We start from the raw sequence: 144,179 nt of genomic DNA on the forward strand, positions 1-144,179 counted from the left end.
GGATGCTTCATACTTTGTATATATATGCCTCATGTTATGAACTTTCCGTCAGTCACATGTCCAATGTCCTTGACCTCATTTTCATGGCTCAGTGACTACTTGAAAAAAAAGTTAATATTTTTTATAATGTTAAATTCTCTCTTATTATAAGTAATTGGATATTTATATTTGGTATGTGCGTACCTTGCAAGGTCCTCATGCCCGTCAGACAGTTTTCACTTGACCTCGACCTCATTTCATGGATCCGTGAACAAGGTTAAGTTTTGGTGGTCAAGTCCATATCTCAGATACTATAAGCAATAGGGCTAGTATATTCGGTGTATGGAAGGACTGTAAGGTGTACATGTCCAACTGGCAGATGTCATCTGACCTTGACCTCATTTTCATGGTTCAGTGGTTATAGTTAGATTTTTGTGTTTTGGTCTGTTTTTCTCATACTTTATGCAATAGATCTTCTATATTTGTTGTATGGAATGATTGTAAGGTGTACATGTCTAGCGGGCAGATGTCATCTGATCTCAAGGCCGTAACTAGGCGTCTTATTTTAGTGAGGCAAAATTATTGAGCCGAGCGAAGCGAGGCGATAATTTTTTTTTTGGGTTATGAAATGAATGGTGCAAAATCCTGCATTCTAGGCATTTTTAGAGAGTTTGATGATGTTTTGAATTTGGACACTTTTTATATAAATTTTTCATATTTTATATGTAAGATAATCATCCAAATATCACTAATTGAGTCTGTTGCTAGAACATAGAACAAACATCGATTCAATAGAGTTTGCCAAATTTTTTTATTGCCGGTTCAGCCTCAAATCGTTTCAGAATCATAATTTGGTCTGCTGATATCCTTATCGCGATGAACATGGAGCATGGCAAGACCGCACAATCTCTCGCCACAGGGTACAGGGGAATTGGAATGGAGTTTTTGATATATACATGTAGTTTCGTAATTTCCAAATTATTTCGAGAAATAGTTGGTGGTATTTTAGGGGTTTGGGGTGTCCGATTCCGAAACCCCGAATATAAAGAAATGAAATTCCGCAGTCCCAAATAAGTAAAGACAAAATCCTGTGTTAAAGGATCTACCATTCCTCAATAATATCAAATTGGAATATGGAATATTCTTTCAATTCTTAAGGTTAAAGAAACATCATAATGGATAAAAGTTTATCCATGCATTCATGTTTCATATTATTTATATTTTATTTATCTGTAAAGAGAAAACATATAGTTCGCGAAATGAATATGCAGACAGGGCTGCCCCCTTCCGAAGACCAGTACTTGATTTGTTAGCCTACTTGTCCTAATGAAGTTATATGTAATACTCAGACTCTGTTCACAAAAAACTAGTTTACTAGAATTATTCCTTCTTTATCTTAAGTGTCGCTTTTCCTTTTTCTGCAAGAGCCTGTTTTAACGAAAGATCCATGATGATTATTGTTACTAGGTTAATGTAATCGAGAAATATCACCCGTTGAGATGCTGAGTTTTATCCAGGAAGAATAGTTAAAAGGAATGATGAAGTTATATAAATTAAGATTGAGACAGAACAACAAATGGCTATTATATCTATATATATATATATATGTATAAAAAAAAAATCAGTGTCGAAATTTAAGTGAGGCAATTGCCTCACTTGCCTCAAGGGTAGTTACGGCCTTGGATCTTGACCTCATTTTCATGGTTCAGTGGTCAAAGTTAAGTTTTTGAGTTTTGGTCTTTTTATCTAATACTATATGCCAAAGGTCAACTATATTTGGTGTATGGAAATATTTTATGATCTATATGTCAGTCGTGCAGGTGTTATTTGACCTCGACCTCATTTCATGGTTCATTGTTCAGTGTTAAGTTTTTGTATTTTGGTCTATTTTTCTTAAAGTATAAGTAATAGGTCAACTATATTTGCTGTATGGAAGCATTGTTAGCTGTACATGTCTGCCTGGCATGGTTCATATGACCTTGACCTCACTTTCATGGTTCATTGGTCTTTGTTTAGTTATATTGGTCAATGTTAAGTTTATGTGACAGTTTTTAATAAAGCTTCATACTTAGGACTATCAACATGAAATTTCAATGATTTGTAAAGAAGGCGAGACATTTCAGCGTGTGCACTCTTGTTGAGTTATAAGCCAAAAACTACATTTTACCCCTATGTTCTATTTTTAGCTGTGGCAGCCATCTTGGTTGGTTGGCCGGGTCACGAAACACATTTTTGAAATTTGATACCCTAAAGATGATTGTGGTCAAGTTTAATTTAATTTGGCCCAGTGGTTTCAGAGGAGAAGATTTTTGTAAAAGTTAACGACGACGGACGCCAAGTGATGAGAAAAGCTACTTGGCCCTTTGGGTCAGGTGAGCTAAAAAAAAAAACAACTAATAAAGTGTCTAAATAAATGTGAAATATTCAGCTCTGTGAATCGGTCTAGTGCACTTCAGGCAGACCGACACTAGTTAGCCAATAATATGGATATGCAACGTTTAAACCAAATGTTTTGTTATCCATCAAACAAAAAATCATAGCAAGAAAAGCACATTTCATGTGTAATTTTGGATTGAACGATAACCAACATTTTGTGCAACAATACTTTTTAAGTTCTTTATAAACAACGCAGAAAAGGAAAGATTTAACTATATAGGACATACTATAGAATACCAAAGCGCAAATGCTGTAATGTCTTGTTTGCTTTACTACTTATGATAGTATATTTGTTGAACGTCTATAATATCAAGGATTTTACTTGAAGTGTCAAATGCGCTTAAGATTGTCAAAGTTTCATAACAAAGGTCATGGTCAGATGAACCATGCCATACAGATCTCTACAAATATCCCATACACCAAATTAATGTGTTCCGATCCTTACAATGACTTAGAAACTGACAATTGTAAAAGTTATGCTAGGCCAATTAATTCGGAACATAAGGTCAAAAGTGTATGAACCCTCACCGACAGCCAGGCATATACATGTTACTATCATTCAAAAAATCAAACACAATTGAAGTCATCATGGTCACATAAGAAACATGCAGACAAACATGTACACCATACACGAAACACCTTGTCGCTATAGCATACAGGTTCAAATGTATATATTCAAAAGGGCAAACAACATAAAACAAACATTGCCGAATGATGCATGATAATGAGTAAATTGAGTTCAATGTAAGTTGAAACCTTGCACAAGTCGAAAATATACACCCTACAATCATAACAACAGACAGTTCTCCTAAAGCTGAACGAATAATCGATACGGACTTGACCACTAAAACGAATCTTCATCCATGGAATGAGGCAAATTCAGGGTCAGGTGAATCCTGTCTGACGGACATTTAGTATAGGATCCAATATACAAAATATGGGTACCCTATAACTCATGATAAGTGAGTACTTCACATGACAATAAAAAAACTTCATCCTACAATCATCCAACTATTTTACAAACAACATGTTCACAAATGCCCTAATAATAATTTTAATGTATTTGCGCGTCTGGCGTACTAAATTTTAATCCTAGTACCTTTGATAACTATTTACACCACTGGGTCGATGCCATTTCTGGTGGACGTTTCGTCCCCGAGGGTATCATCAGCCCAGCACGGTATTCAACACTTCGATGTTGACATGAATATCAATGATATGGTCATTTGATACAAATTTCTTGTTTACAAAACTTTGAATTTTTCGAAAAACTAAGGATTATCCTAGTCGTTTTTGGTACAACTTTTTGGAATTTTGGATCCTCCTACTCTTCAACATTTTACTTGTTTGGTTTAAACCTATTGAGGATGTTGACCTATCTAGCCTTTTTCAATATCAATAACAAATATCAATTATCATATAATTGAAGAAGAATAATGTGAACGTCTTCGTCGCATCAAATCTTTCACGATCATTTTCACGATCTTCAAAAATGCGGTACGTGATCTTTCACGATCCAAAAAATCAATTTTGTGTAGATAGTTCTTTATTTACCAAGTTTCAGATTATATTTATACAAAATAACTATGAAAACCGTTTAATTAATTCAAATTCAATGCCCTTATTCTGATCAACATAGTTTGTCTAGTCGAATTTGTGAAAAAATCGTGTTTGTTCATTGAAATGTCAAGAAGCAATCGGCCTTTTCTCGTTCTGTAATAACTATGTACTTTTAAAACTGGATATTCTGACATACTGATCATAATGTTGAACCATTTTGACAGACAGTTTTATTTTGTCGTAAATGTGTCTGTGTAATTAATTAAATTAGAATATTTACTGAACTTTCATTTGTCTTCTCGATTAAATGTCTTTCACGATCCGTTACCAGAACTTTCACGATCGTCTCTCAATACTTGACCGCCGTTAGATATTCTTTCACGATCTTTTCTCTCGATAAACCGAATGACACCCGTGATAAAGGCCACACCCAGCAGGCAGGTTTCAGCCAGGCCTTGAACAAAGTATTAAATATATCAGTTCGGCGAAACAGACACTCCCATCATATATGGGATTCACACGCAACTCCCAGTCCCCAATAAATTACACCGTTTTTTTTGTTATTCATCATGTATATATATATTCTAAATAATTCTGTTGGAAAGTTTTGTTTCTAAAAGCAGAAGAAGTGGACAAGATTATTGTTTTTAATCCAAATACGACCAGTATTTTTGTTCAGACTGGGATTCGGACAGAGGTCATTATACTTGCTCTGCCTCATGGTCATTAACAACTTTGGTCCGTGCAAGAGGTAAGACCATCATATATATAAAAAAAAATGGTACTACAGGAAAGTATATCTTTTTGGCGAAGAAGCATTTGCACTAGACATATCTACGTCTTATCATAGATATAAGAAGATGTAGTATGAGTGCCAACGAAACAATTAACTCTCCATTAAAGTCACAATTTGTAAAAGTAAACCATTATAGGTCAAAGTACGGTCTTCAACACTGAGCCTTGGCTCACACCGAACAGCAAGCTATAAAGGCCACAAATGACTAGTGTAAAACCATTCAAACGGGAACGTAATTAAATGCCTACAAAGATTTTTTCTTCAATTTTGCAACAGTAAAAACTAAATATAATTAAATCTTGGAAATTCGATTAAACTGAAAAAAATGTGTTCCTTTTACAGAATTGACTATATTGATGTAAAGATCCTTGACCAAAATTAATTCCAAAGACTTGTCTCAGAAAATAAAATTCCTATATACCGTTATATAAAGGTATATATAGGGGGAAACATTCGGAAACGAGTGCCTGTGGGAATACATGATTGAATACGTAAAATTGACCGTGTTGCACAGCAAACTTACTAAATTAAAGCAACCATTTCACTGTCTAGTTCCAATTGGTTGTATATGGTACATGTATAAATATGGTGCTTGAACTCAGTGATGGCAAAATGAAGGTCTGATGATGTCACTTAGTTGCTTACGATAGGCGGATCCAGGGGAAGGGGGCCTGGATCTGTTGGTTGAGCAACTTTCGTGGGAAAAAATTGGTTGATTATTAAGGGAATCACTGAAGCATGACTAAAGCCCCCCCCCCCTTTTTAGGTCAGTCAGCTATATGAAAAGTTATGGATCAGCCACTGCTCACTAATAGATAATTCAGGGGCGTAGCTGTCGTTATGCACTTTAGGCACGTGCCTTCACATAAGTTTCACAAATATTTTTTTTTATCAGTAAAAAAAATGGTAAACAACGTTATCTGTAGATGAAAGCTGGTGAAGTTGTCAAAACTCTTAAATTATCGAATGTCATGTGTACACTAGTTTCTCGTTCTTAGTGAGTGGAATATTAGATAGAAATGAATGTTTTTATGATTTTACCGTATATAGAATCTATAATCTAGAACTTTAGTTGGTTCAGATTATTTCACTTCTATCAACACAAACTTGAATGAACCTCAACTTAGACGCATGAGTGTTTTATTTTAATTAGTTGTTGCTAGTTTTCAACTATAGCTAGCTTTACACTTTGCCTTTTTTTATTTTATTATTTTAAAAAGGGGGCGTACGCCCATTATGTCCGTACCTGCACCCGCCCCTGCAAATTGCTATTGTTCTGCAAACGAAAAATCAAAATGAAACAAAATAATCCTCATTTAATTTTTCAAGTGTCTTTGCACCTTAAAAATAACAATGAATCAGATGTTGGCGTATTTTTTTATATGGCTTTTTAAGAAAGGTTAAACTTGTGTTTTGAACTTGAACAGATTTTACAATACGGTATTTAGGCTTTATGGTCCCTTCATGGTTCATTAGACAAAATACCTCGCGGCTTTTTTTTGGGCACTATGATTCGGTGGAATAGTTCTATTGTTCTAATTTGTGAACACTTTTATCATGAGGGAATTCATTTTGAATTACTAGTTTCACTGAAGTGGCTGTCGGAAAGTCTCTTGCTTAAGGTAGGTCAGTATTATTCTTTCTTTAATGATGGTTTATTACCCCTTCTGTAGACTGTTTAGTACGAACTTTTCAAAAGTTGCAATAGTATCAAAACAACAAATATAATGAATAATAGAGATAGGCCATTTTGCACATACATCAAGGGGAAACTTCGTGCAAAGCATTATTATTTACTGTTTCACTGCATTTAATAGAAAAAGTGGACTTTGTGGCAAATAAGCTAAGTGGATTTTTTATAGAAAATCTACAGAGATTTTTGTTATAAAATTTTAAACGTAGATAAATGACTTGCTTTTCTATGATGTGCTAGTGTTTATTTAAAAAAAAGTTCTAAACAACCTTTGAGTTGCAAATTAAAAAAAAAGTGTTGAGTCACTTCAGTCGAGCGCACCTTAAAACTAAAAGGTGTACTTGATTTGATCCATATTTATATCTGTTTTCACCAATAACTAAATTAATTAACTTGTTTTAAGGAAAGCATTGCTAGCAATGCATGTAACAATCCTCTATCAAGTACCAAATTGCCTAATATGAGGGTACAATGGGAAAGGCTGTGGATTTCCTATAATTTTTCCATAAGTTGAGCATTGAATAACAAGGATACACAAGCATGTTACAAGTTAAGGTTCATGTGGACCCTATGGCTAAAATGGCCGTATTTTCACCTCAAAATTTACTCTGAGTACAGACAAACCTGCGCATCTGTAAAAAAAAATCGGGCATAGCTAGATAACCAGGGCGGTGACATCCCATTAGTCCGACAACCATTATTCCGACAGCCCATTATTCCGACAACCCATTACTTCGACAGCCCATTATTCCGACAATGCGTTTTTCTTATGGTATGGGTAAATTCTTTTAAAAACCAACTCCGTCCTCTATGGTATGTGTAGTTGTCTGTCTTGATTATAATTATTCTTTCCATGCGGGATATTTGTCTCAGTATATTTGAGTTGATGCACATGCTTAAAACATCTGCTCAGTCCTTATCCTTGTCCAATATTCGTTTTACGTGTCAAGGTACTTTATCTATCTTTATATTTCGTTGTGTGTTTGTCTAATATTAGATCATATTAGTCTGTGCTGTTCTATTTCGCTAATGTTTGTATGTGTGTCTTGATCTATCTCTTTTTAAATCAGAAGATGTGGTATGATTGCCAATGACACAACTTTCCACAAGAGACCAACATGACACAAACATTAAAAACTATAGGTCACCGTACGGTTTTCAACAATGAGCAAAGCCCATACCGCATAGTCAACTATAAAAGGCCCCGATAAGACAATGTAAAACAAATTGAAACGAGAAAACTAACGACCTTATTTGTATAAAAATATGAACAAAAACAACTTATATGTAACACATAAACAAACGACAACCACCAAATTACAGGCTCCTGACTTGGGACAGGGACATGCATAAATAATGTGGCAGGGTTTAACATGTTAGCCGGATCTCAACCCTCCCCTAACCTGCGACATTGGTATAATAGTACAACATAAAAACGAACTATAAAAATCAGTTGAAAAAGGCTTAACTCATCAGATGGACAAAAATACAAGTGGACGTGGCCGGTTACTTACAGTACATCCCGACAACAAAAAGACACTAGGAACAGATCTGAGAGTTCTTGCAGTTATCTGAAAGCTAGTTCAAAACCACTAACAACTAAAAAAAAAATCATGCATCTAAGACTTATCAATCAATCTTCGGTCCTCCTTTCGCGTATCAGGTGAGGTTTCCTCCACCATTAACTACATTAATAAATTTATCGGAGTTGGATAACACTACCCGCCCTCTTTGGTCGCAACACTTTCTCTCCTTGTATCAATCATCTGAGTTTTATTTAAATTAATTTTGTCGCAGAAACATACAGTAAACGCATTTTGGCTGCTCAAATAGAATGACTGCAGTATGAAAGCCAATAACAAACTAGTAAAAAATCTTGTCCTGCTTGTGTCTTTGTCAAGTTGTCTAATTTTTAAAACTTGGTACATTATGTGTTTTGTTGGAAATTTGACACTTATTGTTCATTTAAGAGGCCCCTCATGGGGAGGGGGGGGGTCCTAGTAATCACATAATCACCATTTTTTTGTCAATACAATCACATAATCATTAAATATTTGCTTATCTTTAGTAATCAAATAATCATAAACTAAAAATACAGTCCTAGGTAATCAAATAATCATGAAATATTTGGCTTAATAATCAAATAATCATTAAAAAAACGGCCAAGTAATCACATAATCAAAAACCCCATGAGGGCCCTCATTTAAAGATTGTTTTCAAGAAGAAGAAACATATTTAGATATTATTGATTTTAAGAAAGGTAGTTCATATGTTAATTCACAATCGGTGCTCTTCCATTACATTAAAAATTGAAAATGCTAGATATTTGTACAGCTGATAAAGTTGAGGATGTGAGTCATTTTTAATCGAATGCTCACTTCATAATAATTTGAGGGAGGAACTCTTTCACCATATTTCTGGCACATGTAAGAACTTTAAAAAGTAAGATAAATATGATATATTTTCGATGTAAACACAAGAAAATTTTACTATTATTGGGGGGTGGGGGGTGATGATTGCATTGTTAGATCTTTTGAATTTTATAGTACATGTCTTGATACCGACTGTTATTTGATATCAATGTGTTAGTTGCTTTTTTGTATTTTGTCTTGGTAATTGAGGCTTATAGTGCTATAAAGATAATAATATCAAGTACTGTAATGTCTTAATGTCATGAATATTGACCCAATCATTAGACCGCCGCTTTGAAAAAGTGGGGGTATACTGTTTTATCTCTGTCTGTCCATCCGTCTATCCCATAAATATTTTCTTTGCATCTTTTTCAGAACCTATATTACAAGGATTTCTGAAAGGTTTATTGAAGTCGGGTGATGCGTTTTCAAATTCATTACTCATTACATGACAACCAAGTTGAAAATTGTCGTCAAATTTTTCTCATAAACAATTCAATGATTCACAACTCAAACATTTCCCGTTTACCGAAGTGTTTGAGTGGGGGTAGTATCAGCAGCTCGTACCATCAATGGTTGTTCTTGATTTATATGCTCTTCAAAGAGCCTTGAGTTTGGAAAATGACATTCTTTTCTGTTATATTCTATTTACAGATTTCGAATTGAGTATATAGAAAGTATTCGAACAACCTTAGCCTTATTTTATATATACGGAATTATTTCTTAAAATATTACATATCTAGACGTAATATAATACAGACAGACACATTTTATTTTCACCTGATACTCTGGTACTGACTTTGTTAAATGTCGGACTTATGGGTTTGTCGGACTATTGGGTTGTCGGACTAATGGGTTGTCGGACCAATGGGCTGTCGGACTAATGGGCTGTCGGAATAATGGCGTGTACCTAGATACGTGAATTTTAAGTATGTTTTATGTTTTAGAAAAATAAAAAATTACCAGGATTTTGCCGTGCACTTTTTTTCCTTCCTCCAGAAGGTGCCAAAATAAACTAAGTCAGTTGGGAAACAGGTTTGAGAACTTCCCCACAGGTAATAATTAAAATGAGCATTTTTTATTGACATGGACATTAGATGGACAATAGATACCTGACAATAATTGGTTATTTAAACTGTGTATCTGAGTGGACCATATCAAGGTAAACTCGACTGTTTATTAATTTTATCATCTTCTGCAGAGACGAAAAAAAGTGTACGGCAAAATCCAGTTAAGTTAGGAATTTTCTAAATCATACAATGCATTTGAATTCTATTTATCTAGGGCATGCTATGCCTTAAAACTTTTCCAGATGCACAGGTTTGCCTGTACTCTGATAAAATTTGAGGTGAAAATACGGCCATTTTAGCCATAGGGTCCACATGATAATGGTAATAGAAGTGTTGCATGAAATGAATGTCAAGTTTATTTTGGTGGCTATTTGCTATTTAAAGTGAGTTTATAAAAAGACAATCCTGAAAGAAGATTAGACCCAGACAGCATGCAGCATTGCTTTTTGTGTAAATCAATTTGAAATAACAGACATCAATAGAAATAAATAAAAAATATATATATATTGATCGACATACAATTGTTTTTTATTTGGTTTATATAGTATATTACAGAAAAAAAGTTTAATTTTAACATTTATTTATGTCAGTCTCTTGCTTCTGAAAGGCAGTCTATATATCATTGAGTCTCTCATGAATGGTTTTTTAATACATTTTAATATCAAAAAGATTTAGATTAATGAAATGAAGTCCAAGTCCAAGTCTTGAAATAGCATATTTTTCATATTTAATATCCAACAGTTTTTTTTTCAGTTACTTTGTATATTTTAAGGGCAAGAGAATTATTTGACTCCAGATAGTAAATGGAGCCAATATTTCATTGCTGAAGATTCCATTCTGGTATATAAAGGTAATCTATTCAACTCAGCTAAACATGCAGCATTTGATGCTTTGCAATATATTCCTAGAATTTCTTTAATAAATTTAAAATGCAAGTGGTCCAAGGTCACAGTTGTCGTCCTTTGGTTTTCCTGGTCTATGAATATAGTCCCTAGTCTTTAACAGTGTATAACTTGCATTTTTATTTTATACACCTGTCCAATTTATTTCTTGATATTTAACGCATGAAATATAAAGTTCTTGGCCACATCCATTTGTATTTTTGTCCATCTAATGTCAGAGTTGAGCCTTTTTCAGCTGATTTTTATAGTTTGTTCTTATGTTGTACTGTTATACCACTGTCCCAGGTTAGGGGGAGGGTTGGGATCCTACTAACATGTTTAACCCAACCACATTATTTAATTAAGTATGTGTCTGACCCAAGTCAGAAGCCTGTAATTCAGTGGTTGTCGTTTGTATATGTGTTACATATTTGTTTTTTGTTCATTTTTTTATATAAATAAGGCTGTTAGTTTCCTTGTTTGAATTGTTTTACATTGTCTTATCCGGGCCTTTTAAAGTTGACTATGCGGTATGGGATTTGCTCATTGTTGAAGGTCATATGATGACCTATAGTTGTTAATGTCTGTGCCATTTTGGTCTCTTGTGGACAGTTGTCTCATTGGTAAGCATACCACATCTCTCTTATATTCAAAAACTTTTAATTGGTTGAAAAAATGCATGTTTATATAAGGCTTTCCTGAATTGGAAAATGTATTTTCAGACATAGGTTGATATAGATTTGAATTTGAAATAATTATGATAAATCTGATAAATAAAATGAGTGTTCAGATGCTTTTAACACTTGACTTTTGTAAAATATTCAAGAGAAATTAAAAATCAAATTTTTAGGCCAAAATCTTGACAGTTGAAGATATTTGATTTGAACTTCAAAAATAAACATCAAAATGTCAACACTTAAATTACCCTAGTTTCTTTAATATATGTCTTATGGCCATGACATTTAAAATTTTGTGTTTTTTGAGTAGTGAGATTTTATTAAAAAAATTACTCAAAAGTGCTTTGAGCAGTTTTCATGAAACTTTGGTGACTTGTTTCTACCTATTAAAATAACCTCTTTAATTTATTTTTTCTATTATAAATTTATAAGATTGAGGACTAATGGAACTTTATTCTTTAAAAAGCATCCAGCGTATCATGCACTCCTGGTAGTCAGCTCTTAATTACATGTATCAAACCATTGACAATTTGGAAACCTTTTCTCTAATAGTCTATTAACTGAACTAAAGAAAAGTTTCTGATTGTCAATTTGGATATCTTCATATTACTTTGATTTAAGTATATTTTTATTTTAATTTACTGATAGTTGTCTCATAAATATAAGAATAATTTTATGTTGTATTACAGACGGATGGAGCCAAGATGAACATGCATACAGTCCTAGACCCGAAGGAAGACAATTTCATTATAGTTGCCAGATAAGATGATGTAAGTATTTGGTCATTACAATTATAATTGAATAGTTATCAAAGGTACCATGAGGATTATGATTTAATACGCCAGCACGCGTTTCGAAACTGTTATGATTTGTAAGGTATTAAAAAAAGAAACGGCTTGAAAAATCATTACAAATTAGTCCAAGATTTCTTTTTCAAATTAATATTCGAATAAAATATATTTTATAATTTATGAAATATTATACAGTAAACCAACTCTTTATAGTTTTTTTTGTTTTAATAACCTGAAATCTCATAGTTCAATAAATATAAAGATAATTTCTTCTCATTATAACCCCCACTTTAAAAAAGGGGGGGGGGGGGTTAGGTAATACTGTTTAACCTCTGTCTATCCATCCATCCATCAGTTCGTCAGTCCGTCCGTCTCATGAACATTTTTTGTCACATTTTTTTTCAGGAACTCCAATACAAGGATTTCTGAAATTTGGTTTTGGGGTTTATATATATCATCTATATCATGTGATACGTTTTCATATTCATCACTCAGCAACTTCCTGTTTACCGAAAACATGTATTATATTGCACCTGATAGCAAATTTGAATTTTTCGTCACTTTTCACAGGAACTATATTACAAGAATTTCTGAAATTTGGGTTTAGGGTTTATACAAAAACCTATACTGTGTGATACGTTTTCAGATTCATCACTCAACAACTTCCTGTTTAACAAACACTTACATATTTTACACTATTAAAATTATCCCCTTGCGGCGTGGGTATCATCAGTGACCAGTAGCTCACAGTTTCACTTGTTCATTCATCTGTAATTATAATGTACTATGTGTAATTGATGCTCCTGTAGCGCAGTTACTGCGTTCGAGTTTGTTTAATAAAGAATAATAAGAATGTATTGTAATTGTTAATATACAACTTGTCCTAGAATTTAGTATTTGACATAAACCATGCTTTCACATTAATTTCTAAATTAATTTCAACAGGAAATAGTCCCTTAATAATTACAATTTGGAAACCTGTTTTTTTTAGTCTTACTAAAATTATCTGAATGCAAGTAAAGTTTCTGATTGTCAATATTTTTTAAAGTAATTTTTGTCGAGCCTGCAACTTTTGTTGCAGAAAGCTCGACATAGGGATAGTGATCCGGCGGCGGCGGTGTTAGTTCACTTCTTAAAAGCTTTATATTTTAGAAGGTAGAAAACCTAGATGCTTCGTACTTTGTATATAGATGCCTCATGTTACGAACTTTCCGTCAGTCACATGTCCAATGTCCTTGACCTCATTTCCATGGTTCAGTGACTACTTAAAAAAAGAGTTAAGATTTTTTGTAATGTTAAATTCTCTCTTATTATAAGTAATTGGATAACTATATTTGGTATGTGCATACCTTGCAAGGTCCTCATGTCTGTCAGACAGTTTTCACTTGACCTCGACCTCATTTCATGGATCAGTGAATAAGGTTAAGTTTTGGTGGTCAAGTCCATATCTCAGATACTATAAGCAGTAGGTCTAGTATATTCGGTGTATGGAAGGACTGTAAGGTGTACATGTCCAACTGGCAGGTGTCATCTGACCTTGACCTCATTTTCATGGTTCAGTGGTTATACATATAGTTAAGTTTTTGTGTTTTTGTCATTTTTTCTTATACTATATGCAATAGGTCTACTATAATTGGTGTATGGAATGATTGTAAGGTGTACATGTCTAGGTGACATGTGTAATCTGACCTTGACCTCATTTTCATGGTTCAGAGGTTATACATATAGTTAAGTTTTTGTGTTTTGGTCTGTTTTTCTTATACTATATGCAATAGGTCTACTATAATTGGTGTATGGAATGATTGTAAGGTGTACATGTCTAGCTGACAGGTGTCATCTGACCTTGACCTTATTTTTTATGGTTCAGTGGTCAAAGTTAAGTTTTTTAGTTTTGGTCTATTTTTCTAATAATTTATGCATTAGGTCAACTATATTTGGTGTATGGACATATTTTATGATCTGTATGTGGGTTAGGCTGGTTTTATTTGACTTTGACCTCATTTTCAAGGTCCATTGCTAAGTTTTAAGAGTTTTTGTGTTTTGGTCTGTTTTTCTTATACTATATGCAATAGGTCTACTATAATTGGTGTATGGAATGATTGAAAGGTGTACATGTCTAGCTGACAGGTGTCATCTGACCTTGACCTTATTTTTATGGTTCAGTTGTCAAAGTTAAGTTTTTTAGTTTTGGTCTATTTTTCTAATAATTTATGCATTAGGTCAACTATATTTGGTGTATGGACATATTTTATGATCTTTATGTCGGTTACACTGGTTTTATGTGACTTTGACCTCATTTTCAAGGTCCATTGCTAAATTTTAAGTGTTTGTGTGTTTTGGTCTGTTTTTCTTTATTTATAAGCAATTAGTCAACTATATTTGTTGTATTGAAGAATTGTTAGCTGTACATGTCTGCCTGGCATGGTTCATCTGACCTTGACCTCATTTTCATGGTTGATTGATCAATGTTTCCTTTTCTTGGTTAATGTTGAGTTTATGTGACAGTTAACGTTGTAATAAAGCTTTATATCTAGGTCTATCAAGATAGTATCAAGGATTAGTAAAGAAGGCGAGACATTTCAGTGTGTGCACTCTTGTTTCCAATTTGCTCTTTATATCCTCAGGATGTTTTCGTTTAATTTTGACCAAAGCCCTATATAGATTCTACATATGAGAGTTATTTCCCTTTTGTATTTGATATAAGTGAAATGTATTTGTAACTGGAAACCATAAGTGATAGAGGCCTAGGGGCATTTGATTTGAGATCCTTGATCCATAAAAATGAATATGAGGTCAAGGTCAAAGGTCAAGGTCATGTTCAAAATTTTTATTTTGGCTTGTTATTACAAACTTTCAGAAATCCTAGTTATAAGATATCAACAAAACATTTTTAAGAATTATTAGTTGCAACATGTCCTAATACATAAATTTGAGTTGAAAGGGTACAAAAGTACTTAATGAGAGTTTTCTCCCCCGTGTAATATCTTAAATTACAGATATGGTTATATAACTCATTTATCATATATAATTAAAATATAGGCTCTTGTTTTGGACCTCCTTACGTTCAATAATTTGACCATTGCTTTTTATAACTCATGTGTAAATAATACATAATAAAGTCATTGGACTTTTTGCATTAGGTTGCAATCCATTTAACCTTGAAAAAAACAACCAGAAGTCACCTTTTCTAAACTGGAAGTAGCTATTTTCTCACTAAGTTAATGTAAAAGTATATAGACATATATTTTTGAAATCGGTGTCAAGTAAACTCTCAAACAATACTGGAAGTGACATTTTTCACAAAAAAAAATCTCCCTTTTTATATATTTTTTTTGTAAAGAAACCATATATTTTTGGAATCGGGGTACAATAAGCTTGGATCCACATTCATAATCAAATTTTAATTTTTTCATATTAAAATTATCCTTACTTGTGAAAAGACATTCAATTGTTCACTCAACAATTGATTTTTAATTTTTTGTTTTCTATAGCCTATAAAATATATATAGTATAGGTAACTTCAAAGAATTGAAAGTGAGGTATGTTTATCTATAACATTTTATCATTTTCCTGTTTATCTGTTTCATTTTATATGTTTTCATGTGTATGGGTTTTTTATCATTCTATTTTCTATAGGTGTTTTTCTTTTTTTTTTTTTAGATTTATTTACATTTTCTATAGGTTACTTCAAAGAATTGAAAGTGAAGTATGGTTATCTATTTCATTTTATGTTTTAGGTGGCGTCCAAGGATCCGACAGGCAGGTATGTTAAGATAAGATTGTGTATATTTTTGTACGCCTTTTTGTCCTATTTCCTCTAGGTGGCCTCCCAAGGATCAGAACAGCAGGTATGTTAAGATAAGATTGTGTATATGTTTGTATGCCTTTTTGTCCTATTTCCTCTAGGTGGCAGTCCAAGGATTGAAAGTGAAGGTATGTTAAGATAAGATTGTGTTTATATTTGTATGCCTTTTTGTCCAAGTTTCCTTTAGTTGGCAGTCCAAGGATTGAAAGTGAAGGTATGTTAAGATAAGATTGTGTTTATATTTGTATGCCTTTTTGTCCAAGTTTCCTTTAGTTGGCAGTCCAAGGATTGGAAGTGAAGGTATGTTAAGATAAGATTGTGTTCATATTTGTATGCCTTTTTGTCCAAGTTTCCTCTAGGTGGCAGTCCAAGAATTGGATGGGCAGGTATGTTAAAATAAGATTGTGTTCATATTTGTATGCCTTTTTGTCCAAGTTTCCTCTAGGTGGCAGTCCAAGGATTGGAAGTGAAGGTATGTTAAGATAAGATTGTGTTTATATTTGTATGCCATTTTGTCCAAGTTTCCTTTAGTTGGCAGTCCAAGGATTGGAAGTAAAGGTATGTTTAGATAAGATTGTGTTTATATTTGTATGCCATTTTGTCCAAGTTTCCTTTAGTTGGCAGTCCAAGGATTGGAAGTAAAGGTATGTTAAGATAAGATTGTGTGCATGTTTGAATGTCTTTTTGTCCTAGTTTCTTCTAGGTGGCGGTCCAAGGATTGGAAGTGAAGGTATGTTAAGATAAGATTGTGTTCATATTTGTATGCCTTTTTGTCCAAGTTTCCTCTAGGTGGCAGTCCAAGAATTGGATGGGCAGGTATGTTAAGATAGGATTGTGTTCATATTTGTATGCCTTTTTGTCCAACTTTCCTCTAGGTGGCAGTCCAAGGATTGGAAGTGAAGGTATGTTAAGATAAGATTGTGTTCATATTTGTATGCCTTTTTGTCCAAGTTTCCTCTAGGTGGCCGTCCAAGAATTGGATGGGCAGGTATGTTAAGATAGGATTGTGTTCATATTTGTATGCCTTTTTGTCCAAGTTTCCTCTAGGTGGCGTCAAAGAATCGGAAGTAAAGTTATGTTAAGATAAGATTGTGTTCATATTTGTATGCCTTTTTGTCCCAAGTTTCCTCTAGGTGGCAGTCCAAGGATTGGAAGTGAAGGTATGTTAAGATAAGATTGTGTTCATATTTGTATGCCTTTTTGTCCAAGTTTCCTTTAGGTTGCAGTCCAAGGATTGGAAGTGAAGGTATGTTAAGATAAGATTGTGTTCATATTTGTATGCCTTTTTGTCCAAGTTTCCTTTAGGTGGCAGTCCAAGGATTGGAAGTGAAGGTATGTTAAGATAAGATTGTGTTCATATTTGTATGCCTTTTTGTCCAAGTTTCCTCTAGGTGGCAGTCCAAGAATTGGATTGGCAGGTATGTTAAGATAAGATTGTGTTCATATTTGTATGCCTTTTTGTCCAAGTTTCCTCTAGGTGGCAGTCCAAGGATTGGAAGTGAAGGTATGTTAATATAAGATTGTGTTCATATTTGTATGCCTTTTTGTCCAAGTTTCCTTTAGGTGGCATTCCAAGGATTGGTAGTGAAGGTATGTTAAGATAAGATTGTGTTCATATTTGTATGCCTTTTTGTCCAAGTTTCCTTTAGGTTGCAGTCCAAGGATTGGAAGTGAAGGTATGTTAAGGTGGTACCTAACACTACAGGGAGATAACTCTGTAAAGTCAGATAAACGTTTTAATTACGTTGTGTCGTAAAAGGAATATTAAGCTTCTCAATGATCAAAATTGGTGTTTGTCAAACTGCTATATAACCCGTGTAATTTTTCTGACAAAACTCTTGGTTCAAAATTTTTAATTGTTTTATATTTTTTGTTAAAAGGTCAAAGTAAATACTTTGACAAAATTTTATGAAAATTAAACGAGCCAAATAAATTTTAGTGAAAGTGTTGGGTACCACCTTAAGATAAGATTGTGTTCATATTTGTATGCCTTTTTGTCCAAGTTTCCTTTAGGTGGCAGTCCAAGGATTGGAAGTGAAGGTATGTTAAGATAAGATTGTGTGCATGTTTGAATGTCTTTTTGTCCTAGTTTCTTCTAGGTGGCAGTCCAAGGATTGGAAGTGAAGGTATGTTAAGATAAGATTGTCTTCATATTTGTATGCCTTTTTGTCCAAGTTTCCTCTAGGTGGCAGTCCAAGAATTGGATTGGCAGGTATGTTAAGATAAGATTGTGTTCATATTTGTATGCCTTTTTGTCCAAGTTTCCTCTAGGTGGCAGTCCAAGGATTGGAAGTGAAGGTATGTTAAGATAAGATTGTGTTCATATTTGTATGCCTTTTTGTCCAAGTTTCCTTAAGGTGGCAGTCCAAGGATTGAAAGTGAAGGTATGTTAAGATAAGATTGTGTTTATATTTGTATGCCTTTTTGTCCAAGTTTCCTTTAGTTGGCAGTCCAAGGATTGGAAGTAAAGGTATGTTAAGATAAGATTGTGTGCATGTTTCAATGTCTTTTTGTCCTAGTTTCTTCTAGGCGGCGGTCCAAGGATTGGAAGTGAAGGTATGTTAAGATAAGATTGTGTTCATATTTGTATGCCTTTTGGCCAAGTTTCCTCTAGGTGGCAGTCCAAGAATTGGATGGGCAGGTATGTTAAGATAGGATTGTGTTCATATTTGTTTGCCTTTTTGTCCAAGTTTCCTCTAGGTGGCAGTCCAAGGATTGGAAGTGAAGGTATGTTAAGATAAGATTGTGTTCATATTTGTATGCCTTTTTGTCCAAGTTTCCTTTAGGTGGCAGTCCAAGGATTGAAAGTGAAGGTATGTTAAGATAAGATTGTGTTTATATTTGTATGCCTTTTTGTCCAAGTTTCCTTTAGTTGGCAGTCCAAGGATTGGAAGTAAAGGTATGTTATGATAAGATTGTGTGCATGTTTGAATGTCTTTTTGTCCTAGTTTCTTCTAGGTGGCGGTCCGAGGATTGGAAGTGAAGGTATGTTAAGATAAGATTGTGTGCATGTTTGAATGTCTTTTTGTCCTAGTTTCTTCTAGGTGGCAGTCCAAGGATTGGAAGTGAAGGTATGTTAAGATAAGATTGTCTTCATATTTGTATGCCTTTTTGTCCAAGTTTCCTCTAGGTGGCAGTCCAAGAATTGGATTGGCAGGTATGTTAAGATAAGATTGTGTTCATATTTGTATGCCTTTTTGTCCAAGTTTCCTCTAGGTGGCAGTCCAAGGATTGGAAGTGAAGGTATGTTAAGATAAGATTGTGTTCATATTTGTATGCCTTTTTGTCCAAGTTTCCTTAAGGTGGCAGTCCAAGGATTGAAAGTGAAGGTATGTTAAGATAAGATTGTGTTTATATTTGTATGCCTTTTTGTCCAAGTTTCCTTTAGTTGGCAGTCCAAGGATTGGAAGTAAAGGTATGTTAAGATAAGATTGTGTGCATGTTTCAATGTCTTTTTGTCCTAGTTTCTTCTAGGCGGCGGTCCAAGGATTGGAAGTGAAGGTATGTTAAGATAAGATTGTGTTCATATTTGTATGCCTTTTGGCCAAGTTTCCTCTAGGTGGCAGTCCAAGAATTGGATGGGCAGGTATGTTAAGATAGGATTGTGTTCATATTTGTTTGCCTTTTTGTCCAAGTTTCCTCTAGGTGGCAGTCCAAGGATTGGAAGTGAAGGTATGTTAAGATAAGATTGTGTTCATATTTGTATGCCTTTTTGTCCAAGTTTCCTTTAGGTGGCAGTCCAAGGATTGAAAGTGAAGGTATGTTAAGATAAGATTGTGTTTATATTTGTATGCCTTTTTGTCCAAGTTTCCTTTAGTTGGCAGTCCAAGGATTGGAAGTAAAGGTATGTTATGATAAGATTGTGTGCATGTTTGAATGTCTTTTTGTCCTAGTTTCTTCTAGGTGGCGGTCCGAGGATTGGAAGTGAAGGTATGTTAAGATAAGATTGTGTGCATGTTTGAATGTCTTTTTGTCCTAGTTTCTTCTAGGTGGCAGTCCAAGGATTGGAAGTGAAGGTATGTTAAGATAAGATTGTCTTCATATTTGTATGCCTTTTTGTCCAAGTTTCCTCTAGGTGGCAGTCCAAGAATTGGATTGGCAGGTATGTTAAGATAAGATTGTGTTCATATTTGTATGCCTTTTTGTCCAAGTTTCCTCTAGGTGGCAGTCCAAGGATTGGAAGTGAAGGTATGTTAAGATAAGATTGTGTTCATATTTGTATGCCTTTTTGTCCAAGTTTCCTTAAGGTGGCAGTCCAAGGATTGAAAGTGAAGGTATGTTAAGATAAGATTGTGTTTATATTTGTATGCCTTTTTGTCCAAGTTTCCTTTAGTTGGCAGTCCAAGGATTGGAAGTAAAGGTATGTTAAGATAAGATTGTGTGCATGTTTCAATGTCTTTTTGTCCTAGTTTCTTCTAGGTGGCGGTCCAAGGATTGGAAGTGAAGGTATGTTAAGATAAGATTGTGTTCATATTTGTATGCCTTTTGGCCAAGTTTCCTCTAGGTGGCAGTCCAAGAATTGGATGGGCAGGTATGTTAAGATAGGATTGTGTTCATATTTGTTTGCCTTTTTGTCCAAGTTTCCTCTAGGTGGCAGTCCAAGGATTGGAAGTGAAGGTATGTTAAGATAAGATTGTGTTCATATTTGTATGCCTTTTTGTCCAAGTTTCCTTTAGGTGGCAGTCCAAGGATTGAAAGTGAAGGTATGTTAAGATAAGATTGTGTTTATATTTGTATGCCTTTTTGTCCAAGTTTCCTTTAGTTGGCAGTCCAAGGATTGGAAGTAAAGGTATGTTATGATAAGATTGTGTGCATGTTTGAATGTCTTTTTGTCCTAGTTTCTTCTAGGTGGCGGTCCGAGGATTGGAAGTAAAGGTATGTTAAGATAAGATTGTGTTCATATTTGTATGCCTTTTTGTCCAAGTTTCCTCTAGGTGGCGTCAAAGAATCGGAAGTAAAGGTATGTTAAGATAAGATTGTGTTCATATTGGTATGCCTTTTTGTCCAAGTTTCCTCTAGGTGGCAGTCCAAGGATTGGAAGTGAAGGTATGTTAAGATAAGATTGTGTTCATATTTGTATGCCTTTTTGTCCAAGTTTCCTTTAGGTGGCATTCCAAGGATTGGTAGTGAAGGTATGTTAAGATAAGATTGTGTTCATATTTGTATGCCTTTTTGTCCAAGTTTCCTTTAGGTTGCAGTCCAAGGATTGGATGGGCAGGTATGTTAAGATAAGATTGTGTTCATATTTGTATGCCTTTTTGTCCAAGTTTCCTCTAGGTGGCAGTCCAAGGATTGGATGGGCAGGTATGTTAAGATAAGATTGTGTTCATATTTGTATGCCTTTTTGTCCAAGTTTCCTCTAGGTGGCAGTCCAAGGATTGGATGGGCAGGTATGTATATTTTTATTTTTTTAATTTACTAACATTTGTCTCATAAATTTTAAGATGTTTTAAGTTTGTATTACAGATGGATGAGTCCAGATGAAAGTACAGTCCTACACCTTAAGGAATATGGTTTCAATACAGTTGGCAGATAATGAGGATGTAAGTATTTGGTCATTGCAATTGTGTTTAAAACTTCTTTTTTTAAATTTAGGTAAAAAAAAATCAGTATTTCCTGTGAACGACCACTTGAAATTTTATTACAAAATTGTTCTTAATTTCATGTTCAAATTTATTCTTATGAAATATAATTTAAAAAGAATTATTGTAATTGTTACAAATTAAAATAGACTGATCCTCCCAATTTAGGATTTGAAATAAAACATGCATCACATTTAAATTTCTGAGTTAATTATTTCAACAAATAGACTTAATATTGACAATTTGGATATTTATGTATTTATTTCCATTTTGATTGGGAAAATATGACTTTTTTTAGAATGTTTGTTCAAAACTTATACATCAGATTGTTTTGGTTAGCCACCCCATTCTGATAATTATCTGCATACATTAATTTCAGACTTAATGATGTTATCATTAAACAGTCTTCATAATACTGATTAAAAGTTAAAATGAAAATGGTTAATTAATTATAGGCAAAAAGAGCATAGACGCAGAAAACAACGCCATTCACACAGATGTTTCAGTTGAGATGGTAGATGAGTAGCAACTCCATGGAAGATGTTTACTTAGATCTTCAACCAAGTCCGAGGCTTTGCCATGTAAGCAATCAAGCACCAAGGATAGCAGCTAGAATGAAGATTAATTATTACATTGATCTTCCACCAAGTCTGAGGCTTTGTCATGAAAGAAATAATGCAAGTATATTCAAGCCAATTAATTCTGTATATTATCAGGAAAAATATGAAAGTATATAAGCATTATCTTTAAAGCAACACACATTTTGGTTATTTTGCACATTTGCAACACACAAAAAAGATATGTATCAGTTTAGATGTTTTTCTGTTACACAAATAATATTTAATGCCATGAAAAGTCAACCCTGATAGAATTTTTACTTCAAGGGAGACTCGTACAATAAACTGCAAGAATGTTTCTTTCAGTGGGAGATAACTCACTATTATGCAATCTGAATACAGAATAGATTAATAAAAGTTTAGGCTGCAATTTAACAAATTTGTATAATATATAATTTGTGTCAATTTTAATTCCTTTTTAGGTAATTTATAAAACAGTGCCAATGTTTTCATGAAGGGGAGTAAGACTTGTGGTATATGATATCTTAAATACAAGTACGTATATTATTCTTCTATTTAAAACAATTTGATAATCTTAAAATAAGTTGACAGGGAAAAAACATGCACCAGGCTTAAAGTTGTAAGAGGTCAAATGGTGTTTTGTTGTTGACTATAAAGGTTCTAAAATTTTGAATTGATCACACTAATGTCATTGTAAAGACTTGTATGCAGGCTTTGGCTAAACCACGAAATGAAGTACCAACATAATTACAATTGTTCACCAAATAAGATGCTGAAAATGGCTCCTTTGATACATGTCGGGTTATGAAGCTTGAAGGAATATATATAAAAAAAAAGATGTGGTATGATTGCTATTAATGAGACAACTGTCCACAAGAGACCAAAATGACACAGACATTAACAACTATAGGTCACCATACTGCCTTCAACAATGAGCAAAGCCCATACCGCATAGTCCGCTATAAAAGGCTCCGATATGACAATGTAATACAATTCAAACGAGAAAACTAACTGTTTATATTTATTTATTATATTGACCAACAGCAGTCTTATAAATATAACCTAATTTATAATTTTAGATTTTTTTACCAGTAGCCCGCCAGTCCCACATTTCAGTCCAGATAGCAGATGAGTAGCAACTCCATGGAAGATGAACCAAGTCCAAGGCTTTGCCATGTAAGCAATCATGCAGCAAGGATAGCAGCTGGAATGAAGATTAATTATTACATTGATCTTCAAACAAGTCTGAGGCTTTGTCATGAAAGAAATAATGCAAGTATATTCAAGCCAATTAATTCTGTACATTATCAGGAAAAATATGAAAGTATATAAGCATTATCTATAAAGCAACACACATTTTGGTTATTTTGCACATTTGCAACACACAAAAAAGATATGTATAGGTTTAGATGTTTTTCTGTTACACAAATAATATTTAATGCCATGAAAAGTCAACCCTGATAGAATTTTTACTTCAAGGGAGACTCGTACAATAAACTGCAAGAATGTTTCTTTCAGTGGGAGATAACTCACTATTATGCAATCTGAATACAGAATAGATTAATAAAAGTTTAGGCTGCAATTTAACAAATTTGTATAATATATAATTTGTGTCAATTTTAATTCCTTTTTAGGTAATTTATAAAACAGTGCCAATGTTTTCATGAAGGGGAGTAAGACTTGTGGTATAAGATATCTTAAATACAAGTACGTATATTATTCTTCTATTTAAAACAATTTGATAATCATAAAATAAGTTGACAGGAAAAAACATTCACCAGGCTTAAAGTTGTAAGAGGTCAAATGGTGTTTTGTTGTTGACTATAAAGGTTCTAAAATTTTGAATTGATCACACTAATGTCATTGTAAAGACTTGTATGCAGGCTTTGGCTAAACCACGAAATGAAGTACCAGCATAATTACAATTGTTCACCAAATAAGATGCTGAAAATGGCTCCTTTGATACATGTCGGGTTATGAAGCTTGAAGGAATATATATAAAAAAAAAGATGTGGTATGATTGCCATTAATGAGACAACTGTCCACAAGAGACCAAAATGACACAGACATTAACAACTATAGGTCACCATACTGCCTTCAACAATGAGCAAAGCCCATACCGCATAGTCCGCTATAAAAGGCTCCGATATGACAATGTAATACAATTCAAACGAGAAAACTAACTGTTTATATTTATTTATTATATTGACCAACAGCAGTCTTATAAATATAACCTAATTTATAATTTTAGATTTTTTTACCAGTAGCCCGCCAGTCCCACATTTCAGTCCAGATAGCAGATGAGTAGCAACTCCATGGAAGATGAACCAAGTCCAAGGCTTTGCCATGTAAGCAATCAAGCAGCAAGGATAGCAGCTGGAATGAAGATTAATTATTACATTGATCTTCAAACAAGTCTGAGGCTTTGTCATGAAAGAAATAATGCAAGTATATTCAAGCCAAATAATTCTGTTTATTATCAGGGAAAATGTGAATAAGTCTATAAGCATTATCTATAAGGCAGGACACATTTTGGTTATTTTGCACATTTACAACACACAAAAAAGATATTTATCAGTTTAGATGTTTTTTTGGTACACAAATAATATTTAATGCCATGAAAAGTCAATCCTGATTGAATTTTTACTTCAAGGGAGACTAGTACAATAAACTGCAAGAATTTTTCTTTCAGTGGGAGATAACTCACTATTATGCAATCAGAATACAGAATAGATTAATAAAAGTTTAGGCTGCAATTTAACAAATGTGTATAATATGTAATTTGTGTCAATTTTAATTCCTTTTTAGGTTATTTATAAAACAGTGCCAATGTTTTCATGAAGGGGAGTAAGACTTGTGGAATAATATACCTTAAATACAAGTACGTATATATGGATGATCTATAAGGCAACACCCAGTTTTGTAATTTTGCACATTTACAATAAATTAAAGTGCAACACACAAAAATAGATATTTTATCAGTGCATTAAGACGTCTTAATATACAAGTCTGTATATAATTCCTTTATTTAAACAAATTTTATCAACATAAACACTTTAAGAAAGAACCATTGCATAGGTTTATGAACTTAATTAAGAATCGCTCAAAAATTATAATACCAAATAATCATGGAATTTATTTTAAATTTCAAGCAGAAGAAATGATGCAAATGTCATAATTAAAAATAGTTCCAAGTTCAAATAATAGCCTGTTATTTGTTAATTACAGATCACGTAAATGCCCTTAAATTTTGTTAAGCCTGTGACATTTAAGAAAAAAGCTAGACATGTGGTTTTCATAGAAGTCTTAGGGTGAAGTAGGATTGGCTGATTTTTTATTAGCATGACACAGGAAAGTCGAGGGTCTGGGATAAGATGGAAAGCCATCATATTTGGTCAAATTGTTTTCTGTCACGTGTAGTTGACCATAATGTACCACCATTTTAATTTGACAATTTTGAAAGAAGTTATGGGAAGTCTTTCACAATTTTAAGTATTGTGATCATGAGAAAACTTCTGAACACAACTCCTCTGATTGAGACTCTTTTACAGAAAGCTCCTGTACCTAATTGGATTGTTTTCCCACCTATAGTTATAAAAATAAGGTATGATTGCTAATGAGACAACTATCCACCAAAGTTCAAATGAAGTGGATTGAAGCAATTATTGTCACATTGATGTGTTCTCTGCATCTTCTTTCACCTTGATATGTTATATATCACATATTTCTATATAATATACTTATACCAACAGTGATTCTTTTTTCACTATTTTCAATGACTAAGCATTTTATATTTCAGGTAAGCATTACAGCTTGTCTGTGCAGATTGATGTTGGAAATTGCTATATGAAATAACTTTTAAAAGTAAGAACTGATTTATAGATTTATAAAATTTTCTATTTAAGATCATCTAAATTCCCATGATTTTTATAATGTTTTTACAATTTAATGTTTTCTGGATTGACATGTCAAGTTTTAGGAAGGGAAAACTATTATTTTGAAAAGTTTCTCTGCTTTAATTGTATGTTTTAAGCCATTGGCCCATACTGGCAGAAAGTGCTTTTCAAAAATTTCGATAAAGAAATAAAGTTATTCCCAGTTTAATTGCTATTTGTTGCCTATTACAATTTCTGAAAATATGACAGAAAATTGAAAAGTGTTATTCTTTTTCAGATATTAATTACTGTGGCTGAAGGATATAAATGTGTGATTATTTCTCCATACTCCTAAATTAGAGATGTTGTGAAGGTTCTTAACATGTTGACAGCTGGGTGCTCTCTCTTCAGAAGACAAAAGATTTAAAATCCCCATTCTGACAGGACATGACTGCCAATCTGTATATCCTGTCTGAGTATCATGCACTACCAAACAAATACCTTACTTTTACATGTATTTTACTGCAAGTCTGAAGAAGACCACGAGTGACCATATTTCCTTTTGGGTCTTTCTAACTCTACCAAATAGTTTCCAATATGAACAGTTCATATAAATCTTGCATACTTCTTCTTGTATCATTTACATGTTTTTTGATGGATTAAACTGTAAAACTATTGTAATTTTAGCACTACCAGAGTAATTATAAATGAACTGTTTTACAAAGCAATTATTGAATTTTTCATGCATTGAGTTATCTTGATCTTTTGAAGAATATTTTTATGCATTTGGTTCTAACCTAACCTCAATAAGTAAATTCGTAGTTTCCATTTTCTGTTAAAATTAATTGCATAAATTTACTTTAGGTAAAAAAATAACATCATTGTAGACATATTTCTTGTTCATTTGGGTCTTTTTAAAGGCTATCTCTTTACTCTTTAAGATGTTTTTTTCAAACCCCTAAAAAACAGTTTGCTAAACTGACATGTAAAATAAGATTTTTCTTTCTTTAATTCATAATTATCCAATATATGGATCTATTTGTCCATCAATATCTCCAATTCAAATCTCCAATATTTAATCCCTAAAGTTCATGCCTCGGGTATGTATATGTAAAGTTGAGTTACATTAAAACAGAATTTAAGGTTTCAGCAACACCTGAGGGATTGCTGCAGTAATTTAATAAGATAGACAAGTTTTGGTTACCCTGATCAGGATTAAAACTACAGAAGAGCACAAAATTCCCAAGTGATGATTTGTTCTTCACAATTTGTCACCATAAGAAGAAATTACAAATAGAGAGTGAGTGAAGGTATGACAGTAAACTGGATTAAGAATGTTAAATAAAATATGTTTTTGCAAATTTGGACGACAATTAATTGCAATTATGTACCATTTCAACAATAGAAGAAGTATCGACTTGCAAATCCATACCAATTTACAACACTGGAAGAAGTATGGTTGTCTGAGGGAAGCCAATTGGAAGTACGTACCTTTTAGTGAAGCTAATTGGGAGCACACCCTCTGTCTTGTTGCGAAGCTGATTGGAAGCAGTACATATATACCTCTGTCTGCTAAAGCTAATTAGAAGCAGTACCCTTGGCAGAGAGGTCCCAATTAGAAGTATGTAACTCTGAGGGAAGCCAATTGGAAGCATGTACCTCTGCAAAATTTGATTAAACAATATTAATCAAATTTTATTTAACATTCTTTTTAAAGTTTACTTGCATACCAACTCTCATTTTCTAATGCTTATGAGTTGTATTCATGTATACTGTATGTATAATAATTCCCTAGTCATAAAAGTATAACAGGAATTGATTGTCTTCTGGCGTATGTGTTATACATGTCCATGTAGGCATAGCAATTTTAGCACCAAAATATTTTAGTTGTAAAGTGACATCTTTATCTATTTTATTTCTAACTTGAACTTTGAACATTGTATTTTTAGGGATGTTTTTACTTACATATTTACAAACAGAACAAAACAATATTCGTCCGAGTATGTCTCGTGAGACGACTTGTCGCATTGGGTCGGAGCATATATGACTGTTTATGCACCGATGGGTCGGACCCAGGTTTCCAGTTTCCCATTATTGGGTTTGTTTGGTTGTTCCTGGCCGGCGAGGTCGTTGATGATCGAGTTATTCATAATGTTCAGTTATTCAGTTTACATTCATGTCAACCATATTATATCTCTTGTTAGTACAAGGTCTACTTTACTAGCTAAGTTGTACCTAATAGTATATTTCAAGGTTTTTGTTATTAGGAATAATTGTGGTTATTGTTTTTTTCATATATTTATATATTAAGACACATGTATATAATTATTTAATAAATTCCGTTGTCCACTATGCTTGCTGGGCTATCGGCAACACTATATATATATATTGTATTCATTTATGCCTCAGTTATAATAGATATAAGCGTATAGGGTATACATATAGTTATTCAAATGCAAAAGGTTGACATGACATTATTTCTCTAGTACTGGTACAAGTTATTGAAATCATATTGTATAATGTATGTTTATATTGATAATTTGTCTTATTAAATGGCAGCTCACAATATGCCGTATTCGAGCTAGTCAACAAACATAAGTCTGTGTTGTGTTTTTCTTTAAGGAGTTAAAAGTTAAATGTATTTAGTGGACAGAGCTAATTTAAGATCCTATGTCCTTCAAGCTGTCTGAGTTATTGATAAAAATAAGATATGGTATGATTGCCATTTAGGCTCAACTCTCCACAGTACATCCTTCAACAATGAGCAAAACCCATACTGAATAGTCAGCTATAAAAGGCCATGAAATGACAAATTTAAAACAATTCAAACATTTGTTTTGTTAAGCCTATATATTTGAGGGAAAAAATTTAAGGTAATATTATATATATTATAAATATAAGTATGTCTGAACCAGTGACGACTCTACAATAGATTTCATCCATCAGATCACCAGCAGTGATGGTGATACAAGGCTGACAATACATTCTGTATATAAAATTCCTCTAAACATCTGGTGTGCGTTTTTGTCGATGGCAAATGGCAGTCAGCAGGGTTAAAGAACATGGGTTGTTCAACCTGTAAAATGTTTTGTTAAAATATTCTTTTACACTTTTTTGGTCTTTTGGAAAATGCTGTTTGTGCTGTATTTAGACCCCTCTAATAAGAAATTTGTTTTGCATGTACACATATAAAAAATTGTGGTTTTTATCCAATACAATCATGTTTGAACCTTGTTTTCAATTTTGACTTATTTATATTTTTTGCGTGTGAATAGACTCGTATATAAAATTGATTTGACAAAACTTATGTTAAAACCCCTGCAATAAAGAGCGGTATATAGTGATGGCAGATGTCCATCAATCCGTCCCTATGTTCTTCTCTTAGAACTATAATTTCCACTCCAGATTTCAAGTACAGCTGGAACAAATCTTTTGAAATATCAAGGCAATGTCATGGACCATAAAATTGAGGGACAGTTAGATTTTTATGAAATGAAGTATAAAGTATAAAAAAAGTTGTGGTATGATTGCCAATGATACAACTCTCCACAAGAGACAAAATGACAGAAATTCACAACTATAGGTCACTGTACAGCCTTCAATAATGAGTAAAGCCAATAACACATAGACGGCTATAAAAGCCACGAAAATAACAAATGATAAACTGAATTCAAACGAGAAAATTAATGGCCTAATTTATTTACAAGAACGGAAAACAAATATGTAACACATCAACAAACAACAACCACTGAATACCAGGCTCCTCACTTGGGACAGGCACATACATACTGAATGTGGCTGGGTAAATAAACATGTTCGCAGGATCACAACCCTCCCTAACCTGGGACAGTAGTGTAACAGTATAACATAAGAACAAACTATAAAAATCAGTTGAAAAAGGCTTGTATAACTCATCAGATTGATACATTTAAAAATACATCTAACAAAAACAGAGTGAATTACTAGTTTACATAGTTTACCATAAAAAAATAGTATTTTGTATAATATTTAGGTATATATATTTCGTCTGAAATTCAGTTATAGTACTAGTATTACATACATATAAATAATAGCGAAGATGTGTTTTGGAGGTCAGTTTATATATGTTGTTTAACATGCTCATTGAAAAGTGTAAATTGTGTAGTGCATGTTCTGCTGAAAATTAGCTTTTGTCATCACTTGGCTTCCCTCTTAAATTTTTAAATAAATCTTGTGAAACTATGAGACCAAAGTAGTAAGTTCTGACATGAATGGTAAAAATTGGCCTTTAGAATTTTATATTTTGTTTTAATCAGGCCAAAATACTACAAATTTCACATAGAAATAGTTGGGATTTTGGCATATCACAATAAAAGTGACAGAGGTATGACCCCTTAAATATGCATTATTTGTGTTGTAATGCCAGTTTTGGTCAAATTTTCAATAATTTGGTCTTCCACTTTTCCGCGGAAAGACCTTTTGCTTTATGTTCTGATCTTTTAATTTTTCTTGCACAGTATTGTTTCATAACATGTCGCTTAGATTTTTGGAATATGATATCTAACCGTTTATACGCTTTACCAATTGACTATTATGAGAGTTATCTCCACAAACTCCACAAACTATGTGTTTCTTTTGTTCACTTCTCCATCGCAACCGTAAAAGTTTACAAATTAGTGATTTTTACCAAATTGCTAGTTACAACTTCAGGATCAGGATGACCATTTAAACCAAAGCTATTTGGATACCACAAGTAATAGAGACTTAGGGTCTTTGGATTTAAGGTCTTTTGTCCATAAAAAATAAATTTAGGTCAAGGTCATATTCTGAATTTTGATTTTGGCTTGTTTGGACTTCTTTTCTTAAACTGTATAAGATATCAACAACATCTATATATACTAAATTGTTAGTTACAACATGTCGTTAGTCATTTCTTTTGGTTGAATGGATATGCTGACATACATGAGAGTTTTTCGCCCCTCTTTTATAATAGAATTTGTAGGATTAAAAACTGTACCCATGAAATGATGTCCCATGGACAAAATTTCAGGAGATGACCGAGGACAGAATTTTATTATAAATCATTGTCCACTTCTTTGAGAAAGCGTCCCTTGAAAAGATATTCAATTTTGACCTTTGATGGATATTGTTTTAATATTAAAATCATGTCCAAGGCACAGGCATCAACTTTGACATAACATATTTGGCTTTCTTATTTTGATGCTGACATTCATAAAAAAATGATAAATAAGTAGTATTTTTCAGATTAACAGGTCTTATCAACCCCAAGAGGGCACCACTCTCATTATTGCATAGGTACAATACCTGTTTAAGTTTGTCCTCATGATTAACAAGTTTTAATCAAATTGAGAATGGAAATGGGGATGTGCCAAAGAGACAACAACCCAACCATAGAACAGACAATGTTTTCTCCTGTGGTATTTTTTGTCAACATGTATAACTACATGTAAAACATTTCATCCTTCTAAATGACCTTCTTTTAATATTTTTAAACTCTGAATAGTAGGGTATTGACCATAACACGAAAAGTCATATAGCTGTTTATATTCACCACTTTCCATTTTTGTTTACATCTGTATTGTCTTGATTTAAATTTCAATTACAATTTAACTAATTGATTAAAGCATTTCAATGATTGCTAAATTATTTCTCTTTTTTAGGGACAGAAAAAAGTAGCTATACATGTACTATGAAAAATTGTCCCTTGTGACATATTTTAATAAAACATCCATGAAATTATGTCCAAGTACAAGGTACAATTTATCTCTTAGGGAGACACTATATATAGTTTATGAATGTGATATTCTGTCGTTGAACGAAATTTCACAGATGAACTGTGAAATATAGTTCAAGAAGACACAATTTCGTATGACACTTTTTTGGCTTAAATGAACCGTCTTATACTCCAGTTATTGTGGAACCAGAATATACTGGTGATTTGGTCTCTAAATCCCAAGCCTCCCTTTTGTGGTATGGAACCTTAATTGTGGTACAACTTCATACAGATCAAAACTCTTAAATCACAATTATAGTTTGAAACCAAATGTATTTGGATGGCTATAACTAGGACAACGGTGGCGAACAAATTTTATATAAAAGAAGACCAATACTGAAATTGGATCTGTGCATTTTCATATTGTAGAATGAACAAATTGTGCTGTTATAGAGGCAAACATGAAATTAAAGTCTTAAATATAAAATTTATTACAACTGTCACACAAAGTTAACATTAACCAAGAAAACTAATCATTGACCGATGAACCATGAAAATGAGCTCAAGGTCAGATGAAGCATGCCAGGCAGACATGTACAGCTAACAATTCTTCCATACAACAAATAAAGTTGACATATTGCTTATAGGAAAAACAGACCAAAACATAAAAACTTAACACTGAGCATTGAACCATGAAAATGAGGTCAAGGTCAAATAAAACCTGTGCAACTGACATATAGATCATAAATTATTTCCATACACCAAATAGAGTTGACCTATTGCATAAAATATTAGAAAAAAATACCAAAACTCAAAAAATTTACTTTGACCACTGAACCATTAAAAATGAGGTCAAGGTCAAATGAAACCTGCCAGCTAGAAAATCACCTTACAATCTTTCCATACACCAAATATAGTTGACCTTTTGCATACAGTATAAGAAAAACAGACCAAAACAGAAAAACTTAACTATAACCAATGAACTATGCAAATGAGGTAAAGGTCAGATGACACCTGCCAGCTAGACATGTACACCTTACAATCATGCCATACACAAAATATAGTAGACCTGTTGCATCCAGTATAAGAAAAACAGACCAAAACATAAAAACTTAACCATAAGCAATGAACAATGAAAATGAAATCAAGGTCATAGGATACCAGCCAGTTTTCCATACACCGAATATACTAAACTATTGCTAATAGTAAAAAAAAAGTAACATCATAAAAAATGTTAACTTTTTTTGCAAGCAGTGACTGAACCATGAAAATGAGGTCAAGGACATTGGACATGTGACTGACAGAAACTTGGTAATATGAGGCATCTGTATACAAAGTATAAAGCATCTAAGTCTTCCCCCTTCTAAAATATTAAGCTTTTGAGAAGTGAGAACACCACTGCCGGATCACTATCCCTATGTCCAGTTTTCTGCGTTTCTGCAACAAAAGTCGCAGACTCTACAAAAATGACACAAATTAAAAAGTTTGCGTCTGTAGCATTGTTTTTAGTAACTAAACAGTGTAATGTCATACTCATATGTATACTAACTATGTCAAAACATAAAATTTTAGATGTGTATATATCTTTCATGCACTTCAGAATGGTTTCAATGTTGACCAAAAAAACATTTTGAGACTAAAATTTGAAGTTATACATGTTGATCTGGGATACAAAACAGTGACGGATCAAGAATTTTTATAGGTGGGGGCCAACTGACTGCCTAAGAGGGGGATCTTCCCTAAATCTGCTTCTGCAAACTAATTGCAAAAGCACACTGTTCTTTAGGACAAGTAAGCTTTAAAGAAGATACAGTTTATTTTAAATACTTTTTATTGAACAAAATTTGTTAAATAAATAGAATACTATTGCACAAAAATATCTAAACAGAATAAAGAACAATATTTTAAGACTAACATAAACTCAAACTCAAACAAGGCACTGTATTTTAATACAAAGTGTCAACAATACGATGTTTTCCTGTTTTTTTTAAAAGAAACCTGAAAAAAGCAGAATTAACTGTCAGTTTTCATTGCTTATATTAAAGAAATGCTTTTAACATTTTCTCCTTCCAAGAAATTGTTTAAAATAGTTATTAAAATGTTTAGAACTTTAACCCTTTTTGAATGCAATGTTAACTGGCAGTATAACTAAGTCCATTTATAAATAAGTAAAATACAGAACTACAGGATTTTTAATTTGTTTTTTTACAAAATTTACTTCTGGATACTATTCTATGATCATTAACAAGCTTCTGTCCAAGTTTGGTAGAAATCCAGGATAGTTTAAGAAAGTTATTGAAATTTCAAAAAAACATTAACCACAGACTGAATATTTGAGGAAGTTGTCTACCTGGATGACAGAATGCAGGAGCACTGTCTCCCTTTTGCATCAAAAGTTGCAGGCGGCACAAAAAAATATATTGGAAATATTGAAGTAATCTGTTTTTGAAAAGGAAACTAAAATTTTTCAACCAAAATATATTTTACAGTAAGTAACCATCGGCACTGAAATTCATTTTCTGTGATTTTCTTTGCAGGTGAGACAATAAATCGTCAACTCTTGTTTTTATATTCCATTGACATATATCAATTATTTTGACCTTGAGGTCAAAGTTTGTGATCATATGCAGGTCATGATGATATGTGACAATTGAGTCAAAGAAAGAAGTTCCTTTCACATGAATTTCCATTCTCAATTTTATAGTGTTACAAAACTAGAAAAAAGGTAAAAGTTCCATAAATTCCCTCAACATTGTTGAATCAAAAAGGTGTTACCAAGTGGCCAACTACTTTTGATGGTAAAAATAGTACCCAGTACATTGTATGAGAGTATTCTGTCAATGGTCTCAAAAGGGTTATGTTCACAAGATGTTTTGTCAAAATATTCCAAAATATGATCAAAGTCCCATAACTCTTTTAAAAAATTATACACCACTGTCAAGAAACTAAGACTACAAATAATTCTTCTAATAAACCTAATTGCTATTTGTTCATTACTGGACATCACAAATGTTTCCGTAAAATCATGTCGTCATTACAGAAAATATCTGACACCACAATGGAAAAGTGAAATGTTCAAGCGGGAGAAATTCTCAGGTCAAGCAGGAATGGAGATATGGTGTATTCTATTAAGTTTGTGAAATTCTGTCACATGGTCAGAGTATTTATGTGTTTCAGACAAACAGACAGACAGGTGAGAGGAGACTATTACCATATCCCCCACAATGCAAATTAATAACCGAAGTTTTCAAAAACAGATCAGCTTTCACTAGTCTAGAAATTTCCCAGAATACGCCTCTTTTTTGGCCTGTAAATATGGACAATTGCCTATTAAAAGTTAAAACTATGGTTGACGCCCTCATACATAAGTTTTGACAAATTGTATGAGAATTAAACAAACACTACACAATTTTTGACATCATAAAGAGATGGAAAAAAAATTACAACCACTGACCAAATTCTTGGGCAAGCACATAAACCATACCATAATCAATGTCATTTTGCTGTATTTAAATGCATCAGTATTTAACTTAAATTTTCCATGGAAAACAATTGTGGCTGGCTGAAATCTTTTCATTGGATAGCATATCTTAATTGGACATTGATGTCAATTTTTTCCCTGCAAAATATGAAACTAAATATGCCTGAAAATGCCTGTATTCATCTTCACAAGTCTTTAATGTTTTAGATTCTGGAATTCCTCCCACTAACTTTCAAAATTTAGATCATATAAAAAAGATGTTGTTGTATGATTGCCAAATGAGAAATCTCTCAACAAGAGACCAAAATGACACAGAAATTCAAAACTATGGGTCACAGTATAACCTCCAAAAATGAACAAAGCCCATACCACATAGTCAGCTATAAAAGACCCTGAAATAACTGTAAATAAAACAGTTAAATGAGAAAACTAACAGCCTAAATTATGTAGAAAATAATAAAGGATAAACTTTTATGTAACACAGCAACTGTTTATTCCAATGAAGCCGAACTAAAGATGTTATGGACATATCATCAACATGATGGGTCTAATTGACCCAAACAACTAATTGTGACAACATCAACTTCGCATGATTCTCGTACAAGTCCTGTGTTTGCATTAGCTTAAACTACACTCATACAGCTGTTTTAGGGATAACCAAGAGTTTTCCATAAACATTTGAATGCTATGGTCAGGATAGAAAATATGGAGTATTTATAAAATATAAAATCACACTTTATTATTATGGCTAAGATAATGTAATGTCACAAATTGTCTTTCTACAGATATAAATAATAGATTTGGTTGGTTATTGTCAGTAAATCCATCTAGCCAATCACGATCTCCAAGGATAGGAACTGGAGCAACCCCCTCACATCTGAAAAGATAACAAAATAAAATTAAGTACTATATATGTTAGACTCAGATCGACATCCGGCCTCTAATCAACGTCCGTTCCTCAATTCGACGACCGTTTATCAAATCTAACGTCACATTCTCAAATCGATGTCCAATATTTTAATACTCTAATCGATGTGCAATGTGACGGCATGTATTGCCAAAACGACGTCCGATTGATTGTATAAAAAAGAAGATGTGGTATGATTGCCAATGAGACAACTATCCACAAAAGACCAAAATGACACAAACATTAACAACTATAGGTCACCGTACGGCCTTAAACAATGAGCAAAGCCCATACCACATAGTCAGCTATAAAAGGCCCCGATAAGAAAATGTAAAACAATTCAAACGAGAAAACTAACAGCCTCATTTAAGTAAAAAAATGAACGAAAAACAAATAAGTAACACATAAACAAACGACAACCACTGAATTACAGGCTCCTGACTTAGGACAGGCACATACATAAATAATGTAGTTGTCTTTTAGAATCGATGTCCAATATCAATAAATAATAAATTACATGACTTTATTGTTTACACATGTAGATATAGGAAGATGTGTTATGAGTGCCAATGAGACACTCTCCATCCATCCATATCACTGAAGTAGTATATATTTGTTGTGGGGACAACTGAAGGATGCCTCCGTGTGCGGGAATATCTCGTTGCATTAAAGACCTGTTGGTGACATTCTGCTGTTGTCTGCTCTATGGTCGGGTTGTTGTCTCTTTGGCACATTCCCCATTTCCATTCTCAATTTTATTAACAATTTAATGTAAGGGAGATAATCTAGATTTTCAATAAATTTGTAGGTGAATATGTTTTATATAAAGTTTAAATGTGTATGTGACATCATATCATATATCATACCTGGCCAAAGCTTTAATTTTATATTCAAGCTAATTTTCTTTCAAATTTCCCTTTCCTGTCATTTTGAGGTTGTTAAAAAAATAAAGCTTACATGTACTTATTTCTTACATTTTTTGTCAGGTGATTACTTTTTTTTTACTGTTCTGTCATGCCCAGGATTGCAATTTTTCTTTGAAAACTTTCACCCTTACTTTTATGCATACAATTTATTATCATATACTTGAATACAATATTACTAAAATTTTACAGTTCAATAACATTTAAAAATATCAAAAGGCTATGCCTGAAAGGATTACAAGGTTTATTGACCAGATTCTTAAGAATTTTCATAGCGGGCTGATAAAGGTACCCTTATTGACTGCTTCTGGAATGTTATCACATGCCTTTCCGTTAATTTCCATGACGTTTATCACATGCAACTTCGTGCATTTCCGGAAATTTGATTGAAAACGACAACAGAACGCGGAAAACGGCAAGTGATAAGACTTTTCCCAAAATAGTTGAGGAGCAAAAATTAATTAAGTTAAACTTGTTTTTAAAGACATAAATGAGGTGACAATATTATTGAAGAACATGAATAAACAAATAAAACGCTTGTTAACAATAAAACAATTAAAGTAAAGAATTTGTTTTGGTTGTCTGTAAATATTTTCTGAAAGTGCAAAGACAAACAAAAATTAAATTTTAATATTTCTTGTCTGTATATCTTCTGCTGAAGTATATGATAAAAAGATAATTACATGTCATTTTTCATATCAGACCCTTTATCGGCCCTCGTTCATGATATCAGCCCTCGAGCCTCCGGCTCTTGGGCTGATATCACAACCTTGGGCAGATAAAGGGTTTGATATGAAAAATGCCATGTAATAATCTATACACAACTGGTCAAATATTCACAAATAGAATTTCGTTTTTTATATGTATGTTATAAATAACAATATGTAAATAGCAAATGATATATCATATAAAAAGAAAGAGGTATGATAACCAAAAAGAGCACTGTCCACAAAAAATAGATTAAATAAAAGGCTCAAAGGTTAAATAAAAAACTCAACGGTTAAATAAAAAGCTGCAGTGTCTTATTCAAGTATTAAACAAGATATATAAAAAGTTCTCATGGCAACTGAAGTAATTCTGTGTGTCCTTACAAATAGCTTTTTTTATTTTGTTTAAAAAATTCAATTTTTCCATGTATTGTTAATCTGAATCTTTAAATAAGATGAAAACTTACCTATCTTTAGGAACTTGAATTCTCTGTAATATATCCTCCCTATCTATGTCATAAATATAAAAATATGTCTGTAAATTGATAGCATCCAATTCATTCACCATGAAAACAGCAAATCGACGACCAGCATCAATCAACAGTTTATCCTTAATATTTCTGATACGTTTGCTCTTTAACAACTTAAATGTTGGTCTTGTATCTAAATTTTCTATAGAAAAATAATTTATACTTTCATCAGTACATTTTGTTGACTCAGCAGATTTCAATACAACACAGAAAGTTTTGTCATCAAAGATTATCGGTGAAACAAAGCTCTGAAGGTGTTTTAAGATATCAACTTCATTCGACCAGTTATGTTCAAACTGGAAAGTCCATATGAATATATTCCCTTTTGTATCTGATGATATTACTAAATGTCTATCGCCTTTTAATTTTTCTAAAAACTTTACTTTTTTTACCCATCCAAAATGGATATTTGAAAAAGAATTCAGCATGTGACCACTATGGAAATCCCAGACTTTAACCGTGTAATCAGCTGATCCAGTCAAAACAAGATTATCTTCCCTATTTACATCGATACTCATCACACCGTTAATGTGACCTGCATACAAACAGTACATGCTCTCAGTAGCAAAGCTCCACACAGCAGCAGAATTATCATAAGAAGCAGTATATAGGTATTCCTTGTCAAAGTTCAGATCAGCAATACTATGAGCTGCTATCACTTTCTCCAGTTCATTTACTCTGATGTTCCATATATAAACAAATCTGTCTTCTCCACCTGAAAATAAAATCAAGTACTGTAAATTCATAAATTATTGCGTGAATTTATTATTGCGATTTTGTCAATTTCAACTTAAATGCGATTTTCATTTTAACGATTTGGGGAAAAGTCCTGCTTTATTCAGTTAAAATATTACAAAATGCAAGTTTTAATTATTGCGTGTACAACTCTGTCGCATTATTCGCAATAATAAAAACCTCACAATAATTTCTGAATTTACAGTACTCTATTGAATGAAACTGAATGCAAAATGTGACCCAAGTTATGTAGATCACAATGACTGGTGTAAAACAGTGTATAGAATGTAATTGCTAAACTAGTTCAACAGGATTTTAAAAAAAAAGAAGTTGTGAGACATACAACAATGAGACAACAACTCAATGACACAAAAAAAGGGGGGTCTTGATGTCAACATCATATTTTAAACAATAGAAAAGTATTGTCTTTTTAAATACCTTGGATTCATTATAACTCTTGTGATAACAATTTCAGCTTATTTCATGGGCAAGGGGAACCACAGATTCAAATTATTGATGAAGTACAAAGTTTCTATATGCTTGTATTCTGAACCTTATATTCAAATATCTATCTCCGGCCTAGCCACAATCAGATGTACATTTCATATTGGGTCTATGTTATAGGCTTGTAAAGATAAGAGGATAAACTTTACATAATTAATACATCTTTGAACTGAAGAACAGAATGTAGGGCTCCACAATGAATATCAAATATCATGTATAGGTGCTACCTTTTTGAAAAAAAAACGCACTAAAATACACGCTAAAAATGGGCAAAAATTCACGTTATGTTGTTTCATTTAAAATTACACTGTTTTTATCAATTGATAGTTAATAAGTGAACTTAATTTGAACTAGATTATTGGATCACTGTTATAGACAATTTATTCATCTTTCTTTTACTGGTTGTTGCAACAAAAAATCTTCAGTGGTTTATACAAAGTTATGATAAAAAGAGGAATACTATGCGATTGTTAGAAAATTTTGTACTTTTGTTTTTAGCTTGCTCAGTGTAGTGATAAAAGAGAAACATAAATCAAATTTATTCTATTATGTGTTTTGTGTTCTCTTCTAGTATAAACATTATCAAAAACTACCTCATATATCAATGTTGCAGTACCCTAGCTGGAGATATATGCCATCAAAGTTGGATATACAAATAAAGTGAAAAAATGTCTTGTCAGTTGACATGCATTCCCTAGTAAACTGGAAGTGAAATAACATTAATGTTGCATTGCTAAGTTCCTGTTCTTTTGTAGATATGAAAACACTACTAACATTTTTTTCTACCATCAATTCATAGAGGAAGAATTTGAAAAATATGTCAGAATGTCTTGTCCGTAGACATGGCTTTATATCAATATTGCTTGGCTTTATGGGTCAAAATTAGTCCTATGTGTTGTTTAAACTTAGAAATATCTTATCTTTAATTAATAAATGGTAATTTAAGTGTTCTATTTTTTTGTAAAATTACTTTACAGGAGTGGATTTTAAAAAGTGGCAAATTATCAGTCATAAAAAGCATACCTTATTTTACTTCAATACTTTTATTCCAGTTGCTGCATAACTTAAAAGATTAACTAAATCAAATAAAGAAAAAGTATTTCTCTATCTCTGACTTTATCTTTTGCATTTCAGTATTACCAGCAGATGCAGAAGTGTCTACGGACAAGACACTTGTAAATAACAAGTATTAAATTCAATTATTTGTCTGTTTTGGAACTTAAATCTTATTTATAGGTGATGAAAGTTATCTATTCAAATTAAAACTCAGTATTTTTAACATAAACATAGTCACAATTAATTCTAACAGATTTTTTTTCCAACTGAAATTGTCTTGTCCGTTAGACATTACCATAATATATTTGTTTCAAATTTCCTTGAGTTCAGCCTAGATTGATAGATAAAATGTATGTTATTTTTTCAAGAGAACACATTCAGCTATGTCACAATTGAGTTTTAATAATAGTTCGATTGTTTTGAACAGTCAGTTATATGGATTTCAGTTAAAAGAATGCGTCTTCATTTTGGCTTAATCAATAAATTATTGAGTTATGTAAAGAATTATGGGTACATTTTTATATTTTCCAGTAAGACCTCTTTTTGGCCCCAAGATAAAGCAGTTTACAAAACTGTTAAAATGTAAAATTTAGTTATTTAATGGAAAGTAAAATTCTTCTGCTACATAAATATGGGCTGTTTTTTACAATACAATTTGACAATGCACATATTTCGGGTACTAGCATTATTAAGTCATGCTAAATTACTGAAATCTTAAAAATTTTAGCATTTGAGTTAAATTTTAGACGGTTTCCATCTTAAATGAAAGTGGCTGCATGTGGTAAGTTGTATTTGATGATATTACATAACATAGATAATGGTTGAGGATGAACACGGATGAGGCCACTTTCATTTTTGACAAAAAACATCTGAAAAGTTACATTTTTTGGCATATTTGATAGATTTTTCCATATTTAGGCTTGAATCGGAGCGCTTTCAATGACTAAATCGGTTAAAATCTTTCACATAAACTAATTCAATCAACTGAAAAAGACACTTAAGGTGGTACCTAACACTAAAGGGAAATAAATCTGTAAAGTCAGAGTAACGTTTTTATTATGTTGTGTTGTAAAAGGAATATCAAGCTTCTCAATGATCAAAATTGGTGTTTGTTGAACTGCTATATAAACAGTGCAATTTTTCTGACAAAATAGTTGGTTAAAAAATTTTGAAATTTTTATATTTTTGTTAAAGGGTCAAAGTAAATATTTTGACAAAGTTTTATGAAAATTAAATGAGCCAAATTAAATTTAGTGAAAGTGTTAGGTACCACCTTAAGTGTATAGAAAGTGTCAAAAATCTTTCGTCAGATGAACCTGAAATTTGAGGCCAAAATCGGCCCTTACCAGACCTACTCCTTTAAAAAACATAGCTTAACATTTAATTGGTAACTTTTAATCTTAACTTTAACAATCATCTTTGAAAGCATTTAATTAAATATCAATAAAATGTCTTGTCCGTAGACATTATCACAATGTGTTTGTTTCCATTTTCCTTGAACTTCAGCATCATTTGATAGATAAACCTGATAAAATGTATGTTTTTTTTTCAAGAGAACACTTTCAACGTTGTCAAAATTAGGTTTTAATAATGCACTTCATAAAATATGAATACAATGTCTTGTTTGTAGACAAAACATATAAATTGTATTGCTAAGTTTGATTGTTTATTGTACGAATGTGCATCAAGTTATTTTAATGTTTTATACACCAGAAGAAAGGAATTTTTGGAATTTTTGTTATTTACAGATTAGTTTAGGTATAGTTTGATCAGATAAGATTAATGATTAAAGAAAGCTATTGTTGTTTGAAATAACTGTGATTTAAACATGTTCTTGATAAAAATTTTCAATTAAAATGTTTAATATTCAATAGTTCTAAACATATTTTGTTGTTTTTTGTCATTGACCAAAAATCTGAGACTGGTGACAATGTCTTAAAGGCAACCATTTAAGAAAATTAGGCAGTTTTTTAAACACAATTTATTTAATAAAAATATTAAATATTTCTTCCAAAAACTGCATGTAATTATATGAATGCTTCCAGTGTTAGCCTAACGATGGCAATTTTTCATAATTTAAACCATTTCTGTACCAAAATATCACAATAGTTTTTTCTTCATGTGATATTCATTTTTGCCTTCATGTGAAACAAGAGTTTTTTTCCTCATGTGATATTCATTTTTGACTTCATGTGAAACAAGAGTTTTTTCCTCAAGTGATATTCATTTTTGACTTCATGTGAAACATAAAATGTACATCTGATTGTGGCTAGGCCAAGAGTTAAAGTGCTTCGGTCAAACCTTCATAGAATTTTATTTTTTGTAAGATAAGAAATAATATCCAGAGTAAAATTTTGTATTAAAATATTTTTTTCCTTTTTTCATAATTTATGATAGAAGGACTTTCTAGAAGTCTTATGAATTCTCAATTAAGATCTTATCAAAATGAGAATTCAAAACTAATATGGTACTACAGACAGTGGTCTATTGTTGCTGACGTAATGATATCTTTCTTGGTTTTCTTGATATTATATTGAGTTGTCTCCACATCTCCTCTTCTCCCTATTCAGGCTATTGTTACATGCATAAAATAAATTTTTGTTATCTTTTTTAATACTAGCACTTATGTTTCATATGGCTGGAGAATACAATCTTGTATCAACAATTGAAACTGCCATAATTTTGAATTCTAGAAAAATTGATAAGAAATGTATGAGGAAAATTAACCCAACTTTTCCAAATTTTTCAGAATTTTTTATATATGTGTCCTTTAAAATGATAACAAAATCTACTTTTTTTCATTTCATGTATCTTACCAATTGCTAGCATGTTTCCATTGAGATACAGATAGGTAACATTAACATTAGCAGCCTTGACTATCTCCTCTCTTATAGATTTTCTGTCTGCCATATGTCTGTTTCTACTGATTCTCTTTGCCAGTGTATGAACATGGTTCCTTGTTATCTTTAGAGGTTGTCTCATCCCTGCCTCCCAAATCAGACGGGACCAGAGAGAGATACAGTCTGTTACTAATCTATTCCAAGTTCTGTTTACCTATTCAAGAAATTATGTTAAAAAATGTAAAGATATGAATATTTTTTTACTGGATGGTTGCATTAACTAATTATGACATCTATGTAGGCTGACATCTTCAATTTTATTCTTGTGATCTTCTTAAGTCTGGAATAATATGATTTATTTATTAGATTTTATTGGCTTTTGAACTAGCTTTCAGTAACTGCAAGTACTCTTAGATTGGTAGTTTGTGTCTTTAGTCTTTTTCTTTTGGTGTCTTGATAATCTGAAGAGATCAAGCATTTCCAATCGATTTTCACAAATTGTTCATATGTTGTGAAACAACATTATTGTTCCTGACAGGTAAGGGGTTACCAAACATGTTAAACCTGCTGCATTCTGTATTCGTCTATTCAAAGTCAGAAACCTGTATTTTTGTTCTTGTTTATCATACACATATTTGTTTTTAGTTAATTGTTTTGTCATAAATCAGGCTGTTGGTTTTTTGTATGAATTGTTATCACATTGTTTCATGTCAGTGCCTTTTATAGCTGACTATACAGTAAAGGCTTTGCTTGTTGCTAGCAGCTTTACAGTGACATATACTTGCCTAAATCTATCTTGGATAATTGTCTCATTGGCTATCAAACCACATCTCCTTACACACTAGTAGTACATAATAATCTCAATATATAAATAGCATACAATATTTCATATAAATCATAGGTATGACAAATCTATTAATTATGTACAGCATTGTTTATAATCATGTAGATTTTATATGCTTACACTGTTGCTTTTTTTGGAGGAGAAAAAAATCTCTGACAAACCAAAGACACAGTTGACAGGCTTCATTTAGACATTAGCTATAAGGCTACTACAAAAAGCATGCACTGAATAAAGAAACACTATCCAAACATTAATACCTTTTAAAATGTACATGCTATCATATGCATAAAGGTTATATGCTTTTAAATCATGAAAATCAAACAAAGTTTATATAAGTTTCTATTTTTCTCTTTGAAAATTAAAACACAGTTTTTAACTGATGTCTTTATCTGATAGACCTTGAAAAAATAAGATAGTCCAAGTGGTTCTTTTAATCATCAATTCAAAAATAAATTATAAAAATTCTATGTATTGAGTAACATAGTTTAATTTGCAGTGTAAAGGGTTCATCTTTGTCAAAAATCTTTTTTAATTGTGTATCGCAATGACTATAACTGTTTGCATGGGACCAAATAGACAGAAGAATTTATTTCAGTTGTCAGAACAAAAATGGAGGGCTATAAAATCAGTGACCATATAATTTTGATATGTACTAATCATTTCTTATAGCTTTAATTAGACAATAGTCACCAAGTAAAGCAATATATTACAGCGCTACAAAAAAATAATCTACTCCTTACCCAGACTGAAGAAAGAGAAAGACATGCAGTTACAAAAGGGCCAATAACCTAAGCTAAACTAAGCTTAGAAACATTAATTCTTTAATCTTGTATGCTTACAGTTTTCAGTGACATAGTTTTCAGATCTACTTTCATTAAAAAAAAAAAAAAAATCAAGGAATAAGTTTTTTAAATTGATATATGGGGGAGGGGGGATAGGATTAAGAGTAACACCAGAGCACACTTTAAGTCTAGTAAACTCAAATTAAGTTTCCTGACATGTGTGTACATGTAAGTACATGCATGACATGATGTTTATAATTTTCAAGATGTTTTGTGTTTCAGAAATTACCTAAGATGAAGATTATGACATGCTTTGACAGTCAGTAACAAAAAGGAGAATAATAGTTTCCTATCAGAGCCATTTTAATAGATATCATTGAGATATGGATTCATTTTGCAATCATAATAAATGCATTCTAATTCTACTTAATTTTAGATTCTAACGGTACATTTTTGTCCAGAAACAATTTATTTCTCTTTCTGTCTTTCTCTGAAGTAATCATGAGAAAAAGAATCCTTAAACATGTTAAATTTAAATTAACACATTTTTACAATAATTTTTTCTACCAAAAACTTGCAATTCTGTATTTTTTGGTTTTGTTTTTGCATCTATCTAAAAGCATAGCATATGTTACATAAATAAATTTCTTAGGAAGTCTATTTTCTCCTGACATCTATGTAATACTCACTAATCTAGAATTGAATGCTGATGATACATCTAAATAATTGATGATTTTATGTGACAGTTCATTTGGCAGAACTGCAAAGAAATCAACCTGGCAGGTAGTAGGTAAGTACACCTGTACTAAGAAGGACAATTGTTCTGAACCACATAGTTCTAATAAGTGTTGTAGGGTCTCCGTCTTCTCCTGGTCACATAAACTTGAAAATCTGCCCTTGGTTGATTCCAACCAATCTTTAAAGTCCATTGCATCTGATTATAAAATTCAAATGATCTCACAAGCATGGCTGGAACATGTTATTACCTGGAAGAGATGGAATTCATTGAGCAGCAACTCCTCTGAAACCATACAAAGTCGAAAATATTTGTAATGCGACGTATAAATGTAGTATTTGTACTTCCTATTAACATTTGTTTGTTTTGTGTCACAAAAGACAACAACACTCAGATATTTTTACCGCATAGTAATAGTTTAAATGGTCGACATGTTTCACCTATAGATAGGCGTCATCAGGACAATGCTACATACAAAATTTTCAGTAAGGTGCATTTCTTGAGGTTGAGCGGTGAAACGAAAGTGTAAGTATAATTGCGGTAGTTATGGTGTAGTTATATAAATAGAAAATGAAAGTTAAAGTGAAATGACATAGAGAATATAAATAGAAAGAAAAGTAAATGTTGTTTAAATAAATTAATAAAAGTTTGAAAGAGTTAGTTCTTCCTTGTAGTCTTACAGTACAGTAATATAGTCTAATTGGAGGTTCCTAGTGGTATTGTTTGATGATAAAATGTTCGGTTTAATTTCCCAATGGACACCACCTCAGGGTTATTCCATACCAATTTGTTTTGAAACTAATTTTTGGAAAAAATAACAAAATTTAGAGACCATTATCGATTGGTGTTTTATAAGCTTTCGCACATGCTCAATCGACATACTGCCTGCAAAAATTCAAACTCTTTGTTTCAACAAGGCCATAATAAATAATAGGTTTGTTTGCCCAAACGCTACCTACCCAGAAAAAAGCTGCCTACTCAAATTCTTTTATTGTCCTGATTTGAAGAAGTTTTTTTTTAATCAAATAGGCATGAAGACTAACAAACATCTGATACTTCAATTTCTTTTTTTGAAAAAAAAAAAGAAAATGCCTACCTACCTACCCACTGTTACAACCTTTGGGTAGGGTTTGGGCAAACCAAAATAAAGTGTGGCCCAAATGTCAAAATGTCCAATTGTACTTCGATTTTGTGGGCCCATTCTAGTTGTATTTTAAAAATTCATCAGAATATTTATTAACAAAAAAAGAGCAGATGTATGGTAACATAAGTCAATTCATTTTAGAGTATTTTCATTTGTAACCACTGTAAATTTAAACCAGGTATGCACAGGCACTCGTCTCAGAAAAAAATTTCCTATATATATATAACATGTACAAAGGAGTCTAAATTGAAAACTACGTTCAAACCTATGATAGCGTTGGATAAAAACCGCAATTTTTATACGTGTGCATGTTAACAAATTTCGTTGTACAAGGGTCTAAAAACAGCACAAACAACATTTTCCAAAAGACCAAAAAGGTGAAAAAGTATATTTAAACAAAACGCATTTGACTAACAGGTCGAACAACTGATGTCCTTTAACCCTACTGACTGCCATTGGCGATTGCCAAATAAAATTGATCAAAAGATGCAACAAAATGGATCTTAATATAAAGATCTTATGTCACAAACATACGGTGTCAATATTTTTTGAGTACACCAGATCCGGATTTCGACAATAAATGTCTTTTCAGTGATGTTAGGGATCGAAACGGTAAAGGTATATAGGGGGAAAAAATTCTGAGACGAGTGCCTGTGCAGGTATGGTACAACATTATGAGACATATTATTCAGAATAATCTGATTGTGATATTATATCCTTTTAACACTGAAAAAGTTATCTGAATGAAGTGAAGGAAGTTGTCACAGCAAAAAAGTAAATAGCCTTTCAAGACGTCAAATTTATTTTGGACTATTTATAACTTACATGACTTATACTAAAAGTAATAGTATCCTTCGATCATATTTTCTTGTGATATATGAATTCATACTACACATGCTTTTTTGAAGGATGTTGTGGCTTCACAATGCATTCTAACTAGCATGAAACCCCATAATACACCTTATCGCTATGCTATTCCCGACTGACCCAAGAATCCATCCCGCTTGACCTATTGACGTCATACAACAATCACTTTTCTATTGTAGCGTCAGATATTTTGTAGTGTGATGTCAAAATTTTATGGCAAGCTGTGTGATTTAAATATTTGTTCTATTTATGCGCACAGCTCATAGTTAAATCATAAGTATTATAATATAAAGTTAATTACGAGACAGCAAAAGAAGTTATCAACTTAATGATGGCCCCAATAATCCAGGTAGAAATGTCCATTATTGCGGACAAATAGCAATAAGGAGTATATGAGGATACATCTGCTGTTTGTAAATTGTATCCTGTTCAGCTGTAGTTGCACTTTGGTTTTAGTTTTGCACATTATTAGAAACCATTCTGTCCCAATTAATACAGCAAATGCACCAAGCAAGCAACCGGTTACAAATAAGATGCCAGAGGGTGCACTAATTTTTGCCGGTTCAAGGCAGTTGCATATAAATATTTACAATATGTCACTGTCAGTAATGCTAATTTTTGGTCTTTGACTTTAAATTAAATGTGGTATACTAAATAAAGTTTGAATATATGCTGTTATAAAATTATATTTTTCTGTTTGAAAGGAAAATAAAGAATTGCTCTGTATTACATGACAATGACCATGTTGGCTGTCCAAGTGTCAAACATTGTCATCAGTGCAAGGTGGCAAAATGTTAGAGTTATCTTTCCTTTGCTTACAATATTGTTAATATTCCGTTCGGGACTGAAAGTGAGCCGTTTCGTATGCGTGTTTTCAAATCAAATCAAAATCAAACCAAATGTCTTTATTCATAATTGAAGGGCCATTAAAGTTTATCACAAATCACAAAGTTCATACAATATCCAGACATACAACACATGCAATCAAACAAACAGACTGATTATTAATCAAAATTAATTAAGAACAAGTAAAAATATATGTGAAAGCCAGTACAAAGAGGAATAACTCAATTTGTTTACCTTAACTTATGTTTCTATTTTCCCTGTTTATGTGGAACATTTTATAAAGGTACAGACTTAAAACTATTAAAATCTAAATCTTAATATGTTATGATCCAGATTAAGATATTTTCTAACTTTATGTTTCTCAGATTTGGAAACTTTTAAATTCATTTTGGGATTTACTCCGTTCTGTAAGAAATTGGACCACGTTTTACCTTTTCAATTAAACAAATGCAAAAAATGTTGGTGATCAAATGAAGACAAGAGTTTGACCTTTCAGATTGATTGATTGATTGATTGATTATTTGATTGATTGATTGATTGATTGATTGATTGATTGATTGATTGATTGATTGATTGATTGATTGATTGATTGATTGATTGATTGATTGATTGATGTAAATTGATTACTTCCTCAGTTCATAACAAACTTTGCCCGTTTGATTTGTTTGAAATGTACAATAGCATTTAAATACACAATATCATTTAAAGTACTTCACTTCAGGTAGAGAAAATAAAGAAAATTAACGGATTTACTTTCAGCTGAAAGGTTAAAACCAAAAAGAAAGTTGAAATCCAATGGTGTTTAAATACTTGAATAACCGAGGAGCTTTATGATAAAACAAAAAAAAAGGACATAAAAATAAAACAAATATACATCTATGGTAAACTATGTCTTATGAAGTTTGAACCTAAGTTTTCCCTATAGTTTCTAAAATAAACGGAGAATTTAAGATAGGTATGGTATATAAATATAAAAAGAAGATGTGGTATGATTGCCAATGAGTCAACTCTACAAAAGAGACCAAATGACAGAGATTCGGAGTGCCGAAGTACTTACTCCGAAGCTAATGATATATTGCGACCGAGTGCTATAGAAAATGAGAATAGCACTTTGAAACATTTGAGACCGATCCGCTTTTCTCTATTTTAAACCCTAAGATTTGAAAATTAAAACGATGTGTAAATACTTGATGAAGGTTAATTATATAACTATAAAGAATATTTCAGTGTGTCTACCTATATTTAATTCCAAACGTTAAACACAAATACCTAATTAGATATCTATTTTGGAGCAGTATTGACAATAGTGTTCTTTGGTTATACAAACTCCAGACTTTACTGTGGATAATATAAACTTACATTTACTTCATTGTATATATTGCCTATAACAAACCAGAAATTCATATGACATTTGTTTTACATTCGTTTGGATTGTTTGAGCTTTTGATTTTGCCATTTGATAAGGGACTTTCCGTTTTGTTTTAATTTTCTTTTACTCGATATTTTTGTTACTTATTTTTTTCTAATAAAATTTGATATGGAGTTAATTTCAATATAACAGCAACCCAACGAATAAATAGCCAAAAGAATTCAGAGAGCAACGCACAGTTTTCGAAAACAGGGTGATGTTTATGAATTATAAATGTCAAGCTATAAATCGTTTCCATTCTCTTAAAGTTGCCGCTGACATGTGCATTGAGAACCATGAGCAAAAATCATCAAAGATGAGAATCAACACCACCAAATTTTAAAAAAAAATCTAAATAAATGAAATAAGACAACCATAGACGACTTTTGTTTATTTGAATAAAAGAAAAGAATCATCAGATATGAGAAAATAAATGTTAACGATTGCATCTTTTGTAAAAAAAAATCATATCATTATAACAGGCTATCGAAGAATTGTGTCGTCTTGTATGTTAATACTACATGTTTGATACCCCATGCCACAAGCAAGAGGATATATAAGTATTGGTCCGTCCGTCAGTCTGTAATAGTTACATATTAGAATGCAATCGTCCTGTGATAAATGGTACCATATATATAATGAGGAAGTTCTCTATTGATTTAAGGTAAATGTAACAAAGAACAATGCCATATACATGTATACTAGAAATATACCAATGTTTTACAATACAATACAAAGTTTTTTTATTGTCAATTAAGACTCCCAATAATTTGAGTAGTACAATTAAGTTCAATTTCATACAAGTGATTACATATTGATTACATTGATTATTTAACAATTAAACAAAGTCAAGTCTTTTTCAACAAAATGATTTCTGCAGAAATGATATATATAGTTTTACAATATAATATAGATGGACAAACTACCGGTGACTAACTGTATCTAGAACTGATTTTCTCTCTTTGAATAAATTACACAATAATTAAGGTTTTCAGATGCTTAATCAAATTCTATATGGAAATGCAATTTCACTGTGATATATAGTTAGATTTAAAGATCACTTTGTCTAAGGTCAAAGACTATATTACTGTCTTAAATCATAACAGACATGAATCATAACTGAGATAAACAGTAAAAACTGTGTATGTCATAAGGTATAAGCTTTTCCCCTGTATTCACTATTTTCGGAGTAGGGTATATGTGGTATTGCTTCTTTTTTTCTTATATATATATCATAACGTTGATTAAATGATAAGTGTGATAAGCAAACATCCAGTTCTATCTCTCTTGAGTGTATATATATAATATGGTAATTCCAGAAAGGGGACCCGTGGGATATGATCAACTATGTCGTCTTAAAATTATTTGACATTCTTCGGTTGAAAAAATCGATATGAAGAAGAAGAAGAAGAAGAAGAAGAAGAAGAAGAAGAAGAAGAAGAAGAAGAAGAAGAAGAAGAAGAAGAAGAAGAAGAAGAAGAAGAAGAAGAAGAAGAAGAAGAAAGAAGCACCTCTAGAAAGTAACAAAAAAGAATACTGTGAGTAGGCTAAATATATGTTAAAAAGTCTATATACGCTGATAAATTGTTGAAAATCACAGTGATACGGACTTTTTTCTAAACGCTTTCAAATATTGGGCTGATTTTGTGGTATGTGAGTTACTCGTGATGAGTTACAGAGCAAGAATAGGTTTCGTTCCGCTCGGCTAATTTTTGCTGTAATTTCGGGCTTTGGACGATTTTTGGTAACCATGATGAGTTACATATCAAGTTATAGACAAATTATATTTTCTTCTTTCATTAATTCCTTGCCAGATGAAATAATTTTGCTTTTAAACACAGAGGATGATCTAAAAGATATAACCAACACAGGGTTTCGAGATAAAGTTGAAGACTTCAAAATTAATAATATCAACCCCTTTATAGCAATAGCTTTACATGTATTGTTTGTTTATTAAAAGCCATCGTCAAATAAATATTCAGGTAAAAAAGATGTGGCAACTGTCAACAAGAGACCAAAATGATACAGAAATTAACATCTATATGTCACCGTACAGCCTCCAACAATGAGCAAAGCCCATACCGTATATTCAGCTACAAAAGGCCCCGAAATGACGATGTAAAACAATTTATTTTTAAATCCACAAAGCATGTTATTTGTGATACATGTAAGCAAATGGTGAAGAAGATTAGGGAACATCTGTTTTGTGTGGTTTTTTTTAAAATGAACAATACATTCAATCTGTGAGAACTTAGGCATCTAAATGTAGGAAAAACCGGCAGAACTTAGGATTGACACATAGAAACAAATTTTAGAGGAAGCTTGCATTTGGTGTAATATTCTCATAGCAATTCCACATGGTAAAAAAGGAAAGGGAAACCCGAAAAACATAATGACATGTACAATTGATTAAAAAAAGTCTGAAAAATGATATAACCTGACTGCAAAACATAGTATCTTTCTTGCTCGAACCGGTTCAAGGTTGCAAATTCCCATCTTTTGTTGGGGGTACATTCAGATGTTTTACTGAACACTGTATTTCATTAAGCGGTCGTTAAAATCTGATTTGATATGTGCAGGAAAAGGTTTTCTAAAATGTGGATATTGTGGTAAAAACAGATGTGAAGCATATTATTTTGATATATTGTGTTTCACATTTTCATGTAGTGTGCCTAACATTTAAAAAAATGGGTTATTATTTTGATATATTGTGCTTAACATTTTACAATGTATGTTACTTTATAATGATGTTTTTATGTGATTTTATAGAATAAATAATTTCATTTTTTTTTTTTTTTTATAAATAAAACTATTTCTTCATTTCAGTTATTATGTAGAATCCCTGACGTTTTTTCTAGTGATTATACATAATCCCTGAAAATTTTAGTGATTATATATAATCCCTAAACTAGCCAGTGATTCTACATAATCCCTGAAAATTTCAGGGATTCTACATAATCACTTATTATACAAATTCACTGTAACATATATACATGTATAACATTGTATAATCATATAAAATCATTATTATAAAAAAAATCTAAATTATAAAACGGCATTTTGTTCCGTGATATTATAAAAGTGTTGCCTTTTCCGACTTTTATCCAAAATATCAGATGATATATTTAAGTCTATCTAAGTTAAATGTCCATGATAACAGTTATATTGTGAGATTTGACTTTAATAATCTATTTAAAAAATGCTTCCTTGTTTGACAGACGGTTTTATTTCCCACAAGGAAGTCAATTCCCTCATTCATTTCGGAAAATATGTCTTAGTGGTAAGTATTTGATGGTATCAGAGATTTTATAAACAGACAAGCGACAATTTGTTAACCTCTGACTTGATCAGCGATCTGGGATCAAAACTTATATTAGTTACAGTTGTAATTTGAGTTTCATGTCTCATGATTTCATTGTAATTTCAAAGAATAAGAAAACAATTGACTTTTGCAGTACACTTCTCGCTTTGATGTTGGCTTTAAAAAAATAGTTTCGACATTAAGTGTGGGGAATCAGTTTACAAAAAGGAGCTACATTCATTTCTGAATTATTTGTTTTATACATGCCAAATATGGTTTTAGTAACATTTTTTTAATTAGAGTTATCTAACTTGTAAACATAGAGGGCGGTTTTGTTGAAAGAAAAATGGCAGCCACTTTTTGCTTCCTGTTTGATAAAAAAAAATGAAGAAATTGCTTTTCTTTTACAATCAGGTAATTATTAATCCCACATTGACGAAAATAAAGTAGATTTTTAATATTTTTTAAATCAAAGTATTAAGCTACCATATTGCTACATTATTGATGTAGGCTAGGCATTACGGTATAACATTTACTGACTTCTGTTTTTGATCGCCCTGCTGCCGTAAATAATAGGTGAATTAAAATGATCTATGTAATTCAGACTAATCTCGTAATCATTCAAAGATCTATTATACTCTCTTTATGTTTGTGTAACTCTCTGATGTAAATGGCAGTTTTCTGTCAAATGTCAATAACAAATTTTGTACTTTCCAAATCTATGCCATGGCTATGCATATAAACACAAATTTCTGTATTAAATAGTGCAGATATGATAAACCACTTTCAAGTTAAGTCATTCTCTGCAAATGTTTGTCAATAAGACATGCCTTTATGACATCTTTTTACCAGATAGAGGGGACCACCGCTGACCATGATCCATGCACTGTTTAAGTGTTTCAAGCTAGCATCTTCGTGATCATCATTATCATGTTTATGCAAGGTGAAGCTAGAAAAAAATATTTGTTCTGTATGAACTTAATCACGATTCCCTTATGACAGCAGTGCTGATAATCAATTACCAATACATTTGGTCAAATTAGCATCATTAGTTGTCAACTGCTCGCTCAACATGTGAAGGGAGTGACAATGCACTGCAAGAATGATGTCCCATACGTATACATTTGTACATCCAAAGTTAATAACAGAAATACAACAAGCTCAAATGTGTATTATTGTATGAGGCAGGTGTTTAATCTTGTGAAAGAGGACCAAGTCTTATTGCATTTGCATTGTATAGTTGTCATTATTCTTTTTGGTTAAGCGGATTATAAAATTATAAATTTGAGGGAAATTGTTTCACTTACAAATGTACAACATGGCAGCACCTGTCAGAAGAGCAGGGATGGGATAATACGCAAGAATGACTGTAAGAAAAAAAGTCCACAATTTTGAATTCTGAAATTTAAATATTGATTTTTTGACTGTAATTTTCATCTAATTAAAGTTGAAAAGTACGTTTAGAATATTTCCTTCTATTTGGTTGTATTTATTTTACTTTAATAACTTATGTCAGGAGAATTCTATTTTACTTGTAGTTGCCTTTATAGTCCTATCACTTTAATATGACTATGCATTCCATTTTGACCGCCTAACTTAAGTTGTCTACTGGTAATCTGTTCGTTTGAGATGCACATTGATAGAAAAAACAGCAAATAGATAATAAGAAAGTACTAATTTGCAAATTAAGCATGTTTGGTAAAAAGAAATATCCGAAAACAAAAACAAAAAGAAAATACTGTTACATTATTTTAGGACTTTTCATACATTTAAAGCTTTATTTAAAAATTCAATTTCAAAACTTGACCCATTACAACTACCTTCGTATGATGATTTCTGTGTACTTATTATATGAGGCAAAACAATATATGGGTCATTCAAAATGGTATATTAAATCAGTAAATCGGTAGCGTTTTCATTTTATTCAACAGCAAATGCATATTGATGTTAAAAAAATAAAGATAACAACTTGACCTCATTAATTAAACAGTAAAATCATTACAGTTATCTGAAGAATTCATCTTTTTTAGACCATTCAAATTATCAGTATTTTAATCAAATTTGGTTTGTCTTGAATTTGCTACTGAATACATGTATTTTATTTTATTATTGCATTTTTGTCATTTTAGACTAAAAGGTTATTTGAATTTTTTCGATATTAAGACAAATCCTGTTTGATTCATATAAGTTTTAATTATTGCGATTATAAAACTTGTCGCATTTTACACAATATTAAAAACATCACAATAATTTCTGAATTTACTTGTTCAGTATTTAACTTTGGGATTTAGTGGTTGTCACACGGTTTAGACTTCTCCATGACCTCTTGATGTTTTTTTTCTCTGTCCCTCTCTCTCTCTATCTCTAAACTGAGAACTTCTTGGCATGGGTCACTGAGCTCCAGAGATAGCACTGAGCTCCAGAGATAGCACTGAGCATTTATAAACATGAAAAAAGTAAAAACACAAAAATACTGAACTCCGAGGAAAATTCAAAAAGGAAAATCCAAAACCAAAAGGCAAAATCAAAAGTCCTAACACATCGAACGAATGGATAACAACTGTCATATTCCTGACTTGAAATAATCTTCTGTGGAAGGCAACATATTTAAATGGATTATGAATATCATTTTAATTTCTCAGGAAATGACCATTCTACTCAATTCTTTGACTTTAAATAAATACTAAAAATTTCAATACGATGATGAATTATAAACATGATGTCAGAGTGAAATCTGATTAAATTAGGATACAACATTTATTTTGATAATCAAGTGGGAAAGATAATTGGAATAAATAATTGTACATTAGTATTGTATTTTATAATTTATATTTTATACTGGTAAAATATTTTTAAGTACATGTATTTAAACATAACCATGATAACAGATAATTGTTTTAATAGTGATATTTGGTATGACATGGTTTTCCCTGGGTCAATTATTTTTTTCGCCACCTCTTTCGCCAATACAATATATTTTTCGCCACTTTATTATTTTTTTCTCTCCAAGTAACACAAATTTATTTTTCTTTTAAAATTTTCCTTTTTTTTTCCGCCCCCCCCCCCCCCTTACTAAATAAGAAGTGGTTTTTACAACAAAACAAATCATCTTATCACTTAGAATTGATCCCTCGTGTAAGGTGTAGTCATTCAACATTGAAGGGTTACTCTCATGCCAACCTTTAATTTTGAATAGATTTCTTCATAATGACAGTTTTCTTTTCTAGACCATCGTAAATAAGTAAAACTATATGCTTGAAACACGTGTGTCACTGAAACGACTTTGAAGTACCCATTGCCAATCAAATCAATGATCTATATGAAAGTTAAATGATAAAGTTTTAAAACAGAGAACTTTCTTGCTTTTGAACATTTTTCGTCATAACAACAATTTTCTTTTCTGGACTATCATTAAAAGAAGGACTCGAGAGGAAGCGTAAAAATTTTGCTTCAAAAACGTGCGTCGCAAAGTGGTTAATAAATCCCTTTTGTGACATGTGACAGAAGCCATTTAACCATATCATTTTGTCATATCATACAATCAAAGACAACACCTTTATTAATTAGTCCTTTGAGGTCGATAGCTATGAATGCAATCAGCTGATTATTGATTTTCTGTCAAAATCTTAACGAGTTCAAGGTGAATTCCGAGTATTGTCTGATCGGTAAAGTCAGAGAAATCCGAAAAAGGTAAATAAACAAGATGGCTGAAAATAAATCGTTATATATTTCTTTCGCCAAATTCTTTCGCCAATGACGAATTTTAATCGCCATAATCATTATTTTTTCGCAAATTCCGAAAATGGCGACCGCCAGCGGAAACCCTGGTATGAAATCATGTATGACTTGTAATGATGAACATTGTAACTTTTCTGTACTTGTTCACATAGGGGAAACATTTGACCACTCTGCCCACTTGCTTATTGCTTAGTATATACAGCAAATGCCTTTCCCAGCACTTTGATCAATTGGTGAAGTTATTTAATTTGTATGTACATATATACCAATCTCATTTACAAAAAGAGTGAGAGGTTAAGGAAAGTTGTCCACTACATGTATGTACATGAAAGTAACATGATATATCATATTCTGATTTGTTAGTTTCATTAAAAACTCTAAATCACAGCACCAGAATGGAGGATTTAAGTATTTATTAATTCTTGAAGTTTATAATTTATTTCTGTGACCTAAATTGTAAAATTGTATGAATAGATAAAAATTTAATATTTTGATTTCCAAATGAATCAATTTTACTAAATTAGTTCCTAAAAAACTGTTCAGTTACATTACCATGATTACCTGATTACATACCATATTCTAAAGCTGTTTAAAAGCAGATGGCCTATATAATAAGAAGTTTAACTTGTAAGTTTTGTCTTATAGCCAAAATCAGGTAAAAATTGTAGCCTGTTGTACTTTTCTTGAATTCTTGAATAACCAGAAGGCAAACATTTATGCAGGGACAAAAATTAAAGGGGGCCAAGTCGCCCATGGCTCCTAGATTTTGAGCTGGGCCCCTAAACTTTCAGTTAAATTTCAGTTGAACATAATGAAACTTATTATGAAATATCTGGTCTGGGCTCCTAGCTTGAAATTCCCAAGTTTAGTCCCTGTTATGTATTTTGATTTATAGCTTACAAAATTTTTGAAGATGCATGATCCTATTGACTTAGGTGGGGGAGGACTTGTGAATTATAGAGACATACATGTACAAGAACATGTACAGGGAGTTAATTTTATTGTGAATATTTTTCATGTATCAAAAGTTTCACTGTAATTGGTCTTGAATTGCAGCAAAGACAGACAAAAAAGAATTGTTTTAAGACTTAGAAGCTGTGTCATGCTTCAATTTTTGCTCAGACTGCACTGTAAGCAGGTCACCTGATTTTCTCTACTTAGTATTTGCATATATGGCAATCATTATGATGAGTAATTAAGATATTAACAGTGTGAAATTTTAGTACCCTGCGACATATCATGTGTAGTGTTTTGTGCAGATAATGGGGAAAAGGAGAAAACAAAGAATGAACATGATAGAAATAAATACAATGTATATCCTCACTGTGGTAGCCCCTTCCTGCCTTTAACATGTTTAAGCTTTAGTTGCTTAAAATCAATTATATCAAATTTCTTATAAATTTTTGCATTATTTTGAAAAGATGTGAATAAATTAGTGATGATTCAAAATGATAGAAAAATTCTTTTTAAACTAAAAATAGCTGTTTTCCATATCCTTTCAAGTTTGTGGTCTAGATCTGACACAGGTAAATAAATATTTTCTTTTTGTTTGATTTAAAAATAGTAAATTTAACAATGAGAAATATAACTGTTTTGCACTAAATATTTTTTTAATTTTAATATGATCAACAAGAAATTTAGCTAAATGTTTTTTTGAACTGAATAAAACGTTTGCTTACAATAAACCCACCCCCTTTTTTGTTGTAAACAGGTGGTCTATATCTTGTACTTCATTGATTAGTAATTAAACATGTAGCTGGAGGCTCTCTTGTCATGCATGATTAGTTTCCTAGTCATCTGTAGGTGTTGTGATATTTAGTTGGTATTTAGTATTTTACGACAATGTTTGATCATATTTATGTCTCTTGTTTTTGAAAATTATTCATATTTAAGCAGTGGATAAGGAAGTAAATTTCACTTTATGTATAAAATGATGTTATTCTAATTTTACATGTTTGGAGTCTTGCTTATTTAAAAAAAATCCCTAAAAATTTTCTGATCTAGTTTAATACCCCCTTAAACATGTTAAACAAACAAATCAAACTTTTAAGATCTATTGCATAGGAATCACATCTCACGAAAAAACTTGAAATGCTACGAGTCCAAAATTATTATAACCAAAATATTATATATGTTAACATTGGAAATTCTAAACTGAAAAGACCTAAAATTTTAACTAGTGTTGTCTGGTTTTTTTAGCCTTTAACACACATGGCAAATTCTCATTGTATAAATTTGCAGGTTAATATAATTATAGCAAATGTGATGGTCTGCTCATTTTTTGTTGGCATATAACATGTATAGAATTATTTATATACTTTGTATAAAGTATATGTGTTGATATTATTATGACTAATACACTTTATTTCATGTACATGTTTCAATATCTGTATGTATAATGTGTGTAGCAGAATAGTAATAGTAAACATGGTAAAGAAGGAAAATATTATGTATAAGAGTAACAAATCTGGTCGATTGATTCCGGTTTAAGTGTTTTAATTGTCATTATTTAATTAAATGCATTGTTCATTTGGACATTAAAGGTTTTCATCTGGTGAGTGATTAAATCTCTATGACGATGATAAGTGGGAAAACCAAAATTAAACAGGACTTGAACCGTTTCCTGTTACAACCACTTGTAGATGCATTATTGATTGATTAACGCTGCATAATCTTATACCGTATGTTAGAATGTTATAGTGTAGAATGTTTATATATATATAATGTTATAACTGGTAATCTTTGTTAGTTTATTATTTTACATATTTCGTGCATATGTTTCTACTGACCTCAAGCTATATATATATATATATAGTGAAAGGTCAAGTAATGTCTTGAAATATTTCCATGTTATGTATAAGTGATCATAAGTATTCCTGTTGGTAATGTTTTATACTAGAACAGGAAAATATGGCAGAATTAATTTTTCTTGGAAACATCTTTTTGTGACGATTATGGTGGATTCTTCATGCTTTTAGTGTTTTCTCTCAAGACCCTTATATTTTTACTCATCGACCACATGTTATCTGTCCCATGTCATTTGTCAATTTTTTTTGGTAAAACAAAACAGGCATCCAAAACAGAGACAAGAGAAAAGATAGAACATGTTTAAGGGTTCTAGCTAAATATAGGTACACATGTTTGTAACAATAACAGACAGACAACAAAGAATGTAAACTATTACTGTGCAAAAATGTATTAATCCCATATAAAGAGTCAACTATAAAAACTGTGAGTCACAGTACAAATATATATATTATGTTTGTCACTCCACTTCTTAAAGTATATCTATACGGACATGGAAATAAGCAACGTAAGATTAGTTAAACTTTGCAAATTGTTTATGAGTCTTTCTTTGTTTTGGTACATACATGTATAAGAAAGATACATGTATATGGAGATTAGACTTAAACTAAACTCAAGTAGATAAAAAGTTAACTTTAAAAATTGTAAAAGTGATGTTAACCCAAACACTTGTTCCAGTTTGAATAGTGAGTCACTTACAGTTCTAGAGTTATGCCCCTTTATAACTAGGAAAATTGCATTTTTTGTTTTGTTTCCACAGTTAAAAATGAACTCTTTAATAAAAAGTAGTAGTGACATAAAATGAAATGCTCACCAAAAGTATTTTGAGTATTATAAGCAAGCTTGAGCAGGGGAAATCTTGTCCTCAGACACTGTCATCTTTTATTTGCCTCAGGATTACATATATGCATGAACAGAAAAAAAAACCACTGACCAAAAGAGTGGTGTTGTCTTATAGCAATTGACCAATAGTTGGTGTTTAACAACACTTTCAGCACTGTTGATATCTTCATTTTTTCAGATTTCTTCTCTAGATAATTTTCGTTGCCTCTTAATTTATGCCAGGGTTTGTTTCTCTTTTCAGATTTCTATACTAAATTTGATTCATCACTGATAATAAATGCCTAGTTATGCCAATGGAACCAAGAACCAATCAGCCGGTAAGAAATTGTTACATACCGGTAGATGATAATACAAAGAAAAGTTATCACATAAATGTTTTTCTTATAAACCTAATTTAACTCAGTAAACTGAATATCTTACAGTGCTTATCCAGTAACCTCACAATAGCAATGGCAAAAACAGATTACCAAATTAAAGATTAATTTCTTCTCCAACAAACTGATCAACTGGTAAAATATTTTAACAACTTCTCAAGTGAAAATGGGGACCAATATTTTTTAATTTTTGAAACTATTGTGAAAAAAAGGAAACTTTTTTGTTGGTTTTCCACTGATACCAGACATCTAAAGCACTTTATCTCAAAGGTTAGCCCTGTACATAACCTCCCAACTGATTCTATTTTCAACCTTTCAACTGTCAGATCATCCAGTTAATATCTTATTATACAGTATGGCTGTATTCTATTGTAAACAGCTTGTATTCATGGTATTCCTAGAATATGTATTTGCACCTATAATTCAAGCTCAATTTAAAGAATGACTGGTGCATATGTTTGATAATGATTAAAATTGATACCATTCTTAAATGTATCTAATTAAGTAATTGTAATTTCTTTTAACAGGAGGTCTGGAAAAAAGGCCAACAGGTTGTTGCAAATTATAATTTTCCTGGTTCATCAAAAGAAGATTTACCGTTTAAGAAGGGTGATTTGATTACAATTATAAATAATACAAAAGTAAGTGCAGCAGTTATTGTGTGATATTAGCCAATCAAGTACTGTTAGTGTAGACTCCCTTATTTTGTTAAAAGGTGTGGCCAATGTTTTTCAAAAAGAATTTTATCTTTCAAATGCATAATAACAGAAAGTTTTGAAAACCTGGATTCAAATTACTTATTTTATCTAAAAACAGTATTTTAAACAGATTTCGGAACCTAAATATTGGTTGTAAGGGGATATTTCTAAGCTAATTTTGTGGCTAAATTGTGGCCTTCCATCCTTGTACATTTGTTGGTGTGAAACAATTGAGTACTAGAACTTATATAGGCATTGTTATAATTAATGTTAGAGTGAAGACATGAGTACAATTACTACCCAGTACAATATATATTGAGACCTAGTTACTTGTTAGATGTTAAGATTTTAAGTACCGATATAGGCTTAGTTAATGTTAGTGATAGAACATTACATTAAACACTATAATACTAGCTTGTTATTACATTTTACAAACTTTGTTTCATGTTAATGTTCGGTAGGAAAAAAAAATTGTTTTAACAAGCATGCAGATTTCCAAATTTAAATTGATTACATACACATTTCATAGAAAACAGCTGTACATGTATATGAAATAAAAAAACTTAATCTTCCTGATGAATTTTAATGATTTCCTCAGAAACGTATTGCATTATCAATTAGGTCCTCAAGGCAGAAAAAAATCTAGTTTTGAAGGTCAGATTTATTAACTGTTAGTGGAGTGTTAGAAATGGCCAAGCTTTTTTTTGTGTGGATGGAATGTTGTTATATGTTACTGAAATACAACACCAATAAATCAATTGTGTAAAAATTCTGAACTTTTTTCCAAATCCACAATACGAGATTTTAAACTTTCTTGCAAAATAAAGAAAGGAATGTCTAGAACAGCAATATTTAGCCAGCAGATGTGGCTAAATGAACAGGTTTCCTACATAGTATTAGTAGCCAGCTTATTTTTACCAAGCAATTTAAGAAAAATATCTTTTATTCCCTTGTTCAAGTTGGTTGATTGACTGCACATGATTTTAATTGTGTGAATATATTTTATATATGGTATATAGATGATAAATATATATATGAAGATTTCACAGTTTTTTATGACTAGTTATATATATATATATAGTACACTCATCTGTGTACATTTGTACATTTACTGTTTCTAACAACATTTGTTTTTTTTATTTAATTTTTTCATAGGATGTGAATTGGTATAAAGGAAAGAACGAAAGTGGACAAGAAGGTATGGTGCCTGCCACCTACTTACAGAAGCGCAAAGAAGTGCAGTTACATGCTATGCCGTAAGTAGTACAGATCCAAGCTTTCAAGAGATTGTCATTATATACATATACATTAGAAATGGATCTTGAAAGACGATGTTTAAAAAAATTTAGTTATTTTATTAAAACAAAACAAAAAGGGTAGTCAGTTTTCTTCAGGTTAAATTTCCATGCGTTACGTTTTATAAAAGGACGTATGCAGTTTGTTGTCTGTTCTAAGGACTAATCGATAGAGTCCAGGCCAAAAGAAACCATTGTTGTCTAATTAAATCTGTTCTAATTTTAAGACCACTTTAATATAGCTCTGAATTATTTGTTTTGTCCTTTTCAATTGCTTTATCTCTATATGACTCAATTAAGGTTTAAAATTCAATTTTTTTTCAACCCAAGTATTGATCACTAAAGAGACTTTTTTAGAAAAAAATTGCAAATGTAATAATGTTTACTTTTCTTGAAATTTGATGGTCTTCTCTAAATATGTGATTTTCAACCCTTCTATTAAACTATTTAAACATAAACTTTACAGTATACCTTTTGTTCAATTAATATAAGTCAATAAAGATTAAGTTGTTATTTTTGTGTTAATCCTGTTTTACTATGCCTGTATCATCCTGCTCAGCTCTTTACACCATACTATATCACAATTTATAAAGTGACCACTGGATGTTGTCTGATGTATTTTTACCTCACTGGTACTACCCAAATATTTTAACTTAGACTTATTATTATCATCATCATATTTGACCTACATGTACATTAGTTACTTTAAGTTGAAAGTAGATGTACATGAAGTTAAATATGGCTTGGAGACCGAAAAAAAACTCATGGTTTTTATACGACCGCAAAAATTGAAATTTTTTTGGTCGTATAATGGTATCAAGTTGGCGTCGTCGTACGAAGACATTTGGTTTTTCGCACTCTAACTTTAGTAAAAGTAAATAGATATCTTTGAAATTAAACACAAGGTTTATGACCATAAAAGGAAGGTTGGGATTAATTTTGGTTGTCTTGGTCCCAACAGTTTAGGAATTAGGGGCCAAAAAGGGACCAAATAAGCATTTTTCTTGGTTTTCGCACAATAACTTTTGTATAAGCAAACAGAAATCTATGAAATTTTAACATAAGGTCTATGACCACAAAAGGAAGGTTGGGATTGATTTTAGGAGTTTTAGTCCCAACAGTTTAGGAAAAGGGGCCAAAAAAAGGTCCCAAATATGCATTTTTCTTTGTTTTTGCACAATAAATTTAGTATAAGTTATAGAAATCTATGAAATTTTAACACAAGGTTTATGACCACAAAAGGAAGGTTTGAATTGATTTTGGGAGTTTTGGTCCCAACGAATTAGGGGCCAAAAGGGTCCAAAATTAAACTTAGCTTAATTTTAACAAAAAATGATTCTTGGGGTTCTTTGATATGCTTAACATGTACTTAGATTTTTGATTTCAGGCCCAGTTTTCAAGTTGGTCCAAATCAGGGTCCAAAATTATTATATTAAGTATTGTGCAATAGCAAGAAATTTTCAATTGCACAGTATTCCGCAATAGCAAGAAATCTTCAATTGCACAGTATTGTGTAATAGCAAGAAATTTTCAATTGCACAGTATTGCGCAATAGCAAGAAATCTTCAAATGCACAGTATTGTGCAATAGCAAGCAATCTTCAATTGCACAGTATTGTGCAATAGCAAGAACTATCTAATCGCACAATATTGCGCAATAGCAAGAAATTTTCAATTGTACAGTTTTGCGCAATAGCAAGAAATATTCAATTGCACAGTATTGTCCTGTTTTCAAATTGGTCTACATTAAGGTCCAAAGGGTCAAAAATTAAACTTTGTTTGATTTCAACAAAAAATGAAAATGTGGGGTTCTTCACTATGCTGAATCTAACCATGTATTTAAATTTTTAATATTTGGGCCCGGTTATCAAATTGGTCCACATTGAGGTCTAAAGGGTCTAAAATTGAACATTATTTGATTTCATCAAAAATTGAATTCTTGGGGTTCTATGATATGCTGAATCTAACCATGTATTTAGATTTTGGATATTGGACCATAATAGGTAAATGTCCAATTTAAAATTATTAAGTTTTTAAGTTTAAGTTCTTAGACCACATTCATTCTGTGTCAGAAACCTATGTTGTGTCAACTATTTAATCACAATCCAAATTCAGAGCTGTATCAAACTTAAATGTTGTGTCCATACTTGCCCCAACTGTTCAGGGTTCGACCTCTGCGGTCGTATAAAGCTGCACCCTGTGGAGCATCTGGTTATGTATGAAAATCACAAGAATCAATTAGGTAAATTAGAAAGCTCAAGGTAATATTTGGAATATTTGAAATGAAATAGGGAATACACAGTTTCTAAAACAGATGAAAAAAGTTAGAATAAGTTAATGCAGGATTTAAAACATTTTAAAGATAGAGATTTTATATTAAACTTCCTCTTTCTGTAGCTGGTATCACGGAAGTATAACAAGAGAACAGGCTGAAGATTTACTCCAGTTTAAGGAAGATGGCGTCTTTTTATTAAGAGACAGTGTACATTTCCGTGGGGACTTCACATTGTCTGTCGTGTATTATAACAAAGTTGAACACTACCGTGTGATATTACGACAGAATAAGCTGGAGATTGACGGGGGAGATTGTCAGTTCCAAACGTTAATTGATCTGGTTGAGGTAAACCAGGCATGACTTTGTTTACCATCAGCTTATGTTCGTAGATGGTGTAATATTTATATATAGATTCAATGCAGGTGAAAAAAAATGATTATCAAATTTTCAATGGATAAAATTTTAAAGAATTTGAAGTATTTCAGATTTTTTGGAAATCACTTGCATTGTGTATTTATTCAGGCTGATTAATTTGAGAATCATCCTAGCCAAAACATTTAAAAATAACTATACCTTTATAATAAACTTGTGTTTTTTTCTCAGGCTTATAAAACATTGATAGGGATCCTTCATTTTTTGTCAATGTGTATTTTGAAATTTTGAATACAACAACTGGTTGAGGATTCTTAAATTGACTAGTCCTATAGCAGTGTAATGATAAACTATTCACATTCCTTATAAATGTTGCACTGTATTAGTTATTTCATTCCTGTATTGTTTTGTTACAGAGTTTAACCTGTGTTGAAAATGATATTTATAGTCATATAATGGTGTTAGTTGCATGAAATAAAGTAAGGGTAGATTTGGCTGAATTTCCTTTTTAATGTGTATGCAATAAACACACTTAGCTGTATACTGCTCATGTGTATGTAAAATATATACTTATAGTATAACCTAATTTCCACACAGTTAAACACCCAGGGTGCATCCTTGGTCTGAGGAAAGGGTAGTTTGCACCATGTCAAATATTGGGAATTCTTTTGAAGAATGGAAAAGCCAAGGGGAAATAATTCTTGCCTTGTGATAAGAGGGCAACAGCCATGCCTTTGTTAGTCTAAAATTGAAGTAGAAACGAAAAAGTTTTGAAATGACATAAATATCAGTTTCATCACATAATTTGGTGTTGTTATTAACAGAGAACTATTGAGCACGTTGCATGAATTTTATGTTTGTAGATGGTTCCATGGGAAAATAAAACGTGAAGATTCTGAAGAATTATTAAGACCCCGTGAAGATGGACTTTTCCTTGTACGAGAGAGTGTCAACTACCCAGGGGACTTTACACTTAGTGTTTGTCATAAACAAAAAGTAGAACATTATAGAATTATCTACAAACACAACAAAATGACGATTGATGAGGAATCATATTTTGAAAATTTAGCACAACTTGTAGAGGTAGATATAGGCTGCTTTATTTTATTTAAATATTGGCTGATTTTGGATTCTGTTTGACATAGTTTACATATGTTATATAAGATATCTGTATATTTACTTGGTCTTGGTACATATCAGATTATTAGTTTTTTTGTGATGGCTCTTTTTTTTGAAATATTTATTTACAAAAATTTAAGGGAATTGAAATTATTAGAAATTTGAATGATAAGATCTTAAGTGCACTTTATGGCAGAAACAATATGGTTTTTTTCTTCGTTGGTTTTTTTTGCTGTTTTTTTGTTTTTTAGGGGGTCTTATAATTATAAACATAAAGCAGATAGTATTTGGTTGATTTGTCACACCAACATTTTTTTTATTTCAAATTGGATTTGTGTTAAATGCTGTTAAATTTAGTATCTATGAACTATTCTTAAATTTTATTTGCCCAAAGATCCTGATGTTTAATTTTGTTAGTGCATGATGTTATAATTGTTGTTTGAATGAAATGTTGTTATATAGATAATTGTTGTACACCATTGTTAGAAAAAATCTATCAAACAATAAGACAAGGAATTACGCAGTTGTAAGCAAAGAAATTAAAGCAGTTATAATCAAACTCCTCATGATAGGCATTCTGTGCCAAATATGTTACAACTACTTGCTCAAAGACCAATTTTCAGGCATTTATCATATATGTCTAAATAATGTTTTTTTTAATACTTGCATGTCTGAATAATAATTTACTAGTCTTAGGTATCAGACTGGATAGGTCAGAAGTATTTGGTATGCAGTTGTTTCTACACATCTGTTTATTACATTCCATGCTGATTATGTAGATACAATTCTTCCCAACTTATTTAATCAGGGTCCTTTGACTTTGGAAATTATAGTAGAGGGGCATTATGTTTTCTGGTCTGTGCCTCCATTCGTCAGTCTGTCTGTGCATCCGTCCATCTGTCCTGCTTCAGGTTAAAGTTTTTGGTCAAGGTAATTTTTGATGAAGTTGAAGTCCAATCAACTTGAAACTTAGTATACATGTGCTCTATGATATGATCTTTCTAATTGAAATTCCAAATTAGAGTTTTGACCCCAATTTTACGGTTCACTGAACATAGAAAATGATAGTGCAAATTTCAGGTTAATGTTTTTGGTCTAGGTAGTTTTTGATAAAGTAGAAGTCCAATCAACTTGAAACTTAGTGTACATGTTCCCTCTGATAACATCATTCTAATTTTAATGCCAAATAAGGGAATTTAATCCAATTTCACGGTCCACTAAACATAGAAAATGATAGTGCGAGTGGGGCATCCGTGTACTGTGGACACATTCTTGTTGTAGTTATGTTGGTTTAGTAAGAAACATCCTAATTGGTGAATGATATTCTGAAAAAGTATTTGTAAATCTTGTTTTTACCAAGCTAACTGTAAAAAAAAAAGGGATATACATACGGTAATGATAAGACCTGTGTTCTACATAATTTTATCCGTTGTTTTTTCACCATCATAATTTGATCAGGGGAATATTTATTCACATAAAAGTATATTCAATACCATTAGCAGTTGGTAATTTTTAGAAAAAGCAATATGCAATCAATTGTTTGGTATAATGATGTCTTCCTTATAATTGTTTAATTTACGATGAGTTTTGGTATTGAAAGATGATAGGTGTCACACACACTGTGTTTATATTTGTAAAATTGTATCTTTCAGCACTGTGTTTATATATGTAAAATTGTATCTTTCAGCACTGTGTTTATATCTGTAAAATTGTATCTTTCAGCATTATACAAAGGATGCTGATGGTTTGTGTACAAGGTTATTACAACCTTTACAGAAGAAAGGATCAAGTTTCTCTGCAGTATCAGTACAGGATTTTGAAAGTGGAGGATGGGTCATTAGTCAAAAAGATTTACAAGTATTTGAATTGATAGGAAAAGGAGAATTTGGAGGTTTGTATTTAATCAGAAATGTCTTGTAATCAGTAATAAAATTTAATACTTTTTTATAAGGAAAAAAGTCATATTTTGATTAGTGAATTTTAATTTAATGTACACTAAAAAATGTGAGGGGAATGAGTTTTCTTTTAAATAATATGGTCTGTTCATATACTAGTTAAAAATTAAAATTCACAGGCTTTTTTTATGCCCCAACTACGATAGTAGAGGGGCATTATGTTTTCTGGTCTATGCGTCCTTCTGTCCGTCCATCGGTTCGTTTTTCGTTCAGGTTAAAGTTTTTGGTCGAGGTAGTTTTTGATGAAGTTGAGGTCCAATCAACTTCAAACTTAGTACACCTGTTCCCTATAATAAGATCTTTCTAATTTTATTGCCAAATTAGACTTTTGACCCCAATTTCACGGTCCACTGAACATAGAAAATGATAGTGCAAGTTTCAGGTTAAAGTTTTTGGTCAAGGTAGTTTTTGATTTAGTTGAAGTCCAATCAACTTGAAACTTAGTACACATGTTCCTAAGGTTATGATCTTTCTTATTAAAATGCCAAGTTAGATTTTTTTTATCCCAATTTCACGGTCCACTAAACATAGAAAATAATAATGTGAGTGGGGCATCCGTGTACTATGGACACATTCTTGTTGTATATTTTCATCAAATATGGTTTGTCCATTAACGCTTTGTAAAATTACTCAAATTAACTTTAACTCAATCTAATGTAATTTCAGATGTATACAAAGGAACTTACAGAAATCAAGGTGTAGCAATAAAAGAATTAAAAGATAAGGAACGAGCTGGTCAAGCTTTCTTAAAAGAAGCTTCTGTGATGACGTAAGTATCACTGCTGTACAGATAAACTTTCACTATTTTGTAATAACATCCAGTGCAAAATATTGAAATGATTGATTGATTCTCATTTATTTATCTCCAGAAATAGCAAATCATTTGTTTAATGTGATTATTTTTGACTTGAGAACCATGAGACATACTAACTTGGTCCAGCTAATAGTTAAAATACTTTTATTTGATAAAATTGTTTTATTTAAAGGTCCATGAGATATTAAAACTTAATCAAGTTAATATGTTAAATGAGAGGCAAAAGATACCAGAAGGACATTCAAACTCGTAAATAAACTGACAACACCATGGCTTAAAAAAGAAAAAATGAACGAAAAACAGTAGTACACAAAACCCAACATAGAAAACTAAAGACTGAGTAACAGGAACCCCTCTGAATTAATATGAGAATGGTTTATTTTAGGTCTATGAGACACCCAAACTTGGTCCAGTTGATAGGTGTTGTTATAGATGACACATTAATATGAGGTTTATTTTAGGTCTATGAGACACCCAAACTTGGTCCAGTTGATAGGTGTTGTTATAGGTGACACATTAATATGCTGTTTATTTTAGGTCTATGAGACACCCAAACTTGGTCCAGTTGATAGGTGTTGTTATAGGTGACACTATACAGCTGGTTACAGAATTTATGGGTAAAGGAAATCTTGTGGAATATTTACGGTCCAGGGGTAGAAGTGTTATTACCAAGAAGGATCAGATAGATTTCACTGAGTAAGTTAACATTAATTGATGGATACTCATTTTTAATGCTTATGAAATTTTATATGTAGTGACCATTACTTACAAATTTACAGATGCATTTTGTAGAGGTCAATATTTTGTGATTGAATGAAAGAACTGTCTTTTAAATTCACTTTGTTGTGTTTTTGCAAATTTGAAAAGAATGAAAATTGGAATAATCAACTATTGTTTTTCATTGAATTAATTCTCTCTTGATTTATTCAATAAAGCATGAAAACTTTTCTTCATATAAAATTCTAGACTCTATATATAAACATAACTTTTAAAGATATATCCAAAAAGTAAAAAGAAAACCTTTCAAAAACTGTTAAATTTGAAATCTTTAGTAGCTTACAGAACAATCATTTAATAGAGATAATATGAATAATTTGTATGTGTAATTCCTTGAATTTTGTAATTTCTGGTTTACCATTGACCATGCAATCCATGGAAAGTTGTATTCAATGACTAAGATTAATCTATGCACAGTATGTCATGTTGATTCAAAAATTATTCCAGTGATATATGCTCAGCCATGCAGTATTTAGAGAGTAAAGATTTGGTGCATAGAGATTTAGCTGCCAGAAATATTTTAGTAAATGATAATAATACTGCCAAGGTAAAGTGTTTATGTTAATTTAGACTTAACATTGACAGCTTTTTTGTAAAATGGACACTCTACATAACTGATGATTCAATTTAATAAAAAAAAAAAAGAGTAATAATTGAATTAACAAAATAAAGTATTATTGAAAAACCTTAGACCTCATTATTTATTAGAAACTTGATACTAAAAGCTACAACAAATTTTTTTTTAGAAAAAAAGTAAAAATAGAACATGCAGAGTATTCATTTGTAATTTTGTGCTTGACCCTTAGAAATTGATTTTGTATATTTTTTATACATTTATAAAGAAATCCCCCAAAGTCCCAAACAAAATACCTTCAAAGTGTTGAAAGCTAAAGTCATTTTGATCAGAATTTTTTGAAGACTTTTTTGATAATACTTATGCTCAAATGTTTCAAGACGAGTTAGTGTAAATTCTGAATTATACAGCATTTGGAAAATATAGAATTATATTATTATAGGTATCAGATTTTGGTTTAGCTAAATATGGAGATTATAGTGCCGAAGGAGGAAAGTTTCCCATCAAGTGGACTGCCCCTGAGGCTCTTAGAGATAATGTAAGTAAAATCAAAAACTTCTTTGGAGAAAACTGTGAAATTGAAGTTTATTTATTTTAGTATCGGTTAAAAAGGATAAGACTGCTAGGAACATAAAAAATATTGTCCAATTTTAAACAATTGTTCAAAAATTTTAACTTAACAGATTATGGAAAATGTGACAACAGTATCATAAAAGTATTATAATTAGTTATCAAAGGTACCAGGCTTATAATTTGATATGCCAGACATGCGTTTTGTCTACATAACCTCAGTAGACTCATCATTGATGCTCAGATCAAAATAGTAAGAAAGACAAACAAGTTTAAAGTTAACCATTATAAACAAGTTGGTTAACAAACATTTAGACAGTTGATATGGCATATTATAGCAATTCTGGATATAAATGTTAAAATAAAATGTGTTTTAAGGATAAAAAAAAAGTAAAAACATTAGTTATGCTTATTTGAATAAAAATCTTTCTCTGAGCCAAATGATAGATTTTTGCACATATGTCAAATTTTGGTCATTTACATTTATAAATACAAATGTACACTTATTAACTAATACCAGATTGACAACATGTAGATAATTCTATGGAAATAAATGCTTAAAAATACAGAGTTGTTATTACATTATACACCTAACTATATATTCCATTTATTTTTCTCTACAGAAATTTACAAATAAATCCGATATGTGGAGTTTTGGGATTTTACTGTGGGAAGTTTATTCCTTTGGAAGAGTTCCATATCCAAGAATAGTTAGTAGTATACTTTTACTCAGCATGTAATCAACTTAGTTTGTGTCATCATATTCACTTCACAAAACTGACATGATTAGTATAGGAAAAAATAACACAACCTAGATTTATATTACTTTCTTCAAAAACTGAATGTCAGAAAACAAGACTAAAAGAATAACATAGATTAAATTCATAAATAATATTGTTCTTAGTTTTGATTAATTTTGGCAGAAAAAAACTACAGAAAACTTTGTCTTATTAGTTGCACTATTTTAGGCATCTAATTAAGTTATCACAAAGAAAAATATCAGTTTGTAATTATTTCCTATTGGTATATCTCTTTATATAGAGATGGGACGAAGACAGGAAGACTTCTATCATCCACTTTGTCATGATTTTATTTTTCATTTATAAATAGAACTGAAATAACTTAGGCATTTGCAAGACAACAAATATAGCATGTGGAACGTATATTAAAATCTATATAAGAACACATAACAAAGTTACTAAGGATGTGACGTTACATATGGAAAACCAAAGTATAGCATTATGTTACGCGCGGTTAAACATGTTAAAGTCATTTCAAGAACAGTTAGACATGATCACATGTATGAATTTGTCAAGTCATGTTGTATAACATACACATATTAAACATTCCTACTTTATACAATCTGCTTGTTAGAGATCTCATTCCTTCTTTTCAGGACATTATACTTAGTTTCTGTAGCATTTTATTTATTTATTGTTAAATATGTCAGCCATTATCAGATGTTGACTTAGTTTCTGTAGCATTTTATTTATTTCTTGTTAAATATGTCAGCCATTATCAGATGTTGACTTAGTTTCTGTAGCGCCTTTATTTATTTCTTGTTAATGTTTCAGCCATTATCAGACGTTGTTATGCATGTGGAGCGAGGATATAGAATGGAGGCTCCAGATGGTTGTCCACAAGAGATTTACAATATCATGATGCAGGCGTGGGAAATAGATCCAAAACAACGTCCAACATTTAAACAAGTGCTAGAAAAATTAAACAATTTACGTGCAACAACTGTATAGTATTTTTTTTGTACCTTATGTTTGAATATTTATTTCCTGGAAATATACTTTATTACTCAAAAAGTCACAAAGAGGGCATGATATTGGCAAAAGAGTTCCTCTAAAGGGAAATAACTGTAGATTGAAAAAAAAACCAGTAGATTCTGTATCCTTTTTAGTTATCTTTGAAGGAATTTTGTATGAGCTTTTTATTGTACAGCTGATTAGTAGCTTTCTGAATAGGTTTGTTAAGTTAAAGAATTCTTATCTTTTATCAAGAGTGATGAATAAGTAAGGATCTATATAAATCATTATTTGCATAGACAATATATTAGTCATTAGATATGACTTGTAAGCAAAGGTGTTTTTTAAAAATGTGTATCAAGTACAAATTCATCTTGTATTAAATCTTAGTAATTCCATGTCAGGAGTGATGTCTCATGGTGCAAAATAGATATGAATTGAAAATATAAAAAAAGAGATGAAAATTTACAGTTATAATACTTTGAAAAAGTGATAGTGTTTACAATTATTAAGAATCATTTGGAGTTGTCCCCTTTTCAATTCCATTCTTTTGTTTAAGTGTTTCATTCATTGTATTTTAAAAACCATTTGTGCATTTTACAGATAATGAATTTAATAATAAGATAAAATTCTGTACATACTATAACTATATTGCAATTGTAATATATAGCTAATTATTTTTAATGATTTTTAAAGGGCACTCACTTATTCTAACAATTTTCCCCCTGTTTAGCCACACAAAAAAAATTCCTCATCAAAATGGTAAAAGTTACGTTGTTTTAAACATTTCATAACAAAAAGTCTTCATTGCTCTTACTATCCACCTAGATATTGATAATTGTGATATTTAGATTTAAGTTTTCAAGTTGACCACCATCTAATATTTTTTTAATAACCAACTACATTGTACTTACATATTTAACCATGTTACAAAGTGAATGTATTGAAAAGACTGGAAATATGTATACAATATGTAATTATTAAAATACTTTTATCAAGTTTCCAAGTTATTGACAGCGATAAAAATGTATTCTTTTGAAACTGAAACTTTTATGTAATAGAAGACTTACAAAAGTTGGAATTAATTCCTTATTGAAGTGTATTGTGTGGATGATAGAAGTTCAAAAGCTATATTCCTCTATGTGAGATATTTTTTTATAATTGTATATAGAAACCAATTATCTGACTTGCCAAAACCGTATTATATATGCATGTTCATGATCTGAAGAAGGGTAGGACTTCTTTTTCAGGACAAGTGAACAAGTTTTGGTATATATTATTGAATGAGTAACCAATTTTTATATTTTAAATGATAGAAGTCATACTTCAAGTTAAAAAAAATATTTTAGTACTTTTTGCATAAAAGGTAAAATAGAACTTTGTCCAAAAGTCTGGACTATAATTTTAATTTTATTTTGAAAACAAAAACGTTTAAAAAGTTTGATGTACATTTGAATTGCTACTAAGATCAGAATATAATGTAATGTGTAGTTGCAGTGACAAAAACATCTATAATGATGATAATTAAAACATTTATACTTTGTATTTGATCATTTCCATTACAATTTGATTAAATAAATGTCTAATTTACTACTTTAACATGATAACTTCTGAAAATGTATTTCACTGAGATTAAATTTTGTAATTTCTAGGTCTTAACTTTTTCACAAGAAAATTTCCCATTGTTCACAAAACATTTCCCACCTTTCAGTTCAACAAGTTAATTCTGAACTACTCGTGATAAGAAATTTCAGCTCCTAGTTTCAATTCAATGGTAGTATGTGCTCGCGCATCATTTGAAATTTAATAATGCTTATTAGTCATGAACCCTAGGTTAAATAAAAGTTTGTAATTGTGCATAATTTATGGCTTGTATGGCTTGTAGTGGAAGTAAATATGTTAATTACAATGAAAACCAATATTGTTTAATTAGCTTGTTTTAATGATACTTATTTGTTGTGAAGTTGTTGTTATTCAGCTTTGGTGCAGTGGTCAAAAACAACAACTTTTTGCATGCATGGGCTTTGACATTTCTTCAAGAGTAAGATAGTTCATTGCTTACATATTTCATATACTTGTACCAGAAACGGTCTAGATAATTCCCTACCACCCACATTTTAATATTTTAATCATGATGTCATGAGCACTAAAATATAAGAGTATTCTTGGTTGTTGAATTTTTCATTTACTGTTGAAGAGTCTACCTTTTGCTTCTCTTTAACAATGTTAGAGGTAGCAGTATCTTCATTCTAAAGATCCACTGAGATGTTTTTTCTCTTATTCCTAAAGTTTTGTTCTTGTTTTGACTTTTAGTACTGTAATTAGGTGTTTCTACTTGATAGGGTCACTTTCATTTGAATGCAATGGCTGCATGGAGGCCAAATTTATGGTAGCTTTGAATTTCCTAGATTATGTAATAAACTTTAACACACTGAATATATGATTCTGATAAAGTTGTTTGTATTATTATAAAACACAATTAATAACAAGTATGAATGGTGTAGATGAAGCAATGTTTTTCCTATATGTCTGTTGCTGCCTAAATTCAATGTTTTTCTTGTTGATTTCTTTAAGATAATATTCTATTTCCTAATTTTAGATATGCTTAAAAAATAATTAGGACAATTATACCCTGAACTTCCTATTTAAACAAATACTTATATTGTATCAGCATTATTCTTTATATTTTTTATGATATATATATATAAATTTTCATAAATCATGCATGCAAATATGGATAGTTGCTGTTTCAAAATTTTAAATGATTTTAAATTTAAGGAATGTATCTCTCTCGTGCATAAATATGATAAACTTTTGATCCTATTTGTTTTATCAGCTATCCATCGTTTCTGTCAAGTTTTACACTATTAAATGTGTTCGCCTCAATCATCACAGAAGAGACATTAATTGTTGAAATAAGCATTTTGTGTTTTGAAATTGGTACCGTTCCTGATTTCACCAATCAGTAATTTGATTTAATGATTTAAGGAAAATAGCAAAGTTGAATTGGAGACAATCTGTTTAATTGAATAATAACAGAGAGTTATTTTGAAGTTTGACATGTAGTTATAGTATATATAGATTACATTAGTTATTTGTATTGTGATCACTAGAAAGGGAAAATTGGTGTAAATTATTTTTGTTAATACAAGAATAGAATTCTGTGTACATGTATGATATACATATATGGAAAAAGAAAGTTATTTATCAGATTTGGATACATTTAGAAAAAAAGGAAGCAAATTGCTATGCTACATTTGGAATGACATGGATCTGTATAAAAAAAGGTTAGAATTATACACAGATTTTGGTTAGAGTTATTTCTTAGCTAAGAGATATATATACTGAGTGCCAATGAAAACGCAACACTTTTGTTTTTCAAAAAAATCTTATAATTTTTATTTTATTTATATCAGAACTTTGCATAGTTGGTTGAAAATGACTTTTAAGACATTTGTCGACAACTTTACGGTTGAGTGATTTTTGGAACAAATGCCAAGTAAGGGATAAATTATCAAGTATAGAGTAAGTGAAGCAAATATTTAAAATCAAAACCATTTGTATATAGAAAAAATTAAGACAACACATCAACAATGACAAATCGTCTTTTTATCAGAGACCCAAAGTTCCTTTAGTCATGGCAGCATGTATTTTTATTTTGGAAGACTTTAAGATGTTTGGGGACTCTTCAAAATCTCTTTCAAGTATTTTAAAATGAGTTACCAGGAATTTAGTATTTCATTGGAAAATAAAACTAAACATTTAAAGAGATAAACATGATTTTAAAAAATGGAAAAACTTTTTTTGTTTGTTGCAGAAATAGCTTCTCTGGTGCTTTTCATAATCATTATGCTTGGCTTATTGTGGCCTAGTTACTATTTGATATCATAACATATTTAAAGTAGTATTGCTCATGTTATCATGCATCATTTAGCTGTTGTGCATAATAAGTTTTCTTTGCTTGCTCAAGTTGCAGAAGCCTGAATAATTTTTCGCAACAGAGCAGTGTTTGATCATTGTGTGTTAACAGTAGCATTAGAACTATACTCAATTTTGTCCAAAAATATTTCCAACCTTTTGTTAATAATTTCTTTTGACAAGTCCAACTAGGATATGTTGATTCAATTTGCAGCAGAGTCAAACTTGATCCTTCCCTATCACAAATTATGGAAAAAATTGTAGTTTAAATGTTTAAAATGTTTTAAATAAAGTAATGAAATAATGAACTGTTCAACAATTACAGTATGAAATATGATTGAAAAGATTTCAGATTCTTAAACATACATATTAATAACCTAAATGATTTGTGGAATTGTTAACTCTCTTACTATTTGTCTTCTGGTGCATTCTGTATTTGAGTCTGACAAAGTAAACATTTTAAAGTTCAGCATTCATTGTCAACCTTAGTATTATACAGTAAGGAAGAACTATAGATTGGACAATAGTCATATTCTGAAGGACAAACTGTCACATTTAGAAGACTTCTAGTGCAGTTAACTTTTGTTTTCCTGATATTTCTGTCCAACACCTGTTATTCAGGAACTGAGATGCAGTCCATTTTGTTCAACTGCAACAAATTTATGAAGAAACAATATTTTTCTGAGTTTAAATATTATCTTTTATTGAAATACTTCAAGGTCTCAATTATTCAAGTCTTGTTCATGACTTTTTTCTGGACATTATAAGGGAAACATTTGCACACTGTTACAGTATATAATGTATGAGTATTAACAAGGCGCGTTTTATAAGAAATTCTTTGTTTTGATGCACCTATTTGTATGGTTAAGCAAATGTACAGAATTGTTTTGATGTAATTATAATTTGATACAATGGAGTGTATAAATGTGATACAAGCCTGTATAAACTGTCTGGTGTACATGTATATCATTTATTATAATGTATTGTTATAAATAAATTTAACTATTGCTAAACATGTTTTGTATTTTGTTTAATACAAACTACTTCTTTGACTATCTACTAGAATCTTTGCAGCTATGCCCCAAAACTCTCTTGTACAGGACACATAGTTCAAATGATCAGACTGTAAGGTGTTTTGTTGATGTAATTAAAAGTAAATACAATGTATTATAAGATTCATTGCATATGCTTTATTTAGATCGAAGCAGAATCTGGTCACTTAATTGACTTCTGATTCATTTAGAATGATGGATAACTTGGATTTTTTTTTTAATAGAATGACCAACGAACCAAAAAATAATGAAATACTCAACTTGGAAGAAATTGTAGACAAACAACTTATTTCCTTCCTAGCGATTCTAAGAAGATCATGGATGGGTCATATGAAAAAATTAGGACGAGTTCCTACTTTAGCACACCGCATGGTCTTGCTGCCAAAAAAAATTCTATCTATATGAGGCTTAATTCTAGATTTATTTTGCATCAATAAATAGTAGAATTTGTTGTATTTTAATCCAGATTTTATTGATGTTAGATCTTATCAAGATTTCATTGATAAGGATTCTTCTTATTTTTGCTACCAATTTTTAAGCTTATGCTAAAGACACAAAAAATGGAGAGCTTGATATATAAAATACTGGAAAGCACGATCATCAGGACATAACCTAAAACAAATATCCAAAACCATCGTTAACGTTTCTTTCAGCTGTTGCAGTTTTAGTTTTATCACAATTATGATGCCTTGAAAATTTACCGTCAAGAGGTATATTATAAAATGAATCTATGGTTACCGGGCATGATGTCTCCCCGTTGAGTGATAGTTAAGGAAAAAGTGGTAAGGTGAGAACTACAGAAGTTTATCATTGTTCATATCTCACAAATCATTGAGAAAGGGACGAACCAAGGTGAAAAACAACAACTGAGGTTTGGCAAAAACTATCACACTTTCTGAAAAATTAAATTTATTGAGCAACACATACATCCAACATTTACTTGACATTAAGTTAGTTTTGAGACCCAAAGTTCAGAAAGTCAAACTTATAAATCTATTTGGGAGCACAAACGCTAAAAAATTCTCAGCAGAATAGTCAGGAGCCTCTGGCCTTTGTTAGTCTTGTATTATATTAATTTTAGTTTCTTGTGTACAATTTGGAAATTAGTATGGCGTTCATTATCACTGAACTAGTATATATTTGTTTAGGGGCCAGCTGAAGGACGCCTCCGGGTGCGGGGATTTCTCGCTACATTGAAGACCTGTTGGTGACCTTCTGCTGTTGTTTTTTTTATTTGGCCGGGTTGTTGTCTCTTTGACACATTCCCCATTTCCATTCTCAATTTTAAACTGTTAAAGGTTAACTTTGTATGAGGCAGTTAAACCATAACACAGTTCTTTTGTAAAAATGTGGATGCATATTTCAATGTCACATGCAGTGTTTATATATAATGTAGACATGTTTTCATAATATTCAAAGAAGTGTAAAAATGGAGAAAACTTTAATGGATGTACCAGTATATTCAATCTAATTTTAAACTAATTTTAAAGTTTTCAATTTATATAGGTCAATCATTAATCAAATTTTGATGCATCTGGACAATCTAATATTGAATTATACTGCATTTGCTGTTGATCGAGTTTACAAAATATCGTTTACTTTACACGAGACTGTTATTTTGCACGATTGAGGAGTAAGTTCTAAAATAAGAAATATTAGATTTATTTATTATACGACCGCAAAATTTGAAAATTTTTTCGTCGTATATTGCTATCACGTTGGCGTCGTCGTTGTCGTCGTCTGAATACTTTTAGTTTTCGCACTTTAACTTTAGTAAAAGTAAATAGAAATCTTTGAAATTTTAACACAAGGTTTATGACCACAAAATAAAGGTTGGTATTGATTTTGGGAGTTTTGGTCCCAACATTTTAGGAATTAGGGGCCAAAAAGGGCCCAAATAAGCATTTTCTTGGTTTTCGCACTATAACTTTAGTTTAAGTTAATAGAAATCTATGAAATTTTGACACAAGGTTTATGACCACAAAAGAAAGGTTGGGATTGATTTTGGGAGTTTTGGTTTCATCAGTTTTGGAATAAGGGGCCATAAAAGGGCCCAAATAAGCATTATTCTTGGTTTTTGCACAATAACTTTAGTTTAAGTAAATAGAAATCAATGAAATTTAAACACAATGTTTATGACCACAAAAGGAAGGTTGGTATTGATTTTGGGAGTTTAGGTCCCAACAGTTTAGGAATAAGGGGCCAAAAAGGGACCCAAATAAGCATTTTTCTTGGTTTTCCCACCATAACGTTAGTATAAGTAAATAGAAATCTATGAAATTTAAACACAAGGTTTATGACCATAAAAGGAAGGTTGGTATTGATTTTGGGAGTTTTGGTCCCAACAGAATAAGGGGCCCAAAGGGTCCAAAATTAAACTTTGTTTGATTTCATCAAAATTGAATAATTGGGGTTCTTTGATATGCCGAATCTAACTGTGTATGTAGATTCTTAACTTTTGGTCCCGTTTTCAAATTGGTCTACATTAAGGTCCAAAGGGTCCAAAATTAAATTTAGTTTGATTTTGACAAAAAATGAATGGGTTGGGTTCTTTGATATGCTGAATCTAAAAATGTACTTAGATTCTTGGCCCAGTTTTCAAGTTGGTCCAAATCGGGGTCCAAAATTAAACTTTGTTTGATTTCATCAAAAATTGAATAAACGGGGTTCTTTGATATGCCAAATCTAACTGTGTATGTAGATTCTTCATTTTTGGTCCTGTTTTCAAATTGGTCTACATTAAAGTCCAAAGGGTCCAAAATTAAACTTAGTTTGATTTTAACAAAAATTGAAATCTTGGGGTTCTTTGATATGCTGAATCCAAACATGTACTTAGATTTTTGATTATGGGCCCAGTTTTCAAGTTGGTCCAAATCAGGATCTAAAATTATTATATTAAGTATTGTGCAATAGCAAGTCTTTTCAATTGCATAGTATTGTGCAATGTCAAGAAATATCTAATTGCACAATATTGTGAAATAGCAATTTTTTTTTTAATTAGAGTTATCTTTCTTTGTCCAGAATAATAAGCAAGAAATATCTAATTGCACAATATTGTGCAATAGCAAGAATTTTTTTAATTGGAGTTATCTTTCTTTGTCCAGAATCAACTTAAATCTTTGTTATATACAATATACCATGTATATTCACTTTTTACTACCAACTGATAAATTAAAATAATCTTTACCATTCAGTGATAACAAGCATTTTTTTAAATCTTAATATTTTATGATGTATTTAAATGAGTAGTTATTGTTGCAAACTCCATTAGAAATTTTAATTGAGATTAGTTTTGGAATAAGGGAAAGGGGGATGTGATTAAAAAAATTGGGTTTAATTTTTCTCATTTGAAATTTCATAAATAAAAAGAAAATTTCTTCAAACATTTTTTTGAGAGGATTAATATTCAACAGCATAGTGAATTGCTCAAAGAGAAAATAAAAAATTTAAGTTCATTATAACACATTCATTCTGTGTCAGAAACCTATGCTGTGTCAACTATTTAATCACAATCCAAATTTAGAGCTGAATCCAGCTTGAATGTTGTGTCCATACTTGCCCCAACCGTTCAGGATTCAACCTCTGCGGTCGTATAAAGCTACGCCCTGCGGAGCATCTGGTTTATATTGGTTTCCTTTTCATTGTTTATTGTCAATTATAATTGTTCAATATAAAGTAAAAAATAAATGCAGATACACTGCAATGCGTATTTTTTATTTAAAAAATCGGACTTCTTGTACTGTATGATAGTCTGAACTAGTAATATAAACCATTTAGACTTTTTGGTTTATTAAATAAACATAGTATGCATACGAGTATATTTATCTATAGATGACCTTGTAAGAGCAGTAAACATTTGTTTCATCTGTTATAATCCTGGTACCTTTGATAACTATTGAACATTGATTTAACTATTCAGAGTTTAATACATAATTAAACATATCATAAGTACTAGTTTTACAATTGTGGTACAACCCACATATAGAAATTGATTATGTTATACACCAAATCCCAACAGAAGAGCACTGATTGATATTACGACTTACAAATTCAGGAGAGCTTACTCTGTAATTTGCTTTCATTCTAACCAAAAATTATTTAGATATTTCTGTTTTTTATCAGACACGCACAAATGAAACCCCTACCATTTGTAACTCAGAATGAGGTAACTTCAAAATAAGATGGTTAGGTTGACCATGTTTTGACATTCAATATTGCCAGATTCTTACAAAGACTAGTTCTTAGTATTAAGGTTTACTATGCACGACTCTTGTTTCTATAACAAAAACCTTCGTGTTTGCTAGTTAATAAAAACTAAGAAAGCTAACAAAACCATGCAGTTGTATTCTTTAAATGACTTGTTTAGTTTAGTTACACCTGTTGAAAATAACTCTTAAATATATCAATGATTTTTTTAAAAAGGAGAATAAAATTGATTTAAAAAAAATCTTTTTTTAACTGTACCTTAAAATATTAACTTCAAAATACGGGGACAAGTACACAGTACCAGAAATCATTTCAGTCTCATGAACAAAAGGCTGTGTTTAATAATTAACTGTAGGAATGACAATTCATTATGGCAATCGTATATAAGATAATCTCACTATTATTCTAATCTATGATGAACATTATAACGTATACAACCTGTTACAATAATCACTTGTGGATTAAGAATCAACAAACACTATCTCTTGTGGATTACGTATCATCAACACTATTTTAATTGTCAATACCACCAATATTGGAACATTTCCCCATCGACAATTAACTTATACTATCAAACATGTATTAATGAATGATATTCATCTTGAAATTGTATCCGTTCAAATCATATTTCATAGAAATTAAATATATGAGGACACACCATTAACGTTTCAAGGGATTTTTCATCATGGAAAGAAACTGTTCTGAACACATTGTTAATGGCATAAAACAAATTCCTGCATATTATAGATTTCCTCTTGTAAAAACTAATTTCAGCTTGAATTCAGATTGCAACTGCGAAAACAACTTTTGGATCTATTCTGAATACAATGCTGCAATTTATCTTTGGAAAATTGTTCCTCCGATTTTATTGCTTCTGGGAACTGTTGGAAATGTGTTGTCAATTCTGGTATTACGTCGACCAATTATTCGGAAATCTGTGTGTAGCATGTATTTAGTTGTTTTGGCCATAACCGATTTATTGGTTTTATATACAGGCCTACTGCGACAGTGGATTCTGAATACATTTGATTTTGATATACGCGCCACAAGTTCTGCAGCATGCAAAATACATATATGGATATTATATTCATCTATGGACTATTCAGCATGGATTCTTATTGCCGTGACCATTGAACGTGTTCTGCTCCTATGGTTTCCAAATAAAATGCAATGTATTTGCACGAAGAAAGTTGCTATGTTGGTTCTTATCAGTATTGCGTCATTCCTACTTTTAGTTAACAGTCACATTTTATATGGTTATGACCTATCGACTGGAAAAACTGCAAACCATTGCCATTATGTTTCAAAATCATATTTAAAGTTTTGGATATCTTCGTGGCCATCTATCGACCTAGTTATATTTTGCATAATACCAGTTAGTTTTTTGGTGGTTGGAAACATTCTTATATTTGTGAAAGTTTTAATCTCTAGAAGAGCAATCAATCGTCAAGTTTCTACGTACAGTGCATCATCCCAGCAGCGGAGAGATTCTAAATTTTCATCAATGACCGCTATGCTTATAGCAGTTAACTGTGTCTTCCTTGTGTGTAACATTCCTAGCCGAGCTTTTATGATTGAACATACTTCATGGAGTTTTGATACATGTGGCCATAACTATGCTAAAATGTCATTAATATGGTGTATATTTAATTTATTGATGTATGTTAATAACAGTGTCAACTTTTTATTGTATATTATAAGCGGAAGTAGATTTCGGAATGAAATGAAAGAAATGTTCAAACGGAGAAAACAAAACCATATAGCAGCGGCACTCATACCAAATAGACAGATGGCAATAAAAATACGGAACTCTTCAGCTATATATACAATAACACAAAATGTTTCATCAGAAAGAATGCTTGACTCAAAATGTTAGAACATATGTAATAGGTAGTGTCTTTTAAAAGAACAAGTAGACATGCTTATATATCTATCTATGTATGTGTACTGTATAGATTCACATTAATCATGTTTCAATTGGAATATATGTCAATCAAACTGACAATCATAATCTTCGACTTTATTTAGCTCTTTCAACCTTTTTTTATTCGAGCGTCGCGACTGAGTTTTTAATAGACGGAAATCACGTTTTGCGTACAAATTTTTAATCCTGCTATCTTTAATGATTTATTTCAAGGATAAAAATAATTTTCTTTCAACTTTAGGGTAAATAAATTATTCATTCACCTATCTCAAGTATAGATGTTTACAATCTTCTTTAAATATACATTTGTGTATATTCTTACATTTAGCAAGAACGTTTTCTAGTAAACAATTAAGACAACGCGTATATTTTTTATGCGTCCGAAGCGCTTTTCAGTATTTTCCTTCACCAGGAACGATGGAAGCCAAATATTCGAAAACTAACAATGTAGAAAACCTAAACAGTAAATGTTTTCTGATTTTGCCTCAGATTGGTCTAGTTGTTTCAGAGAAGACGCAAAATGTGATTTCCTATAGGTTTAAGTAGGAGCAAAAGATATATTTTTCGCCCGATTACATTTAGATCTTTTATAAATGTCTACCGCTCAATGCATTGGTTATTGTCGAGGGTCAACTTAAATTGATTTTTTTAATTGAAAGAAAAGCTTCCCAGGAAGGTTTTCCTGTTAACTGTGTTATACGATATATAAAGACATTTATGGTAAACCTTCAAAAATAATAGTGTATAAGGTAAAATAACACAACTGGAGAAATTCATGACTTCCCGTTGGGTCTCTGTATTGGATTGTTTGTGTGTAACTGTTTTACTTTTTTTTGTCTTGAATTATGCAGTATTATTGTAGAATATGAAGATCTACATTTGACATTGACACAGAAACAACGAAGTTGTCAAAATTTACATTACAGGTACCGATTTTACTATAAAAAATGCGCATAAAGACAATGTAAGTCTCTTCTGCAATGCTTAAGGCCAAACTATTAAAAAAATAACCCTATAAAAACGTTGAAGGACTGATCAAACCGAAAAGAACGTAAAGTGTAACCAGATACAGACAAAGTATCAGAGTTATGGACAAGGGAGATACATTCCATAATTAAACATGATTAACAAAAGTGAATAACAGCAAACTTCAATAAACTATATCATTAGTCTCATGCACAAATGATGAAAAAATGATAGTTAAAACAAACTAACTAGTCCTGTACCACATTGACAACCATGGTTTTGTAATAACCTTTTCATCTACAATTCAGATGAGCTTGGCTTAAAAACGAAGCACACTAAACTGTATATTTCAAATATAATAAGATATATGTGATCGTCACAGTCAACAAACATTGAACTATCCACCAATGTAGACGATTAGATTCAAATAGCAATTCCGTCAATATTTTGAAAAACACGACAGTAAACATTAACAATTACTTTTTTTGTTATAAATCAACCAGTCGTGTTGATGATGTCAGATTTGCATGAGATATCCTTTATGGATTATTTTCTTGTGTAGCATTGAGCCACTCAAAGAAGTTGTGACATTGACCATCTCAACTTTATTGACAAAACACTTTTTGAATAAATCCATCTAACATTTTGTAAATACCTTCTTATTACCAAGAAAACCTCATAAATTATAGATATGACATTGGAACCAGGTAGACTTCCAGTTGAAAATATTATTACAACCTTATCTATTTTATATCTTTTTCGACTTAATATTTCCATATACAATCAGAAATTAGAAATGAAACAAATGACTATTATAAAGATTTATATTAAAGTAAAGTAGAAAAAGGACGAATATACCTAACTGTTTCTGTAGAAAAAATTAAAAAAAAACCAACTTTCACTTGAAGCCAATTTTTACTTATTGTTTAATGATTTCTCGATTATGAAATTCAATGTATTTACTGAGCTTCGTAAAAGCGACCGTGTTCTTGAAATAGAAAATGGTCGTTACATTAAAATTCCTCAAGAATAAAGGTTGTGTTAAACCTGCAAAGACATTGAAGATGAATTTCATTCTCAAATGCAAGGTATACGAAAGCTATTTAATTGTGTACAATAAATGATGACCATTTCATTCATTTCCTTGATGAACAACATTTTTTTTATATATTAAACCACGCTTCCTTTAGACATATTAAAATTATTGTTGGCTTCTTTTTAAAAGGTCATTTGAACTGATTGCAGAGGTCTCATTGTAACATGGCTATTGAATATTGTAATATAGTAAATTTATTACTTGTTTTTGTCTGTGTTTTTTTTTTAATATACTGTTTTGATTTGTTTTTTATTGTTTTGTTTAAACTTGTATGGTCACTCACACTGTAAATGTTTACTGACACATCAAACGAATGGAAAACAACAGTCATTTACCTGATTTGTACAGACATTTTCCAGACATTTTCTTGTTTAGAAAATGGTGGATTAACCTGGTAATAAAACTAGCCTAACCTCTCAATTGTATGACAGTTCCATGAAATTGACCCAAATATGTGCACAAAATAAACAGACATAAAAGATACTGAAATAGGAACACGATTAAACGATTAACAATAATACCGGTATACTTAGACCGGTTTGGACGAAGTTAAACGATAACTTTACTTTCATTCAAGAAAATTACATTTCAATAAATTCTTATCATCGTTTGTTTATGTTTCCATGTTTTGGACATCTAGTTTCACACGTGTGCAATCTTTCCGTAGAATCCCATGACATCATATACACCGTCTTATCTCGGATAACTCCTTCATACAAATCATACGACGTTGGAGCAGGATGGGAACAGCCTAAACAATCCAAGACGTTGCCGTTCAGCTGACACATGACTCTACTTGTATTTTACCACGGACGTGTACTCAAAGCGTTTGAAGGACGTCAAATTAGGAGTATGATTTTATACACTTATATTCACAAATTATCCTAATACCTTTTAAAATAAAGATAACCAACAATTTCTAGATAGCATGCAACCTAAACTTATGTGTGTTGTTTCAACTGATATTGATTGCAAAAACAGTGCAGTGTTTCTTTCATATAACCTAATTTTACCAGTTACGAGGTAACTATCAATAAGCATGATAGTCAATTTATTCAAACCTTTCAAGTTGATCTTATAACGAGGAGTCATTAAAATCCAATAAAATCAATTCATTTTTGTTGTTACATAATCTTGTTTGCAGCTCAGATTATTTCCCGCAATTTGGTGACACGACAATTTGAACTGACATTTTATTCATAGTTTGTAAATGTACTGTATTCTGTTGTTGTCTTGCCGATTCTCTACTTGGAATAAGTGCTGATGTTATATGGTACCTACTGTTTCGTCGAAACATAGCTTTTAGTTCATTTCGAAATTTACGTCCGCTTAATATATACAGTAAAAAGTTCACAGTGTTATTCATATACATACAGATGTTAACAACACACCAGAATAACTCCAGTTTAGCATGCTTTCGTCCGCATGTCTCAAATCTCCACGAGGGGTATGCAACCATGAATATTCCAATAGGAAAATTACACAAGAGAAAGACAAAATTGACAGTCACAATAATGATTGTCATTGACGAAAAATTAGAATCTCGTTGCTTTTGTTTTTGTTTCCCGCTATTTGTTGTCTTATGACGATTTATTATTCTTCTAGAGAGTAATACTTTCACAAATATTAGAAAGTTTCCAACAAGCAACACGCTAAATGGTATGATGCAAAATACTAAAAGATCGATATATGGCCATGTAGATCTCCAAAATTTCCCATAAGATTCGGAAACAGAAGAACATTGCTTTTTAAAAGTACTTTTACTATTTTGTGTTTCATCAAGCACAAAACCATAAAGTATGTGACTGTTTACTAATAAAAGAAACAGTGCAATTGCAAATGATGTTTTTATTGCCGTTTTCTGTGGGCATGCCGATTTAACTTTATTCGGAAACCAGACAATAAGTACACGCTCAATAGTTACAGCAATAAGAATCCAGGCTGACAAATCTAGGGATGGATATAATATCCACGTATGGATTTTACAAGATTCAGAACTAGTTGTGCGCACATCAAAATTGAAAGTATGTAAAATCCACTGTCGTAATAACCCTGTATACAAAACAATCAAATCAATGTAGGCTAACGCGGTAAAGCAAATGCTACAACCAGATTTACGGATAGCTGGTCGACGTAATACGAGAATTGATAAACTATTCCCGAAAGTTCCTAAAAGTAGTAAAACAGGCGGACATATTTTCCAAAGATACATTGCAACATGATATTCAGAATAGTCCCAATAGTTATTCTGACATCCGCAGTTAATGCTTACGTTTAATTGATCTGATTGAAGCATAATCGTGGTGTTTGTTGTTACATCGTTATGAATATATTTTAAGCAGTTATTCTGCATTTTGATCACGTGAAAAATTTGCTAGACTCGCAATGCTTTTATTATTCCTTCTGTCACATTTTTTTCCAATCCAATGAAATAGTAAATTGACTGACGCTCACTATTTAATATACCAAAGTGAGCACGTGTATAAATGGTTATTGATAAGCTGTCCTAACATTTATCATTTATAATATTCAAAAGCCTGTAATGCTATCAATCCCAAAGAGATTTATGTAGCTCTAAACTCTGATTCACAATATTTGCTTTACCATCAATTATCAATTGTAATATTTTTTGTCCATATTCTGTTGTGAATACACTTTTGTCAAATGTGTTTGTAGGGTGAATATAATATTTGTTTCCCTAAGGGATAACTACAGAAAATGTGTCATTGCAACACAAACGAAGATGAATAATATTTATTAACATTTGAGTTTAGCAATCAATTTCACTTTGAAATTAATTGATGATTTTAATGAGAGATATTTCCACTTAAAGGAATATCACATCCGATCGAAAGTTACATAGAGACAGGAAAATTAATTATAATGAGTTCATAATAATAAATATCTAAACCGAATAATGAATCCACAGTATCAATGATAGAATGCATGCAAAAAATGCCTAAATGTTTCTACTCACTTTTAATTTTTTTTTTTTATTAAGGAATGTTTTTAAATTAAAACCAGCCGACTTTTTGTTTATTATAACATACACAAATCATACCTACTCAACGACTTGTACCGTCTACGTATGTATAATCTAAGTTCTTATCTATCGAGTATCTTTGACTGTAATTATTTTATTCATAATTATAAAGGAAGGATAAAATCAAATGTCTTAATTTCAACCTTTGTTCACCACATAATCAAGACATATTTGCTGTAAAGTACCATTTCTATGTTACAAAGGTTCCTGGTTCGATTCCCGTTTGGGATGAAACTTTCAGGAACTCAATTTCCGGCTCTCCCTTGACAGCATTTGCGAGTATGGTCTTGAGGAAACGATGATAGTCCGTCGGACGGGGACGATAAAAGGCTGACCCGTGTTAAGAGAGAGCCATATCTCTTGCACGTTAAAGACACCCTTGTAGATTTCGAAAAAGAGTAGGCTAATGCCGCTACAAGGCAGCACTCGCACCCGCAAAGTGGAAAGGGATTAATACCCACTATAAATAAATATGTTTAAACTAACTAAACTAAACTAAACTAAACTAATTTTTATGTTACCATTTATGAAAATTTCTGTAAAAAATTGATGGCATTCATATCTTTCATTACTTTAAATGTAAGTTGTTTATTTTACTTAGATGTTAAGACGAAAAGACATACAGAGATCAACATACAGGTTTCAATAATAGAGAGCTAACCTACGAAACGTTGCAACAAACACACATATATCAAAACAGCTAGCACATATAAAACATATATTGGCATAAAGATATGACATAAGTTGTTCGTTTTTAACTATTTATGTGCCAGGTGACTATGGATATATACTGACCGACTTTAGAAACGCAACACTAGATTATTTTTGTGTTACTTTTGAATGAATGTGTCCCCGTCAAAAGCAATGACTGCATGTTGCAAACGCCTAAATAATTGCCAGAAAGGTCAACAAATTCTGTCTGACATGTTTTGGGTTCTGTTTTACACCTTCTGGTTTTGCATTTGTTCAACCCATTTATTGGTTTTGGCAATTATACGGTTGGAACTTGAGGGATTTTAAGGTTTTCATTCAGTCGATTCTTTGGCAATTCAGTTGATGGGAAACATTTATGGCATTAATCTGTACTAAATGGCACTCGGCAATTTGATAAGCAGTTGACGTTGCGGCCGTAAACATGTCTGGCAAATGACGTTGCGTAATCAAATTTTGTTGACGTTTCATTGTCACTAAACGTTTATCTGTTCATTGATGGCCAGCAACAAATCTTGTCTACTTGTATCGTTGTCGGAAGGACAGTAAGATGAGTTTGTGAAGTCATACAGTATGGTTGCAGCACGTTTATGTTTTAATGATTGCAGGGTTCTTAAGGGGTAATTCAGTTTTTTTGTTTCTCTGTCTTGGCAAAATGGAGATGCAACATTTTTAAAATGGTTTAAGTGAGGCAAATGATTGAAAGAACTGTTTCACAAAGAGAAACTAGTGAAACAATCTTTCATGTGTCAAAAATTTTGCGTTAAGAAATTCGTGCGGCTTAAAAAATTCGGTATGTTCAATAACCACAGGTAAGTCAGATTTTGATTTTTGTACGGAGAAAGAAGTAGGATAAGCATGCAAAGTAGTTGTAGGAAAATCAAACAAGATTTGGTAAAAAAAATCAACAAAACGCGTGTTGCGTTTCTAAAGTCGTTCAGTATATGTGTGTGTGTGTGTGTGTTTTCAATATCTTGGCTAAGGTATTTTCGTTTATTGTTAACAGATCGATAGGTGTCACTTGTTGGACGAGATTTCTTAAAAGGTACACCAAAAATAACGAACTCCAATGCAAATTTTCAAAAGGAAAGTTCATAAAAATAGACAAAATCAAACGTGATCAAATCGGACATATGAAAAAGCAACTGTCACATTCCTGACTAAAGCATTTCGCGAATAATATGTAGGTTTAACCTGGTTACATAAATAACTAAACCCCCTACTTGTGTGACAATTGTTTATAGTTGCCAAACAGCACCAAAGATTAATATGACAATAATATGAACCCAGTAGCCAAAGCTGTGCGAGAATACATCACAGATATTCTAGGACAACACAACTGTCTAAAACATTTAAATAACCATATAAAAAAAGTTACACGGAAGACAATGAAAAAAGAGTCGTAGTAAAAGAATACTTGACAAAGCCACATAACAACATTTAATAGTTTTACAATTGTGTTATTGATTCTTTTATTTACAAATTTTCCTTGCGTGGAAATAATCTGCTCTTACTGATATTCGGATATTTACATAGGTAGTAGTTGTCTGTAAACATTTGCTTTCTTTTTTGCTAAATATTTACGCAAAAATTGTCATTCTTCCTTTAACTCCAACTCCCCTTTTCTAAAAACAAATCATATTTAATCATTTATTCATATATTGCAATCAAGGGGTGTGATTTGATTGGTAAACTAGACCGAGTGTTTCTTATATCTTTACGTTATCGACTTAACGTCATCAACTTATCTTTCGATGTATGATCGATTGACTTGATTACTGCAATTAAATGAAAAGATATGGATGTTTGAACTTGACATGACTGGAAATTTATTCAATTACAATGTTTTATGAAATAAAGGTGCAATAGGTTTCGATCATTTGCATATGACGGAGATATGATTCTAACGCAATACTGCAACAAATATGTAAAAAATCTTTCAATAATGTACCCTATCATTATCATGTTTATTATCATGAACACAAAGTTTGAAAAAAAACCTGACAACAAACCTCAATATAAGCAATAATAACATTTGTTCAAAAATACAATAGCTTCCTTGAAATGCATCCATTTATCTTGCACACTAATTAGAGTTGACTCAACACTTCCTTATCCTTACAGAAAGACGACAAAAGAAACACGTAAAATCCTTAGTGTCAAAGTGTTATGTGGTGTTATTACATATGTCATTTTCGCGCATAAATAGATTGTCAAATATTAATACGAATAAAATGCATAATACCTGTCAAGGATAAGTAGCAAACATATATCACAGCTTCTTAAATTAATAGAAATCTAGAGAATTATGCAATGTCCAAAGTACGTTATTATCAAGGAGATTCTTAAAATAAACAATTAAGATATAGCAATTACTGTGTTAATTTGGTTTTCTGAGTAGTGAATTGCTAATTTTGACGTTTGTTTCGTCTTTTTTCCTTTTATGCTGTAGCAATGTCATTTTTTCTTCGACTTATGAGCTTAAAATGACCATCGGTATTTTCCGCCTATTTTTCCGATAAATACGAAAACCACACATAGTTGTCATACTTGGTGTCCCTGTTGAAGGAAGAATAAATCAATACATCCGAATGAATTCAAACCCTCTGAAAACAATTTACTAGTAGTTAATGTTCGTTTTTGAAAGTCATGAAACGCTTACAAAAATGTAATAAAGAAAAGAAAAACAAAACAAAACAAAACAAAAATAAGGAAAATATTAAACGATGAAATTCAGTCACAAATTTGTAAAAAGACAGAAATGTCTCTATCAATTTATATAATCTCAAAAAATTCGGAGTTGAAAGTTGTCTTTAAATTTTGTACATCTAAATCGATTTGCTTATCTTTTCGTCATTAAAATGGATAACGCATTATTAACAAAGCTAAAAAATTACATCAAGTATTAAGATAAACTATATCTTTAAGTTTTAGAAAAATAACACAAGCGAATCTACAGTTAATAAACAGTGAATGAAAATAATACGTAAGGAAAAACGGTTGTCTCTCTTTCTACAGAAAGTAAGGGAATATAGTAATGAATAAAGGCAACAGTAGTTTACCATTAATAAGACCTTCATAATCTAATAAAACAAAGACAAATAAAAAAAAACTCGGTGAATCGCACGAACTCCATACAGACTGTGTCATTAGGGTAAGCGTATATCCTGCTATGAATACAGCACCTGTGTAAGGGAATATAGTAATGAATAAAGGCAACAGTAGTTTACCATTAATAAGACCTTCATAATCCAATAAAACAAAGACAAATAAAAAACCTAGGTGAGTCGCACGAACTCCATACAGGCTGTGTCATTAGGGTAAGCGCATACCCTGCTATGAATACAGCACCTGTGTAAGGGAATATAGTAATGAATAAAGACGACAGTAGTTTACCATTAATAAGACCTTCATAATCCAATAAAACAAAGTCAAATAAAAAACCTAGGTGAATCGCACAAACTCCATACAGGATGTGTCATTAGGGTAAGCGCATACCCTGCTATGAATACAGCACCTGTGTAAGGGAATATAGTAATGAATAAAGGCGACAGTAGTTTACCATTAATAAGACCTTCATAATCCAATTAAACAAAAACAAATAAAAAAACCTAGGTGAATCGCACGAACTCCATACAGGCTGTGTCATTAGGGTAAGCGCATACCCTGCTATGAATACAGCACCTGTGTAAGGGAATATATTAATGAATAAAGGCGACAGTAGTTTACCATTAATAAGACCTTCATAATCCAATTAAACAAAGACAAATAAAAAACCTAGGTGAATCGCACGAACTCTATACAGGCTGTGTCATTAGGGTAAGCGCATACCCTGCTATGAATACAGCACCTGTGTAAGGGAATATAGTAATGAATAAAGGCGACAGCAGTTTACCATTAATAAGACCTTCATAATCCAATAAAACAAATACAAATAAAAAAACACAGGTGAATCGCACGAACTCCATACAGGCTGTGTCATTAGGGTAAGCGGATAACCTGCTATGAATACAGCACCTGTGAATTCACACTTAGTCTTAACGTTATAATCTGGAAAACAACACAGTCGGTACAATAACAGATCAGACTTCGTTACTAGTATCGAAGATATATGACCGCAAATATATGTCACTAGAGAGCTTATACACTACCACATCGACAAATTTGTGATGGTGACCACACAACTTACGAAGTGTCGATTCTATACCGATATGTAAACAGTACGTATATATTTTATTTACTTCAATTACCAATAAATATATTATAAGAAGAAACCATGTTTTGTATTTATGAACTTTCTTTATAAGTTGTTCAACTCTGATATCTTTAAAGTTTCATTTTTTTTCCATCCAATAACGAAAAGTTAAGACCGTTGATGAATGTAAGCCTCACCTTGAAATCAATTCAATATTTAACATTTTGATATGAAATGCATACACACTTAGGAAATTCTCAACATAGATGTTTGGCATTGATGCAAATAAAAACAGTAATCTGCTCAGGTGCTTAACTATTTCAATGATCGTGAGTCCTTCAATAAGCTGAATATCCAATCTTAATTATGTTGTCTCATTCATAAATTTCTCAAAAACTAAATTACACTGAATCATTATATTTGCCAACTATCAATACTCTTAAATTAAAAACGCGGTCTTTGTGGCCGAGTAGTTCATCTATCGTAGCATTAGCATGTCATCATTGAGTTTGTGAGATAGACCCGCCGATGTGGAAGCTGCTTTCAACTCCAATCTGTTTTGGGTAATATTGTCAGTTTGACTATCGAAGGTAAGTGGTTCTATTCGGACATACTATCTTCCTCCCTCAAATACGACTGACTACAATGATATAAATAAAAGTGCTTATAGTTATCAAAGGTACCAGGATTATGATTTAATACGCCAGACGCGCGTTTCGTCTACATAAGACTCATCAGTGACGCTCGGATCAAAACAGTTAAAAAGCCAAACACATACAAAGTTGAAGAGCATTGAGGACCCAAAATTCCAAAAAGTTGTGCCAAATACGGCGAAGGTAATCTACTCCTGGGGGTACGAAAATCCTTGGTTTTAAAAATGACCATATAATTGATATTCATGTCAACACCGAAGTGCTGACTACTGGGCTGGTGATACCCTTAAAGTGCCATTAAACTTTTACAATTTAACATTTTTATTATATTCCAAAACTAAAACTAAATCTTATTAGATCTCCTCCGAAAGAAGATAATGAAAGGAGAACAAATGTTGTTGCAGTCTTATATCTTGGGATTCAAGAATGGCTGCATAATCTGTAATTTCACCGACTTTGTCCGATTCTAGATTAGACATTTTGCATGACGGGCGATGCATATTAAAAAACGCGTATCCTGTCGACGCAGCTGGTCTGGCTCTTATTGGAGTTCGTGTGATTTCCTCTGATTTTACTTGTTACTTTGAAGTGTACCTTCTTCGTAGATTTATGAGATTCGAACATTAGTAACTTCTGTTGCCTACATGTACAACTGCCAATTTTCTCTTGTAATTATCATTTGAGATATTTGTGTTAAACCTTAGTTTTCAGACTTCTTTTTTCATTTGTGTAATTTTCAATTCTACTAAAACAAGTCTTTATGAAAATGTTAATTCCAGAGGGTTGAATCCTTTGTGTGTTTTGGTGCACTCCTTTTTTTATTTTTTTTATATGGCCTTGTTGGCTTTCGATCTTCAAATATCGTATGAAAGCTGTTCCCGGTTATTACCGTAAAGAAAGTACCCAATAAAGTTGATATTCGAATGTTAGAACTTAATTAAGGGTATTCCCGAATGGACAGTACCTTATGAAGGTTATTCCCGATTTGAAAGTACCTTTTGAATGTTATTCATTAAGACAGTCCATATCATGTGCACTTCAAAATTACCAAACAATGTTTGTTTGCTTATTGTTTGTCGAATTACTGCGTCCGTCTGATGAATTCGGTTAGAAGAAAAGATATGTTTGAACTTTATTTAATTGTTCAAAAATAAATAAAGCTTTCTTATGTAATTTATGTGCAAGAGATGTATAAAACACAACATATGTCGAACATATTTCGCTTTAATGATGTTCCTAAAAGCAATTATCTAAGATTTATTCGTCCGTATACTTTTCATCTGTAGTAAATTCAAAGGCATGATCATAAACTTGTGAAATAAAGGCTTTTATAGACCTTAATTTGAGAATAAATCCTTTGTAGAAAATATTACACAAGATGTACTCTTTTATGATTCCTAATTGAAGTCATAAATATTTTGTCTTATATTTTATAACATTAATGGTACCAATGTTTCTGCAATAGTTTCCTGGAAAATAACCTAAAATTAAAAGTGAAAAATAACATTAAAACAAGAATGACTTAGAATGATTTTGATGAATAAATTGTATAAGATACCGAATTAAAAAATAAAATGCATCTAGAGTACAGGGTAATATTTCCCAATGTAAATATAAAGAACGGTGTAATAATACTAAAGGTACATATATAAGACAGTATAATAATACTAAGGATAAATCTAGAGGACACTGTAATTATACTTAATTTTAATGAAGAAGACAGTGTAATAATGCTAAAGGTTAACATGGAGGTCAGAGTCTTTTTACATGTACTACAGTTAAATCTAGAGAGGACACTTTTATGAAACTAAGTGTAAATCTACAAATCAGTAATACTAATAGTAAATCTACAGAAAAGCGTACTACTTAGTATTAAGGTGCAACAAATGGAAGTTGTTTTTAATGACCTTGACTGGCTATACAGCCCTTGCACGGTCGGTATCATTTCTGTATTAAGGTGGCTTGGTTGTCTTCCTCCATCTTGTATTTTGAAGTAGAAGACAACGTTGGTCTAAATCTTTGATAACATGTGAAAATTTTAAGAGTAGTATGTAATTTATGTGTACAACAAAATATAATAAAAACAATGAGTCACCTTTTTTCACGCTACAGGTTGTGCAGAATTTTCAGATTTTGTATAATTTATGAATTGAAAATCAAAATTTGCGTGATAAAAAGAAAACTATCTCATAGAATTTTAAGATATAATGTGAGAAGATAGCTTTTATAACATGCTTTCAGATAAGAAAAGAAAAAAATGGCTCCACCCAACTTGTTTTCTTGCTACAGATTAAAATAGATAAATGAACAACACTTTCTTTTATAAAAATTACTTTATCTGAGTTATCTACCCTTATTTTGGCAAAGTTGGAACACATTTAATTAAAAGACAAATTAGGCGTTTTTAAGAAATTACAACCATAATTATGATAAAACATACAATTTCCTATATGTACAGGACAGTGTAATAAAACTAAGCGTAAATCTATAAAATAGTGTTCAAATACCAAGAGTAAATCTAGAGTAGAGGAACATTTGTTAATGGTTAATAAAAAGGACAGTGTAAAGATTCTAAATGTAAATCAATAAGATAGTGTGATAATTGTAATTGGACGACTATTCTGGTATCAAAAGATCTCTAGAAAAAATGCGACACAAATAAATATTGAGACGTTTAACTGTTTCGTGATGAGACCGTTAAAGTGTATATACTATCAAGTTCAGTCCTCAATCTTCATTATTCTTCTGGTCTGTTTCTATGTATGTAACATTTCAGTGTTGTGTCGTTGTTCTCCTCTTATATTTAATGCGTTTCCCTCGGTTTTAGTTTGTTACCCCGATTTTGTTTTTTGTCCATGGATTTATGAGTTTTGAACAGCGGTATACTACTGTTTGGAGCAGTTAGAAATATATAAACGCCATACTTTGAAGAACAAAGCTTATATCTGTCAAGCAATTGAAAATTGAAAATTTGTAAGCTGAAATCATTATGTTTGTCATAGCCTTTTTCTTTCGAATCGTCAATATATGGAAATATCGAGAAAGACAAAAAAATCATGATATGAGCAGACATTAATTTTTTGGTACATGTAGTATCCTTAATCTAAAGTTCAATCGGATTTAAAAAAAACGAATTTGCGATTTTGTAATATCTTCTATTCCATGAAGACGCAGATGTATTTGAAGGATTATAAGTTCTTGTATTCGATAAATAATGCTAATAATTGCTCATCAATTACACAAACAAACATGCGTTCCATGCCTGAAAATCATACTAACTTGATTTTAGTACGATTTTAACATTTACATAGCAAAATTTTGATAAAATCATTATAGATACTAGGATAACGATTTTGTACGCTAGATGCGTGATTTATAAATAAAGGAAAAATAAAGTACCAAGTTGAAAAGCATTGTCATGTTCCTGTAATTGACGTTTACTCAATATCAGAATTTTTTTTATCCATATGCCTTATTTATAATTGCGTATTGTGTATCATGTCTTAGTTACTAGTTTGTGTATCATGTCTTAGTTACTAGTTTGGTATCAATAATTGATAGATGTCACAAACGTAACAATCAGCATCCATTTAATTTCTTGTTCATGAAACATAAAGATCTTGTTTATGAACACAAATAAACAATTTAATATAGGCTGTATTACAAAATATTAGTAACAAACCACTTTGCTTACCTAATATCTTGCTAATGTTTACAACTTAGTCATATCAGTGTCGTATTTGTCATCCATGAATAATCATACAACAATCAAAAACTCACAGACAGTATGACATGTAATGCAATCAGTTCGTGTATCTCTTCATATTTAGTAATTTTTGTAAAAAAAAAATTTTATAGTCTTACTAATATAATTTTTCTAACAATTTATCTGATGTTGTTTGTCATCATATTGTTAACAATTCACGATAGGTCTTCATACATAAAATATATACAAAAGAAGAGATTAAAATTCAAATACCAAGATAGAGGCAACTTCCACAGAGAAAGCTTCTGTGGTGTTAATTTAGCACAAAAACAAATTAAGTTTGAGCTGAATTGTGTAAGAAAGATTCTGGTTGTGTTTGGGTAAGCAACTAATGAATTCTTATCTAAATCAACAGTATATACCCGTAAAGGACACTCCAAACCAAATTTTGAAAGCCAGGATGCATGATTTCTTGAAATGGTAACAGTTACCTAACAGAAAAGTCAAAATCATTTGGGTTATCTATGACTGCAGGAATTTAATCCTTAGTTTTTGTTGTTGCAATGGATGACTCAAAAGTAAGCCATGGAAAGATTTTTTTTAAAAAGTTTATCACTAGTTTAACCATACAAATACCTATGTATCAATACAATAATTTTCACGACAACATAAAATGCTTAACCCTTTTAATATTTTATTCTGCAACTAATTGATTTTTGTCGCAGGGACGCCATTGGCGGAATGCGAAGTGACTTAAAGAGCTTCAAAGAACTCCGTTGATGCAAAGTAGTTATAATCAATAAAAGACTTTCAATATTATGCGATTGTTATAATCTATTCGACCCAAGAGAAAAAAAATAACACAACAATTGAAAAAGTTATTCGACAGATACTTGAGGGCTTCGGTGTCCGAGTTGTCTAAGTAGTCCAACCACTGTATCACCCTTTTAACACTAAGGTTGTGAGATCTTGTCTTGCACGTGGTAGATCCGTTAAACTCTAGTCTTAATCGACTAGGAATAGTTATCAAAAGTACCAGGATTATAATTTTATACGCCAGACGCGCGTTTCGTCTACATAAGACTCATCAGTGACGCTCAGATCAAAATAGGTAAAAAGCCAAACAAATACAAAGTTGAAGGACCCAAAATTCCAAAAAGTTGTGCCAAATACGGCTAAGGTAATCTACTCCTGGGGTAAGAAAATCCTTAGTTTTTCAGTTTTGTCAGATTTCCTACCGAAGGTTGACTCTGCAGGCACTCCATAATAAAACTGGTCTCGACGAAATGGCCAAAAGTGCTGTACACAAATATGGCAAATCTTACTTTTACCAAAATGCAAAGTTACACTGATGAGTTATGTGTAGGAGAAACAGACATTTGGCGTACCCATATGAACCCTGTTTAGTTCATTTCTGTGCACATAACTTATTTAAATGGTTCAGGTGAAACTGATGTGTCTTAAGTGAAAGTAACGCTTGTTTTGTGTACAAACTCAATTATAAAACTGCCATCGGGGTATCTAGGTAAAATTTTATTTTTCCTATGCTTCTTTTGGTTTGTCGTACGGCTTTTATGAACGAACTAGAGAAAAGTGCTTTGGAGGCACCAGAAAGGATTTCATTTCATATGTTAAGTTCACGAAGATTTATTTCAAATTTTCTGGTACCATCATCATATACATTACTTGAAAATGAGCTATGTTAGATTGGATATTGTTTTGTTGTTGTTTGCATTTTGTTATAACTATTAAAACCAAATTATAATCGATTGTATCAATATAATATTATGAACAATAGATTATTCTTGTTAGTTGTATAGTTGATTTTCGTTTTCTACTGTACGTTTCTTTTTTTTTTCTTTTTTTATATATTCTAATTACTAGCATTTCTTGATTTACAAATTTTAAGTGTAAGATTTGGTTGTTTTTTTTATAGACATTCCTTTTTTAAATTGGTTTGAAGACGAGTTAAGAATTTTTTATATACTTTTTTAAATAACTATCTTTCTTTAAAATATATTGTGTTTCACATTTCATCAAAAAAAATAGTTCACTACGACTTGTAATGTGAATCATACAAAAGCATATATGACTGGTTCGTGAGTTGTAATGTTGGTTTGTTGTGTTATCGAGAAAGCAAACATATTGAATGGTTTTACACTAGTAATTTTGGGGCCCTTTATAGCTTGTTGTTCGGTGTGAACCAAGGCTCCGTGTTGAAGGCCGTACTTTAACCTATGATGGTTTACTTTTTAAATTGTTATTTGGATGGAGAGTTGTCTCATTGGCACTCACACCACATCTTCCTATATCTATATGTTTACACCACAAACATTAACAATGAAGATTTTTACTTGGTGATCACTTCGTTCAAAATATGATTCGAGTAAGCCATATTGCAATACAAGATATATTATCTCTTTGTTGATGTCTAATTATCACATATATACACCACATATAATATTAATATATAATTAATAATAACTTATATTACACGTTTTGACGTTTCAATAACACTATGTTAATGTTGTTCATATTTTGTTACAAATATCACCCATATAAACTTAAAAATATGTAAGTTAAATGACCTTTCCAAGAATGCGTTAGTCACGACTATTAATGGGATTGGTATATCAAATTAAATATCAACAAATGAGCCTTGAAAGTGCAATATGCTTAAACTTTGACAATACACATACTTTGAATCAGTTAACTTTTATTTTTACCGGCCATAATTTACTTTATTTATTGTCTATATCAAGATTTATAAAATTATTCACTGGTGGGTTCTGTAATAGCTCTTTTTGAGTTAATTTGGTGTTGATGATAAATTTTAATAGTCTCTTTAAAATCACTTTTCAAATTTTTTAAGCATTTGTAGCTTTTCAAATGTTTAAGGACAAATATTGACCAAGCAGCCTTTATGCTCATTAATAAAACCATCATATATACCAGGATTGGCGTTTCATCATGTGCATGTCCAAAGTCAAAAACTTCTTCGGTTTTTGATCTCGTGGATCATTGGATCAATTTAAAATAAAATTACCATTACAGTCACCACCATCTGTATCTATGCACCTGAATGTATGATAGTTATCAAAGGTACCAGGATTATAATTTAGAACGCCAGACGCGCGTTTCGTCTACATAAAACTCATCAGTGACGCTCATATCAAAATATTTATAAAGCCAAACAAGTACAAAGTTGAAGAGCATTGACGATCCAAAATTCCAAAAAGTTGTGCCAAATATGGCTAAGGTAATCTATGCCTCGGATAAGAAAATCCTTAGTTTTTCGTAAAATTCAATGTTTTGTAAACAGGAAATTTATAAAAATGACCACATTATTGATATTCATGTCAACACCGAAATGTTGACTACTGGGCTGGTGATACCCTTGTGGACGAAACGTCCACCAGCAGTGGCATCGACCCAGTGGTGTAAATAGTTATCAAAGGTACCAGGATTATAATTTAGAACGCCAGACGCGCGTTTCGTGTACATTAGACTCATCAGTGACGCTCATATCAAAAAAATTATAAAGCCAAACAAGTACAAAGTTGAAGAGCATTGAGGATCCAAAATTCTAATTTAAACACGATATATTTATAGAAAAATGTAGAAAATCCTGTTATTTTTCTTCATTTAGTGTCCAATATTTGGGTTATACCTACATATATATATGACAAAAGTAACTGCTCCTTCGTGTAGACAACTTAACGTGACTATCATTTTCCGCAGAGAAACGACTTGTTTTTTAAAGAGCAATTCAATTTTATAACTTCGATATCTCTCAGCCGTTAATAAAATGTCAGACGGTAATAATGGAAATGAATATCATATCATAGTGATAAAATTATCAAATCGCAATTTGTGTGAAATCTTTTTTACTATTAAGTTGCTTTCTCTATTTGCATTGTTTGAATTTGACTTTTGGGTGGGAATTGTTAGCGTGAAACTTTTTATAGCTTTAGTGATCAGAACGTCTGTTTTTACACACATTATTACCCAGGAATAGGTTATCCTAGATGTATTTTGCAAAATCATTCGGCATTTTTTGGGTCCTTAATTGTCTTCAACTTTGTACCTTTAGTTTGCCTTTTTCACCTTTTTGATTTATGCGTCACTGATGAGACCTTGTAGACGTAACGTGCCTCTGTCGTTCAAAATTTTAAGGCTTGTATCTATAATGAGTGTATTTAATAGATATTTAATGAGGAAATTTACAAATTCATATACACTCTATTCGTTAAAAGCATAACTTAAAAAACATGTTATTTGCCGGATTTTAAGGGATAGTGATACAGTTTTTAACCCACAGTTATCATTTTTACTATAGTTTGCATTCAAGTTTTTTTTCACCTAATCAATTCAAATATGTAACAAACAGATACTTTTTGAGATAGACGGAGTTGACATTTACTGGAAATTTCGGCTACTTTGACATTTCTAAACTTTGAAGAGATATAGCTAACTTTTCAAAGACAAACACAAAAGGATTTTTGTTAAAAAAATATGGAATATCTTCTCTACATAAGTTGACTTTGAATTTGTGCAACAATTCATTGGAAACAATCTATGTTTTATCTAAATTTTCATGATTTTTCTTTTAATAAAAACCTACATTTTTTGCTGTAAAAAGAAAAATCCATAAAATTCTTAACACTGTCCCATGTTAGGAGAAGGTTGGAATCTCGCTAACATGTTCAACCCTGCCACAATCTGTATGTATGTGCCTGTCTCATGTTAGGAGAAGGTTGGAATCTCGCTAACATGTTCAACCCTGCCACATTCTGTATGTATGTGCATGTCTCAAGGCGGTAGCCTGTAATTCAGTGGTTGTCTCTTGAATTGTTATATATTTGTTTTTTGTTCATTTTTTGTACATAAATTAGGCCGTTAGTTTTCTCGTTTGAATTGTTTTACATTTGTCTTTTCGATGCCTTTTTTAGCTGACAATGCGTTATGGGCTGTGCTCATTGTTGAAGGCCGTACGGTGACCTATAGTTGTTAATTTCTGTGTCATTTGGTCTCTTGATGAGAGTTGTCTCATTGGCATTCTTACCACATCTTGTTTTTTATATGAACTACGAGGAAAATCCAAAACGAAAAGTCCCTTATCTAATGGCAAAATCAAAAGCTCAAACATATCAAACGAATAACAACTGTCATATTCCTGACTTGGTCCGTTTCTGTGTGTGTTACATTTCAGTTTTGTGTCGTTGTGCTCCTCTAATATTTAATGCGTTTCCCTCGGTTTAAGTTTGTTACCCCGATTTTGTTTTTTGTCCATGGATCTATGAGTTTTGAACAGCGGTATACTACTGTTGCCTTTATTTGGCACAGTCATTTTCTTGATTAGAAAAAGGTGAAATAAACCTGATTTTACAGCTAGCTTAGTCTCTCACTTCAATTTAATTACATTGAAAACGATGTGTGAACAAGTCAAACATAAATAATAGCTAAAAATGTCGAAAATAGAGGAACAGCAGTCTCGTTGTATTATTATCTTAATCTCTATGAAAATAAACAAATATGTAGCAAAGAAGCATAAACAGAAATATAGACAAAGCACATTAGCAAAAATGAAAGACTAGAATGCAAAAACAAAAATATTTAAGAACAATATAACAATGACGGGAAGTACAGAGCATCGTCAAATGGATATCATACAAATTATTGTCATAAATAATCAAATCAAATGTCTTTTTAAAAAGAGAGTTAAATGCATTTGTTTTCAAGTCTGAATGATAATAATTAATTCAAAATACATTTCCTCCCGATATGTCATAAAATAACATTTTTGGCGATGTCAAAGTGTGACATAGCGATGTCAAAAATCGTTTTCGACTGCCTTTGATTCACACTGGTGTAACTCGAAAGAGGGTTCATGGATCCCTTCATTTTAGTATAACATTTGGCTTGATTATGTATGAATATTATTTGTGCTAAATTTTATAATAGAATTGAAAATGGAAATGGTGAATATTTCAAAATGACAACAACCGACCTTAATATAAGATATTCGAAATGTTTTACAAAAAAATCGCTTGCATGCATCTTTTAAAACAAAAGACGTTAAGTATGTATTTCCAAATAATAGAAATATGCATGAAACAGAAATGTCCAGTAAATGTCAAAAATGATGACACCATTTATCTTTAACAAGCCAGCAGCACACGAAGAGATATTTAATATTACATATTTGAATTAAATAGGTGAAAATCTCAAATTTTCGTCAAAAATTCACCGTAGGATAAAAACTGTCACGTTTCCCGTAAACAACTATTCATTATGCTCTTCGATAAGATACGATTTAAAACTATCACGGCTGGTAATCTACACACGCAGAACATTTGGTTCTGAAATAAAAACCGTGAGAAGATTTTCCGGTTGTGCTTGAGTGGAGCAATTGTCACCGCTTCGAAAGGTATATACATTTCAAAATCGCAATTTTCTTATTCGACTGATCAAAATATTGAAAATCGGAGAATGCTGTGCTGTGGTGAATACTTTGACGAAGAGATATATGTATCATTTACTGTTGTACGTGGAGTTGAACTCTAACAAAATCAGTTGCCGCACGAGAATTTGCCTAAAAAACTGACTTTTAAATTTTGAAATGGTTCTTATTACAGACCCTCAAGTTCATATTTACTTTTTATTCGGTCAATGGGTATGAATGTCGTTTTGGGCGGCGTGTACGCTGTCCGGTGTTGATCGATATCTTAATAAATCTTAAAACCTCATATTTTCATTAATTCATGCGTGAGGGGATCGGTTCTGATTGAGGACATAGTGAATGCGTGAGGGGACGTGAAATCATAATATTATATCCAAACTATGAGTCTTTGAAAGTTGCATAAATATGGTCAGATTGTTAATGAAAAAACACATTTGTGTGCATAAACAAAATTAATGAGATAGAATTTTGAAACACATTGTGGGAAGATAGGTTTTACGAACAATAAAAGGAAACATTTTGTAAACGATTTGTTTCTAACTACTAATAAAAGTTGAAAAATTTCATATCAGCCCAGTATATATTTTTTTACGAAAAGAGTTAACTCCACTTGTATTGCGTACTTGCGTAAAAAAATGGATTGCGAATACACAAATTTTGATATTGGTTTGTTTATTTTGATTTATACAATACATCACAAAGTTTTCTGTATATTAATAAACAGTCTAACCAATAAATCGCAAATATGTCTCCAATAAATCGCAAATATGTCTCCAATAAAGGCAACAGTAGTAAACTGCTGTTCGAAATTCATAAATTGATTGAGAAAAAACTATTTCGAACTACAAACTTATACTGAGGGAAACACATCAAATAAAAGAGGAAAACTACGACACAATAGAAACACAACATTGAACTTTAGCACACACAGAAACGAATTACAATTTAACAATGGCCATTTTCCTGACTTGGCACAGGACATTTTAAGAAAAATTGTAGGATGATCCCGACTTTGTGGCATGCCAAACCTCCCGCTTCTACGGCAATGGTAAATATATCATTTAAAGACAACATTACATGACAGAACTACAATGGAAATAAATGAGAGAATTATAGGACAGAGAACCACTCCAATTATAGCCAACAAAGGGTACCAGCTAGGTTTTAAAAAATCTTACTTCAGACGCGTCTTTCGTCCACACAATGCTTACCAGTGACGCTCCAGATGAAAAAAAAATCGAAAGCCAAGACAGGTACACTGACGAAAAAAAAGTTCCAAAACGTTGTGCCTAATAAGGATAGGGTTTCTGTCTGGAATAAGACCATCCTTGTTATTTCGAATAATGCATAATTTTGCAACCAGTGATGTTTTATATAATGATTATATAATAGATTTACATGATAAAATCGAAAGGGGGGGGGGGGGGGGGGGGTTACTACACAATAAAAACGGATACATTAAACAAACTTAACCAGCACATAAAAATTCACAGTCGAGTTAGCCAAACCATCAACGCATAAAGTGACGTCACATATGAATTTCTAAAACAATATCCCCAAATTAGGATAGACAGAATTCAGGATTAGATTTGCAATACTGATATAACAAATATCAATAACAATGAAAATTACAATATTAATTAATATCAAATTGTACTAGTAAACTATACCGATTATTTGCCAAAATCCACAAATTTGGAGACAAATTAGAAATTTATTGGTTATACTTTTATTCATAAAAAAACAACTTGGTAATTTATTGTTATTTCAAAATTTTATCTCATAATTTTTATTTATATACCTTTCGAAGCGGTGACAATTGCTCCACTCAAGCACAACCGGAAAATCCTCTCACGGTTTTTATTGCAGAACTAAATGTTATGCGTGTGTAGATTACCAGCCGTGACTATAACCTATCTGATATTGTATAAAGTTTATTATCTTAATATTATAAAAACTATGACTTTATCTATAAATAACATGTCCCATGATTCCTTAAATCATATGGTGTCTCATTCTTTAAAGCACGAAAAATAGTTTTAATGACTAAATATACACCCAAATACAGCTTTTTAGCCAAATAAATAAAAAGTTAAAAGCCCCAAACATGTCTGAATACATATAACAACTTTTAAATTCTTCACAGCGATGAATAAAATAGAAGCATACCATTGATGTTCCTGATTTTAGCCGGATATTTATATTGATCATAGTCTCCTGATACGAACAATTCATCACTGTGTTTATATAGAGCATAATACTCTCTTATCTTACTGCACGCAAAACAAACTAAGATATTCATTAAAGAAAACGATCATCCGCTGAAATTTATAGATATGTATACAAGCACAGATATGGATTTTGATTTACATAAAAATAAAAAAGCAAATGAATAGAAATCCTTTCAAACATTTTGTTCAGTCTTTGAACACGAACCTGTCTAAATTGCAATTTGTCATCGACATTATTCTTTAAAGTCTTTTGGATTAATGTACTGACAATGTTTAGGTCTGTGTTTATTCTTTAGATGACAGAAGTCCCCTTTGAATCATTATCTTTAGTCTGAGGTTTACAAATATGTGCATCAACAAAAAATGAAGACAAAAGATGTAATTACTTTGGAAATATTTAGAAATGATTATAAGCTGCTTTAATACATAATCGATGGGACAAACTATTATTAAGAATTTTTCAATTTGTCGATTTTAATCTTCAAATACTTACATTAATCCTTGTATGATTAACTTTAATCATGATAGTATCAGCTTTAATCTAATAACTTTCGACTTTAATCTTGGAAATCTTTCTTAAATCTTTACATTCCTAATTTAATTATTGGCCTATCAAGCTTTAGTAATTGGTCAAACAATTGTTGGTATGTAACGCCACTTTGAGTGTTCTTGGCTAAATCATGGTTGTTAGTTGGTAATTCTGAATGCCCCCGGCGTTCCCTGAGAGCCAACCAAGCTTATAATTAAAGTTTGAGTGTGAGTTGTCTTGCCCTACCCTCTCGAAAAGAGTTATAACCCCGCCCTTAAATCATTGAGTGTAAACTATCTTTTTAAGTCTATTTAGTATACATAGGGGAAAATCGATAGAGGAAAACAAATCCGGTTTATAAACTTAAACCGAGGGAAACAACAAATACAAGAGGAAAACAACCGAAGAACAAAAACACTGAAGTGCAACAAAAACAAACGCCAATGCAACATACATACTAGTAGAAGATCATATAAACGATCTATTTGATAACAACTGCCATAATACTGACTATGTTGGTCGTGCTCATTGAGCTACTCTCTGTGTGGTGTAGGTGTAGTCAACACTTAGACTAAACTCGTTCTATTTGATAAAAATCAATGTTTACATCTAGTTAAAACAGGTTTTGACTACACGCAGTCAATAGTCAATGTAGGCCTAGTCAGGCTAGTGTTGATTAAGTACATAAAACTATACGCAAAAAACATCGTATTTATTGCTGGAATTTTTTATCATTTGTCATAGAATATGAATTTGACATTGGTCTATAGAACGGCTTTTTTTTATAGTGAGAAATAATCTTCACTTTTTGCATTTTGTTTAACAAAATATTCATGTTCATGATATCTTGGTCAAGGTTATTTTTACAGTTCTCAAAGTTCTCCAAACAAAGAGAAATATATTTATTTTAGAACTCGACCATTCAGGTTCGTTGAACACATATTTTTTTCATTACTTTAATAAAAAAAACACTTGTCTTTTATTCATCCGCCTTTCAATTTCAAACGACTTTTTCTCTCTTTTCTTCTGAAACAAAAAGGATATCTTTCTTTTTTATTTTAATTGAAACCATTTTTCTACTCCCCGAGCCCCCTCACCCGCCACACTTTTGAAATATGAATTGGACTAATTGCAATCAGGTTTATAGCATGCGATGTTTTTTGTGAACAAGGCATTAGAAAAAAGTATAGTGCTGCTTATAATATAAGTCAGAATTGTGAACACAATGAAAACTACGACATTGATTGTTTGAATAAAAGTGCTGACGCCATATGGCATTTTCAGTATTCTTCCCAATTTCAGAAAAATAAGAGACTGATATTGTACAATCTTATGTCATAAACTCCTTCATCAAGAAAGAAAATGAATTAGAAACAACCACTTTAATTTTTATGATCGAAAAAGCTGATGATAGAAAACATGAACATAAACCAGTTTTAGATTACTAATGGTAACTCTTCAATGGATTCTATAAAATAATACATATTATATTAATATCTCTTCAATTTTAATAGCATTTCTCGAGCTAGAATACAATAAGGCGTAAGCTTATATACCTACCAACCTTTTAATCCATACTTTATAGTGTGCGTGTATATACTGCTTTTAATTGATTTTATACTGCTTTTAATTGATTTTATCATTTTGATTAGTTCAAATTCTCATATTAGTGTATTCATTTTTAATCTTTCTCTGTACTTGACTTAATGATCATATCGGGTTGTTTAATTTTTTGTTGTTATATAGATTTTCGCGACATCCTGATTAAAAAAAATTACATGATTGTTTTTTATCATCTTAATTGGTATTATATAATGCGATTTGCGTTATTAAAAAGTTATCAATGCATTGCTGTATAACTAAAATACATCTTTAAGTCAAACAGTTTTCTCAATTACATAAATAACACGTTTAAATATAGTATTTTCACAGGAAAAGCGCAATTCGACAATTTGAAACCTAATTGAAAATCAATTGAGGAAATATATGACCAAAAGTAACCTTTAAAGTATAGACCAAACTATTAAAGGTTAGTCTTGACTAGGGGAGCTGGGCAATGTATTATTTGTTTAAATTAATTCAGTGCAATATTTTAGAAATTGCATAAGAAAATTTCATTACATGTCAGAAACATGACGATTGTTTTCCATTCCTTTGATATGTTCGCGCTATTGATTTCGCCATTTTTTTTAGGGACTTGCCGTTTTGAATTTGCCTTGGATTTATTTTCGTTATTCTATCTTTTATATCTTATACAAATTTTTATCGTTTTTATGACTTTTGTGTTAATATTTTCATTGAGGAACTAAGTCATGTCTTCAGGTAAATAGAAATTGAAATATATGAAGAAAAAAGAGATGTGTTCAATTTGAAAGTGATAAACAAGTCGACCTTTATATGGTGAAACAGCGTTCAATGTTTTAATTAAACTGTTTGTCAAGTTAACTATATTTTCTTTTGAATTAAAAGACATTTGCTGTATTTAAAGAAAGATGAAAGTAAGCCGTCTCCGTTTATTAGGATTGATAAATTTACTTTGTAATCTTCTATTATGATTTTTTGAAAAGACCTGCTCTGTTATATAAATAAAATAAGGTTTTTGGTCCGATTCCAATCTCATGCTGTTACCATTTTAATAGACGGAAATGATATGTAGCCTTGATTTTTATCTTGTTTTTCTTAATCTAAGAAATGTCATATGAGACCTCTGAAATAACAGAAGAGGTAACAAAAAATAATCCCTTTCCAAAATTTGTTGAATTTATATGATTGGTGTATAGCTACTTTAAAAGAATTAAAATAAATGTGCATTCAAGATTAACAGTGTCAAAGTGTGAAACGTTGTCAACGGCTCTTTTTAAAATAATATGACGACCACTTTCTTGAATGTAGGAATTCACAGTATAATACTACTTAAAAATTAGCAAATCCTAATAATGTTACAATATACATTTATTTCACGTGCCTGAGGGAGATATGAAAATTTGTTCACCAAAGAAAATTTATTTTTCCCGAGGGTCACGCCCGAGGGAAATATGACTTTCAAGGGTGAAAAAATCTATATATCTCGCTACGTCAAGGGAAACGAATGTTTATTCCCTGTCTATACTTTGCTTACTACTATTTAAAGGGTGCATTTCAGCTTTCTAACACAAACGATGCAAAAGGCTAAGCGCGCACATGTTTTGATCATTTGTTTCTAACATACGTTTGCAAAGTTTACTTAAACGTTGATAAACTATGCACTCGCTAAAAATGCATCTACAGTTTGTCGATAATCGTTTGTTAGAACAAACGCTACATTTTTTTCTAACTTCACGCTGATTTAACGATTTTTTTGTTTCTATGTTTGTAAAAAGTCTGTTTACCAACAACATGTGCATGCATTATTTAAAGTTCAAAAAGAGTCAAGGTAAACACTGATTAAACGATGTATTTGTTTCTACTCTTGTAACGTTGAGAAAACAACAACAAACGCCACACAACGTTTTTTTGGTAGAAAGAAATCCACTGTAAGTACATGAACGAACATAAAACATTCATTTATGTACATTTTCTAAACCGCTTGTTTTCAAGAACAAAAAATGACAAAATGTAATACATTGATCAAAAGATAATTATTTATTAATTTTGTTTTGATTTTACGTCTGAAATAATTTGAACACAGCAGTGATTTTACTATCATATGTGTTTTAAAAATTGTTTAAAACGCTGCTTAAATTAACTGTGCGTAAGTCTCACTAGAAAGTCCCGATATTCAGAGGGGAATGTGAAACTCAGAGGGGAATACGATTCTCAGAGTGGAATATGAAGTTTTGTTCGATGTCACGTGGAATGGTCTCAACCAATGAAAAACTGATTTATACAAAATTCTTAGAAAAGGTCCTGAATTCGTTTAACTGTCAGTTGTGCTATTTTTGCATTGTGATCTTATTCTTTGTAAATATTTGTAGGGTAAATTAATTTATATTTGATGTGATGTTGTACTTATCTTATTTCAACTGTCTGTTGATTATACTGTATCTTTTCTTTGGAAAGTGTTAGTCTGTAATGTAATAGGGAAATGTGTAATTTTACAAGATACAAGATTGAAATAACAAAATCGTAGAGACAATTAAATGCACGACCACTAAAATTAGACATTCCTCTACATTTTTGTACAATGATTTATATAAAAATAAACGTATGTGTATAGATTGAAATTGTTTTCCAAAATATATTTAGATGGAAACTATCAACAACAACAAAACATGCATCTGAATGAAAAAGCTAATCAAACGAAAAAGACTATCATCAATTATTTAAAGAACATATCTCCTTGTATATCTTTCGACAAAAGATTTGAGTTGAGATTATTATGAATTTTATCACTACTTTGACAAGGTTCTCAATTTACAAATTTATTCAATGAACCAGTAATGATAACATCAAAATTTCTTTATATAACTTTTTTTTTAAGTAAATGTGTTATGAAGGTAGATGTCATTGTTGTTATGTGGTAATTTATTTTTGTTGTGTGTGTTAATGTTTACATGATCCTGCTTTGGGTTAAGATTTGAAAATATTATATTCATTATTAATCTATTTTAGATATACAATCACAATCAAAATTCAGAGCTGTTTTAAGCTTAAATAATGTGTCCATACTTGCTTAGCTGTTAAGGGTTCTACCTCTGCAGGAAAATCCGGTTTGCTGATACTCGGCATCCTCTTATCTAACTTTAGTTTACCTTAAACACCAGTTATCTCCCATGAAAATGACGTCACATGCGTAAATAAACAACATCGCAACGTTCGTGTTACAAATACCCCTCGATAGACGAGAAAATAAGGCTTTGGACATGCATCTAGTGCCGATGAAATCTCTTGTACACGGTCCGTCTCAGGGCCATCAATATTTTGCAAAAAGATTCTGCCTTTGTTGTACAAACGAGAAATTCTAAGACACAAAGTCTTTAAAATGTTCCTTCCACTGTTAATTCGTTATAATGAAATAATTTTGGCCCCTTATAAGCGATAAATATTCAAAACTGCCAACCCTTACAAATTATTTCACTTCGGGCTGCGCACTCGGTGAAATAACCTTCTCTTGTTGTACATTTTTGCATATTCTTCTTTTCTACGGTCATAAGTGATGGCATATTCGACCAAAGAACAGCCGTTAGCAAACATAGAATGTTTTGATTTTAACTTAAAGTTAAAAGATACGCGAAAGAACCTAAAAGAAATCTGATTCGCACACTTCAAAATAAACTGTTATTTTAAAGAATGCTATACTAAATTTATTGAGAGACACCATAGACTAAATCATAGATCGTGGTACATATAAAGTTCATATCACACAACGTATATTAAGTATTTAAATAATTTATCCCACAAAGAAATACAACACATGTACAAATGATACTTGATGCGTCTGCATTTATATAATGCCCTTGAAATTACTGGTTTTATAACATAATACTTTTGAAACATGATGAGAGATAAATAAGAAAATCCAAATACAATAACTTACCTTTCGATTCTAATCCAAAATCTATATTACAAATACAACAATAAAGCTTTCATGACCAGGTCACGATTATATCTAGTTGTACACATGTACGATTTGTAAAACCGAGAAGACGTGTATGCTGTAGCAGGACGTAGCAAGGTGAAATCCAGAACGAAACATACGATTACAAGTCTTGCATTTATTTGAATGTATTGAATTGTTAAATAACTAACAATAACAATTTAAGACTACCTGTGTCGAATAGACAATAAATATGAACATACCATTATTGAACAGAAAAGTATATCTACAACATCTGAACGTTGTACTTTCATGCTTTGATTTTATCAATTTACAATTAATATCCAATGATAGCAATGTTGTAAAGTATTGCCACCAAGTTTCGATTCAACTGAAATCCTTTTCTCTTTATACTCATAAAACTTATATAAATCTATATCTTTTATCAAACTTCAATACCTTTATTTTTCATTAGTAAATAACCCCAAGAATATTCCTCATTGAATCAGCAGTCAAAGTAAGAGGGAGGAGATACATTTTCTATTTCACAAAAATATCCTCACCTGTTACAACTAAATGGGAAGAGTGCCAACAGCAATCCTCCTATTTTTGCAACAGAAGAAATATAGTTCATAGAAAATTATTCAAGTTTTTATTGCAAAATGTGTAAACTTTGTTGACCTTATTTAACATTTTAAAAGTAACTTCAAATCCATTTTACTTAAAAGTAATGAAAGAAATTGAGAATGGAAATGGGGAATGTGTCAAAGAGACATCAACCCGACCAATGGGTCTTCAATGCAGCAAGAAATTCCTGTACCCTGAGGAGTGATTCAGCTGTCCCCTAAACAAAAATATATACTAGACTAGTTAGACTACTCAAGCCCTAAAATTTTCCTGGAAGGTTTCTGTGCTTGAATCTGGTTACAAAGCAGCCATAACTGTTTACGAACTTTATAGTAAGTCCCATTCAATATTATTTAAATCAGAGAATAAATTGTATATACTCTACTCCTTACAAATTTTACTCAAAATCAGTAATTTGAACGATTTTCGATTAAAAAGTGCTTTTTTCTAACTTGCATAATATCTGAATCCGTTCCACTTTTCAGATACTTTAAAATGTGGTCGTTTATACTGAGTTTTCATTGGAATAACATAAATATATAAACGTATAATTCAAAGTTGTACTCAGGAGAAAACGTATCATTACTACATTTTTAGGTCCCCTTTGTTCATAAAGCTCTTTACGCTTTTAGATCTTATACATTCGTTGCTTTCATATTTTTGGCTTTTAGTCTTCCCGATGAAGGTAAATCAAGTATAGTCCTTCTGACGCATGAAATCTTATAAGTGATATTTCTACTCAGGAATATTAACATAAGCTTCCATTAATTTGTCAATTGTTATAAGTGAGTAAAAAAATCACTTCAAAACAGTGTAGGTACATTTTTTTTCAAATCTTGCAAAGTATGCGGACGTATCACTTCGTATATTTGTCTTTAATAAAAAATAATAATTCATATTTGTCAGATGATTTCTTTGTTTTATTGATCTGATAATGAAACATGTATAAAAACATTATACATTCTTCAACAGCTGTTTTCTTATTTTTTTCTCATTATATTCATATATATCTTTTTGAAAAACCTTGTCATCAGTTTGTCATCGTCAATAATATGAATAAAGAACGGGAAAATCTTTCGTTATCTGTTGCTTTATCCACACCAATATACTCAATTTAAAAGTATTTGTTAAATACATATAAGAAACTTTTAACATTTTATTGAAAATGAAGGCAGAAGTTTTAACAGTTCATATACCTCCGATTTTTAAACGAATGACAACGCACACCTGAAGCTGATGTTGTTTTTCCTTCGTTAAGTCTCTGGGATTAGCTATTTACCTGGATGATGGGAAACGTAATATATCGTTTATCCAACGAGAATGAACTACGGGTATATATCGCAACTGATTAACAGATACACGTGGTTGTAAATAGAAGCCATGGAACTTTACAATGGAAATCACGATACTTTCATAAAACTGTAAACAATTTTCTGCTTATATTAAAAGGATAAAATGATGATAAACGTTGAAAATTAACAGTTTGCTGAAGAAATACATCATGTTGTAAGAAAAATATAATGGATTTTTGTTAAAAGACAATTACAACATCCAACAAAATAAAAGACAAGTTAACAAAAGCATGAATTCGAGTGATTATATATATGTAGACTACACAAGTTATCCAGAATACAAAACTGGTGTTTTTATTTGGAAAATTCTTCCCCCAATTCTTATCATACTCGGGACAACTGGTAACGTTTTATCAATTATAGTTTTGCGGAGGAAAAACATTCAAAAGTCGGTATGTAGTATATATCTGATAGTTCTAGCTATTTCTGATCTTTTTGTTTTATATACTGGACTTTTGCGACAGTGGATTAACGTAGTGTTTGAGGTGGACATACGTGAGTTGGGAACTGGTATCTGTAAACTGCATACATTCATAGTCTATTTCTCTCTGGACTTTTCTTCATGGATCCTGATGGCCGTCACAGTAGAACGTGTTTTTCTTGTTTGGTTCCCTCATAAAGCCAAAACAGCATGTACCAAACAGAAAGCTGGAATAAGTTTGGTTTCCATTGCAGCTTTTTTATTGCTGATTAACAGTCACATTCTCTATGGTCACGAAGATAAGGAATCAGTAGTTAATGGCACAGTTTCGGTTGAAAAATGTTACTATATATCCGATGAGTACAATCAGTTCTGGAGCTCATCATGGCCATGGATTGATCTATCCTTATTTTGTGGCATACCGTTCTGTTGCTTATTGACAGGGAATCTTCTTATATTTGTTAAAGTACTGTTCTCCCAGAGAGCTGTTAAGCGTCAGATTGCGCCATCTGTGCAAACGCCTGGATCAAAGGCTCAACAGAGAGATTCGAAATTATCGTCGATGAGTGTTATGCTGTTCACCCTTAACACGGTTTTCTTATTGTGTACCACACCAATTAGCATCTATATGATTGGTTATTCTACATGGGCGGACGAATTAGTAGGAAAAGGTTATGCCGTCCTAGACATGATGTGGGCCATTGTAAATATTCTCATGTATCTTAATAATACCATCAATTTCCTCTTGTACATTTTGAGTGGAAGTAGATTTAGGCGTGAGTTCAAAGATATGTTTCGGAGAAAAAATAATGAAACAGTAACAGTTCGTAATGATAGTATGACTAGATTGAACCATCTTACAGCTATTCAAATTAACAGGGATGACACACGTACTACACAAGTGCAAGTTTTTCATACTTCAGCGTGAAAAATTTATAGATCAAACTTTGTTTTACGACAATCATGACTTTATATATATACAAAATTTAATGGCATTTTGTATAATCATAATCAAAAGTAAACCCTGTTCCTATTTATATTGTGTATTAAATCTGTTGCTTTCAAATTTTGTCAATATAAACAATTGGCATACGAGTGTGGCTAGCTACAAAATCAGGTTTTACCCACCAGTTTCTTACAGAAACGCGTGTTTGAAGTCAGTACTATGATAGTTATGATCTACTCGTTCTTTTGGCGGATAACGTTTAATAGTGTCATTTAGTTTATCTTCCCCCTTTTGGATTTACCTTGAAGTTTGGTATCTTTGTTTTTCATGACAAACTGTTAATTTTACTATTCACAACGAAAAAATAAATGTTATTAGTCATTCGATTTTAGTTTATGATATGTTGTCTTTATAGCTATCCTTGCTTTTTTTATTGATAGCAATTCAATGTGTGCTACTTATTCCTTAAAAGGAGTACTTGGATATTTATCTATGGTCTTTCAAACATACGCTAAAATTCGAATTCACCCTCGATAAGTTGAAGTAACATTCGTGAAATAATCTTTTTTTTCATATAAGGGTAACATAAATTACCATGTTTTTTCAATGTGCGATTGTAATTTTTTGCAATTTTTTGTTTGCCCTTACAGATTTTTTGTACTTCTGGTATTATAAAAATAAAGCCTAGGATGAGTTGTATTAGTGCATAAAATCCTTTTTAGATATAAAACAAAGATAGAAATCAGAGGGTGGTACAAGTTTTATAAGTTGTCAAATTCATAATGCATAAACAAAAATACTACTAGTTACTTCACCATTTTGGAATATGAATTCATTTTTTAAATTCATAGTTGCTATACGTTGATTTGGAAAAAAATGCAAATTGAAGCCAAGAAATTGTCTTTTGCTATGAATGTATTTGTAAATGTTCTCTATAACATCTAAATCGGTGTGGAATTCAAATCACATAAATCCTCATTGCAGAGCCTACTTTGAGAACATGTTACAAAAACATAATTGTTGTCCTGTTAACCTTTTAAATATTACAATATGTAAATTGAACATATAAACCTTCTGCTACTTAAGTTCATATTATGATAAGCTCATGTTTGACATGTTAGTTTTTAAAATGACAAGGTGGGAGAAAGTGAAAAAAAATAGATTAGAAAATTATTTTATTCTTCTTTTTTTTTAAACAATTAAATCATCTTTTCCGCACTAAATGCTGTTTAACAATTTACCTAGCTTACAGTATTAGGCTAAATTATTTTATTCTGCAAAATACCTTCCCTTTTCAGAACAATTACATTAAAAGAGAGAGAGAGGGAGAGAAAAAAAAACAAAAAACATTTGGTATACTACAGGTTTTACTTTCACAAAAACAAAACATCTATGGTTAATATTTCATGGATACAGAGGACGATACAATATATTACCAGATGTCTATTTTCAAATGTGTCTGATGTTGAATGTTTGATATACTTTAATTTCTTCAAATAGAATATCTTATCGTTTTTTAAATGTCATTTTAACAGTACATGGCTATCATAAATGTATCTGATTTTAAGATTTATTCGCTATTGTTTATTAAAGGAATGACTGTCATATTTTTTCAGACTATGAAGAAATAACATTGAAAATGTGGTGCACACTGCATAACGCGCGTAGCGGGTTATTTAACAGTGAGCACCACATTTATTATGTTATATCGAATAGACTGACAAAATATTACAGTTATTTCTTATAATCTAATTCTAAATTCCATTTTAAACCGGTGCAAATCATGAAAAAACGTTGATGACGTCAATGACAAAATTGTGTCTATGATATGATAAACGAAACGACGTCAGCCAATCAGAAGACGCGTCACGCGTCGTTTTTTCATGATTTACGCCGGTTTTAAATGGAATTTTTAGAATTAAATTAGAAGAAATAACTGTAATATTTTGTCAGTCTATTCGAAATAACATAAGAAATGTGGTGCACACTGTTAAATAACCCGCTACGCGCGTTATGCAGTGTGCACCACATTTTTTGTTACATCCGAAATTAAATTATTGTGATAATTATCAATAAGTCTTTCAACCATGTAAAAATATCTGCTTTTTGAACCAACTACAATGAAAAATACAGGTGATATGCACATTGAATATCAATGTAAGAACTGGAAATACAGTTCAAATGTGATGATATTGAGCTATATTTTTACTATAAGTATTTCCCTATGAATATTTTATAATTTAATGTTTTAAGGTTATTAGCTGCTTATATGATATAATCAATCATCGGGCTAATATTGTGTCAACTAGTATTATTTTAAACGACTTATTCGAACTGTAAAGATCGTTCTGTTTCAGACCACATTTTATAACAAATTATTCCATTAATAAATCAATGATTCAAATAATGCATTTTGTCTATATGTTTCTATAGACTATACAAAGGAAAATGAAGTATTTAAAAATAATGAAAAATCGAACAACATGATCTGAACAGGTTAAGGTAGCGCTTTTTATAAATGTGCAGGGAGAACCTTGTTTAACGAGCATATTTACCCATCCGATTACCGATCTCGAACATAATTATGTCATAAAAGTATATAAAAATATGTATTTTAGATAAAAAAAAACCAAAAAAAACACCAAAAAACAAGCCACAAGCAAAATTGATTATAAGCAGGCTTAACTCATTGGCAATCATACCATATTTTCTTATGTATATCAACTGCCTGTAATACAATTTGTATGCATTCAAACTGTTGTTTTGCTGTTTGTTTTTTTTCTCCAAAAAACACATATTGTGCACACGGATTTAATGTCATGCATTTGTATCACTTTATTCAACGTTGTGTTAGTTAATAAATATACATAGAAATACAAAAAAAATAAGGGTTGAATATAAAAAGTAATGTCAAGATATACATAACCATCTAGCTTTAGTGAAAATATAGACTTTTCAAAAGTAGTTACAACAAGAAATATTAATAGAAATATAACATTTCCCTATTAACTGTCATCTATATAATGAACTTCGGAACTTTACTCAACCATACTAAGCAAAGAAACAATTTTATCACTGCCACACCGTGAACAATTAATATAATTTTTAATTTATTTTCATAGAAGAACAACTAAAGATAATTTACAAGCATTTGGTTTACTTTTATAAATTGTTATTTGGATGGAGAGTTGTCTCATTGGCACTCACACCATATCTTCCTATACCTATTTACAAAACGCAGACAATTCATTTTATGTAAATAATTGAACTACAGGACTCTACAATAAAATGATTTTAAGATTAACACTTTTAAGTGACTAACAGGTCTAATTGGCCGGGTGTATAAACATTGTATTGACAAATATTATTATTATACTGTATATATACACAATGTCACTATAATAAACAAATTCGTATTCGTATTCGTATTAATTGAAGTTAAACGGAAGTGAAAAAAAATACTAATGTTGGTTCTAGATATAAACAAATTTCAGAAGTCATTGTTTCCGAATTTCAAATAAAAGGAAGAACATCTTTGCTTGTTTTTCTTTTTCTTGATGATGATGTTTGTGTTACTCCTTCACCTGTCGGATATATATCTCCATGTTAATATGCTTCCAACTTAAAAGCAGTAATGTCCTCGGTTCTCTAGTTCTTTTTTATAACCTATTCGTTAACATCAAATTTTTGTGTTCTCAAAACCTTTTTAAGGACTTTATTGAAAACAGGATATCGATTTAGTTTATTGGAATGAAATATATTTAAAAAAACTTTAACAGGTTGCATCCAGTTTTCTGATACGTATTTGTAATAATCGCGTTAGCAAAACAAGTAAGTGTAAAAGTTGCTCTCATGGGATTTCTCTATAGCTTTAAAGGTAACTGCTAAAGGTTATAGCCAAATATAATTGTATTTTTTCGGAATGTATACGGACTGTAACTAAACTGTACACTTTCCTTTTCTTTTAAAAGTTTGGCACACCATTGTGTTCCTTCTGTACAATATTCATAGACCTTACGGGTCGGCTCAATATCAAAGTATGTATATGAGTATACATATATAAGAAGCCGTTGTCTCAAAAGATGAAATGCTTGTGTTGGTCCTATATATTTTTCAATCTCTTCATAGGTTTTACATTTTTTGCTTTTTGTCTAAAATTCACCATTTTATATTTTCTTAACAACTATGTCAAATCTTTGCAAATGGTATTTTGTAGTGCTGTTTTGATTTAGTGTTATTCAATGTTTGTAATAAAGATATCAATGTTTACTATAGTTTGAACTTTGTTTGATATTTTGACTATTGTATTGCTTTTCTGCAAATTGTGATATTATAAATAGTGTTTTATGTACTGTCTCTATATTAACCCCTGTTTCGGGGATTTGTAATGGAATTTTAAGAATCAGTATGCAATTTTGATATTGAGAATTGGCTGGTTTTTTCATGTCTTACTCACTTTGTTAAATTAAAAAACACCAGGTCAAGACACAAGATTGTTTGAATTTCGTCATGCATGGTGTTGATACTGGTTCGTTTAAAACCATGTCATGCCCTGAAGATACCTACTTGTATTCGGCAGACACCCTGACAGGAACTCCAGATGAGGTTCATCATTGTTCGAGATACTAAATCTGACCTCTTAGAGGTCTTTTTGTTTGTCGTACACCGTGTCGTTCTCTTTTGATATTTGAAACCTTGTATTAAAGAGTATCTTTTTTGAATTTTGTCCATGAAATCATGTTTGATCAGGTTTTAATCATATCCTTTCAAATGACGACGACAAATGTAGGAAGATCAAAGTTATAAGTTTACTATTAGTATTGTAAAAAACTTATGTCAATCAGACAATCAGTTGTGATCTCAACTTTAAAAAAGTAAATGTCATATCGGCCCTTTGAGTTGATTTCAGAAACTTGAGCATTTTCTGATAGAAATGAAATAATGTGTTGTTTGTTATTCATGATATATATAAAATATATTAATTGTTCAAACATTCATTATAATTTAGATGTTTAAATTGCCTATAAAACTAGTCAGACGATCTGGAACCTTTCACTTTGATGAGAAAAAGTTAGTGTCACTGTATAGCATATCATATTTGCTTTCGGATCCTGAACATATAAATCTGTGTATCAACAAGAACAATCTAGTGACAACATCAATTAATCAATCATTCATCATAACAATAGCTTGCATAATCTACAGATAACTTTCATTTGATCATTTTTATGAAAGGCCTTCGTACAAATTAGATTTAACTGTGCACGGTGTATATGCAGAACGTTTACTTTCAGATTAAATTGCCAGTTACGCTTGCTTTCCGATTTCGGAACCGCATAGCAAATCGGTTATTCTTCGTGCACAGTAAACGCATATTTGCGACACAAAAAGTTTTACGCATTACAAGCTTAAAATACAATATAGTTATCTCCATTATAATGCCACATGTAAAATGAATTCCATTTGAGTAAATATAAAAAAGTCCTCCAAACTTTTACATACATCGTTTTTCATATCGAAAAAATTTATACCCTTCAAATCAGTCACAGGTCTTCCAATATTTGAATTCTATATGTGTTGATTTAAATACATATATAAGTAAGTAAGCATTGAACAGGGTTGTTAAATTTGATAGATGCTTATTTGTGCTTCTTTGTTAACTATTTGTTTGTTATGTTCTTATTGAGATTGTGACACGGTGATGACTGCTGTGCCCCTATTTGACAATTTTACCGTTTATGTCTGTTTTGTTCGTTGTAAATACAATGGAATTTGATGCAACTGTCATACAAGTGAGAAGTTTAGCGCTATAAAAACTGGTTCAATCCACCATTTTCTATATTTGAAAATGCCTGTACCAAGTCAGGAATATGACAGTTGTTGTCCATTCGTTTGATTGTGTTTTATCATTTGATTTTTCCATTTGATTAGGGAGTTCCGTTTTGAATTTTCTTTGGAGTTCAGTATTTTTGTGATTTTACTTTTCATGTGTTCGAAGTGGTTTAATTTGACAAGATTATTATTGAAATAAACAAAGCTTCCGGAAAAAGTTACATTTATCGACTTTGGCATCTAATCAATGTGATGTCATAGGTATATTTCCGATGATGTCATATTAAAACCTTTTGGTTGGGTTCGTGTTGCTGATTCTTTGATTTTCTATAATGTGTTTTGTGTACTGTTAATTGTCTGTTGGTATTTTTCTTTTAATACTATGGAATTGTCAGTTGGTTTTCTTACTTATGGATTTGAAGGTTCCTCTGGTATCTTTTTGTCCCTCTTTTAGTCGTAAGTTACACTGATGGGTACTCCAAATGCTCATTTTGATTTGAGATTTTTATTTTGAACTCTAAGAGGTCTATTTTTAATTTGTTGGAGACCATGGTTTTTTTTTAAATTTTGGAAACCTAGTATCAAAGTATATATGTGTGATGTTGATCAATGTATCCTTTTACATTAAGGTTAACACATGTTCTTGCTTATGAAAACGTCAAATGTAGGTGGAATCAATAATGTAAGGTTAAAGATACTGTAAAACATAAATGTTTATCAGACAATCAGTGGCAATCTCAGTAATAAAAAAAGGAAATGTCATATCGACAATATATGTTGATCACCGAAACTTGAGTATTTTGTATAGAAATGAAATATCAAAACCACAGGATAAAATAAAATAATGCGTTGTTTGTTAGCTATGCTAGATTTAATATGAATAAATTGTTTTAAATATGCATTTTACTTGAATGTTTAGGTTGCCTTGAAACTTAAACAGATCTTGTACATTTTACTCTGATTAAAAAACAATTGTCAAAGTTTGTATATTATTATTCGTTTCCGTAAATACTGAAAATATCAGTCGGTGTTTCAATAATATCAATCTTGTGACAACGGCAATCAACGATTCAACTGTTCTAACAACAGCTCGAGGATAAGGTCACTATCAGTTATCTTAATTATTATAAGGTAACAGTAGTAAACCGGTTGTTAAAAATCATAAACCGATTGAGAAAAAACAAATCCGGGTTACAAACCAAAACCGACAGAAACACATCAACTATAACAGGAAAACGAAGGAACAACGGGAACATATTCCAGACGTGGTACAGAACATGACGCTTTATGACAATGTTAAAAAATATCGCTAAAACACTATGTGACAGAAATACAACACAAACATATGCAAGAACATTCATAACAGAGATACGCACAATTAAATAATATAATACTCGACACAACAAGCAAAACACTGAACAACAACGAACATATTCACTCAACGACCACAGGTCATACCATAACATAAACAATGGATACAAATAACGTATTACAACAGTTAAAAAACACCTATCAAAACATTTTAAATGAAAACCAAATAGAAAGTCAGGAGGACAACACAAATTGCAAACAAATGTGACATCTGTACCAGCAACATCATACAAGCATACACAATTAAAAAGTAATCATATCGTATTGTAATGTGATATACATGTACGCCGATCATTTGTCAAAAATTTGGAAACTTATCAAAATAATAAAATAAGATTTGTCCAGTTTGTTCTAAGATATAGAAGAAATATTCTTTTAACTGTTTATACTTCTGGTGACCATTCGTTGCATAGCAGTATTTAAAGGTGGCATTTGCTTTTGCTCAATATTTGTTTTTTCATGAAGGGTTTTGTGGACTTTTTGTTGTCGTTGTCGTTGGCATTTCGACTTTTGACGTGGCGTTGTCAGTTTTTCTTCCACTCATAAGTTCTCAATGTCATCTTGGTATCTTCTGCTTCTGTTTTTACGAACAATTTGAATTATTTCATTTTTTTCAGAAATATGATGATACTGCAATTGGTTTCCCTCTCTCATGCTGGTTATATTCTATGTTAGTAGATATTCATAAACTTATCATTTAATCAAATATTCTGGTCAGTATATTTTTCAGACTTGCATGAAAATAAGTATATCGATTTTATCAAGAACAAGAAAAATTATTGAAAAGCAGATCATGTCGTGATTTCCCGGTATTTATTCTTGTTTTTTATACTATGCCATGCCATTTATTCGTAAAACATCCTCAAGGGAACTCCAGATGTTCATTTTGATTTTTCTCTTATCTCTAAGAGGTTCGGATTGTTGAAGGCTGTGACGTGATCTTTCATTTTGGAAACCTAGTGTCAAAGTGTATGTTCCGTGAAAGTGCATTCATTATCCTTCAATATGAAGTTTTAAATAATTTTCTTTGAAATGACTACGAAAAATGAAGGTAAAATCAATGATGTTAGGTTATTAGTACTGTAAAAAAATAATGCCAATAAGAAAATCAGCGGTAATCTCAGTTAGCATAAACAAAGGTAAATGTCATATCGAAAATATAGGTTGATCTCAGAAGCTTGATTATTTTCTAATATAAATGAAATATTAACACCACATGATGTGATTTTATTAGGTTTAATATGAATTAAATGTTTAAATATGCATTAAAACTAAATCAGTCTCTTTACTTAACTTTTTTAAGTGTTAGAGTATGGTATATTTTAATTCCCGTATATTCTAAAATATCAATCTGTGTATCAATAAGAACAATCTATTAACAACATCAATTAATCAACCAATCAGCGTAACAATAACTCATAGGAATAGGAAATTATCATTAACCTAATAAAAAAACAACTAGAAAATACTAATCAAATTAGTTCTAAATCATTTAATCAGAAAGTCACGAGTATAATAGACAAATAAAATTAATCGACACCCGCACCAAAAAAAGCATACATACATTTAACATTACATGGTATGCTTTAACTGATTACACACAACACATAGACACCTGTCGTAGTGACAAATTAAGTAACGAGTAATCTAGTAACAAAACTTTGTTCTGTTCGGTCTAAGATATATTAGTAAGCAGAAACTAGACGAGAATCCAAACTTATACTAGACGCTTAAACTGAAAAGTTTTGAATAAAATAAGTTAATACACGGTATTTTTAAAAGGCATTGTTTTGCTCAATCTATAGTGTTCTACAATGTTTACTGGTCAGCAAAAAACACGATACAAGACAATGTATTTTCCATGTAAATTAAACTGGATCCACTGTACCAAGGTAAATAATTGTCTAAAATCAAATTATCACCAAAAAATAAAACCATCGATATCAGAGCTAACATTTTTAAAGTAAAACATGGTCTGCTTAATAATTTTGAATGTCTTTGCAGATATTTGAATACTTGATTGTTACTGGCACAATTAAGTGCGACTTTTGTCATTATTTTCTGCAAAATAAATTTGACCCCTGTGTTCAATATCTCTGTATTTTCTAATTTCCTATTTAGTTAGATCTTTAGATCATATGTATTCGCTTTGTATATGAATGTTTTTCATTGGATATTCTAACATTTTTTTTTAATTTATTACATTTTATGATAAATTGGAGTTAAAACTTGTTTCTTTTGTTGACGTGTATAATATGCAGTGTTCGTGGCTTGTTCGTGCTTCCGACATTTTTAAATTTAAATTTATATGCTAGGCGTTGTCAGTTTTTCTTTGACTTATAAGTTTTTAATGTCCCCTTGATATCTTTCGCAAATTTTCGCTTTCTTGAAGATAATGATTTTGTTTTCCCTCTCTCATGTCGTTTATATATCCAAGTCTTTTTTAAATACCCATTAATAACCTAAGCGTATTGATGTAATTTAGTGAATTTTACAAAAAAAAAAAGTACTTAAAGAAAAACAGATCATTTCGTCTCTTCCCATACCGCACAGTGTACAAGCGGACAGTGACACAAAACGGAAGTTGCTGATCTGTCCGACGGCGATCGGCTCGTTGTTTTTCAAAAAAATATAGAATATCAACACAAAGTGTCCCATAATGGATTGTTCAGCAGCTCAAGGTAAGTGAATAACTACAATGATGTATTTTTGACCATTTAAAGCTTATTTTATGCTTTTAGCATCAACCGTCTTTTTAAAATAACTCCTGATCATGAAGAGGGGTCAAAATTTTGCGATTTTTCGAGTCATAAATCTTAACAAAAATCCGAAAATTCAAACATTTTCAAGATTTTTAATCGATACATAGTTGAATAATCATATTCCGCATACACACACAAAAGTTTGGTTCATTTTTTTTTATTATATTGTCACAATTGAATCTTTTCTATTCAAAGTGTACTGTCCGCCTCGTTGCCACCGTATGTTTTCATACTGTCCGATTCGTTGGTCATATTCATGATCGATATCTTAAGCAAAAGTAAGATTGAAACATGCAATTTATCCACATTCATGACCGATTTCCTAGGAAATATCAACATTTATAAAATGTTACTGATTATTACATATAAAAAGCATTGTTAATGCATGCACATGAAAATTTAATATACGTTTCTCTAGTTTGTTTTAGGAAAATGGGGCACGTAGGTGATTTTTATGGTATATTTATTCATACATTCATGTGGAACATTGTTATTTTTATCACTTAAAAACATAAAATGGGGTAATAACTTTTCATGAAAAATACAACCATGCAACAAAAATTATTTCTAGGCCTTTTATAGCTGACTATGCGGTATGGGCTTTGCTCATTGTTGAAGGCCGTACGGTGACCTATAGTTGTTCATTTCTGTGTCATTTAATTTAATTTAATCACAAGGTCCACATTTAATGTAAAATAATTCTTGTTTAAAGATGATCAGAAAACTTTGGTAATATACCAAAGTATTTCGTATGGTTTGACGGACGGACGGACGGACGGACGGAGTGAATGACGAAGTATAGCGGTTACGAGACTTTCTTTCACTTCGATGACGCAGGTTACAATCAAGATATAGATTTAGATATGGTCATAAAAGATTTACTTAAAGCATATGACCAATAAGAGGCGGATCCAGATTTTATAAAAATAAAAGGGGTCCCACTAATGTTTGCATCAAGAATGGAGGAGCGGACACAAAACAAGTTGACCCGCAATCTCTGTAAATTTTAAATGAAATTAAAACCGATAAGGATGGCCTGGGGGCCCACGCCCGTTTTTGTTCAGCTTATGCCATGTTGGTATACGGCGTGTAATGTTTAGAACATAATAATATTTGATAACTTCATTGATTTATATTTGATCAATCGTTCAGCATAATTATCAAAGCATTTATATATATTTTTATCACACATTTTGAACTGATATGTATGCTTTTGCATGGTCAGATAAAGCAGGAAGTTAAAGTTGGCTATTTTCCAATATCCATATCAGCCCCCGAAAATCCATATCAGCCCCTGAAAATTGATATCAGCCCTTGAAATCGATATCAGCCTTTGAAAATCGATATCAGCCCTTGAGAATCGATATTAGCTTTTGAAAATCCATATCAGCCCCAGTAAACTTGGAAATATGTGATAAATAGATCATGACATGTCATTTTACATATCGGCCCTGGTTTCAGCCTTCGACCCATATCAAGCCCTCGGGCTAATGCCATGTAATAATTTAAAATTATCGTGTCCTTTTCTTCACATACATTTCAAAAGGAAAATACGCTCTTACTTTGCATCCGTGATCAGACTTTAACATTTCGATCATAATGTATACTATAACATAGATGTAATCGTAGGTACATGGGGACGGGTATTTTTTGCCCCATATTTTCCATATTTGTTAATTTCACTGATATTCGTGTTTTTTAAACTTACAAAAATATAATTCAGGAGCGGATCCAGAAATTGTTAAGAGAGAATTCATACCCAGATGAAAGATTAAAAAAAAAGTAACTAGAGTTCCCAACCCCGGACCCCCGACCGCCTGGATCCGCAACTGCCTAAGCGATTACAAATACATGTATTAAGTAACGTGAATGTATTCATATTAATTTATTTAATCGATGATTTGTACATATAAGAATTGAATAATAACTCATACAGAATAAATGCAAGTTATGATAAAAAATTTAACAAGAAAGGCTTCACCGCATACTTCATGTTAAATGTGTGTATATAAGTATTCTTACCTCTACTAAGGCAATAGGAAAACAAACTCATGGACCATTCAAGTACACCGTAACTTTTCAATTGATTCTTTTTGACTTGAATTCCAAGCCATGAGATTTGTTTGATTATTGGTGAAATAAGACGCAAACTGGGTGTAAAAAACTATTGTTTTGATTTTCTGTGTCAAACGTTTATAAATATAAAAAAGAAGATTTGGTGTAATTGCCAATGAGACAACTCTAAACAAGAGAACAAATTAAATGACACAGAAATGAACAACTATAGGTCACCGTACGGCCTTCAACAATGAGCAAAGCCCATACCGCATAGTCAGCTATAAAAGGCCTAGAAATAACTTTTGTTGCATGGTTGTATTTTTCATGAAAAGTTATTACCCCTATTTATGTTTTTAAGTGATAAAAATAACAATGTTCCACATGAATGTATGAATAAATATACCATAAAAATCACCTACGTGCCCCATTTTCCTAAAACAAACTAGAGAAACGTATATTAAATTTTCATGTGCATGCATTAACAATGCTTTTTATATGTAATAATCAGTAACATTTTATAAATGTTGATATTTCCTAGGAAATCGGTCATGAATGTGGATAAATTGCATGTTTCAATCTTACTTTTGCTTAAGATATCGATCATGAATATGACCAACGAATCGGACAGTATGAAAACATACGGTGGCAACGAGGCGGACAGTACACTTTGAATAGAAAAGATTCAATTGTGACAATATAATAAAAAAAAATGAACCAAACTTTTGTGTGTGTATGCGGAATATGATTATTCAACTATGTATCGATTAAAAATCTTGAAAATGTTTGAATTTTCGGAGTTTTGTTAAGATTTATGACTCGAAAAATCGCAAAATTTTGACCCCTCTTCATGATCAGGAGTTATTTTAAAAAGACGGCTGATGCTAAAAGCATAAAATAAGCTTTAAATGGTCAAAAATACATCATTGTAGTTATTCACATACCTTGAGCTGCTGAACAATCCATTATGGGACACTTTGTGTTGATATTCTATATTTTTTTGAAAAACAACGAGCCGGTCGCCGTCGGACAGATCAGCAACTTCCGTTTTGTGTCACTGTCCGCTTGTACACTGTGGGTATATATTCTTTTAAAACTAGGCCACGCTGTTGACTCGTAAGTTATCCTAACAGGATTTCTGGATGTTCATTTTGATTTAAGATTTTTACTCTGACCTCTACGTGGTGTATAAAAAAAAGTAAAATCACAAAAATACTGAACTCAGAGGAAAATCAATTTGGAAAGTCCATAATCACATGGCAAAATCAAAAAACAAAACGCATCAAAAACGAATGGACAAGAACTGTCATATTCCTGACTTGGTACAGGCATTTTCAAATGTAGAAAATGGTGGATTAAACCTGGTTCTGTATTTTCGTTTGTTTAAGACCGTGCAGTGCTGTTTTGATTTTGGAAACAAAGTATTAACATGATACATGGATGGTTAATCATGTGTTCTTTTATATTAAGGCTTACTACTTTTTCTATCTAAGGACTAAAACAAATATAGGTGAAATCAATGATGTCAGGTTATTGGTTATATATAGGGTACTGTAAAGAAAATTAATGTGTATCAGACAATCAGTGGTAATCTCGGCTAGTATTAAAAAAAAGTAAATGCCATATTGACAATTTGTGTTAATGTCAGAAAATTGAACATTTTGTGATAGAAATGAATATTAAAACAACAGGATGAAATAAAATAATGTGTTGTATGTTAGTTATCTTAGGTATAGTACGGATATATTATTTTTAAAATCTGCGTTATACTGTGGAATCATTGATTGGAGAAACCAATAGTCGGAAGCCAGGGTTTATGGGAAACACAAAGTATTTTCAGTTCTTCCGTTTTAACATTCCATTGTTAAGAAGTAAAAGTGAGGTGAAAGGGACATTCAAATTTATAAGTGTAAAAGTAACACAGACAACGACATGACTAAAAAAAGAAAAAGACCAAAAGACATACAGCAGGACACAAAACACAACATAGAAAACTAAAGACTAAACAATGCGAAACCCACCAAAAACTAGGGGTGAACTCATGTGCTTAAAAAGGGTTGTCAGACCATTCTCCACTCGTGGCATCCGTCGTGTTGAACATGTTAGAACAATATATTGTTGATAGTATTATATCATATGACCCCTTCCCATGACTTTTATACGTCTCATTTAATAATATATATCAGAACTTGTAAGTATAGCAATATATAATCTCATTTTGTTTTGTTTATGACCCTGTTGTAGAACATTTATGAATCTACCTCACGCGTTGCCAAAGGAGAAAAAACAGACATTATCTCTTCCAGGATCTCAACATAAATAGGTTGATCGTCTTAGTTTCTCATTTTCTAGAATCAAAAGTATGCATGTCCACAGTCAAACTGACATTACAACCGGGCTTCCTTGACAATTGTTGTTTTCGTCGATTTTCACTTTTACTAGAGCGCAACCAGTTTATTAATCTTGTATCTTTACACAGTTTTTTGCAACCACAGGTTTGATGTCACTGGCATTGGAAGACTCATACCCGAATGTATGACCTGTCCAGTAATCGGAATTCCAGTTTTACACGACACAGTACATTTCTTTAATCTTACTTTCGATAGGATTGAATATTTGAAACACTACTAATTTTTTTTATACCAATGGCATAGATGGCATCCATAAGATTTGACTCATTGTATTTTTTATCTATCAACTGTTGTGATTTGAGTGTTGCCGTTGGATCTTATTTATATATTTAAATGAAACGTACGCCTATCAATTATAGCAATAGGTATCACTTTGACGTTTTTGTCCTGTTTCTGGCTTTGACAGATTCAAAACTTTTAATGAGGCGAATGATACCAAAGAGACAGAAAAAATCGAAAATAAACCCCAAAAAGCCATAACATAAAAAGAACAAACACCCAAAACTAAACCTTGTGCAGCAGGTGAGCTTAAAACAATGTAAACAGATGAAATAACGGGACGTTTGTGAAATGATTATCATCCTATCGATGTATATATGTCTCAATTTGTTTTGAGTTGATAGTATTCCTATTTTTTTCACCCCTGTGTTTGTTCAAAACCTTGATTTGAGATATTTATTGAACATCGATACATGTCTATTTAGTTTTCAGTCATATTAAAATTCGAACTCAATGTTCCTTAATTTTTTACATTCATTTCATTACAAATAAAAATAGAATAGTTCCGGTAATCAACTTTTGAGAGCTAATTTCATTTGAAAAGGATATGACATATCCATTTGTGATATTTCTATTTAAAAATATAAATATATAGCTTACCTTCTCAATTCGTCTACTGTTTTTATTGTTTTGGTAGTTTATGAGGGAAAATAAAAAAAAAGACGAAAGATTTAAGGACAAGAGACGATAAATATTACCTGACAAAACAAGACTTAAGATTTGTAATCGCGAAAAAAAGCAGTTTAAATTACAGAAACTAAACTTGGACAACACACAATGGCTTCAAAAATGCACAAAAGGATACACACGGCCTACTTTATATCATTAAACAAATTTTCAAAGTTTTTTTTACTCTATGGCTGTATGATGAAAATGATTTCAATATATTTAATTATGAAGAATAACATATAGGAACCAAATCACAGCATCAATGCTCAAATATCAAATGTATTTTTAAAACGTAGGTCAATAAGAATGTATTCATACTGTATCGGTTAAATTGAAGTTAAGAATAGTAAACATAGATTGTAATGGGGAGAGTCGGTGAACTTCTCTTTCAAATTGTGCTTTTAACATAACATTGTATTTAAACTTGCTGCCATTGGAAACAAAACAATATAATCCCTTTAAATAGAACACTGTTGTAACCTTTGAGCCATTTCATTTGTTCGATTTGATACAAATATAAAGTCAACACATTTCAATTAAATATATTCATTTTATTTGGACCGAAGAAATTTCCGCACTATTCCCAATGGAGAAATTCCATACCTAAATACTATGCAGCTGTTATACTAAAGGAAAAACACATTATTACATTAAATGAAAAAACGCATTAAGAAAATTCTTATATTTATTTTTTGCAAAAAAATAGAGTGAAAAAATATTCTTTTTATAATGACATATTGGCACCATGAAGTATGGAATGATAAAAATAATTTTAATGGTAATAAATTAAGATTTTATAGATTGTTTAAAACTTGTATTGGTACGGAGCCTTATGTAAAGGTAGTTAATAATAGATGCCACCGACGTATTTGTCACTATTCAGAGCTGGTTCGTTACAACTTAAAGTTGAAACAGGTCGATATGCTAGACCACCAGAACCTCTACAAGACCGTTTGTGTATTTTTTGTGATAGTAGCCAAATTGAAGATGAAAAACACTTTCTTTTTTATTGTTGTTTTTACTCTGATATCAGACATGAATTATATGACAAAGCCTGTCTTTTAAATGTTGATTTTGAATATTTATGTAATATTGAAAAACTTCGTTATATTATGTGTAATGAGAATATTCTCTTAAAGCTAGTTCCCTTTATCATATGTTTTATCGACGAAAACATGTCATCTAGAAATTATATATGTTTTGTTATTTTTTTTAATTTACGAAATACATTTTAAATGTATCAAAGCTGTCCTTTTATGTATGTATTAGATGTTTGTTTTAATTATTGTGTCTCATAAGTCGTTTTCGGCTGGCATCCTTTTACTTAAATGTTAGGTTCTTATGACTTTATGTGTATATATATATTGATATTGTAATGGATGGTGACACTTTAATAAAATAAATCTTATCTTATCTTATCTTATCATAAGAACAAAAGCGAGGTGTTCAGTCTAGAACCTTATTATAAACCAATAGTTTTTCAAAGTTATATCAGAGTACTCTTAAAAAGAGAAGCAAAGCTATATCATCATTATATAAAACTTATATATCAACTGAAATAATTTAATATATATACAAAAAAGGGAATATTTGCACATAATGAAAACAATTGTTTTCAGACTGATAATAGACTATTGCAAATATAAGGACTATGCATAATATTTATATGAATAAACAGATATATATATATCCTTTTTTTTTGCTTCATATCGTTATGTGTTTTAAACACATCCATGCATTTATAATTCCAAGAATAAAAGATCGATGTTCAAACAAGGTTGATTTTTATAGATTGTTGGTGATCTGTTGATATTCTTTTAAATTTTAATGATTTGAAATGCTTTATTGTCAATTCGCCTTAATTAAATTGATCTTGTACGTGATGATTAGAAAGTTGTGTCGAGTACAATTTAACATCATAATTTTATTATAAACAAACTGCTTGGTTTTGTTTGGGTCTCTCTATATATATTACCCAAATGAAATTGCTAGTATGCAAAAACAACATTTATTTTGTAAAAGCATGGAATGGGATGAAAATCAGTATTATTCCTTTCTATGATTGCAACTGGTAATGAACAAACCAATTTAGCAACTTATTACAGTCCGGTACAGATGGTGTTTTTTTTATTGTAATTGTAAATATACTCTTCCAAATGATCACGTTCTAGAGTTGTTTGTTGCGGCTTGATTTTTTGTAGTTACGTAGTAAATCAGGAGAGAAAGAAAAGTTACGATATGACCACTTTCTGGTCCCTTGAATTTGAAAAGCAGACAATACTATAAATCTATCATGTGTAATTTTCATTGTTCGCAATAGATTCGTATATCGAAAATCAGTTTTTTATATGTTTGATTTGTGTATTACGTATTTTTTTTATCAACAGCTTCAAATACTGCGAGATGCATACAGTGCATTAAGATGAAACTTTGTTTTATAATTTTTTTTTTTTATTTTTTTTTTATTCAACAACAGTATTGCACGCTGTTAACAATTACTCCACTGACACAGCTATCTCAATGAAGGTCCCTGTTTCATTAGAACCAGAAGTTCGGGGATTCTTCAGGTAGATAAACTGCATATTGTTAGTCGTTTACAAAATATTATAAATATAACATCAATAGATAAATAATGCTATTCTAATTATATTAATGTATTTATATCATCTGGTGTTATTTTCGGAATTTCATAGTTCATCCGAGTTTGGGATGATTTCTTACTAGTTATCAGTTTCCATGTGTTTCCGGATAACGTTTTTTTTTTCACTCAATATCGAAAAAGATTGTAATTATCTTTTTCTACATCATTATTCAGGTAAGACAGCTATAATTTGAAGGAGTAATAGTCATACGGTAATCAAAGAACAACTATGCTGTGTTTTTATGTAATGTATATACCTCGTACCAGATTATATAAATATTGTGATGTCTATCAAGCATCATAAATAAATTCAAAATTAGATAATACATATAATTAATACACAATGATAACATCACTAACTATGTTATCAGTTCATACAATTCAAATACACCTAAATATTTTCCCTAATATTACTTTTCTTTCATGGTTAAAAAAATTGATTTGTAGATCGAGCCTATTTCTAAGCTCAGTTTTAAAAGCAGAAAATACATAATTTTAGTTTAAATATCTAACCTTTTTGTTGAAATGGTATAAATGCTTATCCATCTGTATGTCCACGTCACCAGGTGCAAGTTATAACTAAATGTCTTCCTTCTATTAAATCTTTTAACTAATGGCTTTATTAGCAGTACAAAATCGGCTGTCATCAGAAAAAAAGTGTTATACTGATTTCTGAATTCCAAATAGATAGGTATTTGTGTTAAACATAAGTTATTTTTCTTATTATTTTTACATTGGCAGTATCTGTGCGTACCCGCATATCATTTGTAAGTATTATTATTTATTCTGCCATAGATGACACCTCTGACTTTTTCTAAATTTTCCACTTTTTATAATAAAAAACTGGATAAAACAGTTACTAGTATTTGTTGTGTTAGTATTTTGTTATTCTGTTTTTAAAAAGGAGACAAATAGTACCATGACCAATTTCAAACGGAGCTTGTTTATGTTATCCATACCCACCGTCATTTTACAACAAATTTATGGAATTTTGGAAGTCTTTTCAAATAATTCTCTAGAAATATTTTAATAGGTTCTAAAATTTATATTGTAAATATATACACTGCAGGTATTCACAAATAAAAAAAAATATATTGCACCCTTGCATCCAATCACAGCGCTCTTGAGGACTTCCTTTACCTGCCTTGGTTACACGAAAGGCAAACCTAATGCTGGGAAATGTAAAAGTACAATTTTTCCTGTTGCTATGCGTACCCACATCCGGTTTTATAATAAAATGCCATCAGATCGGGAATGCAACATGTAATATATACGGAAATTGTCGCAATTAGTGAATAAATTGATGAGACTACTCATAAGTTTTTTTTTAATATTTATACATAGTAGATGAACAGTTTGTCTCAGTTAATGAATCGTCTAAAAATAGAAGAGTGGGATATATATGTGATGGAGAGATTTCAAGATTAAAATGATTTGGAACAATTTGTTTAAAACTACCAGTCTGTTAATTTTATACAATTGTATAAAAGAAAACTCAGAATCATTTACAACAACAGAGAAAAGAAGACCTGAAAATAGAAAAATTAAAGAGGAATTAAAAGTTTAACAGAATATGTGTTTTCTGTATTCACGGAGGCAAAACAAATTTTGAAAGGTATTTTTTTTTAAATGAAGTTTTAAACCAAATTTTTCGCGTTTCATTCATTAGTCAAGTTTATTATTTTTCTGACAAATACTTCTAGTTTTTTCTTTTGTGAACCATTGAATCATTTTAGGAAGGATATGTCTATTTTCAGTACTTTCCAAATGGAATGTCCGTTCCATTTTAAACTTGATGTGACTAATTATGGAAAACACCTAACGGTGAGGGAGGCACACAATAATCATAATCATGATATCAATAAATGTTTATTTAATCATCTTCCAAGACAAAGGAAAATAGATGAACAAACCCTGTAAGGTGTGAAAAACATGTTAAAAATGAAAGCAAATAAACAAAATCTTCAATATGCTTTATCATCAACTGGAAAAATAATTTCTATCATGTTTTGCTTTTACATGGACTTTACAGTTTTCTTCCTTCAGTGTGTATTTCATTTGCAATGATTATTATAATAAATACAAATTGAAAATTATATTTTCAATACTCTCTACTTGGAATGCACAAATTCCCAAATTACCGATAATTTCCGTATATATTTCACGTTTCATTCCCGATCTGATGCCATTTTATTTTAAAACCGGATGCGAGTACGCGTAGCCTACGAATGGAAATTTGACTACTCGTCCTCGCATGCGTTTACGCGCAGACACTGCATTATTACTTTCAGGCGATTTCCAGTATGTTTCATTTTTTGGGGTCATTTTTGTTAGGAAATTGAGTTTTACAAAAGGTTTTAACTGCACGGTCAATAACAGCGACTAATAATTATCCAATAGAAAAATAAATATAAATCAAAATTGAAACATATTTATTGTATATACCTAACAAAATAAAAAACACATTCAATACAAATAAAAAATTTTGCGGTCAACATGCTTATGATTGAAAAAATTACTAGAATACATTTATCAATCAAGAAATTAAATTCACATTATTCCAGCATCTATCGCTGCAACTCCAATAGACGATAGAATGTAGATGTATAACTGTGACCTCAAATAACTTAGACCATAAGGAGAAAACTACGAGCCGATTGAGTATACATCTTACAGAAACACAACTCGTAGAGTATTGAATGAAACCTCAATCAATGTGAACTTAATAGCAAAGAGAGCTTTTTAAAGAGAGTATTCGCAAGAGCTCGAAGCATGATTAAAAAAACACGTGTTACTTCGAAATATTATACCTCTCTATGCGTAATATGTTGAGTGCTGGCCCATCCAATATAAAACATAGGTAACTCAAGAAAATCTAATACTACTCTTAATATTTATACCTGTATGTTGAGCACTGGACCAGCCCATGCTTAGAGGGTATGGGCTCACTTTGCAACCTGAGATAGTTCACCTCGAGTGAAAAAACCCATTTGCACACTTAAACATACAATAAATACAAATACAATTGTTACAAAAATAAACATGCATATCTATTTCCTAAACAAATTTTCAAATGCTAATTAAAACAAACTTTCTGATAACTATTGACGATGTTGAGAAGAAGTGACCTCCAGTTTTACACGCCTGATTTATCAGATGAAGACGAATATTAAACAATGCGGTTTAACAATTTGCAGACATCAATAATTTAGTCAAGAATAAGAGATAAAGTGACAAATGACAGCTGCAAGGAAACAAACACTTACATAAACTTTAATTAATGAACATTAATACTCATTGACCGATAGTCAAGTCCCGTAAATTCATTTAAGAGAGAAAAAAACCGAGACGAGATATAAAAAAAACCCTGAGAGATCGAATTAACTCAAATAGGAGTGACATTCAATGTGCAATCTCAAAAATATGAGATTTCCTAGGTCCATCAATGAAACTTAAAAAAAGACGGATGAAATATTAGGGAAAAGTTAAACTGATGCCATGGCAAAAAACAAAAACGACGAAAAGATATACAACAAGCTACAAAAACACAATAGAATGATAAGAATTTTAAAGACAGGAACTAGACCGAATCCGGTGATTTTCGAGGCTCTGTAATGGCAAGCAGATTAGAAAGAGGGACGAAAGATACGATAGGGACAGTCAAAATATTGAAAATAAACTGACAACGACTGGCTAAAAATAAATAATGACAAACAGACAAACATCGAAAACTAAAGAATAAGCAACACGAACCCCATCAAAAACTATGGGTGATCTCAGGAGCTCCGGAAGGGTATGTAGATCCTGCTTTACATGTGGCACTCGTCGTGTTTCTTATGTTATAACAAATCCGGTAAATAGTCTAATACGGTAGGTCACATTCATGAAAGGGAAGGGGATTGTATTTACGACGTAAGGAACATATCCAATATCATTTGTGAAACGGTTATTCCATAACGGTCAATCAACTCGTGATGGCTTCCCTAAAATTTACGAAGGGATGATTTCAACTTCATCATTTGAAACTCTTGGTTTAATAGCTTTCTTGTGAGCAGCAACCCTCTATCAAGAAAATCACGACAGGAAATGCAATCACGGGAATATCGAATCAATTGGTAGATATATACCCCATGTGCAGTGAGAATATATCACCTTTTCTTTTATTTAATCATATATATTTATTCCCTGGGTTTATATACATTCGTTTTAAGACTAATAAAATTAATTAACTGCCAAATACTAACCAATATTCACGAATCTCTTCTTAAATCTAATATTTCTATCAAATAAAACAAATGATCATAATGCATTTTACATACTAGTAGACAGATTGTTAAATGTATAAATGGAGGTCTAATTGTTTGCGTCCATAACACGGCATTATAACACAAAACATACAGTAGAGGATAACACAAAGTCTTCCACATTTAATTATGGTCCATTTGAATGAAAAATGATGGAAATATGTACGTGCCTACTCTACCCCAGTAATTGATAACATTAGCTGTATTTGATAATTTTTACAAATAATTTGCTCTATTCTAGTTAATTCGAATAATCTCATCTCACCCAAAACATCAACTTATGATAGATATAGTTAGAAAAAGTTCAAAGCAGAAAATGCTTAGAACAAGTCAATCTTTATGGCATCAGATTTTTTCATAGGCTGTATGATTTTGAGAAAAAAACAACATTGAAATTTTCAAACTTTATCAGTATATGTATGTAAAACATTTACTCCTGTTGGAAAATATTAAAATTAATAGTAATAAACAAAGTTAACTGAAAGTTTTTTAACTTCGTATTTATTTAGCCTTTCAAATGTTCAGTCTCGTATTTTTGAGGAGCCAAAGTAGTCAGTAGATATTTTCAAAAATGATTGAATCCGGTATGTAAAAAATATATCGTGCTACTATCAGGTTTTTGATGTTCAATCAAAATATATGAGAAAATGGTATTGATTCTAAGAGGATGTCAAACTATACCATATTGAATGATCTTTGTACGCAAAGACATATCATGTGACAAGGATGAGATTTTGACAAATCATGTCTTCAATGAACATTACATTAAACAACAACTTGGAGGACTTACCCTTGTTTGTTTTGGATACCTTAGCGTCACAAAATTCCGTACAAACAACGGCACATTGCCGGCTCATCTGTATGTTCCACTAAAGAATTGTCCATTAGATTGACTAAAATTCTGCCCGCAAAGAAAGAGGAACTTCAGAAATACTGTGAAACTGTTATATCGCGTATTGGTATTAACCACATGTGGATTCTTAAAAATTCCAAAGAACTTCTGGCTAATTTTAAATCTCGGTTTTTTTTTCTGAAATTAGTTATATCATAACTTTTGATTTTTCAATCCTGTATACCCAATTCCCCATGTGAAAATAAAAAATCGTCTGAAAGAAATAATCCACAATGCCTTTCAATATAAAGATGGTAGCATACGATTTAAATTTATTACTTTGGGATATTATAAGACATATTTTGTTTTTAGTGATCAAAAGGGCAAAACATGCTCCACAAAAAAACAAGTGAGCAGTATGCTGGAATTTCTTAACGACAACATTTGTTGAATTTGGAGGTAGACTTTTTCAACAAATTGTCGGCATTCAAATGGGAACGAACTGTGCGCCTCTCCTTGCCGACCTCTCCTTATTTTCATATGAATCGGAGTTCCTTCACTAGTAATATACCAACTTCACCTGCATATGGGATATACATTTCCCAGCTTATTCGATATTCAAGAGCTTGCATCTCCTACTCAGACGTTGTAAAACGTCACCAGTGTCCGAGCAGAAATTTGACGAATCACGTCTCGTCCTTTTTCTTAAAAAAATTCATTGGAAGGTACCAAGGCCTTGTAAATAAAAATACCGTATAAACTTAACAAATAAAACATGATAGTCCTGATGTATAGATTATGCGTATTGATGTTGTTTATCATCTTAATAAAGTGTTATATTGTTCTTTTATGTAAGTAAGTAAGTAAGTAAGCTATTTATTATAGTGACATGTGTTTTTCTCAAAGTATTATATAATACAGAGAGATGTAAAAACAATAATAAGAACACCCGACCCCTTGGGTCTATACGTCACTTTAAACATAAATGTCAATGGTACAACGAAATAAAAATAAATAGATTTTATCGAAAATTTTCATATAAAAAGTTTTTTCTCTTACTGAAAGCTTGCAATAGATATTTAGCAGTTTTTCTCGGATGTTGACTTAATAAAAATTTAAACTGTTCTTCATTTGATAGTATACATAATTTGTCTATTGTGATAAATGGTGCAGACGCAGATTGCTGTAAACGTTACATTTTATCAGGAAATGAAATTCGTTTTTTTTCCACACAGTTAATACTACACATTTTACACAAACGATCACATTCGTCTTCACCTACAAAACGACCAGTTTCTTACTTAAGTGGAGAATGCCACACCTGAGTTGCGCTTTTATGGACCCTTCGTTACGGTTAAGATTAAGTTCAATGTAATGTTCACAGCAGTATTAAGATTTGATGAGCCTGTATGTTCGTAGTTTCGGAAAGTTTGTTAAACCTTTCAGCCAATCTGCGGAGCATTCATCTTTGAGCAATGTTTTGCACATCAATAAATAGCAGGTGTTTTTGTTATAAAATTGCTCTCTAATCCTATAACTGACATAGTGTTTTTCACTTCAGATGACCAATTGTTCGTGCATTTTTCGTAGTCCCAATTGAAGACGGGTTTACATATACGAGTGTCGTCCATTGATCCAAGTTTGTTCCAATACCTTATCATATTGCACCATCGTCGTTCTTTGCGTTCATCCAACCTATGTGTCTTTGTTCTATTATTTATATTACTTTTACTGTTTGGTCTGTTTTCTGTGATATCCATTCAACGTGGCTCGGTATTTATACATTCCGTCAATGTGTTTGTATTCTCTTTCAATTTTGCTATAGTGTGTTTTGTACATGTGACTTTTTGTGTTTCTTTGGTGCATACGACGTGGTTCTGTACTTTTAAAAAATCCCGCCATTATGTTATTGTTCTATTATAATTTTGAAATTATTTCTGGATAATTTTAAATCTCGGTCTCTTTCTGTTATAAGTTCTAACAATTTTTTTCTTTTTCAACCCTGTATACCACCATTCCCCATGTGAAATTATAATTTTGAAAATTCTTTGAACGACAAAATTATTCTATATTTCTTCATATGTGACGTTTACATTTTCTGACGTCAAACATGCGACTTAACACTAAGAGTTGATGTGAATGCAGTCACAGGACTTCAAATATTTCAATCTTTTATGGGTTGATTTAAGATAAACATATAAGTAAGCAATGAGTGTTGTTGTTTAATTTGTAAAGTAATAGTAAAGTTTAGCGCTATAAAACTAGGTTCAATCCACTATTTTCTAAATACGAAAACGCCTGTACGAAGTCAGAAATATGACAGTTGTTATCCATTCGTTTGATGTGTTTGAGTTTTTGATTTTGCCAATAAATTAGGATTTATATCTAGACATTTACTATAAGGGTCGGTTGAAAACAAAACTTAACGACTAAAGAGATGATTTCAGCTTCCCAATTGGAACCTTTTCATTTTTAAACCAAGAGTTCCAAATGGTAAAGTTGAAATCATCCCTTCGTAAATTTTACGGACGCCATCACGAGTTGGATGACCGTTTTAGAATATTCGTTATCCTTATGGTATCGGATAAGTTCTCTTTGTCGTTACTACAATCCTGTTCCTTTTTCACGAATGTGACCTAACGAATAAGACTATTTCTGGCTTTGTAATAACATGAGCAACACAACAGGTGCTGTCGTACAAGTGAGAGGTTTTGTGCTATACAACCAGGTTCAATCCACCATTTTCTACATTTGAAAATGCCTGTACCAGGTCAGGCATATGACAGTTATTGTCCATTTGTTTGCTGTGTTTTATCATTCGATTTTGTCATTTGATAAGGGACTTTCCGTTTTGAATTTTCCTCGGAGTTTAGTATTTTTTTGTGATTTTACTTTTTGAAGAAAGTGCGCAAATTACTGCAATATTACAGGTCAAAGTGTTAACTATTTCAACAAAATTACTGAACATATTCTCATCGAATTTTAAGGTTTGATTAATTCGTATTAAATAGATTTGTAATATCTTATTGAATAAAAACATTTTACCGTCCGTTCATTTTCTGTGCTTTTCTTTAAGTGTATTCATTATCCAGGAAAACAAAAGAGAATCAACAAATTCTAAAAATTCATATCTAGTTCATCTATTAATTTCAACTTTTACATTTGAGTTTATGAAAGAACAAAGTACATTTCCTTACAGAAAGAAAAGGTTTTCAAAACAGCAGTTACGCCGTATTCCTAAATTTAAAACATGGTAGGTACACACAGAAGTCATACTTTTTTGTGTGTTGTGTTTTATGTATTTTATCTACTTTTTGTTAGTTTCACAATTCTGATCATTTTATACGGTTTCTGGTTACGGATTCTAGCATATTCATCAACTGTATTGAATTTAGTCAGACTTGTTAGAAGTCTATTCAATACCACTGTTACATTTTAAAAAAAACATCATAATGGTTTTGAAAGATTTCATGCACATTTAGGGTTTGGAAAGGTTTCGTCCTTCATGCACATTCTATATCAGGCCTGAACTGTCAAATGATATTTCTGACTATCCGACTGTTTCACAAAACCTATCAAAGTCGATGGCTCTTCTGTCTTTGGTCTTAATTTTTCAAGATATATAATGTTATCACTAAAAAGAAGTTACAGAGATGAAGTTGCATCCTTAGATCACCCCTAATGTTTGGTGGGGGTCCGTGTTGTTTTTGTACCCCTATTTGTGTCATTTTTCACGCATCATTTTCGAAATAATGGAAATTGCTGCGACTGTCGTACAAGTGAAAGTGTTTTGCTCTATAAAACCAGGTTAAATCCACCATTTTCTACATTTAAAAATGCCTGTAGCAAGTCAGGAATGTAACAGTTGGTGTCCATTCGATTGGTGTGTTTTATTATTTGATTTTGCCATTTAATTAGTGACTTTCCGTTTTGAATTTTACTCGTTCAGTATTTTTGTGATTTTACTTTTTGATACTTATTTAAACTTGATGATAACTATACTTTTTAAATATATAAAAAAAGTCATTCAATGTTGTATTTAAATTTAT

The 144,179-nt window shown here is 31.3% G+C and overlaps 3 protein-coding genes and 2 long non-coding RNA genes across 10 annotated transcripts; 4 read left to right on the plus strand and 1 right to left on the minus strand.

Moving 5' to 3' along the window:
* The first annotated feature begins 6,166 nt into the window (after positions 1-6,166).
* LOC134715602 (uncharacterized) lies at positions 6,167-22,362 on the plus strand. 2 transcript variants are annotated; one of them, XR_010106770.1, is made up of 5 exons: positions 6,167-6,393; positions 12,193-12,273; positions 16,032-16,057; positions 21,566-21,642; positions 22,137-22,362. It is a non-coding gene; the product is annotated as an uncharacterized LOC134715602 (long non-coding RNA). The 2 variants fall into 2 exon arrangements; XR_010106769.1 differs by lacking the exons at positions 21,566-21,642; positions 22,137-22,362 and having other exon boundaries at positions 16,032-17,779.
* Positions 22,363-22,720: 358 nt separating this feature from the next.
* On the plus strand, positions 22,721-28,732 carry LOC134715601 (uncharacterized). The gene is made up of 7 exons (XR_010106768.1): positions 22,721-22,793; positions 23,339-23,435; positions 23,894-23,966; positions 24,511-24,607; positions 25,068-25,140; positions 26,059-26,123; positions 26,433-28,732. It is a non-coding gene; the product is annotated as an uncharacterized LOC134715601 (long non-coding RNA).
* Positions 28,733-33,733: 5,001 nt separating this feature from the next.
* LOC134715603 (F-box/WD repeat-containing protein 2-like) lies at positions 33,734-48,739 on the minus strand. Of its 3 annotated transcripts, none has more exons than XM_063577892.1 (5): positions 48,624-48,678; positions 45,846-46,142; positions 43,507-43,744; positions 38,333-39,110; positions 33,734-36,205 (listed from the first exon to the last, which is right to left on the minus strand). In XM_063577892.1, the coding sequence occupies exons 2-5, from the start codon at positions 46,083-46,085 to the stop codon at positions 36,058-36,060; spliced, it is 1,404 nt and encodes a 467-aa protein (XP_063433962.1). In that variant the 5' UTR covers positions 46,086-46,142; positions 48,624-48,678; the 3' UTR covers positions 33,734-36,057. The 3 variants fall into 3 exon arrangements, with proteins under 3 accessions (XP_063433962.1, XP_063433961.1, XP_063433960.1); XM_063577891.1 differs by having other exon boundaries at positions 33,735-36,205; positions 45,846-46,177; positions 48,634-48,714; XM_063577890.1 differs by having other exon boundaries at positions 33,737-36,205; positions 48,634-48,739.
* Positions 48,740-53,328: 4,589 nt separating this feature from the next.
* On the plus strand, positions 53,329-75,618 carry LOC134715606 (tyrosine-protein kinase CSK-like). 3 transcript variants are annotated; one of them, XM_063577894.1, is made up of 12 exons: positions 53,329-53,437; positions 61,086-61,161; positions 61,746-61,859; positions 63,072-63,172; positions 65,608-65,830; positions 68,699-68,867; positions 69,598-69,700; positions 70,283-70,441; positions 70,970-71,069; positions 71,539-71,634; positions 72,290-72,376; positions 73,241-75,618. In XM_063577894.1, the coding sequence occupies exons 2-12, from the start codon at positions 61,132-61,134 to the stop codon at positions 73,415-73,417; spliced, it is 1,359 nt and encodes a 452-aa protein (XP_063433964.1). In that variant the 5' UTR covers positions 53,329-53,437; positions 61,086-61,131; the 3' UTR covers positions 73,418-75,618. The 3 variants fall into 3 exon arrangements, with proteins under 3 accessions (XP_063433964.1, XP_063433963.1, XP_063433965.1); XM_063577893.1 differs by lacking the exon at positions 53,329-53,437 and adding an exon at positions 53,770-53,872; XM_063577895.1 differs by lacking the exons at positions 53,329-53,437; positions 65,608-65,830 and adding exons at positions 53,770-53,872; positions 66,721-66,940.
* A 39,862-nt stretch (positions 75,619-115,480) lies between these two features.
* LOC134714021 (C-C chemokine receptor type 1-like) lies at positions 115,481-117,044 on the plus strand. The gene has a single exon (XM_063575272.1). It carries the CDS (start codon positions 115,838-115,840, stop codon positions 116,954-116,956), a length of 1,119 nt encoding a protein of 372 aa, XP_063431342.1. The 5' UTR covers positions 115,481-115,837; the 3' UTR covers positions 116,957-117,044.
* Positions 117,045-144,179: the final 27,135 nt, after the last annotated feature.

Source organism: Mytilus trossulus, chromosome 4 (assembly GCF_036588685.1).
Source record: "Mytilus trossulus isolate FHL-02 chromosome 4, PNRI_Mtr1.1.1.hap1, whole genome shotgun sequence".
Classification (NCBI taxonomy): Eukaryota; Metazoa; Mollusca; class Bivalvia; order Mytilida; family Mytilidae; genus Mytilus; species Mytilus trossulus.

Excerpts from the sequence above, each read along its gene's own strand:
- LOC134715603 (XM_063577892.1), bottom strand. The coding sequence starts at position 46,085 with ATGGACTTTAAAGATTGGTTGGAATCAACCAAGGGCAGATTTTCAAGT. Across the intron at positions 39,111-43,506 it reads TGGAAACATGCTAGCAATTG|GTGGAGAAGACAGATTTGTT; the intron begins GTAAGATACATG and ends TTTTATTTTCAG. Across the intron at positions 36,206-38,332 it reads ATTCAAGTTCCTAAAGATAG|ATGTGAGGGGGTTGCTCCAG; the intron begins GTAAGTTTTCAT and ends TTATCTTTTCAG.
- LOC134715606 (XM_063577894.1), top strand. The coding sequence starts at position 61,132 with ATGCCAATGGAACCAAGAACCAATCAGCCG. Across the intron at positions 61,162-61,745 it reads AACCAAGAACCAATCAGCCG|GAGGTCTGGAAAAAAGGCCA; the intron begins GTAAGAAATTGT and ends TTCTTTTAACAG. Across the intron at positions 70,442-70,969 it reads GATCAGATAGATTTCACTGA|TGATATATGCTCAGCCATGC; the intron begins GTAAGTTAACAT and ends AAATTATTCCAG.
- LOC134714021 (XM_063575272.1), top strand. The coding sequence starts at position 115,838 with ATGAATTCGAGTGATTATATATATGTAGACTACACAAGTTATCCAGAA.